Source organism: Nicotiana sylvestris, chromosome 3 (genome assembly GCF_000393655.2).
Source record: "Nicotiana sylvestris chromosome 3, ASM39365v2, whole genome shotgun sequence".
Taxonomy (NCBI): Eukaryota; Viridiplantae; Streptophyta; class Magnoliopsida; order Solanales; family Solanaceae; genus Nicotiana; species Nicotiana sylvestris.
The window spans coordinates 142,606,571-142,750,749 of NC_091059.1; the positions used below are offsets into that span (position 1 = coordinate 142,606,571).

The following is a 144,179-nucleotide window of genomic DNA, read 5'->3' on the forward strand; positions in this document are numbered from 1 at the left end:
CTTAATTTACTTTAGTTACTTACTGAGTTGGCATACTCACGTTACTCCCTACACCTTGTGTGCAGATCCAGGCACCCGAGTATCAGAGTGAGAGCTTCCAGCACTCTCAGAGTCTTATCCGGAGATCGCAAGGTAGCTGCACGGCGTTCGCGGCCCTTCCTTCCTCCTTCCTATCCTAGTACTTTACATTTCAGGCTTGTTTTGTATTGAGCAGACAATGTTGAGTATATTTGGTGGCTCATGACTAGTGACACCAGATTCGGTCTGTGTTGATGTATTTTCGTACTTATTCCGCGTATTTCTCTAATATTTTAAAAATGAAAGATTTGAGACTTAATCTGCTTAGAAAAGTGAATTTATAAATGATCTCCGTATTATTCGTGTTGTTTCTGGCTGGCCTAGTACTGTGATAGGTGCCATCACGACCAGAGTATTTGGGGTCGTGACAATTTCTTACATTGCAGTGGCCTGTTTGAAATTGTTGGTGTGATATCCTTTGGTGCATTGGATTTGAAAAAGAATAATAGAATACTTCGAGTCAATGATCACCGGGTGAAGTACTATTTGGGAAAAGTTAGAGAGAGCCACGTGATGGCGGTCATTTACTTCACTTGAGGATGCTATTACATTGTGTTGTGCCACGACGTTAAATAAGACGCTTCTTGGGAGGAAACCCAAGTTCTTTTTCTTCTTTTTGTAGTTAGATGTTATTTGTTGTTTTTAACTTGATTTGAAATGTATTACAGAAATGAGTATTAGATTAAAAAAAATGGTAGACAAGGTTGTGTCATCGAAGCAGGAAATGCGGACCACACTTTTTTGTTGTGCGGCCGCAGAAAAAGGTTGCTATCGCAGAAGACTTTATGCGGCCATAGATTTCATCTGCGGACTTGCATAAGCAAACTCAGGTGTCAAATAAAAGGTTCTCTGGACTTTTTACTTGTTAGTGCAGGCAAAAGTGCGACCTTTAGAGAATTGTGTGGAACGCACAAGAGTGACAGACCACTGAAGGCCAGATAGCAGAGTGCAGCCCACACTTGAAATTGTGCGGCCTCACTCAGTCTCTTTACCCTTCCATTTTCTCCAAGTATAAATAGAACTTAAGTCCTCATTTTACATACCATAAGAAACTAGGGAAAACATAATTTTTCTTTTCCTTATTTAGTAGAAGCGTATTTAGGAAATTGATGATCCGTGGTTCCGTATAAAAATGAATTAATGATGGTTATTAGTCAACATAACTTATTACTCTTACCATGTTTACATTGGATTCTAAATTTGTTATCGTGGGTTGTAAATTTAATTCTAAGTTTTGAAGTTTTAGTTTCTAATGTTTTCTATATTGAGGTCATTGTTTGTACAAGTCCATATATCTTTGAGTTTGAAAACCTGTTTTCTAAAATATTTAATCTTTAATATCTTTTTAGTTTATACTTAACATATAATTTCTTTCACAAATTTCAGATTTTTAAGTATTATTCAAGTTTGAGGTCTTGGTTATTCAAGATTTAATGTTAAAGGCAGTCATTTATTAAATCAGACATGTGTGTTAATAAAGTTAAAGCATATTAGTACTTCTTTTATTCGTTTACTTGTATCATACATTGTAAAAGAAAAGCTATATTAATCATGTTCTCAATTTATCCGTATTCTAATTAAAGTTATAAAATCCATTGCGGAAATGGCACCTATTAACTCGGATTTTCGCAGCACAAATTGATGACATGATCACATGTCTAATTGCTACTTGGTGCTTGCGCTTTCATAGCTGTAACGACCCGGCCGATCATTTTTGAGAGTTATAGTCCTGATTCCCTATTAACTATTTCCCGCGTATCTATTTCTGCTTGTGTGACTGTCACGATCTTAAAAGCGGCCCGGTTATGATGACGCCTATCATGAAACTAGGTCAGCCGACACAACTCCCGAATAAACCATTTAATCATTAACAATCATTTTTAAGTCTTTAATTAATCAAATATTTCATAATGAAAGTCTAAATGAACAGTGCAGAATAAATATAAAAGCTCGACATCGGGGTGTCACAAGTCACGGGCATCTACTAATGTCTGAATACAACAAAGAGTCTAAAAATGTACTAAATACAGTATAAGGAAGACAAGAGGGAGAAAGGCAGTGTTGCGAATGTCGCGCAGCTACCTTGCTAACTCCGATGACTCTGCCACTAAGCAATCAACACCCGCTACCGAGTTCAGAAATACCTGAATCTGCACACAAGGTGCAGCGAGTAATGTGAGTACGCCAGCTCAGTAAGTAATAAAGGTAAATGAAAGCTGAGCAGTAAGAAAACACGTAAACTACGTCAAAATGCTACAATAAAAGCAGGACATTTCCAACACAATACAGAAATCATTTACTTCAAAAAGCATGCTCAATTTCGGTAAAAACCTTTTAAAACAACTTTCAATAGTTTCAAACGAGTGATAAGACAGTGAGTAAAACTGATAGAAAACGTAAACAACCCCTCGGGCAAAACATGTATCACATACCGCCCCTCAAGCATTTCATCAACAGAACCAGCCCATCGGGCTACCTCACAATCACTCGTAATTAGCCCTTCGGGTATGAAATAAGAACCACCCCTCGGGCAATAATATGAATCAAACAACAGCCCCTCAGGCTACACCACATCACTCACACTTGGTATTCACGCTCACTGGGGGTGTATAGACTCCGGGGGGGCCCTTTACAGCCCAAGCGCAATAACAAGCCATCTCGTGGCATAATCAAAAAGGCTCTCGGCCTCATATCAAGCCACCTCGTGGCGTAACAAATCAAGCCCTCGGCCTCATAATCATAAATTAGTACCACACTGCTGCGGCGCGCAGCCCGATCCCATAATATCCTCACAATACAGGCCCTCGGCCTCACTCAGTCAGAAATCTCTCAAGCCACTCGGGCAAAACATGATGCTCAGCCCAAAATATCAATTAAAATATCAAAAACGAAGTAAAAATGGCTGAGTTATGAAAATAGTAGATTACACCATGACTGAGTACAAATATAAAGTAAAAACAGTGAGGAATAGTAGTAAAATCCCCTAAGGGTCCAAAACAATTGGAATGAGGCCTAGATATGGCATTCAGCCCAAACATGTTAATACTTTCCAAAACACACTGATAGCAAACAATTTTCAATCAAATACACGGTTAAACAGTTATATAGGACGGACTAAATCACAATCCTCAACGGTGCATGACCCCACGCTCGTCATCTAGCATGTGTGTCACCTCAAAGTAGCACAACGATATGAAGTCCGGGGTTTCATACCCTCAGGACAGACATTTACAATCATTACTTACCTCAATCCGGTCCAAACTCTAGCTTGTGATGCCTTTGCCTCTTGAATCGGCCTCCGGATGCTCCAAATCTAACCAAAATCAGTATATATCATCAATATACGCTAAAGGAACAAATCCCAAGCGAAAATAATCAAATTAACTCAAAAATCCCGAAATTGGCTCAAACCCGACCCCCAGGCCACGTCTCGAAATCTGATAAAAATCACAAAACTAGAAAACCCATTCGCTCACGAGTCTACCCATATCAAATTCACCAAAATTTGATATCAAATGACCATCCAAATCCCCAAAATCAACTCTCCAAACCTTCTTCCATATTTTCCAATTTTCACCCTAAATTCCCAGATTAAATGATAAGAGTCAAGACATAATCATGAGATTTAACCAAATTTGAGTGAAGAATACTTACCCCAATCAATCCTCTGAAAATCCCTTCAAAAATCGCCTCAATCCGAACTCCATAGCTCCAAAAATGCAAAAGTAGTCGAAATCCTCAAAATAGAGTACTTTATAATCTGCCCTGACATTTACCCTATGCTATCACGGAAAAACTAATGTGATAGCAAAGCACAAAATTTTCCAGCCCTTCTTTTACCCTATGCGATTGCAGCCATTCCCCCGCGATCGCGTAAAACAAATTTTTCCAACAGCCTTCTCCAACTCTTCCGAATAGCCTCTAGTATAATGGTCATAACTTTTTGTACAAAACTTCACATTACAATTGGTTTAACTTTATGAAAACTTGACATCAAGGGCTACAACTTTCATTTTTGGATCATCTTCAAATTTCTTATAGATTGTGAGATATAAGCTTCCAAAGTCGGGTTAGTGCAACAAAGATTTTACTCTATGCGATCGCGGGAAGTACAACTCCATTTTCCCAAATTTTCTCTATGCTAACGCGGTCAGATCTATGCTAATGCGATGTACACCCCTGAAGCCAAAAACCAGCAACTAGAAATGGCTTAGAAATGGTCCGAAACCACCCCTAAACTCACCCGAGGCCCTCAAGACCTCAACCAAACATGCAAACACATCCCATAACATCATTCAAGCTTGTTCCAACCTTCGGAATGCTCAAAGCAACATCAAAACATCGAATCACCTTCGGATTCAAGCATAGGAATTCCAAAACTTCCGAATTCCGAATTCGATCAAAAAGTCTATCAAACCTCGTCCGAATGACCTGGAATTTTGCACACACATCACAAATGACACAACGGACCTACTCCAACTTCCGGAATTCCATTCCGACCCCTATATCAAAATCTCACCTATCAACCGGAAAATGTCAAAATCCCAATTTCGCCAATTCAAGCCTAAACTTTCCACGGACCTCCAAAATGCATTCCAATCACGCTCCTTAGTCCTAAATCACCTAACGAAGCTAACCAAATCAAAAAAATTCCAATCCGAGATCATATACTAACAAGTAAAAACTTGGTCAAACATTTCAAATTTAAAGCTTCAAACTGAGAATTGTTCTTCCAAATCTATTCCGATTATCCTGAAAACCAAACCGACGATTTACATAAGTCATAATACATCACACGGGGCTAGTCATGCCCGAGAACTGGCGAGCGAAGTGCAAAAGCTCAAAATGACCGGTCGGGTCATTATATCCTCCCCCACTTAAACATACGTTCGTCCTCGAACGTGCCCAGAGTTGGTACAAAACCCATCAAATCGCTGTGAAACCTTACCATGAACATACCCGGGGGTGATCCTACATCACCCTATCTCATATAGGTCTGATAACACAATGTAACTGAAATTTCGTTCTCCAACCTAGCCCATAAACCTTAGAACCACATTTTCACTTTTGAAATCATCTATAAGATCAAAATCTCACATCTATACTCTGAATAAGCCCGAACCAGCTGTAAACAGCCATACCTGCAGCCTCAGATGCAATTACATGATATGCCACATAGCTCAAACTCTCGTAGCGATAACTTCTGATCAGAGCAGTTGCTCAGAACAACCGAATATCGATAATAAACCTCTTATCAAATAAAGTCTCATTCCAACACTTCCATATACTGCCAATGATAAATGAAACACGTAGCCATTCCTCATATCAACCATTCGTGAAGCCACTTCTCATTTGGCAAGGACCATAGCAAATTTTTGAGCCGAACATCGATATTATCATTCCAACACGCTGAAACCGAATCCATTTGTCTTCATTCTAGATCCCACGATCTCATCTAATCCAACACGACTACTCTGGTGACATGACACATCAATATAATCTAAAACCACAACTCGTGCAATCTGCGCACCAATAAGCAACAATCTGAACATACTCGAATCATGAAAATGACTCAACTGAAAGAGCTGTACCGCAAGCTCACTAGTACCACCACACACAATGCTGAGAACCCGTCACATATCATAGAAACAAAACACACGAATCTAACCCGAAGGGTCATACCTCCACATAACTTCGGTGCAATGCGCGACCCTATCCAAATACTGGTCCACATGAAATACCTCAAGTCACTATGCTCAAAATCGACAACCACACGCAATTTGATATCTAGAGCCAAAGCAAATCATCATATAACCACGGCGAAGCAATTGACATAACATTACATAAACCCGAAAGGACACAATCGATACGCTATCTGCCGAGCAATACCCAATACTCTTCCCACTCGAACTCCACTAAGAGACCCCAATAAAACCGCACCACATGTACCCACAACCAACAAATCCCAATGCCTCGCAACACGGAAAGGTAACTCATAGATCTCTCCAGATTACTAATAAGATCAATAACAATCGAATCAACACATCCCTCAACAATACAACTCAAAGTCAACCAAGTTGACTCGATGTAGAACACACCTCCATATTGGCATACCAATGAATCCCTTATCAAGGAGTTCCTGAAGATACTCCTTCAACTCCTTTAACTTCGTCGGTGCCATACGATACGGTGCCCGACACCAAATCGATACTGAAATCAACAACCCTGTCCGACGACATGCCTGGCAGCAGGAAACACATCCGGAAGAATCCCTCATTATCGGAACTAAATCAATGGTAGGAGTCTCTGCACTGACATCCATCACGAAGGCCAAATAAGAAAGACAACCATTCCCAACCATATGCTAGGTCTTCAAAATGAAATTACCCTACTGGAAACATAATCCGTCGAACCTTGCTACTCAATCCGTGGCATCCTGGGCATAGCCAATGTCGTCGTCTTAGCGCAACAACCCAGAATAACATGACACGGAGACAACCAGTCCATACTCAATATCACAACAGAATCTAGCATACTATGCAACGAGGATCCACTTGGGTCTCCAAATCTCCAATAGTTACCACACAAGACCGATATACGTGGTCCACAACCACGACCTAACATGTTCATGAGAACTCCTAGTCTCCAAATCCATTCAGCACACGAATCACCATATCCAATCCTAACTCCATCGTCCGAATATACAACACACCTCTAATACCTAATCGTCTCACGGGAGGTACTCCTATAATTCTTCTGTGCCACCAAGCAAACTCGAGTATCAGCAGTCGATCCACCAAGAGAGTGTTGCAATACTAGTGAAGTACCCTCAACTCAAACACATCGCCCTTTCTAAAATGTATACTCTCATCAAGTCACACCAATCAGTAATCTTATTTATCTAGTCATCTGAAACTGTCCATGCTACCTAAGAATTTGTGACCTTCCTTTCAAAACTGAACCGTGACCTTACACATGCAAATCTCAATCTTACACAACATACCGCATATTCCATACCATCCTAGAATAAACATGAGAACTTCATATCCATTCCAAGCCATAAGCAACTACGTACTCAACTAGCCAAGAACTTTCCAGTGACCTCTTCTAGAAGAAAATCACTATACATCCCATGCTCCTCACGCTTGTAGAAAATATACATCTCTAACTGTGGTAGAAACCATCAAGAACTCTCTGAATTCCATTTGCACAAAACTAAACCGCCAAGACTAAATCCTTCTAACTCAACCAAGATACGCATGCCACTAAAATCCAAGAGCATTGTCATAAAACACATGTAGAAACTCATTACCTCGTAAGCACCCAAAGAACTAATCATATCCTTACCATGCTCATCCGGTCTATTACCAAGCTATCCCATATATCCAAGTTCCTCCTGATTTACATTCAACTTGATACTTATTCCCACTATAACACCATAATCCTCCATCCAGACTCGCCACATGAGACCCAAGCATAAAGCCACACCGTCCTACGGTTAATAAGCCGCTGAATACTCTCTTAAATATTTCCAAAAGCACCATATTCAGAATACCTACCCTGAAGAGACTTCCCGCGAACCCAAAGCCATTACCTTCACCTCCTAATACTAATATATAGAATCCCCTAATGATATTGAAATACCACAAGTCTTGACACCCTCCAATGCAAACCTCGGTTTCTAGCCAATTATACAACTTGAAAATCTCCAATTATTACATGTAAAATCTTGAACCCATTAGAACCATTTTTGAGAGCCCTCCACTCTACTCAAACCACAATTAGATCGGACGACCTGTACTCCATTAATACTCTGTCACCGTAGAATGTAACCTCACCTTAATGCAACCAAGCAGCTTCATGTTCTATGCACCGTACATCATTTACCAATTAACAACTCGAGTCATTCCGTGATTCTCATACACCCATAAAGCATAACGTAACCTTTATTGAAATTTCCTTTACTCGAGCCATCATCGATCTCAACCTCCGTAAGCCATAACTGATTCACCAGTACGCCTCAAACCGGAACCAACATAGCACATAACCTTGCAATCAACTAATCAATAGCAGACTCCCCTACTTGGCTCAAATCCATATATCAAAACACACAATAACTCATAATGCATATACTCTATCACTGCCATAATACCATAGTGAGATTAAACTCAATCCTTCATAAGCTCGTGAAACACAGACCATCTAGTACTTTAAATCTTCTGCAAATCTCGCATTCTCCCTTGTAACAGTCAAGCCCACTCTCTTAGGCGACCCAAATTCAAATTGCAAACCATCTATTTCACTAGTAATAGAGATATTCCAACAAACAGCATAAGGATCACACAAACTTCAGAACAATCCGTAGGAGATAACCCACCTGCTTCGCCTCAAACTAACATCTTTTTATACCCTTCCACTATCACAAACACTACGCAGTCACTTAATCTTCCTGAGTCTGGACTCATATCACAACTTAAAATCTACTTCACTTCCCAACTAGGCAACATGAAAATCTCCTTCAACACGCCTGTGAGCACGTGATTTTTGCTTCACGGAAATTACTCCAAAAGAAATCAAAAAATAAAAACAAAATCCATCTGTGTACGATTTTTAGAATTTACGTGACATTTTGGTAATTGTTTGGTCCGTAAATGCCTGTCGTTGTTGTGATTGATATATATATATATATATATATATATATATATATATATATAAATACATGTTGCATGCACGTTCAAGATTTAATTGTGCCTTGTAGAGTCGATTAAACCATATTTTATTTTAAAAGAAAGAAAATCTCAAAAATATGCATTTTTGTTGTGTTTTGTCATTTATGTGCGTCGTGGCGTAATTTTATTTTATTTAAATGTTTGACCTTGTGTGTTAATTGTTGTTAAGGTGTAACATTGTTGTAGGCTAATTTTGGTTTTACAAAATTATTTTAGAATTTTGTTGATTGTTAATTAAAGTAGAAAAAAAGAAAAGAGTTGAAATAGTAAAGAATACCCGGATTTGAGCCAAAATTGAGCTGAAAATCAGGCCCAAATAGCACCAAAAATTGGCCCAAGTCAGTCAGCCCAGAACACCCGTCTCCCACGCCATCAAACGACGTAGTCTGATACCAGAACTACGTCGCTTCGATGACAGTTGACCCTAGCCGTCCATCTAGCCCTCATCCAACGGATGCAATCAATACCCATATCCAAAAGCCTGACCCGACCAATTCCCATATTCGGTCTCACCTACCACTACGCCCAAACGACGTCGTCCCCCTTCAGTGAATAGTTCTTGGCCATCGATCTCACCTGATCCAACGGCCAGGATCTAAACTTCTAAGTCGTATATAAGCCCAACCCTATTACCCCGCCCCCTATCCAAACACCCCCCCTGGTTTCATCGTCTCTCAGAGACGATCCCAAACACCCCCAAACCCTAGCAGCCGCCATAGCTCCCCTTCAACGTAAACCCCGCGGCAACAACATCACCGGTCACCATAGCTACACCACTGAACCTACAAACCATCCTGAACACGAATCCCTGGTCACATAACTTCGAATCATCTCCAGGGTTCTCGAATCTTCGATCAAAGATTCGAGCCAAAACCCCAATCACCTAATGAGTCCCAAATTCACACCAGCCACTCCTCTGACATCCCTTATACCCTAATCAACGTTGGTTTCGTTCGGATCTAGGTAGAACTCTTCGAACCCCAAATCTGAGCTCAAGAACCCTAAAAATCGAATCCATAAGGGTCCATCCAAATCAACAACAGATTGGGGTCTAATAGACCTTAATCGAGGTGTTCTCAGTTGGGAACACTTCGATTAAAGTCCATTCGACCTCAAAAAAAGTCGAGTCCGGTTCAGGCCTGGTTCGTTTTTGATGTAAGATTCCGAGGTAATTGTCTTTTCTTTCCTTCTGTTTATGTGTTATTCGTATGTCAGTAGATTTGTTTTTGATTTTTGATTATTTTTCCGTCAATCCTCTCCATCTTCAAAGACTCTTTTATGTGGTCGATTTCTCTTCTATTCAGTGTTAAGTGTATGTTATGAGATATCTATTTGCTTCGACTAATGTCGTCGAATAGTTAAATTTCGTAAACTCCCTGCTAAATGTCCCGAATATTGAAATAATTTGGTGGCCTGTTTAGTCTGTGTTGTTTGTCAATTGTTTGTTACACGTAATAGTTTGTATAGTCGATTTGAGTAACGTCGTCGAATAATTAAGTTTCATAAGTTCCATGTTTCGTCCAAAAACACATGAATCACCTGTGTGCTCTGTTTTAGCCTGCTTTTGTTGTCGACTGATTAGTATACGTTGTAACTCGCAAAGTCGATTCGATACATATTGTCGTTTGTGTTTTACAGTCTTGGAAGGCAACAACTTGATTCATACTGTCTGATTCTGATTAAATCCAGTGGTAAACTAATTATAGGTTGTAGTTTGTTAGTTGGTGAGGTCGAATTAGGATTAAAATGGTTATAGTTGACAGACTCAGCAATGTGAAGGGGGTGGGGTAAGGCAGTAATAATCAGTGGCCTGAGGGATAATTTGGGGTGTCAAAAACTGACAAATGCTTAGGATTAATGGGCTGTCAATTGGTTAATTAAAAATACTATTAATCTAGTATTAGTGGGGTGCACAACACAGGAACATGGGTCAAAATAAATAATCTAATAAAAGCCCATGACTCTTGAATGAATCAATATGACAAGCATGCTATAGTGGGGAACCAAATGACTTGCATCAAGAAGATACTTAGGCGTGGGAAGTTGAAGGGTATGGGGAGGAAGTCTGGATACGAGGTAGTCCTGTGAAGGTCCTTTGGGCCTATAAATGAGCTCATTTTTTTACTAATAGGGGGTTGGCAATTGAGAGAAAAAATCTGATAATCTTAAAAGGCAAAAAGGGGGGGCTGGTCAGGCTTTGGTTTGATACAGTTGGTTTTTGTTCAAGATGTTTTGCTAAGTCCGATTGTTTGATTGTCAAGCTATTTTCTATCAAGTCTGTTGTTTAGTTGGGTTGTTACTATTTCAGTGGGGTATTCTGGTTTCCCTGCTGGGTTGCTACTGGATTCTGGATTTCTGTGGCTGCTGGACTGCTTCTGGTTTTTATTACTATTAAAGTTATTATTGGTTGTTCGTTGAGCTACTGTTGTTGTGGAACTGTTGTTTGTTGTTTTTTTACTGCTGTGAATACTGTTGTCCGTTTGCTTGTTGTTGTTGTTACTACGACCTTACTGCTGCCCAGCTGCTGTTGCTGATCTTCTTCCTCTTCTTGTTCTTATTTCCAATCTCATGTACACAACTGATACACTGTCAATGTAGGCTGAAAAATTGAAACCTGAGTATAGAAATGAAGAGTTGAAGTGCCTCTTTCGAATTTGCTTTAATTGTATATTGAATGTTAAGCTGTGTATAATAGTTCATGTATTCCATTAGAATCGTGTATGGGTTTGTTTGGGTTTTGTTTCAATGGGTAATTGTCTGGCCATAGCTTTCAATATAATTAGAGTTTGTTTGACTCAGCATTTAGTCTAAAAGGCAAAAATCTGAAATAATGTAGATCTCATGTTGATTTCAATTTCAAGTTGAAAGTATGTTTCCATAGCTTTAGTGTTGCAATAGTTAGTTGACAAAGTCATTAACAGTTTGTTTCGAGTGTCATATAATCAGATAGGAACATAGTATGAATTCACGCCCTTAAATTTGTAGAATCCGTAGGCTTGACATACTTGTGGCGCGATTCAAGAAATGTAGAAAGGATGAGAACCTTAACCCAATAGGTTATTCAAGTTAATAAGCAAGTTAAGTAACTTTCGTAATCATTAGTAATCAAGGTTGACTTAGCTTCAAGTAGTTGAAAACAATTAGTCCCAACGGTTCATTTCGTCTAACAATGTGGGTTCAAAAATTAGTTATAGGATACGTCGGCCCTTTTGAATGCGTATTGCCTGTCAATTCCGTATTTGGTTATAATTTCAGCTTCAGTAGTATCGGCTTATAGAATGAGGCATGAAACAACTTCCTTTCGCGCAAAGTTTGATTGCAATTTTCTAGCTGCGTTTGTTTGAATCCGAGAAATAAATGATGGTCTTGTCAAGCATGTAAATAAAGTAGGACTTTTTCTTCTTCCATTTAGAGACGGACGAAAAATATACATATAGATGCTTTAGATTATCCTTAAAAAATAATAATAATAATAATAATAATAATAATAATAATAATAATAATGACATGAGCCTCGCCCAAATAAAAATATAAATTACGGGGCCCTCAATAATGGGTCATAATAAATACTTAGAATTTAGGATGGACTGTTTAGTGAATTTCACTGCCTTCCCCAAAGTTAATAACGCGTTAGCCTCTTTAGACGCGATTTAATTAAATTACTTTTCCTAAACTCGGGTGCACATTTATGTGACCCAAATCCAAATCTCAACGGAGTTGAAATGTGTCTCCAATCACGGGTACATTGATTGTGACGTGGTTCGAGATACGAGTCCATGACGTTGCAAATTCCTTTAAAAATAAGAATGAGATGAGCCTCGCCGAATAAAAATACAAAATTGCGGGACCCTCAGTAAATATTGGCTTAAAAATTGCTTAGACTTCGGGATGGACCGTTTAGCAAAATTCCACGGCCCTACCCAAAGTAAATGATACGCTAGTCACTTTAGGCGCGCATTTAATAATGTTATCTTCCTAAACTCGGGTGCACATTTATGTGACCCAAATTCCAATCTCAACAGAGTTGAAATGTAGCTCTAACCGCGGGTACATTGATTGTGACGTGGTTCGAGATGTGTTTTCCACGATGTTGCAATTCTTGATAAAAATGACAGTAAATGATAAAAGTGGTTAAAAGTTAAATTTTGCACATAGGTTCAACATGTATTAAATCAGATAATCCAGCCAAATATGACAGTTGAGCGACCGTGCTAGAACCACGGAACTCGAGAATGCCTAACACCTTATCCCGGGTTAACAGAAGTCCTTATCCGAATTTCTGGTACGCAGACTATAATATAGAGTCATTCTTTTCCTCGATTCGGGATTAAAATTGGTGACTTGGGACACCCTAAATCTCCCAAGTGGCGACTCTAAAATAAATAAACAAATCCCGTTTCGATTGTCCTTTAACTAGAAAAAACTCCTACGCCCCTCGCGGGGCGGAAAAATGAGGTGTGACAGCTCTGGCGACTCTGCTGGGGACTTTAAAACCCAGAACCACTGGTTCAGGGTTAAGAATTCGAGCTTAGAATAATTGTTATTATTTGGCTTTACTTATTATCTGATTTTATTATATGTTTTAGCCTAAATGTGCAAACTGTTGCTCTTACCGCTTTGATATTACTTGGATTGTATATATAAACTGTGCTGAAACCCCTCTCTTCTCTCTCTTGAGGAGTGCACGCTGGTCGTGACTTCTTTCTGTTAGTGTCATATACCAAAATAGAATGAGGATTTGGAGGAGTTGCAAAACCGGATGGCCCTTTGGTTACCGGTACACAGCTCCCATCCTAGGCTCGAGTTGTCCGCTCGGGTAAGCCAGGTCTAGAACAAACACCTAGGTTTTTAAACTTAGTATAACAAAGCCTCATGTCGGATCCCTAGTAGAAACGCTTATTTGCATCATGTGCATTTGACTTAGGGGACTCAACACAGGGGTTGAGTCCGTCTAGGACTAGCAACCTGAAATGAAAAAACCATCCTGCTACATCCTGTTTGCTTTATGCATTCATTTGCTTCAGACTTGCATGCTGACCGGTTTCGAAAATCTGGAATATTGGAAAATTGTGAAAAAAAGAGTGAAGTAACAGTGTAGAGAGTTAATTGCCTATTTTAGAAAAACCAATGCCCAAATACTGTCGAAGTTCTGCCGAAATTTTGGGAAAATGAAAAAAAAGAAAAATGTTTATTTTTTTTTACAGTTTATTTCACTCAAAAAGCAAAAAATATATAGAAAAGAGTCTTGTATTTTTGGTTTGGAAAATAGGTTGGTCATTGTTTGTTAAAAAAAAAAGAAAAAAAAAAGAGGAAGAGTCTGTGTTTTGTCTTATTTTCGAAATAGAAGAGGAAAAATAGTTTGTCGTGTCACGGAAAATGAAAAAAAATATATTGTTTCCAAAATTTGGTTTATGTTCTCTGCCTGAACTACGCCAGTTTGATTCTCGCAGGGTGTGAGATACGTAGGCAACCCCCGTCGGGTCCAACTTTCTTTTTGCAAAAATAATCCAAAAGAACAAAAGTTTTTGAAATAGTTAGGGTGATGCCATTCTTTTCAGAAATAGCCGAATGTCGATTTTTAAGGAAAGAAAGGTGTGTCAATTTTGTATTAGAGTCAAATGAGTCTGGATATTTGCTTAATCGCCCTAATAAACATGCAGAATGAGCACAAGTCCAAGTTTGCCGGTAACAGTTAGGAGCAAAATCCCTTTGTAGTTGCGTTTGTGGTGGGAGGATTTGGAAAAGTCAGAGCAAGACAAGATCAAATTGCATCTGGGAGGTCTGACTAGTTTGTTGAATGTCAGGCCCAGATGCGACATCATAAAGGCTTTGGTTACATTTTGGGACCCGGCCCACAACGTATTCCGCTTCTCAGATTTTGAACTCACCCCAACCTTAGAAGAGGTAGCAGGTTACATGGACGTTACTGAAGGGTTAAGGCACAAATATCTGATCGCTCCAAGAGCTGTAAATTCGCACAAATTCATGGATCTACTGAAGATAAGCAAGGGAGTCCCATACACTGAATTGGATAGGGGTTTTTCTACCTTGCAATTCACATACCAGAGGTACGGGCATATAGGAGGGTTCAATGATCCGGAAAGTGGTGTCTGCAGCAGAGGGAATCAGGCAAAGTGGAATGAACATAGGCGGTTCGCTTTCATGGTAGCATTCTTGGGCATTGTGGTGTTTCCCCGGAAAGATAGAAATATCGATTTGAAGGTGGCTGGAATCGTCAAGGTCCTGATTACCAACGATAAAAGCATGCTTGCTCCCATGATAGTGTCCGAGATATACCGAGCCCTCACAGCTTGTAAAGCTGGGGAAGACTTCTTCGAAGGGTGCAATTTGTTATTGCAGATGTGGATGATCGAGCACTTATGTCGTCATCCTCAGTGTATGCGCTATATGTCTACGAACGAAGGCTGCATCGAAGGTTATAACCTAAGGGTTTCAGGTCTCAGATTACCGGAAGGGTTTGAAGAATGGGTATCCTATCTTCGTGCCATCACTGCAAAACAAATAAATTGGACATTGGGTTGGCTTCCTGTGGAAGAGATTGTGTATATGCCCGCCACTGGTCCTCACTTCCTCTTAATGGGACTCAAAGGTATTCAGCCTTATGCCCCTTACAGGGTGATGAGACAATTGGGAAGGTGTCAGGTGGTACACCCAGACGAAGATCTCAGTATTTATGCAGTCGAGGTCAGCAACGACGGCCAATTTCCTGAAAAGACAGTTCGTTACATATGGAGTGAATGCCAGTATTTGACGGTGAATACTCGAGTAGGTGACATATCTAGAGGTGAAGTCCACCGGCCTATCTCGCTTGGCATAGAAAGAAGAGCACTGCGAGAGACGAACCAGAGCGGCCAACCAAAAGGCCTCACCTCCAAGATTTTGTTGAGTCATCGCAAGAACAATGGGGTTGACTTGCAAAAGAAGAAAACTACATGGCAGAAATAGGCAAGCTAAAGCAACAGATTAGGGACTTGGAATTTGAAAACAATGTGCAAATTGATGCCGACAAAGGGGAAAATAATAAGTTGGCCCAAGAAAACAAGGCCCTGAGAGCCCGAATCCGCCAAGACAGAAAGAACGCTGGTGGCCAACAGAAAAGTCGATCCAATGAGAGGTTGATAGCAGAGCTAAGGAGTCAGATCAGCAAAAGCCGAGAGGACTTGGAGAGATCTGAAGCTTGCATAGCAAGAATAAAGGTTAGATGGACAAAGGGTATAATGGCCCGGAGAAAACATCTACAACAAGTCATAAGGGATTCTGAAATAAGCATCGGGATATTAAGGAAAACGAATTCCACCCTTCAGGAGCGGATCTTCAAACAAGCACGAGATGCCCAAGCTGACAGAAGGCGCTGTTACGATGCGATGACCAGAATGGAAAGACAAATGGAAAGGTTCCAGGATCAACTCGCCGACAATGCTCAAGCACTGGGGCTAAAAAACCGGCGCATAGAGCAACTGTTCATTGAGAGGGACAACATTCGAGGAAGGATTGAGGAAATTGGGCACTACATCTACATGAGATGCCTAGCATGCGAGCAAGAACCTCGTGATACCCTCCTTGCCTCCATCATGGGTTATGTCCACCAGATCATGAATGAGTTGAAAAGCTTGCAAAGAGGCCTTACACCAAAGTCCGCGGAAAGGCCGAACGATGCCTCGCGGGCCCCTAAGTTGGAATTTTAATCCCTTGTTCGAGTCTTGTTTAATTGGCTTTGTTGCCTTCCTATATGTTGTTTTCTTTTTCTTTTCATCGATGTCGGGTTAGGAACTTTGGAATCTGTACTATTGCTGTTCTTTGTTTGAAGTAATTTGTAATAGCAAATTTTGGTGATGAATTAATTGATTCCGTAAGAATTTTTGTGTGTCTTTACTTTGTGGCAGAACTACGCCCAGTCTGATTCACGCGGGGACGTGATACGTAGGCAATCCACATAAGATTTAACCGCCATTAATAAAAAGAGAGAAAAGAAAGAAGAAGAAAATATAAAAATAAAATAATAATACAGGGGTTCCCAAAGTACTTTAAAGGGGCAAATAAGCAAGCCGGGATGACGCATGGGTTTGAAGCAAAGCATGTTAGAAATGGTTTACTGCCTAGGAGCATTGCATCCACAATGTGCTGTTATCAAATTTGTTAAACACTAACGCTAACAAGTTTGTTGTTTTCCACAAAATCTCAGACAGTTAGTTTGTTAAAGCGTACTGGCACCATACCATTATCAAACACGATCAAAAGGGCCCATACCAGAAAGCATGACTGGTTCAGACAACAGTGTTGAGTCGGAAAAGATAGCAAATCAGATGCTGAAGGAAGCCATGGAAAAAATGGAAAAGATGAGGCTGGAAATGAATGAAATGCAGATAACCTTAGCTAGAGCCCAAAAGGGACAGGAACTACCTGTCACTCATACTCTCCGACCAGGACACACGTCAGAATATCCCTTTCCCGGTCCTTTAACGAGTTTCCCGAACCATCACTACTATCAGGGAAGAGAGGCCTATGATTCTCAAGCTCCACCACCCAGTCAAAACCCTCCTCCACCAAATGTTCCCGCCTTTGGGGCGACTCCCCCAACCCCATTGCATAGATCATCCAGTGAGCCGCTGTTTCAGGCCCACGACACACAATATTACCCCCCTGAACCCACATTCAATGTACCAGAACCCCATACCTGCAATCCGCGCTTGGAGGTACTGGCAGAGATTGAAAAGCCGGTTAAGGTCCCGGAACAAGATGAGGTAATGAGGAAGTTCAAAAGCCTGGAGCAATCCTTCAAGAACCTGCACGGATTGGGCAACCAGGTCAGCGTGGCCTACAAGGATCTATGCCCTTTCCCGGACATCCAACTCCCGTCTGGGTTCAAGATGCCTAAGTTTGATTTATATGAAGGGCACGGTGATCCTATGGCACATTTGCGGGGCTTTTGTAGCAAACTGAGAGGGGCAGGCGGCAAAGATGAGCTACTGATAGCTCATTTCGGTCAAAGCTTAACTGGATCGGCACTGGAATGGTATACCAGACAAGATTCCAGCAGATGGTACACTTGGGATGATCTGGCGCAAGCTTTCGCGGGTCACTTTCAATATAATCTCGAGATAGTCCCTGACCGTCTCACATTATTGAGGACCAGAAAGAAGCCTGGGGAAAGCTTTCGTGAGTTCGGTTTCCGCTGGAGAGAACAAGCATCCAGAGTTGATCCTCCCATGAGAGAGAAATGGTGGACTATTTCTTGCAAACACTGGATCCAACTTACTTTGGTCACTTGGTGACGACAGTTGGAAAATCATTCAATGAAGTAGTAAAGATAGGGGTCATGATAGAGGAGGGTCTGAGTTCTGACAAAATCCTGAATTACTCAGCGCTCAAGGCGACGACCCAGGCTATTCAGAGCGGCACGGGAGGTGCGCTGGGAAGGAGGAAGAAAGAAGAAATTGCCATGATTGAGGCAAGCAGTTGGTCCAGGTCCGGAAAACAACACTACAACCAACCCAGACCCCACAGGCCAAACTACCCATACAGCCCGCCACAACCCTACTACCCACCACAAGAACAACATTTTTCCGTCCATCACGCCCAAACTTACACCCAGCCTCCGGCTCATCCTCAATGGTATGCACCGGCTCCCCAACATACATATCCACCTCCACAAAACACACATTCACCTTCACAAAACACGTATCCGCCACCGAGGACCTACAAGAATCCTTCAGGACCGAGCTTCCGCGGAAATCAGGCTTTTAGGAATGAAAGGATGCAGAAGCCAAGAACATTCACTCCGTTGGGAGAAACCTATACTACTCTGTTTCACAAGTTGAAGTAGATAGGCCTACTAAGTCCTGTTGAAGCCAAATTGCCAAGTCCCCTCCCCAGAAATCTGAACCATTCAGTGAGTTGCGAATATTGTTCGGGTGCTCCCGGGCATGATACTGAGAAATGTTGGAGGTTGAAGACTGCCATACAAGATCTTATTGACACAAATAGGATCGAGGTTCAGGCACCGGGGGCACCCAACATCAATGAAAATCCATTACCGATGCACCATGAAGCTCACATGATAGAATTAGTGCACGAGGGAGGGAAACCAAAAACACCCTCACAAACGGTAGTGATGATTCGCGCCAGTACTAATGAAGAGTCGACCGGTGGAAAGGCAGTGGTACGGTCGGGAAAGGTATATGACAAGCCCTTTGTGATAGCAGGGAAATGGTCATCTATTACTGCGAAGAGGCCAGAGTCAGTCAGCGCAGTGTTGCAGGGAGTAGCAAACAAACCAAGGTTGGTAGTAAAAGGGGTCCATGTGGGACCAGTTGCTATCAAGCCAGTCATACAGTTGCCGATGACAAGTGAGAAGGCTGTACCGTGGAACTACAGTCAAGTGACGGTGACACATAAGTTGAAGGAGGTTGTGGAAGACGTATGCGAAGCACAAGGGTTAACTCGACCGGGAAGGTGTTTTGCTTCCGCAGAGTTGAGAAGGGTCAATCCTAAAACAATAAAGAAACCTGTAACAGACTCCGGGTACCCACGCAGAGTCGAGCTACATGACATCACTCACACTGGGTACCCACGCTCACTGGGGGTGTACAGACTCCGGGAGGGGCCCCTTACGGCCCAAACGCAATAACAAGCCATCTCGTGGCATAATCAAACAGGCTCTCGACCTCATATCAAGATACCTCGTAGAGTAACAAATCAAGCCCTCGGCCTCATAATCATAAATTAGTACCACACTGTTGCGACGCGCAGCCCGATCCTATAATATCCTCACAACACAGGCCCTCGACCTCACTCAGTGAGAAATCTCTCAAGCCACTCGGCAACAGTAAAACATGATGCTCAACCCAAAATATCAATTAAAATATCAAAAATGGAGTAAAAATGGCTGAGTTATGAAAATAGTAGATTACAGCATGACTGAGTACAAATATGAAGTAAAAACATTGAGGAATAGTAGTAAAATCCCTAAGGGTCCAAAACAATTGGCACGAGACCCAAATATGGCATTCAACCCAAACATATTAATACTTTCCAAAACACACTGATAGCAAATAGTTTTCAATCAAATACACGGTTAAACAGTTATATGGGATGGACTAAATCACAATCCTCAACGTGCATGACCCCACGCTCGTCATCTAGCATGTACGTCACCTCAAAGTAGCACAACGATATGAAGTTCGGGGTTTCATACCCTCAGGAAAGACATTTACAATCATTACTTACCTTTATCCGGTCCAAACTATAGCCCGTGATGCCTTTGCCTCTTGAATCGGCCTCCGGATGCTCCAAATCTAACCAAAATCAGTATATATCATCAATATATGCTAAAAAACAAAGCCCAAGCGAAAATAATCAAATTAACTCAAAAATCCCGAAATTGGCTCAAACCCGGCCCCCGAGCCCACGTCTCGAAATCTGATAAAAATCACAAAACTGGAAAACTCGTTCGCTCACGAGTCTACCCATATCAAATTCACCAAAATTCGATATCAAATGGCCATCTAAATCCCCAAAATCAACTCTCCAAACCTTCTTCCATATTTTCCAATTTTCACCCCAGATTCCCAAATTAAATGATAAGAATCAAGATATAATCATGAGATTTAACCAAATTTGAGTGAATAACACTTACCTCAATCAATCCTTTGAAAATCCCTTCAAAAACCGCCTCAATCCGAGCTCCAGAGCTCCAAAAATGTAAAAATGGCCGAAATCCTCGAAATAGAGTACTTTATAATCTGCCCAGGCATTTACCCTATGCTATCGCAGACAAACTAATGCGATAGCAAAGCACAAAATTTTCCAGCCCTTCTTTTACCCTATGTGATCGCGGTCATCCCCCGTGATTGCGTATAATAAATTTTTCCAACAGCCTTCTCCAACTCTTCTGGACAACCTCTAGTATAATGGTCATAACTTTTTGTACAAAACTCTAAATTACAATTAGTTAAACTTTATGAAAACTAGACATAAACTTTTATTTTTGGATCATCTTCAAATTCCTTATAGATTGTGAGATATAAGCTTCCAAAGTCGGGTCAGTGCAACAGAGATTTTACTCTATGCGATCGCGGGAAGACTTACGCGATCGCATAGCAGAACTCCATTTTTCCAAATTTTCTATATGCTAACGCGTTGTACACCCCTGAAGCCAAAAACCAACAACTAGAAATGGCTTAGAAATGGTCTGAAACCACCCTGAAACTCGCCCGGGGCCCTCAGGACCTCAACCAAACATGCCAACACATTCCATAACATCATTCAAGCTTGTTCCAACCTCGGAATGCTCAAAAAAATATCAAAACATAGAATCACCCTCGGATTCGAGCATAAGAATTTCAAAACTTCCGAATTCTGAATTCGATAAAAAAGTCTATCAAACCTCGTCCGAATAACCTAAAATTTTGCAGACACATTACAAATGACACAATGGACCTATTTCAACTTCCGAAATTCCATTTCGACCCCTATATCAAAATCTCACCTATCAACCGGAAAGCGCCAAAATCCTAATTTCGCCAATTCAAGCCTAAACCTTCCACGAACCTCCAAAATGCATTCTTGTCACGCTCCTAAGTCCCAAATCACCTAACGGAGCTAAACAAATCATAAAAATTCCAATCCGAGATCATATACTAACAAGTCAAAACTTGGTCAAACCTTTCAAGTTTAAAGCATCAAACTGAGAATTGTTCTTCCAAATCTATTCCGATTATCCTGAAAACCAAAACCGACAATTTACATAAGTTATAATACATCACAGGGGGCTAGTTATGCCCGAGAACTGGCGAGCAAAGTGCAAAAGCTCAAGACGACCGGTCGGGTCGTTATAGTGACTTGCGGGGAGGTTTCGTTTTGGTTATTAGAGTGTTTTGGGACACTTAGTCCCTAAACGGAGGCTTAAGTCTTACGATTTGGATTGTAATCAGTACTGTGTGAAGACAACTTCAGAATAGAGTTTCGCCAATTCCGTTAGCTCCGTTGGGTGGTTTTGGGCTTAGGGGCGTGTCCAGATTGTGTTTTGGAGGTCTGTAGCTTATTTAGGCTTGAAATGATGAAAGTCGAATTTTCGGAGATTTGGACCGGTAGTGGAATTTTTGATATAGGGGTTGGATTCCGATTTCGGAAGTTGGAGTGAGTCTGTAATGTTGAATATGACTTGTGTGCAAAATTTGGGGTCAATCGGATGTGGTTTGATAGGTTTCGGCATCGGTTGTGGAAATTTGAAGTTTCAAGTTCTTTAAGTTTGAATCGGAGGGTAATTCATGATTTAACGTTGTTTAATGTGATTTGAGGGTTCGACTAAGTTTGTATAGTGTTTTAGGATTGGTTGGTATGTTTGGTTGAGGTCCCGGGGCCCTCGGGTGAGTTTCAGATGCTTAACGGATCATTTTTTGGACTAAGGAAAGTAGCAGATTTTCTGGTATTTTTGTTGCAGACATTTCTTCATCGCATTTGCGAGAGAGGTCTCGCATTCGCGTAGGGCATCTGGGAGGCCAACTGGTTTTGTTCTTTGCGTTCACGATATTGTTCCCGCATTCGGGAAGATATGGAGCAACGTGTTCGCGATATGGACCTCGCGTTCGCGTAGAGTCAACGATCAGATGGGTTCTAGGCAAAATAGCCTACGCGTTCGCGATGTGTGTCCCATGTTCATATAGGGCCAGGCAATGTGAGCTTCGCGTTCACGACCAGTGCTTCGTGTTTGCGATGAGTGTTTTTAGGACTGAAGCAACTTGTGCTTCGCGAATACGAGGCTTTGACCGCGTTCACGAAGAAGGAATTAACTGGGCAGATATAAAGTTTCAAAAACGAGGGTTTGGCCATTTTTATCAAAATTTGAGTTTGGGAGCTCGTATTTGAACGAGAGTTTGAGGAATTTTCAGAGATAACAATTGAGTAATGATTCTACACTTGATTTTGGTTATATCCCGCTAATCTATCATTAATTTTATCATTTAATTTCGGATCTAGGGTGAAAAATTAAAAAAAAAATGAAAAGAAGTTCTTCAACTAAGATTTTGGATTTGATTGGGATTTTAACATCGGATTTGGATAATTTTGGTATGAGTGAACTCTGAGTGAATGAGTGTTCATATTTGGTGACTTTTACCCGATTCCGAGACGTGGGCCGGGGAGGCTTTTTAGGGCGATTTTTGAATTTCTTGTTTAAGCCTTGATTTCATTAATTAGATTAGTCTATTATAGTTGTATTTATGATATGTAATTGCTTTTGGCTAGATTTGGGCCATTCGGAGCTGGCTATTTGTGGGAAAGGCATTGTGACTGATTGATGGAGCTTGGTTCGAGGTAAGTGGCTTGCCTAACCTTGTGTGGAGGAACTCTTATTAGGATTTGGTATTTTTTTGATATGTGAGCGCCGTGTACGTGAGATGACGAGCATGTGCACTGGCTAATTGTTGTAAAACTCGGTTTCTGCTAAGTAATAACCTGCTTTTCTTCTTATTTGAGTTATATCAGCATGTGTTGTACCCTGTTAGCTTAGAATAACATGCCTACTTGATTTATCTGAACTCTGTGCAACATTTTTGGTGAATTTCCTGTTTTTCCTTGATTGAACATTAGTCTAAACTGTAGGCTTTCTTCCTGTAATTGTTATTTCTGTTGCTTGAGCTGCATATTTACTTTGGGACTACGGAACGGTACTCCGGGAGATCCCCCTGCATATTTACTTTGGCACCACGGAACGGTATTGCGGGAGATCCCACTGCATATTTACCTTAGGACTACGAAACGATATTTCGGGAAATCCCCCTATCTTGCATATTTACTTTGGGACTACAGAACAGTATTCCGGGAGATCCCCCCTGCACATTTACGTTTGGGACTATGAGACGGTATCTCAGGATATCCCCTGTTGTCATCTCTGTGTACTGAGCTGTTATCTTCTATGATTTCATTATTTTTAAATTTCAGTCTTTATTTTACCCCGGTATTTCATTCTATTTTGCTTATTTATATATATACCAGTAGGGCCCTGACCTGACCTCGTCACTACTCGACCGAGGTTAGGTTTGTACTTACTGGGTACCATTGTGGTGCACTCACGCCTCTCCTGCATATGTCTATTGTGTGCAGATCCAAGTACCTCCTACCAGCCTCGAGTTTAGTTGCGCGGTTGCTGCTTTTAGGAGACTTCAAGGTACATCTGCCCACGTCAGCAGACCTCAGAGTCCCCCTCTATCCCCTTATGTTAATTCTTCCCTTATTTCTATAGATATTGATGCGTATAATAGTTAGAAATTCGTAGAAGCTTGTAACTTACAATGTTCCGGGTCTTGGGGGGTGTTATGTACGTTTCGAGAATGATTATTGTATATGCCGAGCGACATCTCAAATATCTTATTTACTTTATATGTTTCTGTTAGTTGTAAATCTTTATGTTCTGCATTTCATTTTCCGCAAATGAAATGATAGGCTTACCTAGTCGTAGAGACTAGGTGCCGTCACGACAATTCACGAAGGGAGAATTTGGGTCGTGACAATAGCACACTCCCGATGTGCACCTAGGAATAGCTATGGGCGAAATCGAGTTAGTTTTCTTTAGCTAAATTATTGATCTAATATTATTCTCGTTGAAAATAATTTTGTTTTTATATTTATCAAGTTCAAATTAAATCTAAAAGTAATTCCAAATCATTATCAGAAGTTAATGGATAAATTTTAACTTTTTCTTTGAAGTATTTGGACGCGTGGAGTCCACTCATTTGACGCAAGAGTTCGATATTAATAACAAATAAAATCAATTTGCTAACAACAACAATATGAATTGACCAAATGTATACTGAAGAATAAAATTGACCTACTTGAATGTTACAGAGGCAAATTTGAAGCTTTCATCTAATAAAAAGATCATGACCCCAAACCAAAAAAAATAGAAAGAGACATCTAAATTCGTATGAGAGGATATATCTAATACTCCTACTACCTAAAGAGTAAAATGGTTAAAAAGTCAAAACGCAACTAATTGTCTGCTATTTGGCACCTCTAAAATTAAAATCTCAGCCGCGAAACCAAAGCCCTACAACTTCCAATCCTTAGCGGCGTGTACTCATGCATTTACACCACTATTTTTTGGGCTTTTTTCCCGTCCAAGCAATTGTTTAATTTATTTTTTATTTCACGCCTTTTTTCTCGTCCAAATAAATAAGCAATTTAGTGAATGTGTTTTCTCTTTCTTCCTTTAGCATTTGGTCGAAAAAAGAGGAAAGAAATGGTGTTTTTTTTTTTTGGGGGGGGGGGGGGGGGGGGGGGAGGGGGTTGAATTTAGAAAAAGTTTAGTAGCTGCGATGAGGCTCTAAATTATACTTTAAAATGAAAATTCGATATGTTATTGAGTTAGTGAATTAATATATTCATCAAAATCAAAATTTAGAAGTAAAAGAGGAATAATTCAAGGCAATTCAAACTAGATGAAAATCTTCATCTCGCGCAATTACAAAATTGAACATTTTAAAAGAAAATGGAAAGGTATCTAGTAGGACGAGTAAAATGAAATTTGATGGTAAAAGTTTATCTATTGCACAATTTGGTAAATTCGCAAGTATCGTATTTTTTGCATTATATCATTATATTTACATGCCATAAAAAACAAGGAAACACAAATTTTTAAATTCCATTTTCCTTTCCCTTCGTCTGTCGCATTCCCACCGAACTTAATTTGTAGCCTATTTAATCACCTGATGATCCATGATTCTGTGTAAATGGCATAATGAATGATGATTATTCAACGTAAATTACGTTGCACTTACCCTAATTATATTGGATTTTTATTTGTTATTATGGGCTGTAAATCTTTCATTAAAAGGATTACTATCTAATTTTATGTTCCCACCAATAGACGAGTTTATAGTGAACATTATTAGTGAAAAACTACGCTAATTTCACATTAATTGGAAAAAAGAAAATGCTTATTTCAGCTTTACATCTTTCCTTAATTGCGTGCCTATTTGAAACCATGACAGTCATACAAGAAATTGAACTATTTTAAAAGCGACAATATAAAAATTTAGTTGACCTTTGGACATAAAAAATAACTTTTCAACTCAATAGTTTTTGAAGTTAAGTTGAAAAAAAGTATTTAGAATCTAAAATTGTATTTGAATATGTGTTTCACTTGAAAAAAATATACAATTTTGTGAGAGAAAACTAAATTTTACATGAAGAAAAGGGTAAAATCCACTTTTTCAAATTTGAAAACTCATCTTTAGAATTTTTCGAAACTCATCTTCAAAAATTCAATTTAGGGTATAACCAAAGGGATTTTTTTTTTATTTAAATCCAAACGGCCCCTTAGATTTCCAAGTCCTACTTCTAGAAGGGTATTATTTTCCTATTGGTCCTTTCCATGTTTCAATCAAATTTCCTTTATTTTTTTTTTCCATTAGTTCGTCTTGAAATATTGCAAAAAATAAGCAGAAATATTTAATTTCCTTTTATAGGTCCTACTTTTTAGACGTGCCAAACGCAGCCCTAATTCGAGAGACTTCTTTGGCCATTACTCTCTATTTCTGGCCCGCGGGGTGGCGACGTATGTTCTTCTCTTGTTTTCCCCTTCTCCAAGGAACTAGGGAACTGCTTCCCCCAAATAAAATTCAATATTTTTGCTATGATTTCACTCCCACAACTGCTGAATTAAAGCTAAGATCAAGAGGTAATTGCTTGTCCTCTTTTATTTTTCTCATTATTTTCCTGTCTTGTTATGCTTCCCCTTCATTACTAAATATTTTTTTACTTTTTTCCAGTTAAAGCTCTGATTTTTATTCTTTATTTGTTTGATTTTTTCCCTTAATAGCTGTTGTCTGTCAATATTATGAAAACCTAGTTCATGGATTTTATTGGTTTTGATCATTTCCTTTTATATTTGGGTGGAGGAGAAATGAATTTGATGTCTTGAGATTTTTCTTATCTTTTGTATTTGAAAACAAATTATTGACTATTGGAATCAAATTTGTTGATATTGAGGATTCATCTAGTCGGCCCCAGCTAATTTGGTATTAAAGGTGTTGTCTTTTGATTGTTTATTAAGGTGTTGTTGTTGTCAACTTTTTATTCAACAATTTCTATGGCAAGAACATATTCTATGCTTACCTTGTATGCGTTTGGATGTAACCTCCGTTTGATCTTATATTGACATTCTTTCCATGGGGTGGGGGTGGGGGTGGGTCCTATTTTTTTTTTTTTTTTTAGCTTTGTTATTCCTAATTTCCATTTATTTGCTACTGTTTTTGCTTCCTTTTTCATAACTGTATTATAAGTTAAAAGAGAAAGGGGTGAGGTTTATGGTCAAAATTTCCCTTCTCATAAATCATAATTGTATTTTATAGGATTTCAGTGCTTAAAGTGTTGAACGCGTTTGTTTCTTGCAACAATTCGTTTCAGGTTGATCTATCTTTGATTCTGGTTAGATAAAGATTGAGAGAAAAATGGTGGACGAACTGAAGCGCGGAGAAAATTCATGGACGGACGCGACTGATCAGTTGAATAGAGTATTTGATATTGATAGTACTGTTTCCTTGATGTCCGAATCAGTAATTATCACAGATGGGGCTGAACCCCTACATCCTCAGCAGCCTCCATCCCAGGATCCCAGCCCCTCCTCGGATGGCCAATTGGGAGTATCCGAACGAGCCTTTTCAGCAGCTGGTGCAGCGTTTCTCTCTGCCGTCCTTGTTAATCCACTTGATGTTGTCAAGGTCTCTATGCTTAATACCAGCAATTTTCCAACTAATTTGTTCACCATCTACTTATCTTTTGATTTTCACTCAGTTGTATCCACAAGTTTTTGTTACTTTAATTGAACAATATTGCATGCATACATAAAGTGATGAGCTGAATAATTTCTGTTTCTGCACTATTTACAGACTAGATTGCAAGCACAAGCAGCTGGAGTTGCTTATTCACATCCAATGAGTAACATGACAAGCCGCATGGCAGTTTTTGGACCAAATATGGTACAACATGCTTTTAAGTCTTCTTTTTATGTGGAAACTTTTTTGTGCCATACTTTAATTTGTCTTTCTCGAAGATGGATTTGTTCACTTCTTCCACTTGAAGCTCTTTTCCTATATCATACATCGAGAACTATGGTACTAACCACAACCCAAAACCTTTTGTCGAAAGAACAGGCAAAACCAATGTGTTTCTTGATAACCAGCATTTGAAAATGAGGTAGTTAGAAAGAGAGGATATTGACTTGTGTGTTGGAGTTATCTTTGTTGAAGTATTTATAGCAAAAGAGTTAACTCTGCTGTAAGGTTTTGATTTTCCAAGTAAAAGATAGATGAAAAAGCTGTGTCAGTTTTCTTAATCGTGTCATAAAATTCTTTTCACATTGCCGGATGATAATGCTGGGGCAATATTTAATCTGTTTACTTTTAGTGGATCTAATTGATATTTGAAAGATGGAATTGTAGATCAAATTCCAGCGAATGGTCCACTCTTTTCTCCTTAGTGATTTTTACCTGGTATTATTTCAGTTACATAAACACTTTGACATAACTACTGCACGTGTTGCCTGCTTGATTAGTTCTGAATAGGTCTGAGGACACCAAACTTGGGAGTGGTAGCAGGAATGAGAGCATGTGTGACATGATCACTGGAATAGGATCAACTTGATGCTATTAGTAGATAAAGCGTAAATTTAGAAAAATAGACGTAGCTGCGGTAGACACAACGCAACACGAAAACCAGGAAAAATGGGAAGAAACATAAATTTGATATATTAAAGATACGAGTGGTTTCATCCTTAGAATTTATAGCCTTAAGTTATGCAATATAACATGAGTATAGTCTTCCTTCTAGTTAATGCTTCGGTTGGGGGAGGGAGGGGGGCAGGGCACATGCAGCAAATTTGAGAGTGATACAATTGGCTAAGTGAAACTTCCTTTCTTGGTGGGGGATGAAAGATGAAACATGATTTAGTTATGGTGAATAGTTGGAGTAACAATCTTAGTAGTCAAGCTTCAGTGCATGTGCTAGTGAGAGGTGGCATATGCCCGATAGATTAGTCATGGTGCACATAGAATTGTTCGGACACCACCATTATTAAATAAAACAAAAGATAAAAAGAGGGTCTTAATTTCTTAAATACATTTTTTTTAAAGTTATTGCCCCCCTTATCTCAAATGTTTATCTGCATTGGTCTCCGGGGAATGGAAAGTTATATATCTTTGCTTATTTTGTAATGAGTATTTAATGTTGACTTATTTGCTTGTTCACTCAGATGTTTGCAGATCTGAGGTGTTCACCTTCATGCACCCGTGCTGGTGTTCATGGTACAGTATCAATCTGCCCGGCTGATTGTTTTCAGTACAAAGGAACACTAGATGTCTTCTACAAAATTATTCGGCAGGTTGGCATATTTATTCTCACTTATCTTTCAGACACTTGAGTCTGTAGATTGTCTTGATTGCTCAAGGCTTCATGACTCTTTCATGCTTGTTTCAGAAGTTCCAGTTTGTTTTGTTTAAAATTTTCGTGGCACTAACTGGAGTCCTTCTACAGGAGGGTATTTCTAGGCTATGGAGAGGCACAAATGCTGCTCTAGCATTGGCTGTACCAACAGTATGTGTCTATAGATCTTATTAGTTGTTTTGAACTCGCCAAGAACTCCCTTTTTGGCATATTTAAGTTGAGTTTACGCTATATGTTATAATTGTTGTGCTGATGCTTTTCAAACAGGTTGGGATTTACTTGCCTTGCTATGACATTTTTCGCAACCGGTTAGAGGCCTTCACTGCTCAAAGTGCCCCAAGCTTGACACCATATGCTCCTTTGTTAGCTGGTTCGTTGGCACGGTCTTTAGCTTGCACAAGTTGCTATCCTATTGAACTTGCCAAAACACGAATGCAGGTATTTCGGATCTCCTTTGTCAAGGTTTAATGTATCCACCATACATAAAGGAGAGGAAAGGGGTAAAAGAAACACGGAGGGGTGGTAGAGAAATTTCTTTTACATTGTGAGCCTTTGATGCTTATTTTGTTAGTTGTGTCATTCTATGTGTTCCAGTAGCCCTTTAGTTGCTAAGGAAATGAATGATCCATTCCTTTCAACTGTTCTGATTCTTTCTTTTACTAAGTTTCTTCTGTTATACAGGCATTTAAGGATATGGACAAATGTGACAAGCCTGCTGGAGTCCGGAAGACCCTGTTTGAGCTTATCGCCAATGTCAGGAGCACAACTAGCACCAACAGTGGTTGTAAGTCAATTTTTCCACTTCCTGCTTTCTAGCTATAGAAAAGAGATAGCTGAACTTGTTTGTTAGTGAAATTGAATAGAGATTCCATTGTAACATTGAAAGTGTTATCCGCATAAATTCCTAAAAATGTCCCTTCCAATTATAGGCTCATTGGGTATGATCTTTAAATATCTGTGGGGGATGCCAGTTAATTTGTTCCTCCTCCAATAGCACATTACAACAAGAGTAAATGAATCATAGCTTGGCAAAGGTTTGAGATGTTGTGAGTATTTTGCAAAGTATAAAAGTTTGTCACATAAAATAATATTCTCTAAAGCAAGGTCCTTCAGAAAGTAGAATCTTTACATAGCATATAGAGTTTCTTAAAGTCCGTTACATCTCATTCTAGCTCCTTCTCTACCCTAAAATTCTGGCTCTTACTTTCACTCTTGAAATATGAATGCTCTTGCAATCTTTTGTTTGAAGTTGATATAGTATTTTCTATTGCAGTACAAAGCTATCGTGTACTTTGGACTGGACTTGGGGCACAACTTGCTCGTGATGTCCCTTTTTCTGCAATTTGTTGGTCAACTCTTGAACCAGTATGATTCAATTCTTCTTTTGTTAGATTCTGATCTGTTCATGAATTTAATTTGATTCAATGGTTATTCTCATAAGTCTATTTACAGGTAAGAAGGCGACTTCTTAGTCTGATGGGAGATGAACCTAATGCAGCAGGTGTCCTCGGGGCAAATATTTCTGCTGGTTTTGTTGCAGGAAGTATTGCTGCTGCTGCAACATGTCCCCTTGATGTTGCGAAGACTAGAAGGCAGATTGAGGTGTTTGTTTTTCGTCTAAATCCTCATTTCCATAGTACTGATATTTAGATTTGTCCACTTGTGTCAAGCATCATTTCTGGTTACTTTGAGGGCATATTTGGTATGAAAATCTCATAGTTGACTTGAGCTTAGTGAATTTGCTAACTCTAATTTACATCCTAAACTTTTGGAGAACCGTCCATGTAGTTGTCAATTACTTGTTTTTGACCTTTCTACTTGTATTCTAGAGTATAAACATTTTCAACAATTTTATGACCGTGCACACTTAGTAATTTTTTTGGGCCCAAGGTGGGTAATTGCAATTTCATGTTTATACGAAATAAAGGGATTATTTGAAATTAGCTTAGGTTAGAGAGTGCTGCCTTTATCTTGGATCCATGGTGATAATTGACTTGTTTTTCCTCCATACATTTGATGGTTTGCTTATCCACCTCTTTTCTTTATCACAGAGGAACCCTGCCAGGGCATTGACAATGACGACAAGGCAAACTCTACTGGAGATTTGGAGGTACAGCTTTCTGAGAATATGTCAAATGAACTATTCCCATGTAGAATAACATAAAAACTGCATATATTAAAGCCATAAAGCTATTGTTATCCCTCCAATTTTAGTTATGCCTTTAAATGGAAAGGGATAGGGTATAGGTAGTGGAAATTCACAATCGGTTGTGTCATGGGTTCTCAGAGGATCGCCAATTTTTTCAAATAGAATGACATACATGTCTGTACACTTGTTTTTCTGGCTATGAAGTGGATTCTGAATGAAATCATGCTGACTAATGCAGGGATGGAGGGCTCAAGGGACTGTTTACTGGAGTAGGACCTCGTGTTGCTCGTGCTGGTCCCTCTGTCGGAATTGTGATTTCATTTTACGAAGTTGTCAAATATATGTTACACCACCAATATGATTCTTCATAAGGAGCTTAGTCAGGTTAATTAGGTTTCTTCTTACCGATGTCTTTTAATCGAGCAATGGTCACCGGTTTAGCTTAGTTGGGCCATGAAGGTACGCTGGATAGAACACGGGTGTGCTCTAATGTGGATATGGTTGCACGCGCACAAGGAGCAGTTTTGACAATGGTAGATTACCCTTACAGGTTAGCTGGTAGAAAATAATCACTCTTCTTTGCTTCCTAACCAAGTTTGGTTGGTTTTTGGGCAATTCTGTCGTTGGACGAAGAAGAGATTTTGATAAAACTTTAAATGAGCAGTTTTTCCTGAGGTGTTCTCAGTTATCATTAGATTATTTAAGTTCTTTATTGCTTCTCAAGAAAAGTTCTTTAACGTTTTATTTTCCGATTGGTATCGGGGATCTCTGATGATGTCCATCTCATTGAAGAAGTATTAGGCATGTGCCTAATAAGAGTTTTCTTTGGTTTGGTAGCCAACCTTGTTGACTTGGTTTGGTTGGTAACCAACCTTGTTGAATTTCTTTGGTTTGGTAGCCAACTTTGTTGAATTGTGAAAAATGTGTGTAAATTGTCAAATATTGTAGGCTTTAGAGGGTGAAGCTTTGGCTATAAAAGGAGAGCTTCAACTCTCATTTCTACACACCAACAAAGAGAGAAAGAAAGAGTGAGGTTTCACAGACAAGGTATAAGAAAATAGTCTGTGAGGAAAATAGAGAGTGAGCGATATTGTAGTGAGGTGGGAATATCAAAAGAGGGTTATTTCTTTTGAGTGTTGTAGTGGTCTTTGGAGTATTTACCTCCGACCTACAAAGTTGTAAAATTCCTTACTATAGTGATATCAGTTGCTCCTCTCGGGGTCGTGGTTTTTTCCCTTATTCAGAAGGGTTTTCCACGTAAAAATTTTGGTGTCATTGTTACTCTTTTATTCTTGTTAATTACCGTATCTCGGTGCTACATTATTATTCCGCTTTATTACCGTGAATATTATTTTGGTAAGGGGTTTATTCCCAACAACTGGTATCAGAGCACGGGTTCTGCTCGTTCACTGAAATACTATTCACTGTCGGTAGTACTATACTTGGTGAAAAAATAAAAATGTCCGGAGTAAAGTACGAGGTAGCAAAATTCAACGGAGATAACGGTTTCTCAACATGGCAAAGAAGGATGAGAGATCTGCTCATCCAACAAGGATTACACAAGGTTCTAGATGTTGATTCCAAAAAGCCTGATACCATGAAAGCTGAGGATTGGGCTGACTTGGATGAAAGAGCTGCTAGTGCAATTAGGTTGCACTTATCAGATGATGTGGTAAATAACATCATTGATGAAGACACTGCACGAGGAATTTGGACAAGGTTGGAAAGCCTATACATGTCCAAAACGCTGACAAATAAATTGTACCTGAAGAAGCAGTTATACGCCCTACACATGAGTGAAGGTACGAATTTTTTGTCACATTTAAATGTGTTTAACGGACTAATCACACAGCTTGCCAACCTCGGAGTGAAAATCGAGGAAGAAGATAAAGCCATCTTGCTATTGAACTCGTTGCCATCTTCGTACGATAACTTGGCAACAACCATCCTGCACGGTAAGACTACTATTGAGTTGAAAGATGTCACATCGGCTCTTCTACTCAATGAGAAGATGAGAAAGAAGCCTGAAAATCAAGGACAGGCTCTCATCACAGAAGGTAGAGGCAGGAGTTATCAAAGGAGTTCGAACAACTATGGTAGATCCGGAGCTCGTGGGAAGTCAAAGAACCGATCCAAATCAAGAGTCAGAAATTGCTACAACTGTAATCAACCAGGTCACTTCAAAAGAGATTGCCCAAATCCAAGGAAGGGCAAAGGTGAAACCAGTGGCCAGAAGAATGACGACAACACAGCCGCCATGGTGCAAAATAATGATAATGTTGTCCTCTTTATAAATGAGGAAGAGGAATGCATGCACCTGTCAGGTTCAGAGTCGGAATGGGTGGTTGACACAGCGGCATCTCACCATGCCACACCGGTAAGAGATCTTTTTTGCAGATATGTAGCAGGTGATTTCGGCACAGTGAAAATGGGTAACACAAGTTACTCAAAGATTGCGGGGATTGGTGACATTTGTATCAAGACAAATGTCGGATGCACATTGGTTCTAAAGGATGTGCGGCATGTACCTGATTTGCGGATGAACTTGATCTCGGGAATTGCTTTAGACCGAGATGGATACGAGAGTTATTTTGCAAATCAAAAGTGGAGACTCACTAAGGGATCATTGGTGATTGCAAAGGGAGTTGCTCGTGGCACGTTGTACAGGACAAATGCAGAAATATGCCAAGGTGAATTGAACGCGGCACAAGATGAGATTTCTGTAGATTTATGGCACAAAAGAATGGGTCATATGAGCGAGAAGGGATTGCAGATTCTTGCCAAGAAATCACTCATTTCTTATGCCAAAGGTACAACTGTAAAACCTTGTGACTACTGTTTATTTGGTAAGCAGCATAGAGTCTCATTTCAGACATCGTCTGAAAGAAAATTGAATATACTTGATTTAGTATATTCTGATGTTTGCGGCCCAATGGAAATTGAATCAATGGGCGGTAACAAATATTTTGTTACTTTTATTGATGATGCTTCACGAAAATTATGGGTTTATATTTTGAAAACCAAAGATCAGGTGTTTCAAGTTTTCCAGAAGTTTCATGCTCTAGTAGAAAGGGAGACGGGTCGAAAGCTAAAGCGTCTCCGAAGTGACAATGGAGGTGAGTACACTTCAAGGGAATTTGAAGAGTATTGTTCAAGTCATGGGATCAGACATGAAAAGACAGTTCCTGGAACCCCACAGCACAATGGCGTAGCCGAGAGGATGAACCGCACCATTGTGGAGAAGGTGAGAAGCATGCTCAGAATGGCTAAACTGCCTAAGTCATTCTGGGGTGAAGCAGTTCAGACAGCCTGTTACCTGATCAATAGGAGTCCATCAGTTCCGTTGGCGTTTGAAATCCCAGAGAGAGTCTGGACCAACAAGGAGGTGTCCTACTCGCATCTGAAGGTGTTCGGTTGCAGAGCTTTTGCACATGTACCAAAAGAGCAGAGAACAAAGCTGGATGATAAATCTATTCCCTGCATATTTATCGGATATGGAGATGAAGAGTTCGGGTACAGACTGTGGGATCCTGTAAAGAAGAAGGTCATCAGAAGTAGAGATGTAGTCTTCCGAGAAAGTGAAGTTGGAACTGCTGCTGATATGTCAGAAAAGGCGAAGAATGGTATAATTCCTAACTTTGTTACTATTCCTTCTACTTCTAACAATCCCACAAGTGCAGAAAGTACGACCGACGAGGTTGCCGAGCAGGGGGAGCAACCTGGTGAGGTTATTGAGCAGGGGGAGCAACTTGATGAAGGTGTCGAGGAAGTGGAGCACCCCACTCAGGGAGAAGAACAACCTCAACCTCTGAGGAGATCAGAGAGGCCAAGGGTAGAGTCACGCAGGTACCCTTCCACAGAGTATGTCCTCATCAGTGATGAGGGGGAGCCAGAAAGTCTTAAGGAGGTGTTGTCCCATCCAGAAAAGAACCAGTGGATGAAAGCTATGCAAGAAGAGATGGAATCTCTCCAGAAAAATGGCACATACAAGCTGGTTGAACTTCCAAAGGGTAAAAGACCACTCAAATGCAAATGGGTCTTTAAACTCAAGAAAGATGGAGATGGCAAGCTGGTCAGATACAAAGCTCGATTGGTGGTTAAAGGCTTCGAACAGAAGAAAGGTATTGATTTTGACGAAATTTTCTCCCCCGTTGTTAAAATGACTTCTATTCGAACAATTTTGAGCTTAGCAGCTAGCCTAGATCTTGAAGTGGAGCAGTTGGATGTGAAAACTGCATTTCTTCATGGAGATTTGGAAGAGGAGATTTATATGGAGCAACCAGAAGGATTTGAAGTAGCTGGAAAGAAACACATGGTGTGCAAATTGAATAAGAGTCTTTATGGATTGAAGCAGGCACCAAGGCAGTGGTACATGAAGTTTGATTCATTCATGAAAAGTCAAACATACCTAAAGACCTATTCTGATCCATGTGTATACTTCAAAAGATTTTCTGAGAATAACTTTATTATATTGTTGTTGTATGTGGATGACATGTTAATTGTAGGAAAAGACAAGGGGTTGATAGCAAAGTTGAAAGGAGATCTGTCCAAGTCATTTGATATGAAGGACTTGGGCCCAGCACAACAAATTCTAGGGATGAAGATAGTTCGAGAGAGAACAAGTAGAAAGTTGTGGCTATCTCAGGAGAAGTACATTGAACGTGTACTAGAACGCTTCAACATGAAGAATGCTAAGCCAGTCAGCACACCTCTTGCTGGTCATCTAAAGTTGAGTAAGAAGATGTGTCCTACAACAGTGGAGGAGAAAGGGAACATGGCTAAAGTTCCTTATGCTTCAACAGTCGGAAGCTTGATGTATGCAATGGTATGTACTAGACCTGATATTGCTCACGCAGTTGGTGTTGTCAGCAGGTTTCTTGAAAATCCTGGAAAGGAACATTGGGAAGCAGTCAAGTGGATACTCAGGTACCTGAGAGGTACCACGGGAGATTGTTTGTGCTTTGGAGGATCTGATCCAATCTTGAAGGGCTATACAGATGCTGATATGGCAGGTGACATTGACAACAGAAAATCTACTACTGGATATTTATTTACATTTTCAGGGGGAGCTATATCATGGCAGTCTAAGTTGCAGAAGTGCGTTGCACTTTCAACAACTGAAGCAGAGTACATTGCCGCTACAGAAACTGGCAAGGAGATGATATGGCTCAAGCGATTCCTTCAAGAGCTTGGATTGCATCAGAAGGAGTATGTCGTCTATTGTGACAGTCAAAGTGCAATAGACCTTAGCAAGAACTCTATGTACCATGCAAGGACCAAACACATTGATGTGAGATATCATTGGATTCGAGAAATGGTAGATGATGAATCTCTAAAAGTCTTGAAGATTTCTACAAATGAGAATCCCGCAGATATGCTGACCAAGGTGGTACCAAGGAACAAGTTCGAGCTATGCAAAGAACTTGTCGGCATGCATTCAAACTAGAAGACAGTGCTACCTCCTCTGGATGAATGAGACTGGAGGGGGAGATTGATGATGTCCATCTCATTGAAGAAGTATTAGGCATGTGCCTAATAAGAGTTTTCTTTGGTTTGGTAGCCAACCTTGTTGACTTGGTTTGGTTGGTAACCAACCTTGTTGAATTTCTTTGGTTTGGTAGCCAACTTTGTTGAATTGTGAAAAATGTGTGTAAATTGTCAAATATTGTAGGCTTTAGAGGGTGAAGCTTTGGCTATAAAAGGAGAGCTTCAACTCTCATTTCTACACACCAACAAAGAGAGAAAGAAAGAGTGAGGTTTCACAGACAAGGTATAAGAAAATAGTCTGTGAGGAAAATAGAGAGTGAGCGATATTGTAGTGAGGTGGGAATATCAAAAGAGGGTTATTTCTTTTGAGTGTTGTAGTGGTCTTTGGAGTATTTACCTCCGACCTACAAAGTTGTAAAATTCCTTACTATAGTGATATCAGTTGCTCCTCTCGGGGTCGTGGTTTTTTCCCTTATTCAGAAGGGTTTTCCACGTAAAAATTTTGGTGTCATTGTTACTCTTTTATTCTTGTTAATTACCGTATCTCGGTGCTACATTATTATTCCGCTTTATTACCGTGAATATTATTTTGGTAAGGGGTTTATTCCCAACAATCTCAGCTAAAAAATGTGAACTTTTTCATCGTTGCTCTTTTGCGTTACCATCAGAATCGTTTTATTATTTTACTGAAGTGCCAGGTATTCCGAGTATCGGAGGAATTGATCTCCTGCAATTAGCTTTAAATCACTATTCATATAGGACATGTCGCTAATGCTGTAAAATTGTGCAAAGTTCCGTAATGAGTGTAGGCGTTGGAAATGCAAGAAGAGAGAAGCCACAGCCCAACTTTGCTATTTAATCGATTATACATAACATCTAAAAGCCACAGTATTTTACATGTAAGTAAGTAAAGAGAGATGAACTCATTGCTAGTAATAGCATTTCATTCTCCAGTTTCTTCAAATCGGAGTAATTGAATGTGGATGTCTGGATGATGTTGGCTTCAGCTTTTCCCTCTCCCCCTCCCTCCCGAAGAAATAATAAATTTTTAACTTTGGATTTTGATATCATATAATCATCCAACGACATTATATCTCTAATAAATTGTTGCACCTTTTCCTTCGTACAAAACCTATGATGTATAGATCTAGGATATGTTTTGCTTTGACATTATCGCCTTCACGACATCTGATATAGATTTGCCGAAAATTCCTCTAATCTACTATAGTTCGAAAAAATCAATTGATGCTCTGATTTCGGTCTTCAAATAGAGGAACATATTGGAGGAACATATTGATGCTCTGGGATCATTTATTTGTTCTCGAAATGAAGGCTAATCATATTTTTCCAAAATAAAAAAATAAATACACTCGGGAACAAGCGAGCGCGGAACATAAATTAAGTAGCAAAAGTTCGAAAAAGAAAAATTCAAAATGTATGTACATCTCTACTCTAAAAGGGCTTTTTACAAGAAAGGAAGGACCAGAAGAAATTTAAAAAAAAAAAAAAGAGAAGAGGAAATTATAATATTTCACATCTTCCAAATAGAAAGGAAATTGGAATAATAACATGGCTAAAACTAGGGTGTACCGAACCGGAAAATCACACTAAACCGAAAAGTTAACTGATTAAAAAACCCGACTAGGTTAGGTTTGGTATTGAGTAAAAAAATCCGAATCAAACCGACATATAAATATATAATTTTTTATATAAACTTTTAAGGCTTTATATAGAATTTTATTTAAAAGTTGTCTAGAAATATTTGAGATCCTCTAAGGGATATAATATTTAATAGAACTATAAAGTGCATTCATTTTTATTTACTTAAAATAGTAAATTGTATCATGCACTTTCTTATTATGTGTTATTAAAATGAGTCAATTATCTCTTTATTCTTTAATATTCATATGTCAAGATTTTTTATATCTTTTGGAATTTGAAATTGTATTTCGATAAACTAAAATTACATAGAACATATAGTTAGGTATCTATCATATTGATTTTTATGTTTAATTTTTAAATTCGGTTAACCTTGAAAGCGTACGTCAACCAAAATTATTGGTAGACGACTAAGAAAATAAACTATTATGTGTTACTAAAAAAATTCTCCCATAAGAATACTTTAATAAATAGATCATATGTTTGTTAATTTTTTTTAAATTTTTATATTTACTTATCAAAACTTTATCTATAACTTTAATAAAGCAAGTTTGAAATAATATTCATATAACCCAAAAAAAAAAAATCCGACAAAATCGAACCAACCCGGTCCATATACACCGCTAGCTAAAACAAGGGGACACGGGGAATTATTGCCTCTTTTGTTTCCTCTATTGCTGAGCTTTAGTTGCGCTATCGTCAGAGGAAGTATAGGAACTGATGAAGGGATAAAGGAAAGATTAGTGAATCAAATATGTTAGTACCAAAGCCACCATCTTTAGAACATATGCAATCCCCTGGTCTATTTTTGTCCCTGCCAAAAACATAATGCCCAAACTATGAGATAATTAGATTATTAGATATTAATTTTAGATTTTTGTTTTCAAAGATGCATTATTTTCGTTCCTGTGATCCAGATATGGGATTAATACTCAGAATGAATCACAGTCCATTCTTTCTCGATAACATACTGGAATTTTGAGTTCATGAGAGCTTAAAAAGCAGAGAAACAAAAATAATGTTTGAAAAATAGTGGCGTCTGCTTCAAATTTTGAAGAAGAAGAATGTTAGCAGAAAAAAATTTCAGGTTTTCTTTTGTGCATATTTTTTTTTTTTTTGCCTCCAACCAGACACTAAGAGAGAGAAAAGTCTTTGAGTTTTAAAAAAAATAACTCTAGAATACGAAGTGACGGATTTTCTTTGACTACAGAACCAATCAAGTATGTTGGAGAGTTGGAAAAAAAAAAAGTTAGAGCAAATTGGATGATCGGGCCGAAGGTTGCTTCTCTTCTCCTCACTCAGTCACTCTCCTTTGCCTTTTGAATCATCAAAATCTTTCTTACTCGGCCTAGCTCGATCGCCCTATGCGACTCTCGCTTCAAAAGTTCAATTTTCTTGAGTATGCTCGCCTCGTTGATTCTTTCCCTTGTTCTTTTTACCTTAGACAATATACATGTGCATGTTAAGCATAGACTAGACAAGGGGTACACTAAACACCAATCCAATCGCGAGGAAAATATTCTTGCAACTACGAAAACTATAACAACCTGCGTGAACATTAAGTTTCATGTTCTCGCAAACCTGAGACACTTTTCTTTCTTAATGTTTGATTTTTAACTTTGAAAGTTCTTAGTGTTTGGTAGGAAACTAGTTATTGCAAAAACACTGATTTCTTATGTTTGTTTTTTATTTTTGGCAAAAACTAATAAAAATTCTGAAGCAAATGCCACCATAGTTAAAAGAGGAAACATAAGTACCGTTACTGGTGGGAGCAGAAGCTGAGCTAGGAGAAACGTTATCGGCCGCGGAGAGACGGGAAGCCGCTGCCAGAAGGAGAGAGAGGACGGCCACCATTCTGATTGAAGCTCTTGTGATCACCTCCATTCTTTGTTTTCTGTATTTAAATTTACAATGAATTTGAATAGCCCCTGATATTCTTGTTCCTTTGTTAATGTCTTTGAAGGAACTCTCTTAGAGATGTTGAAGGAGGCTAAGGCAGAAATGCTTCAAAGGATTTTACGAGATATGTCATGACTCATGTGTGTATGGAATGGAGGCGCAAATACTGGGTAGAACACAAAATTTCACAAAGGCTACAGGAGTTCGGACCCTATCTGCATTTTTGGCCATCATTATTGCTTTCTCCCCTGCTCTATAATGAATCATCTCTCTCACTCTATATTAGAATTTCTTTGTAATGTACACAGATATTTACACGTTACATCATGCAGAAAGAGCCAAAGAATGTTTTCCGGAAAATATTTTTCAATTTTCCCATGTTTGATTGGCTTAAATGTTTTGGAAAACATTTTCCCCATGGACTCATTTTCCTCCAATTGGAGTAAAATGTTTTCCCTATCAACAGAAGCGAAAACAATTTCCAAAACTCTTCTTCAACCTTCCACGCCCTATTCCACATCCCCACCAATCCACCCCACCTCACATTTTCTTTTTAGTTATGTAGCACAAATTTCAACGTCGTTTTTGTGTGAAGAAGTAAAACAGCACATTAGTCTCTTTTGGGTTGCATGAATTTTTAGGGAGAAATTAAAAAATAGCCAGATTTACAAGAGGTCATTCAAAAATAGCTCAGTTTTAAAAGTAATCAAAATTTAGCCATTTTTTATGTAAAGATAAATCTGAACGAAAACACTATTCAAAATCCGAAAAAATACTCCAGCATAATATACTGGAGTTCCAGTATATTATACTGGAACTCCAGTCTAATATACTAGAGTTCCAGTATAATATACCAGTCCAACATAATATACTGGAGTTTGGAGCACCGATGCTCCACTCTCCAGTATATTATACTGGAGCCAGCAAAGTATACCGGTCCAGCATAATATGCTGGAAGTTCATACACAGGTGCACCGAACTCCAGTATATTATGCTGAACCGGTCTCTGTTGCAGCAAAATAATGACTATTTTTTATTGACTTGGTAAACTCTGGCTATTTTTGAATGATCAGTTCGAAAACTGGCTAGACCGTGCTATTTTTACGAATTTTTAAAAGAATAATTAAATTCTTGAAGAAAACAGAGTTCTGAAAACGTTAGGTATTTGGGGGGGGGGGTAATGAAAGTAGCATAAAAAATTATTTTTCTAAAAAATAGTCTCTACTCTCTAAACAAACGCTAAAAAATATTTTCCGGAAAAAGTTTTTCACTCGCAAACATGGAAAAAATAAGTGATAAAAACACTCATTTTTCAGGATGACATTTTCCATGAAAAATATTTTCCTTCGTACCAAACACACCCTTAATGCAGCTTATTTGGAAAAGATCCCTCGACTTTCTAACAGGTGCACATCATTGGCTTACACGTGCAATTTCTTCTCAATGCCTTCAGAAAACCCCTGCCCCTGGGAAAGAAAGAAACAAAGTAAAAGCAGGCAGGAATACAAGGCTTGGATTAGGCCAAACACTGACGTTGTATTAGTTTAATCGAGATGAGCTTAAATAGGCGGCATGGTCAGTCGATTCATATAGTCGACCCTAACTTGCTCATGATTGACGCATAGTAGTAGTTGTCAAATTCTTGATAGCAAAAGCACCTAGCTTGTATATACAGAAGGTACCGTACATGATAAGATGTCATATCAACGTTCCTGATCAAAAAGATGTCATATCTACATTAAGGATAGGAAGACTGATATTAGACCATTATTTTGGGCAAGGAACAAAACTACATACTATGTCAGGAAGCTGAGAAAAATGGATCCTCTTTGTTTTTGTAGATAGCAAATAGCTGCTTGGAGTATCTTGTCGCCAAAGTTCTGCACAGTTCAATACCCTTGGGATCATATGCTTGTAATTCCTCCACAGACTTGTTCATGTCACCTTGCGGATCTCCATCCGTAAGAAATTCAGCCAAGGTGCTTCCCCTGTAATATGGCAGTATAAATTTATGAAACTAGCCCCCAAACATACAAAAGCAAACATCAGATTCAGCATTGTTTCAATGCAATTGATAGAAGCATTAAATCAGATCAACACCCAAGTGCCTTTCTGGTCAAAAGATTAGCTTTTAGATAAGTCTCATATTTACACACTTAAAGCCTTGAAATCATCCTTTTCGCAAAGAAATATTAATCCCACGTTTTCCCTGGCCTAACGTAGACAATTTGTCCCAGCAATAATTTCATTCTCTAATCCACTTTGACCTCTTTTCAGAAGCATTCGTGCAAACCTTTAGAAATTACATGTTTCTTTCTCCCTCTATCAGCAAAACCAAGTGGTAACTACATAATAAACATTAGCCATTAAAGAATAGTCAACAAGACATTTGATTCATTAAATCAGAGACAGCCATGCCATCTTGGACAAGGCTATACCAGTCGTGCAATCCCAATCAAAGATGATTGATTGTTTTGATCTATGTGAGACTCATCATTGGACTACGATACATCGGCATAGTCATGATCATACAGAGTCCTCAGAGTAGTCAAACTTGTCTGCAGTTTGACTCCACACAAGCCTATCCTACAGCAAAGTTACAGAGTCTAAATATGTCGTTAAGCTATTTATTATTAGCTTAATATGCTTAGTTGAATATAAGCTGTGCCAACTTTCTGAACAAGCTAACCTCAAGATCCAACTCAACATCCTTTTGAAAATGCAAAGTTCAAGGCTTTTCTCTTGGACTGTCTTCTTCAGATTAGCTACTTAAAAAAGTGGTTGGAAAGCTAAGGATCGTGGTCTTAAGCCTTTAATTGGGCAGCAGTGCTCTTCATGGGGCTTAGTTGTTCCCCATAGATCAAGGACCTACACTATGGATTTGTGAATTGTTTACAGATTTCAGATTAAGCAAAATCGACTAGCCCATTATAAATTGAGCTTAATGCTTACTCACTACGTCAGAAGAGTTAATGAGTTATGAACTCATGTAATTTGGAGTTTGACAGACAAGGCCTACTGCCGTACCAGCGAGATGTGTCCATGACACTGATTCATGGGTCATCCAGCAACTAGGGTGTCAAGGAATTACGACCAAAACGTATCGTGCTTAACAACTCGATATATAAGAGAAAATATTATTGAACCTCCAATTCAGACATTCAAATTTTAAGAGATGAGGATTGCTAATATTGACAAACTTTTTAACGCCGATGCATTTTTAACCATGTATTTTATCTTAAGTAGATTATGAGCTTGGATAAGTTACAGACAACAAATAAAGTGGAAATATTAGAGCCAAATGAGCGTTCTGTTCCTCTAGACCAGCATCTTTAAGCATCGTATTTCGCATGCATTTGCATTCAAGTACATACCTGTAGGCATCACACTGGCTGAAACCTCTTTGATTGTGAAATATTGTTTCTTTACTACATTTCTCCTCAGCTGTTTGCTGCCTATACAAAACACAAACAGCCCTCATACATAACTCAGGATCCTTACCAAAGGCAGCAAGCATGTCTCCCTCAAACTCCCACGCTAATTTATCACTTTTGTTCCTTCGAATTCTCGAAATTATTTCACCATAATCTGTATCACTCTCTGATATATGCTCTGAATCACTTACTGGATCTTCAGCTACAGAAGAATTACTTCCCAAGGCACACTCAGAATTAGAGATGTCGCCATCATCTGAACAGTCAGAGTTGCTAACTATAAATCCACCCAAGCTTTCTCCTTCACTGTCTGACACATCTTCTTCGATATCACTGCCACCACCATCTTTCACTTCACAATGACTTAGCTTCACTAGGCGCCGCCTACTAGAAGGTTTCCTGACTTCCTCCCTAGAATCACCAGTTTGAGTTGAGTGGCCTTCGGGATGATCATTGGAGCTTTTCCCATGAAAATGCCTAGTCTTGAGCATGCATATTGGAACGTTATCATCATCAGTGTCGCTATCACTAGGAATTAAGTTTGAAGCTCTTCTTCTTTTTGGAGTTGGAACACATAAAATGTCATTGTCTTCGCATTGCTCAATGTCAGCCATCTTTAAATTGTTCTCTGAAGGAAATTCATTATGAGACAAGGTGCTCCCTGATCCAGGGTAAGGTGAATCACGAGCCATTCTAGATCCTGGTATGCGAGGTGTACAGAGAGGTAGAGAATTTTTATAATCATTTCCATTTATTGATGTACAAAGAGGACGGGTAGTTCTTTCATCATCACTTTCATTTAAGTCAATAACAACAACATTTGCAGGCCTTACACCAGCTGGGGTAGAAGGAGCCATCCTCTTGTTTGACCCTCTTTCTTCTTCAAATATCAATCGCTTCCTCACTTGGTTACTACGGCTGTTACCACTTTCAGATAGTAAAGATTTGTTTGCTCCAACACACTCGGCTTGCACGCATGGAGTCTTTGTTAAAGATTTTCCTGCCCATCAAAAGCAATAAGCAGAATTTTTTACCATATGCATCTCAATCTTCTAAAGCAAAATATTTACCTAAAACATTCACCTCTTAGAATGGTATCTACAACTACTAAAATAAAACTGTTTACACAAAAGGATAGTACCTGAATCTTGAGATTGCAGAGTTTGGATTTCTCCACCAGAGAAGAAAGATTTTGCATTTAAATCTTTAGAATCTCCTGCTTTTGAAACCAGCCTTTTGTTCAATTCCAATACCGCCAACTCCAACTCCTTGCACTTCAATTTCCAAGACTCAACATTACTTTCAGCGACCCGTTTCTCGCATTCCAAGACATTGTTCTCGATCATCAACTGTAAAACCTTGTCTTCCTCCTCGTTCTCCTCATTACAGTCATTATTCTCAAATTGACGCATCCGCTCTTCCAGCTCTTGATTCCTTCTCTTCAACACCTCAAGCTCATCCTCAACAGCAACCTTCTGGACTCGCAATGTTTCATACTTAGCTTCAAGCAACTTAAAACCATTTCTCTCCTGGTCAATCTCCTTCTGCAAAGTGGAACAAGTATTTTCAATTTCCTTTATCTTTGCTTCCAGATTTAAACACTGACTGCAACAACCCGATTCTCTTTTCAATCCATTCACACTATCTGTAGTATCTCCAGCTCCTACTGTTACCCCCATATCAACCCTCAAAGATTCATTACTACAATCCATGTTTCAATCTCACAACATTAGCAACCAACTCAATATACAATTGTTTCAACAGAAGTACCAAAACTCCACAGTCAGTCCAAACCCTGATATTAAAGAAAACATCAAACTCTCAAAATCTCTAGATAATTCAGTCTACAAATTGTTAACCAATTATATTTCCAAGAAAAGGGGAACTGGGGAGGGAGAATAGCAAAATATTTCCTACTAGAAAAAAAAAAAGAGAAAACAAGAATGATTTCCACAATGTATAACAATATTCTTTTAGGCTTCAAACAGTGACCATACTAACCACAATTCGTAGGAAATTACAAGACAGAACATGACACTGAAAAATCAACAAGACAAGACAAAAGGGAAAAAGCATAAAAAAAATGATAAAAATAAAGTACTTACAAAATTTGAAGCGTCGTCAAGCAACTGAAAAGTTGAGAAGTATATAGCCAGAGTCTCCCGGGAAACCTCGTCGTATTCTTAACCACCGCCTCCGTTACCAACAGACTTTCTGATTTTCACGAGGGTTTTGTTTGTGTTTTACTTTGTTTTATTTATTCCTTCTCTCATTCAATTTAACATTGTGTTCATAATAATAATAATAATAATAATAATAATAATAATAATAATAATCTATATCTATATATCTATATTATTATAAAATTCATGAGTAAAATATTGGATTACAAAATAACCTTTTAATATTAAGCATAATAACTCATAATAAAAGGACATAATCGGAATTCTAAACATTAGCCTTGCAATCCTATTATTTTTAAGTTATACTTTTTAAAAAATTCCTATTACTAATTTAATTTATATTTATATTTATATTATTATAAAAACACGAATAATTTATGCTAAATGTCGAACGATAAAATTGCTCCTAAAATATTGATCGACTTTTATGCCCTTCAATAACTAAAATATTTATTCAAACGCTAAATAACTATTGGATATAATTGTAAAATTGAGATCATATTTCTAATAGAAATTTGCATTGATCTTTTTCTGCCAATACTGTCACGACCCCAAATACCGGTCGTGATGGTGCCTATCACATTACTAGGCAAGTCGGACCAATTATAAACCACAACCCATTTTCATTTTTAAATAAATCATTTGCTAACACGGTTTAATTACCAATTATCATAATAAGTGTTTAAAACAGCAAGATAGATATGAGGAAGTCAACAATACATAGAAACTACACAGCCCACAAGTCTGGACAACTTACTACATAGATAGTCTAGAAATACGGAAAAGTAATAAGATAGAAGGGAGAAATCAGGGCTGCGGACGCCATGCAGCTACCTCGAAATCTCCGGCAATTGCTGAACGACTGAAAAGCTCTCACTCGGCCTCTGGGGCACCTGGATCTGCACGCAAGGTGCAGGGAGTAATGTGAGTACTCCGACCCAGTGAGTAATAAAGATAAATAATGACTGAAAGTAAGAAAACACGTATACACAGGGTATTCTATAATGAAGCAATTAAATAGGTAATTTGTAAGTAGTAAACCAATGAAAAACAAAATAAAGTACTTCTACAACAAATAAACAGGTAATTGACAGACAGTTATGATAAAGTAAACAAATAGAAGTTCGCCCCTCTAGCACAACATCAACAATTTCCGCCCCTCGGGCTCAATCTCACATCACAATGGGTACCCGCGCTCACTGGGAATGTGCAGACTCCGGGAGGGGCCCCTTACGGCCCAAGCGCAATATCAAACCATCTTGTGGCATCAAATCTAGGCCCTCGACCTCATATCAATCAAGCCACCTTGTGGAATATATATGCATCTCAGGCCCTCGGCCTCATATCAGTATCAGTGTATCCTCACAACTAGGCCCTCGGCCTTACTCAGTCCAAAAATTATCACAAGCCCCTCGAGCAATAGTAAAACAATATTTCTCAGCCCAAAACATCATTTAAAATATCATTTAAGTCTCAAAACTGAGTAAAAATGGCTGAGTAGTAAAACAATGGAAAATAACGGGACTGGGTTCAAGTAATAAGTCAAAACAGTGAGGAAATAGTAATAAACATCCCCGAAGGATTCAAATAGTTGGCATGAAGCCCAAATATGGCAATCAGCCCAAATCATGATGATAACAAATAAGTTTCAGTCAAATACGCGGTAAAATCATCAATCGGGACGGACCAAGTCACAATCCCCAATAGTATACGACCCCACGCTCATCATCAAGCGCGTGTCTCACCTCAATATAGTACTACGATGTACAAATTCTGGGTTTCAAACCCTCAGGGCATCATTTACAATCATTACTCACCTCTAACCGGCTAAATCTCTAACTCGCGACGCCTTTGCCCCTCGAATCGGCCTCCACACGCATCGAATCTATCCAAAATCAGAACGAATACGTCATAATATGCTAAGGGAATAAAGCCCAAGCAAAAACAATCGAATTACCACAAAATTCCAGAAATTGGTCAAACCCGACCCCCGGGCCCACATCTCGGAATTTGACAAAATTTACAAAACTAGAATCCTTATACTCTCATGAGTCTAAACATACAAAAATTATCCAATTCCGATACCATTTGGTCCTTCAAATCATCATTTTACATTTTTGAAAGATTTCACAATTTTCTTCCCAAATTCCATCCCAAATCACAAATTAAATGATAAATTCAATGATAGATTCATGTATTCTAGCCAAATCTGAGTTAGAATCACTTACCCCGATGAATTTCTTGAAAAACCTTCGAAAAATTACCAAAATCCGAGCTCTCTAGGTCAAAATATCAAATAAAACCCAAAACCTCGTACAGGCTTTGTGCAGACCGCGGCCAATGCGGTCCACACAAAAACGACCGTGGTCGTACATGCTTTTCTCTGCAGTGACAGACTTTAGTATTTTGGCCACAACTTTCGCTACAGACGTCCAAATTGCGACATCTTTAACTTTCTGGAAACTAGACCCGAAGGGATACAATTTTTGTTTTTGAATCATCTCAAAATTCCTTATAGATCAAACGATATGAGCTTCCGAAGTAGGACCAGTGAAATGCTCCCCACCGCGGCCGCACTGCATTTTGTGCAGTCCACACAGCACCTACTGCGGCCGCATTTCATTTTATGCGGACCGCGCTGGTGGGTTCTAAGGCCTGCAACTCTTCTGGACCTGCTACAACTATGATTTTCGACCTAAAATATCTCGGAACCTACCCGGGACCCCTCAGAACTTCAAACCAATTGTACCAACACATCCCATGACATCGTTCAAATTTGTTTAACACTTCGGAACGCTCACAACAACATCAAATCACCAATTTAACATAGGATTCAAGCCTAAGAACTCCAAGAACTCTTAAATTATGCTTTTGATCAAAAGGTCTATCAAATCTCGTCCGAATGACCTGAAATTTTGCACACACATCCCAAATGACACTACAAAGCTACTGCAACTCTCGGAATTCCAATCCGACCCCTATATCAAAATCTCTCCTATCAACCGAAAATCGCTAACATATCAACTTTGCCAATTTAAGCCTAAATCTTCTCTACAACTCCAAAACCCATTCCGATCGCGCTCCTAAGTCACAAATCACCTCCCAAAGCTAACCGAACCATCGGGACTCACTTCCGAGCCTTCTAACACATAAGTCAACATCCGGTTAACTTTTTCAATTTAAGCCTTCTTAAAAGAGACTAAGTGTCTCAAACTTCACCAAACTCATTCCGAACTCAATCCGCCTAACCCGATACCACAAAAACACGGATAACGAAGCATAAAGAAGCTGAAATGGGTGAAACAGAGCGGTAACTCATGAGACGACTGGCCGGGTCGTCACATCCTCCCTAACTTAAAAAAAAAGTTCGTCCTCGAACGAGTCAAGAAACATACCTAAAGCCTCGAATAGGTGAGGATATCTGCTCCGCATCTCCTGCTCGGTCTCCCAGGTAGCCTCCTTCATGGGTCGACTTCTCCACCGCACTTCCACTGAAGCTATATCCTTTAACCTTAACTTCCGAACTTGACGACCCAAAATAGCTATTGGCTCTACATCAAAGGTCAAATCATCATCCAACTGAACCGTGCTGAAGTCCAAAACATGAGACGGATCCCCAATATACTTCCGGAGAATAGAAATATGAAATACCGGATGCATACTCGACAAGCTGGGTGGCAAAGCAAGCTCATAAGCCACCTCCCCAATCCTCCGAAGCACCTCAAAAGGCTCAATGAACCGAGGACTCAATTTCCCTTTCTTCCCAAATCTCATAACACCCTTTATGGGTAAAACCTTCAACAGAACCTTCTTGCCAACCATGTAGGACACATCTCGAATCTTCCTATTAACATAACTCTTTTGCCTCGACTGCGTTGTACGAAGCCTCTCTTGAATCACCTTCTCCAAAGCATCCTGTACCAAATCAGTCCCCAATAGCCTAGCCTCACCGGGTTCGAACCAACCAACTGGAGATCTGCACCGCCTCCCATACAAAGCCTTATATGGAGCCATCTGAATACTCGACTGCTAGCTGTTGTTATAAGCAAACTCTGCAAGCGGTAGAAACTCATCACATGATCCTCCGAAATCAATGATACAAGCACGCAACATGTCCTCCAATATCTGAATAGTACGCTCGGATTGCCCGTCTGTCTGAGGGTGAAAATTTGTGCTCAACTCTACCTGAGTACCCAACTCACTTTGCACGACCCTCCAAAACTACGAAGTAAACTGAGTACCTCTATCTAAAATGATGGAGACTGGGACACCATGTAAACGAACAATATCTCGGATATAGATCCCTGCCAACCGCTCTGAAGAATAGGTAGTACACACAGGAATGAAGTGCGCGGACCTGGTCAGCCGATCCACAATCACCCAAATAGCATCGAACTTCTTCAAAGTCCGTGAAAGTCCAACAACAAAGTCTTTAGTGATTCTCTCCCACTTCCACTCAGGAATATCCATCTGTTGTAGCAAGTCACCCGGTCTCTGATGCTCATATTTTACCTGCTGACAATTGAGACACCGAGCTACAAATCCCACAATATCTTTCTTCATTCTTCTCCACCAATAGTGCTGCTTCAAATCCTGATACATCTTCGCGATACCCAGATGAATGGAATACCGCGAGCTATGGGCCTCCTCCAAAATCAACTCCCGAAGCCCATCCACATTGGGCATGCAAATCCGGCTCTGCTTCCTCAACACCCCATCATCGTCGATGGTCACATCTCTAGCATCATCATGCTGAACTTTGTCCTTAAGGACAAGCAAATGTGGATCATCATACTAGCGCTCTCTGATGCGATCATATAATGAAGACCGAGAAACCACACACGCTAATACCCGACTGGGCTCCGAAATGTCTAATCTCACAAACTGATTGGCCAAGGCCTGAACATCAACTGCAAGAGGTCTCTCCCCAACTGGAATATATGCCAAACTCCCCATACTCACTGCCTTTCAGCTCAAAGCATCGGCCACCACATTGGCCTTTCCCATATGGTACAATATAGTGATATCATAATTCTTAAGCAACTCCAACCAATCCGATGCCTCAAATTAAGATCTTTTTGCTTGAACAAATGCTGAAGACTGCGATGATCAGTGAACACCTCACAAGATATGCCATACAAGTAATGCCTCCAAATCTTCAATGCATGAACTATGGCAGCTAACTCCAAATCATAAATGGGGTAGTTCTTCTCATGGGGCTTCAACTGACGAGAAGCATAAACTATAACTCTACCCTCCTACATCAACACACAACCAATCCCAACTCTCGAAGCATCACAATACACGGTATATGAACCTGAAGTTGATGGCAAAACCAATGTTGGAGCTGTGGTCAAAGCTGTTTTGAGCTTCTGAAAGCTCTCCTCACACTCATCCGACCATACAAATGTAGCACCCTTCTAAGTCAACTTGGTCAAGGGTGATGCGATATATGAGAATCCCTGAACAAATCGGCGATAATAGCCTGCCAAACCAAGAAAATTGCGAATCTCTGTGGCTGAGGACGGTCTGGGCCAACTCTGAACCGCCTCTATCTTCTTTGAATCAACCTGAATACCCTCGCTGGACACCACATACCCCAAGAAAGCCACTGAACTGAGCCAAAACTCACACTTGGAGAATTTTGCATAAAGCTTCTCCTCCCTCAATCTCTGCAATACAACTCTCAAATGCTCCGCATGCTCCTCCTGACTACGCGAGTACACCAGAATATCATCAATGAATACTATGACAAACAAATCGAGATAAGGCCGGACACGTTGTTCATCAAATGCATGAACGCCACTAGGGCATTGCTCAGCCTAAAATACATCACCAAGAACTCATAATGACCATATCGGGTCTTGAAAGCCATCTTAAGAATATTCAACTCCCTGATCTCCAACTGGTGATAACCCGAACGGAGATCAATCTTGGAGAACACTCTCGCTCCCTGAAACTGGTCAAATAAATCATCAATGCAAGGCAAAAGATACTTGTTCTTAATTATTACCTTGTTCAATTACCTATAATCAATGCACATTCTCATTGTGCCATCCTTCTTCTTCACAAACAGAACCGGTGCACCCCAATGTGACATACTAGGCCGAATGAACCCCTTATCTAGGAGTTCCTGAAGCTGATCCTTCAATTCCTTCAACTCCGCTGGTGCCACATGATACGACAGAATAAAAATGGGCTGCGTGCCCGACACCAGGTCAATACCAAAATCAACATCCCTGTCCGGCAGCATGCCCGACAGGTCTGCAGGAAACACATCGGGAAAATCCCTCACAACTGGGACATAATCAATACTGGGAGTCTCAGCTCCGACATCCCTCACAAATGCTAGATATGAAAGGCAACCCTTCCCAACCATACGCTGGGCCTTCAAGAAAGAGATCACTCTACTAGGAACATAATCAGTCACACCTTGCCACTCGATCCGTGGCACACCCGGCATAGCCAATGTGACTGTATTAGCATGACAGTCCAGAATAGCACGACACAGAGATAACCAATCCATGCCCAAAATGACATCAAAATCCACCATGCTCAATTGTAATAGATCTACTCGGGTCTCTAGACCCCAAATAGTCACCACACATGACCGGTACACACAGTCTACAACAACAGTATCGCCCACCGGGGTAGATACATGAACATGCAAATCAAGAAATTCACGGGGCGTACCCAAATAACGAGCAAAATATGATGACATCTAAGAAAAGTTGAAACCGGGATCAAATAATACAGAGGCATCTCTGTGGAAGACTGAAATAATACCTGTGATAACAGCATCTGAAGCAATAGCATCGGGTCTGCCTGGGAGCACATAGAAACAGGCCTGACTGCCCCCTGATCGACCTCCCCCTCTGGGGCGACCCCTGGCTGACTGACCTCTACCCCTAGCTGGCTGAGCGGGTGGTGGTGAAGAAACTGGCGCTAAAGCCGAAGACTGACCTCTCTGCTAGGACGAACTAGCAACAAGACGAGGACACTGCCTCCACATGTGGCCTACCTTGCCACACTCATAACAACTCTCAGGTGCTGGAGAAGAGGACTTAAGGGAACCCCTCGCACCGGAGTGACTAGCAGATGTGATTGACATAGATGAACCCTAAGCCGATGGGGCACGAGATGAACTCTGAGCTGGGAGGGCGTTGAGTGATGATTGGCCCTGCTGAGATCCATGATGACCATGACCTAAAGATGCCCCACGATAACCTGGGTAGTGGGACTGAATAGACATGAATGAACGACCTCTACCATGCTGAAACTGGCTCCTCTCGCTCCTGATGGTGAACAATCTCAATCTCCCGGGCGATATCAACAACCTTCTCGAAAGTAGCACCCATCACTCTCTCTGGTCATATGAATATGGAGCTAATAAGTAAGACCATCAACAAACTTCCTGATCCTCTCCCGATCTGTCGAAACCATCTAGATGGCATGACGAGCCAACTCAAAAAACCTTGATTCATATTGTGACACAGTCATATCCCCCTGTTGCAACCACTCAAACTGTCTACGCAGCTCCTCTCTACGGGACTGCGGTACATACTTCTCCAGGAAGAGAATGGAGAACTGTTGCCAAGTAAGGGGCGCTGCACCAACAGGCCTATGCCTCTCATACGCCTCCCACAAAGTGAAGGCAACCCCCGAGAACTGAAAGGTGGTAAATGACATACCGCTAGACTCAAGAATCCCTATTGTACGAAGCATCTGCTGGCACTTATCCAAGAAACCTTGGGCATCCTCGCTCTCTGCTCCGCTAAAAGTCGGAGGCTGGAGTCTACCAAACCTCTCAAGTCAACACTGCTCATCATCTGGCATAACGGGTACTACAAGCTCCTGAGCTGGTGTAACCGGCTGGGCTGGAGGTGCCCTTGGCGTATGAAGTCCCTGCACTACCTGCTCAAGTGTGCAAGCAGCGGGGGTCTGATTGCCTCCCCCGGCCTGTGAAATAGCTGCTGCTGTAGTGGCTGAAATTGCTTGAGCCAGGCCAGTGCAAACTGATAAGATCTGTGCCAAGGCTTCCTGAAGACCCGAAATCACGATGGGCACAGCTGGTGCCTGAACCGGTGCTGTTAGAGCATCCATAACTGGAGCCTGATCCTCCTGAGCTAGGGCAGCTGGTGGGTCTACATGTGCTACCCTCGCTACTCTGCCTCTGCCACGACCACGTCCACGGCCTCTAGTGGCCTCCGCTGGTGGCACTAGTGGTCGTCCACCCCGTCCGGAAGCTTGTGTCCTCACCATCTGTGAGAAAATAGAATAACGGAAGTTCAGTACTCAGATCAACAAGTTCCCACGATAGGAATTTCAAGAATATGAAGTTTTTCCTAAAGGTTCTACAGCCTCCCGAGGATAAATACAGACGTCTCCGTACGGATCCGCGAGACTCTACTAAACCGGTTCATGACTCGCGAGACCTATGTATCCTAGGCTCTGATACCAACTTGTCACGACCCCAAATACCGGCCGTGATGGTGCCTATCACATTACAAGGCAAGCCGGACCAATTATAAACCACAACCCATTTTCATTTTTAAATAAATCATTTACTAACACGGTTTAATTACAAATTATCATAATAAGTGTTTAAAACAGCAAGATAGATATGAGGAAGTCAATAATACATAGAAACTACACAGCCCACAAGTCTGGACAACTTACTACATAGATAGTCTAGAAATACGGAAAAGTAATAAGATAGAAGGGAGAATTAGGGCTGCGGACGCTATGCAGCTACCTCGAAATCCCCGACAATTGCTAAACGACTGAAAAGCTCTCACTCGGCCTCTAGTGCACCTGGATATGTATGCAAGGTGCAGGGAGTAATGTGAGTACTCCGACCCAGTGAGTAATAAAGATAAATAATGACTGAAAGTAAGAAAACACGTATACACAGAGTATTTTATAATGAAGCAATTAAATAGTTAATTTGTAAGTAGTAAACCAATGAAAAGCAAAATAAAGTACTTCTACAACAAATAAACAGGTATGCTAAGGGAATCTATCCACGCACGTCCACAACAAACAACGAATCGGCCTCTACGCGTGTCGAATCTATCCAAAATCAGAACTAATACGTCACAATATGCTAAGGGAACAAATCCCAAGCGAAAACAATCGAATTACCACAAAATTCTAGAAATTGGTCAAACCCGACCCCCGGGCCCACATCTCGGAATTTGACAAAATTCACAAAACTAGAATCCATATACTCTCACGAGTCTAACCATACGTACCATTTGGTCTTTCAAATCATCATTTTATATTTTTGAAAAATTTCACAATTTTCTTCCCAAATTCTATCCCAAATTACGAATTAAATGATGAATTCAAGGATAGATTCATGTATTCTGGCCAAATCTGAGTTAGAATCACTTACCCCGATGAATTTCTTGAAAAACCTTTGAAAAATTGCCAAAATTCGAGCTCCCTAGGTCAAAATATTAAATAAAACCCAAAATCTCGTATTTATAGAGAACCCCACAAATTTCCACCTCCGCGAACCGTACAAAATCGACCGCGGTCCGCACAAAACCAATGCGGTCCGCACAAAAATGATCAGTGGCCGCACATGCTTTTCTCTGCAGTGACAGGCTTTAGTATTTTGGCCATAACTTTCTCTACTGATGTCCAAATTGCAACATCTTTACCTTTATAGAAACTAAACACAAAGTGCTACAACTTTCATTTTTAAATCATCTTAAAATTCCTTATAGATCAAACAGTATGAGCTTCCGAAGTAGGACCAGTGAAATGCTCCCCACCGCGGCCGCACTGCATTTTGTGCGGTCCACACAACACCTACCGCGGTTGCACTTCATTTTGTTCGGATCGCGCTCCTACAACCCTTCTAGACCTGCTACAGCTATGATTTTCGACCTAAAACATCCCGGAACCTACCCGGGACCCCCCGGAACTTCAAACCAATTGTACCAACACATCCTATGACATCATTCAAACGTGTTCAACACTTCGGAACGCTCACAACAACATCAAATCACCAATTTAACATAAGATTCAAGCCTAAGAACTCCAAGAACTCTTAAATTATGCTTTTGATCAAAACGTCTATCAAATCTCGTCCGAATGACCTGAAATTTTGCACACACATCCCAAATAACACTACAAAGCTACTGCAACTCTCAAAATTCCATTCTGACCCCTATATCAAAATCTCGCCTATCAACCGGAAATTGCCGACATATCAACTTCGCCAATTTAAGCCTAAATCTTCTCTATAACTCCAAAACCCATTGGATTGCGCTCCTAAGTCACAAATCACCCCCCAAAGCTAACCGAACCTTCGAGACTCACTTCTGAGCCTTCTAACACATAAGTCAACATCCGGTTGATTTTTTCAACTTAAGGCTTCTTAAAAGAGTCTAAGTGTCTCAAACTTCACCAAACTCATTCCGGACTCGATCCGCCCAACCCGATACCATAAAAACATGGATAACGAAGCATAAAGAAGCTGAAATGGGAGAAATGGAGCGGTAACTCATGAGACGACTGACCGGGTCATCACAAATACGTTGATGTTCCAAAAGTTATACCAATCCTACATATAGATTAAAATAATTCTATCCAAGTCCCACAACTAGCTAGATAAAGGGTTACAGTGTATATATGTTCCATAGAAGACTAAGAAAAGACAACTACTTGCTTCTCCTTTCCCAGGTAATGTTAATTTCCTCTTTTGAATTTTTTTATCCACTGCTTTCTCTTACTATTTTTTTCTACTGTTCATGTCAGTTTTAGTTTGTTTTGATTGTCATGCCCTTCACAAAATCAGTTGCTTCACTTGGTTAAGTTTTCCGAGGACAATTGTGAAGCTAGGTCTTCACTATGTTGCAAGCTGTCTCTCGAACTTGCTTCTCTTTTTAGGTGTTAATTAATTTAATTATTTATTTGTTAATCTAAAATATGGTTCATGATGTTAGAGCCTAATGCAAGGGGTATCTTCTTTTCTACTACTACTTTTTATGTTATTGGATGGAATACTCTGTATTTTACGTAAACTTCTAACATATCCAAAATTTAAAGTAAGTTTGTGGTGGGTACAATAATAAAGGTGCATATCAATACAGACATATTATCTGAAGCAATGATCGTATGTTACAAACACAGTTATGTAGTTATGTACTAATACATCCGAATATCTGATCCATCCATGATTTCAGATATCTTTTTACGATTTAAATTCGATTTAAATTAGTGTTGTTATCTCTTAGTATATCTTTTTAATTTTTCTTTTTATGCTGGGCTTTATTCTAATTTTATTTTTCGGTTCCCATATAATTTGCATATGTTGCGTTGGTTTTTTTTCTTCTCTCTTTACTGAACTACTATTCTAATTTCAAGCTAATAACTTTTTATAAAAATTCTATAGGGAAAGATGAAGGAGAAAAGATGAGAGGTTCTAGGCTTAAAAAGGTAAATGTCAATAGATCAACATATAGCTAAATATCGATTGACCAAAATATGTTGCTCAATTTTGATATCCTTTATTGATTAGATTTCTCTAGAATATTAATCTACAAAAATGTAAAAGTATTCATGAGTTGTAGAGTCCAAGTCAAAATGTAGAATCCAAGTTAACAAGGAATTACTAATTATGATATCTTGTAGAAATAAATTCGACTAACTCTATCAAGTATTGCGCTTATAGGGATTTTTCACAACTATGCTAGAGAATAATGAGGGAAAAGGATCGACAAAGTAGTTGTAGCCTTGTTAGTTTATTACTCAGGAGTAATCGATGAGGCACAATAAGACTGTCGTGTGCTTTTTAACTAAAGATTGTATGAACCATTTCAAGCAAGAGCAAATATAATTGTGTAACTTTTTATTTATAATCACCTGTTCTTTACGTGCAAATACTCAAGAAATGTGTGGAAGAAAGTATTGTATTGGGATGGAATAGGAAGGAAAGCCAAGATATGGTCTGAAGAAATAAGTTGGGCCAGTAAATATGCAACAAGAAGAAGATTAGACGAAGTTATATATAGAATGATTCTAGCTGGAGCTGTATACTACTTATGGCAGGAAATGAATTGGAGGATTTTCAGAAAGAAGAAAAGAAAGGCCGAAGAGTTGGTGAGAATGATAGTACAAGATATACATTGCAGGGGTTCAATGTGGTTAAATTTGGAGAAGAAGCTACAAACATTGAATTTTTATTCTTAGATAGATTCTGATAGTGTGTAGTTAATTTGATTAGTAAAAGTAGTATATATAGGGTGGGGCTGCATGTCCAACTATATAGTGAAGGTTTTTTTGTACTGATTAGTGCATGTATTTGTTTTCCCAGGAAATAAAGTTTAAAATTTTATCAAAAAAAAAACCTTTTGTATATAAAAAAGTGATTCCATAATATTTAGTTCTATTTATATACTATGAGATTGAAAGTATACTTTTTTTTTTACAAATTTTATAATATTTGACACAAGATATTCGTGCAAAGCACGAACATAGAGACTAGTCTATATCTATATCTATATTATTATAAAAGCATGAATACAATATCGGTTTACAAAAATAACCTTATAATATTAAGCATAATAACTTATAATAAAAGAACATAACTGGAATTCTAGATATTAGCCTGATAATCCTATTAGTTTTAGGTTACTACTCACGCTAGCTTCAAATTAAATGCAAAAAGACTTATCTTAATTTTCGTGAGTGAAGTCTAACAATGAATTTGACCCATTTACTTATCCACGTGATAATTTTTACAATTTGGTTCCAAACAATGATAGAGGAACAATTTGGTATCCAAATTTATTTATAACTCTATATTTATTAACTGGAAGAACTCATAGGAAAAGGACATAACTGCAATAACCTATTTTTTGAACTACAATATCTTCTATGTTAATTTTTAATATATAAAATTAATAAAATCTTGTCTATTAAATTCTTATTAAAAATATGTAGGAAGGTTTAATAAAATCAATTTCATAAGAATCCTCCGAATTGGCAATACATTACCACTACATAATATCCCATACGAAGAAAAAATAAAAGTAATATTAAATAGAATGCATAAAAAGTTGAAGTTGAGAAGAAAAAAATACCCCCACGATAATATATTTTTATATTTTATTTGGACTATTTTTCTACTCAAATAATATCTTTTAATTAATTTTTCATGTAATATTGAAAAATACTTATGAGTAATTAAACAACAACTAAGAAAATATTTAAGAATATAAATGTGTGAGAAAGAGAAAAAATGGTTGGTGAGAGTCAATAAAACTAATGATTCTACAAAGATAAAGATCTAAAAGTGAAATGTCATATCAATTTTTTACTCTTTGAAAATAAAATTTATAGTGGATAAAATTATAATTAAGATTAAATATTCAAAATAAGAGATGAAGTACTATTAAGATCTGAATAAACATAGAATAAATTATTTTTTATGTTAAAAACAAACAATTAAATCTTTTAATTAATTATTTAGCAAGAGAATTCAATTCAATTATTTTTTTAAATTCATCATATGAGTAAAATTCTTATTCAAGTTAAAAAAGATCTTAGGGTACATAACTTTATTCCATAAAAAAGAGCGTTAATCACAAAGTAAAAAGGTTAATATATTATTAAGAATCAAAATACTATATACAAGTGTCTAAGGAAGTACAATCAAAGTTAAATCCTAAACAAGAATACATTTTCAAGACTGTATTATATAGAGTCAACCCTAGTATAACGGGATTATTCTTTGTAGATGCCTTTGGCGGAATCGAAATAATATTTCTATGTCATGCATTACTTGCAAATATCATATCAAGAGGCATGCCACTATTAGCAATAATAGCAAGTGGTGTACCCACAACGATTTTATTGTGAGACCAATTACTTTAGATTTGATATACCTCTTCAAACAACTTATATAACCATCATAAATAGACCAAAGCAGAGCAATGGTGATAAATTTATAAGGAAAGCAAAATTAATAATATGGGATGAAACACTTATGGCTATGTGACGATCCGGCCAGTTGTCTCATGAGTTACCTCTCTGTTTTCCTATTTCTGCTTCTTTATGCATCGTTATCCGTGTTTTGTGGTATCAGGTTGGTCGGATCGAGCCCGGAATGATTTTGGTAAGGTTTGAGATACTTAGTCTCTTTTAAGGAAGTTTAAGTTGGAAAAGTCAACCGGATGTTGACTTATGTGTTAGAGGGCTCGGATGTGAGTTCTGATGGTTCAGTTAGCTTCGGGAGGTGATTTGTGACTTAGGAGTGTGATCAGAATGGGTTTTGGAGGTTTGGAGTAGATTTAGGCTTAAATTGGCGAAGTTGATATTTTGGCGATTTCCGGTTGGTAGGCGAGATTTTGATATAGGGGTCAGAATGGAATTCCAAGAGTTGCAATAGTTCTGTTGTGTCATTTGGGATGTGTGTGCAAAATTTCAGGTCATTCGAACATGGTTTGGTTGGGTTTTTCATCAAAAGCATAATTCGGAAGATTTTAGAAAGTTTGGCTTGAATCCGATGTGTTTTGGGTGATTTGATGTTGTTTGAGGTGTTTTGGTGATTGAAACAAGTTTGAATAAGGTTTTAGGACATGTTGGTGCCTTTGATTGAGGTCCCGAGGGCCTCAGGTGAGTTTCGGGTGGTCATTCGGATCATTTTGGAGTTGAGAAGATAACAGAAATTGCAGGTTCAGATGTTGCAGAACTGCCCTTCATGATCACGAGGGGAGTCATGTGATCGCGTAGAAGGCTTTGAGGAGGCTGTCGAGTTGTTCTTCATGTTCTCGAAGAGAGGCTTGCGATCGCATAGCATGGGAAGGTCATTCATCGCGAACGCGGGAAGGTAGTCGCGTTCGCATAGAGTTAAATGGACCTGGGGGCTTGGCTGGTCTTTGTTCATCGCGAAAGCGGAGGGGTGTCCGCGATCGTGTAGTGTTAAGTCGTCTGATCATCGCGTTCGTGTAGGATTTGTCGCGTTCTCATAGAGTAAATTTTGGGAGCTGAAGATTTGTTCTTCGCAATCACGAGGGATGTTCCGCGATCACAATGAAGAAAAATGCCTGGGCAGAAATGTTTTTAAACTCGTCTTGTCCACGAGGATTGAGTTTATTTCCTCCATAGTTGGCCATTTTGGGAGATTTTTGAAGGAGATTGAAAAGGGATTCAAGGGGAATCGTTGGGAGGTAAGATTCTTGGACTGAAAACTCGATTATTATGCGAATTCCACCTAGAAAATCATGAAAGCTAAGCCTAAAAATTAAAGAACTAGGGCTTGAGAAATTGAACTTTTGATTTGGGAATTGAAGGACCATTTGGGGTCGGATTTGAGAACTTTTGATATATATGAACTCGTGGGGAGATAAGGAATCTATTGGTGTGAAAATTTCTGATTTTTAAGATGTAGGCCCTGGGGACGGGTTTTGGTAATTTCGGGATTTGTGTCCTTTATTGATTGTTTTCGCTTGGGCTTTGTCCCCTTAGCATATTTTGACATCCTTGTTCTAATTTTGGGTAGATTCGACGCGTGTGGAGGCCGATTCGAGGGGCAAAGGCGTCGCGAGTTAGAGATTTAGCCGGTTCGAGGTGAGTAATGATTGTAAATGATGTTCTGAGGGTTTGAAACCCCGGATTGCACATCGTAGTGCTATATTGAGGTGAGGCACACGCTCGATGACGAGCGTGGGGTCGTGCATTATTGAGGATCGTGACTTGGTTCATCCCGATTGATGATTTTACCGCGTATTTGATTGAAAACTCTTTGCTAGCATTATTATTTGGGCTGAATGCCATATTTGGGCCTTGTGCCAACTATTTGAACCCTTTGGGGATTTTTATTGATATTTCCTCACTGTTTTGACTTTATACTTGAACTCAGTCATGTTATTTTCCACTGTTTTACTACTCAGCCATGTTTACACAGTTTTAATCCTTAAATGACATTTTAAATAATGTTTGGGCTGAGAAACACTGTTTTACTATTGCCCGAGGGGCTTGTGAGGATTTTGATTGAGTAAGGCCGAGGGCCTATGTTGTAAGGATTTGACACTGATTATAAGGTCGAGGGCCTGAGATATGTACGCCACGAGGTGACTTGATTGATATGGGGCCGAGATCCTAGTTTGATGCCACGAAATGACTTGATATTGCGCTTGGGCCGTAAGGGGCCCCTCCAGGAGTCTGCACACCCCCAGTGAGCACGGGTACCCATTGTGATGTGAGATTGAGCCTGAGGGGCTGGTATTGTTCTGAGATATTGCTCAAGGTGCGGATTTGTTGATATTGTGCCCGAGGGGCAAACTTCTATTTGTTTACCTTACATTAATTACCTGTCAATTATTTGCTTACTTGTTGAAAGGAGGATTTTATGTGATTTTTCACTGGTTTACTGTTTTTAAATGATTTTTACTGCTTTAATATAGAATGCCTTGTGCCCTACGTGTTTTCTTACTTTCAATCGTTATTTACATTTGTTACTCACTGAGTTGGAGTACTCAATTTACGCCGTACACCCCGTGTGCAGATTTAGGCGTAGCTGGTCCCGCTCCCGAGTGCTGACTCATTCCAGTGTCAGGGGGATCTTCGAGAAGTCTTTAGGTAGCTGTTGGCGTTCGCTTCCTAGAGCTCCTCCCTATCTATTTACTTTATGTTCTTAGTTCAGTATTTAAAACTCCATAGTTACATTTGAGGATTCAGTATTGGTAGATGCTCGTGACTTGTGACACCCCAGTTAGGGCTATATCGGGTTGTATTTTCGCTACTTATTATCATTAAATTATGTTTCAGACTGCTTTTATGTTGCTTAACTGCTTTAACAAGTGAATTGGGTTTAGTTGGCTGGCCTTGTCTTCACGAGAGGCGCCCTCACGGCCGGGTTCGGGGTTAGGGTCATGACAAGTTGGTATCAGAGCCTAGGTTACATAGGTCTCACGAGTCATGAGCAGGTTTAGTAGAGTCTCGCGGATCGGTACGGAGACGTCTGTATTTATCCTCGAGAGGCTGTAGAACCTTTAGAAAAAACTTCATGTTCTTGAAATTCTTGTCGTGCAAATTTGTTGACTCGAGTACTAAACTTCTGTTGTTCTATTCTCTCACTGATGGTGAGGACGCACACTATCGGTTAGGGTGGACGACCACCAGTACCACTAGCTGTGGCCACCAGAGGCCGAGGATACGGCCGTGGTCGCGGTAGAGGGCAGAGCCGCAAGGGCAACACCTGTAGATCCACTAGCTTCCCCTGTTCAGGACCAGGTCCCAGCTATAGACGCTCCAGCAGCACCAGCTCAGGCACCAGCTGTGCCTATTATGATTCCGGGTCTTCAGGAGGCCTTAGCTCAGATCTTATCAGTTTACACTGGCTTGGCTCAGGCGGTCTCAGCCACTACAGGCGCAACTACTTTTCAGGCCGGGGGAGGCAATCAAACTCCCGCCGCTCGCACACCTGAGCATGTCGTGCAGGGACTTCAGATGCTGGGGGCGCATCCAGCCCAGCCGGTGGCAACTGCTCAGGACTATGTAGTTCCTGTCATGCCGAAAGATGAGCAGCGTAGGTTGGAGAGGTTTGGTAGATTGCAGCCTCTGACCTTCAGTGGCACAGAGGGCGAGAATGCCTAGGGCTTTTTGGATAAGTATTAGAGGATGCTTCGTACTGCAGGTATTCTGGAGACCAGCGGTGCCGCTTTTACCAAATATCAGTTTTCAGGAGCTGCTTTCACTTGGTGGGAGGATTTTTGAGAGGCGTAGGCCTGTTGGTGCAACACCCCTTTCCTGGCAGCAGTTCTCCGTTCTCTTTCTGGAGAAGTATGTGTCACAGTCTCGTAGAGAGGAGCTACGTAGGCAGTTTGAGTGGTTGCATTAGGGGGAGATGACCGTGTTGCAGTATGAGTTGAGGTCTCTAGGTTGGCTCGTCATGCCTGTCACACCTCCTTTTTCACTATACCCCGTAAGGGAATAAAGGAGTTTTTTCAATTAAAAGACAATCAGAACGGGATTTAGTTATTAATTATTCAGAGTCGCCACTTGGGAGATTAATGGTGTCCCAAGTCATCGGTTGTATCCCGAACCGAGGAAAAATATGACTCTATTAACAGTCCGCGAATCAGAAATCCGGATAAGGAATCCTGTTAACCCGGGAGAAGGTGTTAGGCATTCTCGGGTTCCGTGGTTCTAGCACGGTCGCTCAACTGTTGTATTTGATTTTATCTGATTTCAAAACATGTTCTAGCTTATGTGCTTTTAATTTTAAACCACTTTTATTATTATTATTTTAACGATAATTGCAACGTCATGAAAATACGTATCGAACCACGTCACATCAATGCACCCGTGGTTGTTGACATATTTTGACTTCGTTGAGATTCGGATTTGGGTCACATAAATGCGCACCCGAGTTTAGGAAGGTGAATTATTAAAAGTGCATCCAAAGTGTCTAACGCGCTATCATCCTTAGAGAAGGCCGTGAAATTCGCTAAACGACTCATCCTGAATTCTAAGTATTTCACTATAATTAATTATTGAGGGCCCCGCGATTTATGTGTTTTGTTCAGCGAGGCTCGTCTCATTTTATTTTAAAAAGGCAGACCCTAGAGCTATTAGAATTTTCTATTTTTTATTTGTCTCTATTAATCAAGAAAAGGTCCTAATCAATTATTAGTGTTAATAAACCAGCATTTGAAAGTGTTACACCGACCGGAATTTCCCACAGCCACGGACATTGGGCCTGAAGTTAGCCCAAATCAATCAAGCCAAATCGAACCGTCTAGGGATTAGCAGGTCGAATCCCTGGAGTGGCAATCCATCGAATTGTTTAAATGTCTGTTCACTAACTTTACCCCAAACTCTCGTGTATGGGCTCCACTCTTCTGACAAAAGGAAATGAATATGCACTTACCTAAATCAATTAGATACTGACCCTCAAATCGTTCAAGAGAGTAGTTATGTCGTCCTGATTTTAAAAATGAACAAACGTACTAATAAATTTACTCATGCTTGCAATTACAAGACAAATATTATACCTCCTAATTTATTATGCTTTTAAACAAATTTATGAACCAGCTGATGAGAAAACAACTAAGACTAAAGTGAACTATTAACTCCGACTACTGACTTATAATTGTTAAAGCTATTGCATTACGAAATTATTTAGGATGTATGTTCAGCATTAGAATAGAACTCAACGTGACAACACACCAGTTCCAGTTTCACCGAAACTTGAACTGTTTATGATTTTGAATTTTTAAACAGAAAATTGCTAAGCTAAACAAGTTAAATCTAAGTAACTACAAATCAACAGTCCAGCAATCTAAATAACACAGTTCTGTCAATTCAGTTATACATTCAAATTGATTGTATCGTACAACAACAAAATTATATAAAACTGTTAAAATATAATGAGATTCACGAACGACATATCTATAGCCGAAGCTCCAGTTTTCATTTCATTTTCCAGCAAGTGATCTACATAGTACTGAGTTTCATGTTGAGTACTTGGAGATGTGAAATACAATAAGAAGAGGAAGACGATCAGCAGCAATAACAGCCACGAGTAGAAATCAATCAGCCAGTAACTTAATTCAATAGCCACGAAGAGTTGGAAACCAAATAACACCCAGGCAATCAACCACAAGTTACTACACCCAAATGCAATTGCAATTTGACCAAAAACTACAACACTTCTTCAACAATCGAGAAATAACCAGCAATCACTCGAAATAGTCTCAAACACCTTCAGATGCCCTAAACACTCAGGTACAGAACAGAAATGAAGAACACCAAAGCAGAATCTGAAAATTAACTGAAATAGGCTATGAAACAGTGATATTTCTTTTTGTTTTCTATTTTTGATGTTTTTGTATTTTTGTATATTTGAATTCAAATGATAATCTGAAATTTAGAGAAAGGGAGAGAACTTTTGGTGGGAATTTTTGCGGTTCCCAACTTGTCCAACAAAGCAATAAAGATTGCCTTTTATAGGCAAAACTAAGGGGAAGCTTCAGATTTTCAATTGCCTATTATTCCCTTGTTTTCTAACTTATTACCCAAGTTAACACCCTCATTTCCTAACTTGTTACTCAAGTTACTGCTTCTAAAAACTTAAACTTACACCAAGGCCCCCTTCTAGAAGGCCCTAGGGTATTCTTCTACCTCTAGAATACCTATACTACCCTTATTTTGGTTTTGAAATTACTATTCTTAACAAAACAGCTCTTTTCCATGCCTAAACTACCCCTGGAAACCCTCTGAAATTACTGACCCTAATTAAACTTCTAACAACTATAACCAATCACCTAAACTGAGACTAATTAAAAGGGATTGAACCTCAAACTAATGAACACTAAATTGAAGAACACTTGAAACTTGATTAAACTAACAAGACATTAATCTAAACAATTTTAACACAGGTTTGGAACAGAATTAAACTAAAAATCTAAAGGGACAAAAATCAGATTACAAAAGGAAATTGGACTAAACCAATTAGTTTGAACTAACTATTACTTAACAATTAAACCAATTAGCTGAATATTTAAACTAGGTAAAATGAAATCGACTTAGTGTTAGCAAAGATGGAAACTAACCTAAGGATTAACCTACACATCTATCACTAATAATAACAAATTGAAGCCAAGCTAAACTGGTAATCGGAACTACACGACAATTGAACTTCATTTTAATTAAACAACTAAAAACATGCACCAAACTAATAAGAAACGAAACTAAAAAAATGAAAAAGAAGAAGAAAACTTACTGATTTGTCTTCAACCTTAAATAGACTTTCCCCCGGTGTCTTTTGAACGTAAGTGACAACTAATTCTTTATGAGGGAAACCCGGGGGCCATGTGGTACTGATTTGGAAGAATCTGAAGGAATTAGGGTTTCGCCGGGAAAACTAAAACTGCTATTCGAACAATTCTGGCGGGATTCGAGGGACGGGGTTAAGGGGGTTGTGTAGAGGAGATTAAGGTGGCTCTAGGGTGTAAATTTGGTGGAGTTTGGGACTGATGGCGTCATGGCCCGAAAACCTTAAATCGAAGATTCGAAGGGTTCAAGTAAGATTCGAAGGAACGGGCCGGTGGATTTGGATAGAGGAAGAGAAAGGGAAGTTGGGGTGTGAATTTGGTGGTGATCGGCGTCGGTGACGTTCGCCGGCGGCGACGGCTCCAGCGGAGTTACAGAGGAGGGTTAGTACGAGGAAGGTGAGTTATGTTTTAGGGTTTGGGAATATTTCGGACATATTTATTAAATCAACAAGAAAGCACCACAGCCGTTGGATTATGGAGAATGAAGGGCCAGGATTGATTTGCTGTGAAACGACGTCATTTGGGCATCTCTGGAGATGGGTCGTTTGGACCGGATAGGGGCAGGCCGGGTTCTGGGGACAGGGCTGGTCGGGGTCATTTTCTTTGGGCTAGGTGAAATAAATGGCCCAATTCATGTTACCTTATCAAGGCCAAATTTCAATTATTTCTTCATTTCTTTTATCTATTTTTGTTTTTCAATTTGTATTTTTCTTGTATTATTTTTCTGATTTTATAAAAATGCAACAATTAAAATAAAATCCTAATATACTTCAAAGTTAAACTAATTAACTCCTAAAATTCTTTAAAAGCTATTTCGTGATGAATTCACAATTAAACAATTAAAAATGCAAAAATGAACTATTTTTGTTATTTTTTTCATATTTTGTTCTAAAACAAATTAACCCCTAATTAATACTAAAAATATGAAATTAGATCCTAAATGCAGATGTATATTTTTGTATTTTTCATATGAATAAAAATGCATAGATAAAATGCAACAATTACCAAAAAATAGCACCAAAATTCACAAAAGTTGTGAAATAATAAAGAAATCATTTTGTTTGGAATTTTGGGAATAATTCATATATAGGGCAAAAATCACGTGCTCACAGCTGCCCCTCTTTGCTCGGAAACATGAAAAGTTTTCGGGCAAAGATAAGTGAGCAAATATGAGCGATTTTTGCCCGTTTGAATATTCTGTGTGAAGCATTTTTGAAAGAGTTGACCTCACCCTGCTTCGGAGGTTGCCTACATATCCTGGGCTAAACAAGAATCAGGCCAGTGTAGTTCAGGAGTGTTTGGTAGCTGGGACTACCAGGAGTTGTGATTTCACTGCGATTGCTGCTGCCACTTAAGCTAAACTTAAGCTATGATCTATGAATTACAAGAAATCCTATCTAAGCTTTTCAAACTTGTCCTTGTACTTCCTTGTTGCCTTGTTGTCTTGTGTTTTCTTGGTAAAATCCCTTATTGCCATTGCAAACTACAAACTGAGGTGTTGTTCCTTTCTTCAAATTGCTGAACTTGAATGTATTCCCTTGTTGTACGGGTGGGCTCCCGATTTCAAAGCTCAAAATGAATTCTCCTATTCTCCAGGCGCGCTCCTGACTTTCAAACTTGAATGTATTCCCATGCTATCCAGGTGGGCTCCTATCTTCTACACTTGAAATGTATTCTCTACTCTTCAGGCAGGCTCCTGACTTGAAATGTATTCCCTGCTCTCCAGGCGGGCTCCTGACTTCTAACTTGAGATGTATTCCCTGCTCTCCAGGCGGGCTCCTGACTCCAAGATAGACAAAACAAAGAATTTGAAAGCTAAAATTTAAATTATACTCCCTTGTTCTCCAGGAGGGCTCCTGACTGCTGTGCTTGAAAGTATTCCCTGCTCTCCAGGCGGGCTCCTGACTTCAACTTGAAAGTGCTCCCTGCTCTCCAGGAGGGCTCCTGACTTCAAATAGACAAAACAAAGAAAATTTTCTGCCCCAGTTTGGTGGCTTTTGGTGACTGCCTTTCTCCACAGAGAGTTCCTCTGAAACAAACGAACTTTTCTGCCCCTATTTTAATCAAAGAAAATTTGTCAGTTCAAAATGGTGGTTAGTTGGTGGCATTCTTGTTGGAGATCTTTCTGCTGTATTGTTTTGTTCCAACTGGCTTCCCGAACTGGCCCTGAACCGCTTTGACTTTCTGACTGATCTTCGAACCCCTGACTCTGACAAACCGAGTGTTCTGTACCCATGTTGTTGTTTCACACCTCTGACCCCTTTTTCTGAACCTTTGCACTTCCCACGACATTTCCCAATCATTCCACCGATGATATTTCCGGTGATTCCCTGTATTCCACCTTTCATCACATTGTTTTTGACATGCTCTGACCACATCTCACTTTACACTTTCCGGAATCTGGTAGTGAGTTTTGAAATCCCTTTCCACTTGCTTTGAGCAAAACTGACATTGAAACATTTTAGACAGATAAAACCCCCAAAGAAAATGAAATGCAATGAGTTTACGAGTTAGGGATAAGAAGAATCCAAAACTGGATGACTGCTAAAAAGAAAAGGGGAATGAAACTTATCTGACCGGAACAACCGGTACCAATCATCATGACATGCATTTCGGACTAATCGACCCAATCTGTCCAACTAACCAACTCTTGGTCGCCACCCTTTGTTGCCCCAGAATTTCCATCAGTTTATTACTTTATCCAAACCTTAGCCTTGTTCGTCCTGTGGTGCCTCAAAACAATTTTCCACCAACAGACCTTTCTCCATCAATCATTTCTCAACTCACTTTTGCCTCAAAGTGCCCGCAAGGGTTTTCACCAATAAGACTCTCTCATTTTTATCTTTTTGCTTTTCTTGCTTGAACCAGAGTGTTGCCCCAGACCTGAATTACATTTACCTGCTTGACTTGGCATTTCTCAAAGACTGATCAGAAGGTCTTTCTTTGGACCGTAATGTGGGCTTTGGATGGGGCTAGAAAGAAAGGGTATGAAAGTCTCAAAATAATTTCAAAATGGGTTAAAATTACAACTTTCGAAATCAGATTTCTTACAACAACCACGACTTCTGCCCCAGTTTCTTGTTTGGGGACTTTAGATTTTATTTTGGTATGACTAAACCTCAGAGAGGCTGCCTACGTACCCTTTCGGGATCAAGTCAAACGTAGTTCACATCATAGAGACTACGTTGTTGTATTTTTTCTTTTCTGCTCTTCTTTTCCTTTCTTTTCTTTTCCCTTTCTTTTCTTTCTTCTTTTCACTTTCTTTTCTTCTTTTTTCTTTACCTTATGTCCGACACCTGCGTTTCTTGATTGTGCCGTTGATTCCAAATGAGGGGTATGAACGAAAATAATTAATGCTCAAAGGGGATAACTAGGGCTAAAGTGTTTGGATAGCAGAAAAAAACGCCTTCGTCATTTCAATCTTTAAAAGGTGCCAAATACAAACAAGTACAATCAAAATAAAGAAATCATACATAGTATCTCTTGACCGCATCGGAATTGATAGCCATTTCTACACATTTTCCTTCTATATCTGTCAAATATAGTGCACCATTAGACAACACTCTGGTTACAACAAATGGCCCCTGCCAGTTTGGGGCGAACTTTCCTTTTGCTTCAGCCCAATGAGGCAAAATACGTCTCAGCACTAACTGTCCGACTTCAAACTTCCTCGGACGCACTTTCTTGTTGTACGCTCTTGCCATTCTTTGCTGGTACAGTTGACCATGACACACTGATGCCAATCTCTTCTCGTCAATCAAACTCAACTGCTCAAGACGACTTTTCACCTATTCATCATCATCGATCTCAGCCTCTACTATGATTTGGAGAGACGGGATTTCCACTTCTGCGGGTATCACTACTTCCGTGCCATACACCAAAAAGTAAGGAGTTGCCCCCACCGAGGTACGAACAGTGGTGCGGTATCCCAATAATGCAAAAGGCAGCTTTTTATGCCATTGTCTAGATCATTCCACCATATTCTGGAGTATTTTCTTTATATTCTTATTAGCTGCCTCAACCGCACCATTTGCCTTAGGGCGGTATGGAGTGGAATGACGATGAGTAATCTTGAATTGCTCACATGTCTCCGTCATCAGATGACTATTGAGATTAGCGCCATTGTCCGTGATGAGTACCTTCGGAATCCCAAACCGACAGATGATATTTGAGTGCACAAAATCAACAACTGCTTTCTTGGTCACGAATTTGAAAGTTTTCGCTTCAACCCACTTGGTGAAATAATCAATGGCCACCAGAATAAACCTGTGTCCGTTTGATGCTGCTGGCTCAATTAGCCCAATGACATCCATGCCCCAAGCAACAAAGGGCCATGGTGCAGACATTGTATGTAATTCGGATGGTGGAGAATGAATCAAATCTCCATGCACTTGGCACTAATGACATTTACGCACAAAACTGATGCAATCCCGCTCCATAGTGAGCCAATAATAACCTGCTCTGAGAATCTTCTTTGCTAGAACATACCCACTCATATGCGGTCCACAAACTCCGGAATGTACCTCAGTCATGATAGATGTGGCATGTCTCGCATCAATGCATCTCAACAACCCGAGGTTTGGAGTTCTTTTGTACAACACTCCTCCGCTAAGGAAAAACCCGCTTGCCAACCGTCGAATTGCTCGTTTTTGATCACCTGTGGCCTGTATAGGATACACACCCATCCTTATATATTCCTTGATGTCATGAAACCACGGCTCACCGTCAAGTTCCTCTTCCACCACATTACAATAAGTGTGTTGATCGCGGACCTGAATCTGCAAAGGTTCCACGTAAGCCTTATTCGGATGGTGTAACATCGAAACCAGTGTAGCCAACGCATCAGCCACTTCATTATGAATCCTTAGAATGTGCTTGAACTCTATCGACTGAAACCGCTGACAAAGCTCATGCAAATATTGTCGGTACGATATAAGCTTTAAGTCCCGTGTTTCCCATTTTCCTTGAGTTTGGTGTACCAGTAGGTCCGAGTCACCCATGACCAAGACTTCCTGGACACCCATATCGATAGATAATCTCAACCCCAAGATACATGCCTCATATTCTGCCATGTTGTTCGTACAATAAAAACGAAGCTGAGCTGTAACAGTGTAATGTTGCCTTGTTTCAGAAATAAGCACCGCTCCTATTCCCATGCCTTTCATGTTTGCGGCCCCATCAAAGATAAGTTTTCATCCTGGATTCTCAACTTGTTACAACTCTTCAACATGCATCACCTCTTCATCAGGGAAATAAGTCTTCAAAGGTTCATAATTTTCATCAACCAGATTCTCGTCCAGATGGTCCGCCAAGGCCTGTGCTTTCATCGCAGTCCGAGTCACGTAGACAATGTCAAACTCTGTGAGCAGGATCTGCCACTTTTCAAGCCTCCTTGTGGGCATAGGCTTCTGAAAGATATACTTTAACGGGTCCAAACGAGATATGAGGTAAGTAGTATAAGATGACAAATAATGTTTTAGCTTCTGTGCCACCCAAGTTAGGGCGCAACATGTCCTTTCAAGATAAGTATACTTAACCTCGTAGGGTGTAAACTTCTTGCTGAGGTAATAGATGGCCTGCTCCTTCCTTCCAGTGATATCATGTTGACCCAATACACAGCTGAACGAATTGTCCAATACCGTTAAATATAGAATCAAAGGTCGCCCTGGTTCTGGCGGAACCAACACGAGTGAATTTGACAAATACCCCTTTATCTTATCAAACGCCTCCTGACATTCATTTGTCCACTTGACCACAACGTCTTTCTTTAACAGCTTAAAGATAGGCTCACAAGTTGTCGTGAGTTGGGCGATGAACCTGCTGATATAATTCAATCTCCCCAGCAAACTCATCACCTCGATCTTGTTCCTCAGAGGTGGTAATTTATGGATGGCCTTGATTTTTGATGGATCCAGTTCAATACCCTGGCGGCTGACTACGAACCCCAACAACTTTCCAGATGACACCCCGAACGCGCATTTTGCAGGATTAAGCTTGAGATTGTACCTGCGAAGCCTTTGGAAGAACTTTCTCAGATCCCTGACATGGTTAGATTGCTGTCTAGACTTTGCAATCACATCGTCCACATACACCTCGATTTCCTTGTGTATCATATCATGGAATATTGTTGACATTGCCCTCATATAAGTTGCCCCAGCATTTTTCAAACCAAACGGCATGACCCAATAACAGTATGTTCCTATGGCGTGATGAATGCCATCTTTTCTGCATCTTCCTCGTCCATTAAAATCTGATGATAACTCGCGTAACAATCCACAAAAGAACCAATTTCATGTTTGGCACAATTATCAATCAATATGTGGATGTTCGGCATCGGAAAATTATCTTTTGGACTTGCCTTGTTAAGATCCCGATAATCGACACACACCCTGGTCTTGCCATATTTCTTCGGCACAGGCACAACATTAGCTAACCAGGTGGGATACCGTGTAACCCGAATGACCTTTGCATCGAACTGCTTGGTGATCTCTTCTTTGATTTTTATACTTATGTCCGTTTTGAACTTTCTCAGCTTCTGGTTGACAGGAGGGAATGCCGGGTCAGTGGGCAATTTGTGAACCACCAAATCAGTACTTAGCCCTGGCATATCATCGTACGATCATGCAAAAATATCCTTGTACTCAAACAATGCTTTGACTATCCCCTCCTTGAGATGTGGCTCCAGATGAACACTTATTTTAGTTTCACGAACATTGTCTTGGTCCTCTAGATTAACTGCTTCGATGTCATTTAGGTTAGGTTTGGGTTTTTCTTCAAAGTGACTTAATTTTTTACTAACTTCCTCATAGGCCTCGTCATCATCATATTCCACCTCATCGTCACACTCGATTTCTTGCACTATTATTTCTGAATTAGATTGGCTTTTAAAACTGGGCCGAAGATTCCTCATGCATGTCATGTCATCGATATTAGCATAAAAAGAACCGTACAGAAAGAAAAAGAAAATGAAATGGAAACAAAATTAGGAATTAAGAAAGAAAAGAAATTGCATTTCATTGAATGTAAAGATAACAGGGTTTTAACTCATCCAAACGGATGGAACATAGCAACTGAATTACAAACCCTGGAATAATCCAGGTGAACAAAAGGAAAATAAAACCCACTACCGTGACTCCCTCCGAGATGGAAGAGGAGTGGCTTCCCAGTTCTTAACATTAGCATGTGGCCCGATGTACTGTATATCTGCTTTGCTCGACCCTTCCCCGGCCTCAACCATGTTCACCTCAGCAAATACCTTCTCAAGCCCTTTCTCCAAGTTCCCATCCGCACCAATCAGTGGACCAAACACCTTTGCCAATAATTGCTTCCCGATACTTGGCCTGACGAAGGACCTGGACAGACGTGGAATTGGTTTGGGAAGAACCCAGCCTCTTTTCTTCATTTTGCGGGCTCGTCTTACATCCGCCACCGTAGGCTTGAAACCCAGCCCAAAGGTATTCAGATTCTTGGGCAAATAAACTGGCTGAACAATACCTTGCAAATCAGCACCCAACCCTTTGCCTGGTACAAACCCGTTTTTCAACATTTCAGAGGCTACCATGACAGTTGCAGCTGTTATTCTGGGGACCGGGATGCTTTTCCCCACATGAACCTTTTCTACTGAGACTGTATCGAAAACCTGCTAAACCCACGGCCCCTTATCATCATCAGTTTCTATAAAGGGTACGATGGCATCACTTACAATGCTCATGTTGTCTTCCCCATGTGCTACGATTTCTTGTCTATCCCACTCGAATTTGACCATCTGATGTAGTGTAGAAGGCACCGATTTGGCAGCGTGGATCCATGGTCGCCCTAACAGAAGATTATAAGACACCGCCACGTCTAACACCTGAAACTCCATGGTAAACTCGACCGGACCAATTGTCAATTCAAGTATGATGTCACCCACTGTGTCTGTACCACCACCATCAAACCCCTAAACGCAGATGCTATTCTTATGAATTCTTTCATCATCAACCTTCAACTTGTTCAATGTAGACAAAGGACAGATATTGACACTGGACCCATTATCAATCAGTACTCGAGTGACTATCAAATCTTCATATTTCACATTTAAATAAAGAGCTCTATTATGTTCTGTACCCTCCACGGATAATTCATCATCAGAAAATGTCACTATGTTTACCTCAAAGATTTTTTTCGCGATTTTCTCCAAATGATTCACTGAAATTTTATCGGGGACATGAGCTTCGTTCAATATCTTCATCAGAGCCCGGCGATGTTCATCCGAGTGGATAAGCAACGAAAGCAACGAGATTTGGGCTGGCGTTTTCCTTAGCTGCTCAACAACAGAATAATCTTGCACTTTCATCTTTTTCAAGAACTCTTCTGCCTCTTCCTCTGTAATAACTTTCTTAACTGGCGCTGGATTTTCCTTGGGAGCCCTAGCTTTTCTCAACTCTTCGGGGGAAAAACAACGTCACGAGCGAGTTAAACCTTGTGTTTCACAGACTTCCTCTTTGATTTCCTTCCCCTTGTAGGTCACAACTACTTGTTCATACTTCCACGAGATGGCTTTACTATTAATTACTGGTAACTGGGTTACTGGCTTTATAACAACTGGTTCTATGTGATCCACCTTCACGACTGCCGCAGGTGTGCTTGATACTCCCCGAACCACTACCTTGATCGGCTCTGGTTTCTTCGCAACAATGGAAGATCCTTTCCCCATCACCACAACTGGCTTGTTGTCTATTCTTTTCAACTGAACCGATGGTTTTACACTAGCTGACTTTTCATTCACTTTGGCTTCACTAGAACGGATCAACATGACAGTCTGTGAGGGCTTTTTAAACTCTGCTCCCTTATGTATCAGTTCAATCATGTTGGCCTCATGATGCGCTGGCAACGGGTTCTGGTTGATATTGGGCGCCTCCGGGGCCTGAACCTCGATTCTGTTTGTGTCAATAAGCTCTTGCACTGCAGTTTTCAATCTCCAACATTTCTCAGTATCATGTCTGGAGCCTCTGAACAATACTCACAACTCACTAAATTGTCCAGATTTCTAGGAAGGGGATTTGGCATTTTGGCCTCAACCGGGTTCAACAGGCCTACCTGTCTTAGTTTGTGGAAAAGAGTGGTATAGGATTCTCCCAGTAGAGTGAATGTTTTCTGTTTCTACATTCTCTCATTTCTGAAAGCCTAGTTTGGGCGGAAGCCGGATCCTGGCCTATAAGCCCTCGGGTGTGGATATGTGTTTTGTGGAGCTGGGTATGTGTTTGGGTAGCCGGCGCACGTCGTTGCGCGTGAGCCGAAGGCTAGGTATAAGTTTGGGCATGATGGGCGGAAAAGTGTGGCTCTGGTGGTGGATAATAGTGTTGAGGAGAGCCATATGGGGTATACGGGTAATTTAGGTGATGGGGTCTGGGTTGGTTGTAATAGTGTGAAGGGCTTCTAGACCTGGACCATACTCTGGATTCGACAGTTGCAACCTCTTCTTTCTTCTTCTTCCCAAGCACACCCCCAGTGCCATTTTGAATGGCTTGGGTGGTTGCTTTGATTGCTGAATAACTCATGATCTTATTGGATTTGAGTCCCTCCTCAACCATGCCTCCCATTTTCATGACTTAATTAAAGGACTTGCCCACTGCTGACACCAAATGACCAAAATAGGTGGTCTCCAAAGCCTACAAGAAATAATCAACCATTTCACTCTCTTTCATCGGGAGGTCAACCCTCGCCGCTTGCTCTCTCCAACGGAACCCATATTCTCGAAAGCTCTCACCTGGCTTCTCCTTGATCTTTGCCAATGACAGTCGATCTGGGATGATTTCAAGATTGTATTGAAACTGACAGGTGAAGGCTTGGGCCAAGTCGTCCCAGGTGTACCACCTGTTGTGGTCTTGTCTAGTGTACTAGTCCAACGCCAATCCGCTCAAACTTTGGCTGAAATACGCCATCAGCAATTCATCTCTCCCTCCTGCTCCTCTCATCTTCCTACAGAATCCCCTTAAATGTGCTACTGGGTCGCCATGCCCGTCGTACAAATCAAACTTAGGCATCTTAAACCCGACCGGTAACTGAACATCTGGGAATAGACATAAATCTTTATAGGCCACACTTACTTGGCCCCCTAACCCCCTCATGTCTCAGAATGATTGCTCCAGGCTTTTGACCTTTCTGATCATCTCCTCCTGCTCAGGGTTTTTGGGTGGCTTCTCGGTGCCTGCCGTGAGATCAAGATGAGGGGTATAAAAGTAGGGTTCTGGAACTTTGAAGGTAGGCTCAGGGGGATAATACTGATTGTCGTGCGTCTGGAACAGAGGTTCATTGGGGGATCAGTGTAAGGTAGCAGGTGGAGGTGCCACAAAAACGGGAGTGATTGGTGGAGGAGGGGATGAGACTTGTTTGGATGGAGGAGCCTGTGATGTATAAGAAGTGGTGCCTTGGCATTGTTGGTAGAGGGGAAATGCTGGAGATGAATTCACAGTGGGTGGCTCCTGAGGCTGAGCCAATGGTGGGATATAAGCAGGGTTAGCGGGATAAACTGGCGGTGGATGCCCCTTTGCCCAGGCTTGGTACATTTCAGCCATCTGTTGTTTCAACTTATACATTTCCTCCCTCATTGCATGAACGTCCATTTCTTCTACTTCTTTCGATGGGTCAATAATACTCGTATCAGATTTCGGGCCAGTCATGTTCACTTTATCTTTAGACCGGGTGTTGTATGGATGAGTTTCCAGAATGCCAAACACCTAACCACTTACCTGGACTCACACATTTAGACAACAATTCCGTTAGCGATTAGTTTTTAACAGATTGGATAACCGCACATTGGGCATGAATGCACCTATACAGTTAACCATTTCTATTATGCATTTGTTCAACCGCATGCGTCATCCCGGCATTTCCATAGTTCCAACTGTAAGCTTTCTCTTTTCTTTTTGTTTTCTTTTCTCTTTTCTCTCTTCTCTTATTTTCATTCAATTTTTCCTCGTCTCTCCGCTTTCCCCTTTGTTCTTTCCCTTTCTTTGTTTTCTTTTCTTTACTTGGTTACGGTCGAATTCTATGGAGATTGCCTACGTATCGTGACCCCGCATGAATCAGACCAGGTGTAGTTCGTGAAAATAAGTGCCAAAATAAAGGAACAAATTTTGGGAATTTTCAGATTTTCATTACCACAACATTCTATTATAAACTAAACATTTTGAAATGGAAAATAACGGACTTCAACTAAACTCAAATACAAACTCCGAACATACTAGCATACTTGGACGCAAAAAGAAAACAGACTGACAAACAACAAACTCTAGAATGGAAAATACAGACTCGATCTATGAATACATTAGTGCTTCAAAAGTGGGTGCCCGCGGGGCATCGTTCGGCCTCGCCATGGTCTTAGGTGCTAAATCCCTTTCAAGTTGCTCCAGCTCATACATGGTTCGCTTGACTTAAATCATTACTGCCGAAAAGAAGGTAGTGCGGGTCATGTCTTCACATGCCCGACATCTCCTGAGGATGGCGTGGGAAATGGTCTCAATCCTGTCTCTTGTTCGACCCTTTTCTATAAGCAATCGCCTTACTTGATTGTTGCAAGCCTCCAACACATGAGAATCCTGAAGATGCTGATCCTGCAGCTGTTGTATTTCTACTTCCATTGGGGCCAGTAAGTCATAGCAGTGTCCACTTTCAGTCTCAAAAGCTTTAGCTTGCTTAGCTGCCTTATCCTCAAGGGTAACCACTTTTCTTTTCAGACTAGCAATAGTCTTTTCATAATCCTTCTCTAATTGTTTCATGTAATAGGTGCGTTCTTCTGTTCTTTTTACCCACTGTGCCCGGAGTTCCGCTATGGTGCCTTCGGATTTTTTCAGCTCATCCCGGCACTCACTAATTTCCTTTTTCAGCCCCTTTATCAACCACTCGTCCGACCGACTCCTCTGTTGGTTATTGGCAACTATCCTTATTTGCTGGATTTGGGCCCTAAGTGCCTCGTTTTCTTGGTCCAACCTGTTCTTTTCTCCCTGATCAGCAGCAACTTGCACACTATTATCAAATTTCAAAGCTCCAATCTGTTGTTTCAGCTTGCCGATTTCAGCCTGATAGCCTTCTTCTTTTGCTAGCCAACCCCATGTTCTTGTGATGATTCAGTGAAACCCTGGATGTGGGGTCTTTTAGCTGGCCTCTGATGCTCAAGCTCTCTTCTGTACCATGCGAGGTATTCTAGCGACATTTCTCTTTTGGCCCGATCATGCACACAAGTATCTGCTTGTAGACATTGACATTCATTCCAAATCTCGCGGACTTTTGCTTCGGGAAACTGTCCGTCAGGGCTAATCTCAATTACTTGAGCACTAAGATCTTCCTCCCGTGGCACTGTTTGGCATCTCCCAAGTTGTCTCCGAACCCGACATGGAGCATAAGGCTGGATGCTCTTAAGTCCCATCAAAAGAAAATGCCACCTAGCTGCTGGCATGTATATGATTTCTTCAACAGGAAACCATCCCAACGTCCACTGTATCTGACTGTCCGTGAGAGTACGAAAGTATGATATCCATGCTGTTACTCCTTTAGGCAGACTAACCCCGTCAATCCTTATGTAAAACTCTCCTACACATGTTTTGTCAGACGAACCATAACTCAAGAGCTGGGAACGGTGGCATAGATGCTCGGTCATCCACATTTGTAGCAACAAGTTACACCCCTCAAAAAAGTTGCCTCCGGCTTTGCAGGCAGTGAGAGCTCGGAAAATGTCAGACACGATCATAGGCGCAAGAGTGCTTTCATCTTGAGTAAGCAAGGTACTGATGACCCCGACTACTTTTATATCAATATTCTTGTCTTTCCTTGGGAACACCAGGAGGCCCAAAAAGGTTATCATGAAAGCCACCCGTCTGTGCTCATCCCATTTTTGACGGTTATTTTTACTGCATAGCTTGATGTCCGTCTTGTTAAACCCTCCCACGTGGCCGTACCTGTCGTATATGAAGCGCAGAGTGCAGAAGCCTTTTGCCAAATCTGAATTATGGACTGTCCTGGGTATCTTTAATGAATCTAAAAACCGATGCACCGTGATGGCTCTTGGAGTAACCAGATATTTTCCTCTTAACGGAACCTCAGCATTTCCGATGTACCCGGCGATTTCCTCTAGAGTTGGGGTGAGCTCAAAATCTGAGAAGTGGAAGACATTGTGCGCCGAGTCCCAGCAGGTGACCAATGCTCTTATAATATCACCCCGAGGCTTGATTTCCAATAAACCCGTAAGACCTTTAAGATATTTCTTGACTTCGTCTTGTCCTTCTTTGCCTAAATCGTTCCACCATAGCCGCAACTCGAAAGAGATTTTAGTCATTATTGAGAAAGGTTCGTTTTGCATCGTGCTCATCCTGCACATTTATTAAAGTGATTTAAGCAAAAACAAAACTTTTATTTGACTCGAAACAAAATTAACTATTTCTTTTTTTTTCAAATGTAAAATGAAAGATTCGGTTTTCGAACACGGCCTTTCAGCACCCTCAAGAACGAAGATTTTCAGGATGTAAGAGTCAACCGGTCAAAAATCAAAATGACCAAAAATGGCCGTGTTTGCAAAGTTAGCCTTCCGGCGTCCTTTTCGGGAACATTCGACTATTTTTTGACAAAACGGCATCACCTAACTTATTTACGACGAAAATTAAAAATTTGATATATATTTTTTTTGGCTATTTTTTGCAAAGGGGAGGTTGGACCCGATGAGGGTTGCGCACGGATCTCACGCCCTGCGAGAATCAAATCTGCGTAGTTCGGGCCGAGAAACTAACTATATTTTGAAAACAAGACCCTTTTTTCATTTTCCATGGCAAGACAAACTATTTTTCCCTTTCTATTTTTTTTTGAAAACAAGACAAAATAACGACTTTTTTTCTTTTTCATTTTCGACAAACAATAAACAACCTATTTTTCGCAAACTAAAATAAAAACTCTTCTTTTTCTTTTCCTTTTCAATAAAAGACTCTTTTTCTATTTTTCTTTTGCTTTTAGTAAAACAGACTATTAAAAATAAAGCATTTTTCTTTTTCATTTTCTCAAAATTTCAGCAGAGTTTCGACAATACTTGGTCATTGGTTTTTCTAAAATAATCAATTAACCCCCTAACTGTTATTTCTCTCTTTTCTCTTTTCCTCTTTTTCTCAATTTTCTAACATTCCCGAGATTCAAAAGTCGGTCAACATGCTGGTTCGAAACAAATATATGTACAGAACAAATAGGATGCATTAGGATGGTCTTTTCATTTTAGGTTGCTAGCCTTAAACGGACTCAACCCCTGTATTGAGTCCCCTAAGTCAAATGCAGCATGATGCAATTAAGCGCTCCTACTAGGGATCCAACATGAAGTCAAGTTATTCTAGGTTCAAAACCTGGGTATGTGTTCTAAACAGTGCACTCGAGCGGACAACTCGAGTCGAGGAGGGGGCAGCGTACCGGGGACCCGCGAGATCGTCCGGCTTTGCAACTTATCCGAGCCTCTTTTTTATTTCAGGGTATGACACTAACAGAATAGGGAGTCTCAACCAGTAAGCACATCCCCAGAGGTGAAGAGAGAAGTGTGTCAACACAGTTTATATACAGTTCAAATGATATCAAAGCGGTAGCATTTAGCATATTCAACACAAAACATGTAGGAAAATCAGATATAACCAAATACAACAATTTATCTAAGCTCGAATTCTGAACCCTGAACCAGAGATTCTGGGTTCGATCCCCAGCAGAGTCGCCAGAGCTGTCACACCTCCTTTTTTACTACACCCTGTAAGGGCATAAAGGAGTTTTTCCAATTAAAAGACAATCGTAACGGGATTTAGTTATTAATTATTCAGAGTCGCCACTTGGGAGATTAATGGTGTCCCAAGTCACTGGTTGTATCCCGAACCGAGGAAAAATATGACTCTGTTAACAGTCCGCGAACCAGAAATTCGGATAAGGAATCCTGTTAACCCGGGAGAAGGTGTTAGGCATTCTCGGGTTCCGTGGTTCTAGCACGGTCGCTCAACTGTTGTATTTGATTTTATCTGATTTCAAAACATGTTCTAGCTTATGTGCTTTTAATTTTAAACCACTTTTATTATTATTATTATTATTATTATTATTATTATTATTTTAACGATAATTGCAACGTCATGAAAATACGTCTCGAACCACGTCACATCAATGCACCCGTGGTTGTTGACATATTTCGACTTCGTTGAGATTCGGATTTGGGTCACATAAATGCGCACCCGAGTTTAGGAAGGTGAATTATTAAAAACGCATCCAAAGTGTCTAACGCGCTATCATCTTTAGAGAAGGCCGTGAAATTCGCTAAACGGCCCATCCCGAATTCTAAGTATTTCACTATAATTAATTATTGAGGGCCCCGCGATTTATGTGTTTTGTTCAGCGAGGCTCGTCTCATTTTATTTTAAAAAGGCAGACCCTAGAGCTATTAGAATTTTCTATTTTTTATTTGTCTCTATTAATCAAGAAAAGGTCCTAATCAATTATTAGTGTTAATAAACCAGCATTTGAAAGTGTTACACCGGCCGGAATTTCCCACAGCCACGGACATTAGGCCTGAAGTTAGCCCAAATCAATCAAGCCAAATCGAACCGTCTAGGGATCAGCAGGTCGAATCCCTGGAGTGTCAATCCAACGAATTGTTTAAATGTCTGTTCACTAACTTTACCCCAAACTCTCGTGTATAGGCTCCACTCTTCTGACAAAAGGAAATGAATATGCACTTACCTAAATCAATTAGATACTGACCCTCAAATCATTCAAAAGAGTAGTTATGTCGTCCTGATTTTAAAAATGAACAAACGTACTAATAAATTTACTCACGCTTGCAATTATAAGACAAATATTATACCTCCTAATTTATTATGCTTTTAAACAAATTTATGAACCAGCTGATGAGAAAACAACTAAGACTAAGGTGAACTATTAACTCTGACTACTGACTTATAATTGTCAAAGCTACTACATTACGAAATTATTTAGGACGTATGTTCAGCATTAGAATAGAACTCAACGTGACAACACACCAGTTCCAGTTTCACTGCAAACTTGAACTGTTTATGATTTTGAATTTTTAAACAGAAAATTGCTAAGCTAAACAAGTTAAATCTAAGTAACTACAAATCAACAGTCCAGCAATCTAAATAACACAGTTCTGTCAGTTCAGTTATACATTCAAATTGATTGTATCGTACAAAAACCAATCACATAAAACTGTTAAAATATAATGAGATTCACGAACGACATATCTATAGCCGAAGCTCCAGTTTTCATTTCATTTTCCAGCAAGTGATCTACATAGTACTGAGTTTCATGTTGAGTACCTGGAGATGTGAAATACAATAAGAAGAGGAAGACGATCAGCAGTAATAACAGCCACAAGTAGAAATCAATCAGCTAGTAACTTAATTCAATAGCCACGAAGAGTTAGAAACCAAATAACACCCAGGCAATCAACCACAAGTTACTACACCCAAATGCAATTGCAATTTGACCAGAAACTACAATACTTCTTCAACAATCGAGAAATAATCAGCAATCACTCGAAATAGTGTCAAACACCTTCAGATGCCCTAAACACTCAGGTACAGAACAGAAATGAAGAACACCAAAGCAGAATCTGAAAATTAACTGAAATAGGTTATGAAACAGTGAATTTTTTTTTGTTTTCTATTTTTGATATTTTTATATATTTGAATTCAAATGATAATCTGAAACTTAGAGAAGGGAGAGAACTTTTGGTGGGAATTTTTGGGGTTCCCAACTTGTCCAACAAAGCAATAAAGACTCTCTTTTATAGGCAAAACTAAGGGGAAACTTCAGATTTTCAATTGTTTATTAGTCCCTTGTTTTCTAACTTATTACCCAAGTTAACACCCTCATTTCCTAACTTGTTACTCAAGTTACCGCTTCTAAAAACTTAAACTTACACCAAGGCCCCCTTCTAGAAGGCCCTAGGGTGTTCTTCTACCTCTAGAATACCTATACTACCCTTATTTTGGTTTTTGAAATTACTATTCTTAACAAAACATCCCTTTTCCATGCCTAAACTACCCTTGAAAACCCTCTGAAATTACTGACCCTAATTAAACTTCTAACAACTATAACCAATCACCTGAACTTAGACTAATTAAAAGGGATTGAACCTCAAACTAATGAACACTGAATTGAAGAACACTTGAAACTTGATTAAACTAACAAGACATTAATCTAAACAATTTTAACACGGGTTTGGAACAGAATTAAACTAAAAATCTAATGGGACAAAAATCAGATTACAAAAGGAAATTGGACTAAACCAATTAGTTTGAACTAACTATTACTTAACAATTAAACCAATTAGCTGAACATTTAAACTAGGTAAAATAAAATCGACCCAGTATTAGCAAAGATGGAAACTAACCTAAGGATTAACCTACACATCTATCAATAATAATAACAAAATAGAAACAAATTGAAGCCAAGCTAAACAGTTAATCGGAACTACACGGCAATTGAACTTCATTTTAATTAAACAACTAAAAACATGCACCAAACTAATAAGAAACGAAACTAAAAAAATGAAAAAGAAGAAGAAAACTTACTGATTTGTCTTCAACCTTAAATAGACTTTCCCCCAGTGTCTTTTGAACATAAGTGACAACTAATTCTTTATGAGGGAAACCCGGGGGCCATGTGGTACTAATTTGGAAGAATCTGAAGGAATTAGGGTTTCGTCGGAAAAACTAAAACCGCTATTCGAACAATTCCGGTGGGATTCGAGGGACGGGGTTTAGGGGGTTGTGTAGAGGAGATTAAGGTGGCTCTAGGGGTGCAAATTTGGTGGAGTTTGGGACTGGTGGCGTCATGGACGGAAAACCTTCAATCGAAGATTCGAAGAGTTCAAGTAAGTTTCGAAGGAAAGGGCTGGTGGATTTGGATAGAGGAAGAGAAAGGGAAGTTGGGGTGTGAATTTGGTGGTGATCGGCATCGGTGACGTTCGTCGGCGGCGGCGGCTCCAGCGGAGTTACAGATGAGGGTTAGTATGAGGAAGGTGAGTTATATTTTAGGGTTTGGGAATATTTCGGACATATTTATTAAATCAACAAGAAAGCACCACAGCCGTTGGATTATGGAGAATGAAGGGCCGGGATTGATTTGCTGTGAAACGACGTCGTTTGGGCGTCTCTGGAGATGGGTCGTTTGGACCGGGTGGGGGCAGGCCGGGTTTTGGGGACTAGGCTGGTCGGGATCATTTTCTTTGGGCTAGGTGAAATAAATGGCCCAATTCATGTTACCTTATCAAGGCCAAATTTCAATTATTTCTTCATTTCTTTTATCTATTTTTGTATTTCAATTTGTATTTTTCTTGTATTATTTTTCTGATTTTATAAAAATGCAACAATTAAAATAAAATCCTAATATACTTCAAAGTTAAACTAATTAACTCCTAAAATTGTTTGAAAGCTATCGTGGAGAATTCACAATTAAATAATTAAAAATGCAAAAATGAACTATTTTTGTTATTTTCTTCATATTTTGTTCTAAAACAAACCCTAATTAATACTAAAAATATGAAATTAGATCCTAAATGTAGATGTATATTTTTGTATTTTTCATATGAATAAAAATGCACAGATAAAATGCAACAATTACCAAAAAATAGAACCAAAATTCACAAAAGTTGTGAAATAATAAAGAAATCATTTTGTTTGGAATTTTGGGAATAATTCATATATAGGGCAAAATCATGTGCTCACAATGCCATCTGGGTGGTCCCGACAGATAGAGCGAGGATTAGGAGGTTTGTTGATGGTCTTACTTATCAGCTCCGTATTCTCATGACTATGGAGAGGGTGACTGGTGCTACTTTCGAGGAGGTTGTGGATATCGCCCGTGAGATTGAGTCTGTTCGTCGCTAGGAGCGAGAGGGGAGGGAGGCCAAGAGGCTTCGAGGATCTGGCAATTACAGTGGTACTCCTTCGAGAGGTCAGTTTCAGCACGGCAGATGTCGTCCATTCAGGTCTGCTTAGCCAGCTCGCCCAGGTTATCCTGGGGCATCTTCGGGTCATGGTTATCACAGTTCTCAGTTGGGCCAGTCATCATTTAGTGCCCTTCTAGCTTAGAGTTTGACCCGTGCTCCATCAATTCAGGGCTCTTCTATGCCAAGTGCATCTACTAGTCACTCCGGTGCGAGAGGTTCCCTCCAGTCCCCTTCTCCACCACATGGGAGTTGTTATGAACATGGTGAGATGGGTCATACGTGGAGGCAGTGCCCTCGTCGTCTTGCGAGTTCATCTCAGCAGAGGGGTCAGTCATCGGCTTTAGTGCCAGTTACTTCACCACCACCCGCCCAACCAGCTAAGGGTGGAGGCCAGTAAGCTAGGGGTCACCCCAGAAGGGGAGGTCGATTAGGTGGCGGTCAGGCCCGTTTCTAGGCACTCCCAGGCAGACCCGATGTTATTGCTTCAGATGCTATTATTACAGGTATTGTTTCAGTCTGCCACAAAGATGCCTCTGTATTATTTGATCCTAGTTCCACCTTTTTTATGTGTCATCATACTTTGCTCGTTATTTGGGTATGCCCCGTGAGTTCCTTGGTTCATCTGTTCACGTATCTACCCCGGTGGGCAATACTGTTATTGTAGATTGTGTGTATCGGTCGTGTGGTAAATATTGGGGGTCTGGAGACCCGTGTGGATCTTTTATTATTGTGTATGGTGGATTTCGATATCATTTTAGGTATGGATTGGTTATCTCCGTGTCATGCTATTTTGAACTGTCATGCTAAGACAATCACATTGGCTATACCAGGTGTGCCACGGATTGAGTGGTGAGGTGTGACTGATTATGTTCCCAGTAAAGTGATCTCATTCTTGAAAGCCCAGCGTATGATTGGGAAGGGTTGTCTTTCGTATCTAGCTTTTGTGAGGGACGTCGGAGCTGAGACTCCCAGTATTGATTCTGTCCCAGTTGTGAGGATTTTCCTAATGTGTTTCCTGCAGACCCATCGGGCATGACGCCGGATAGGGATATTGATTTTGGTATTGACCTGGTGCCGGACACTCAGCCCATTTCTATTCCGCAGTATCGTATGGCACCAGCGGAGTTGAAGGAATTAAAAGAACATCTTCAGGAACTCCTTGATAAAGGGTTCATTTCGGCCTAGTGTGTCACCTTGGGGGCGTCGGTTCTGTTTGTGAAGAAGAAGGATGGCACTATAAGGATGTGTATTGATTATAGGCAATTGAACAAGGTAACAATTAAGAACAAGTATCTGTTGCCTCGCATTGATGATTTATTCGACTAGCTTCAGGGAGCGAGAGTGTTCTCCAAGATTGATCTCCGTTCAGCACCAGTTGAAGATCAAGGACTCAGATATTCTTAAGACGGCTTTCAGGACCCGATATGGTCATTATGAGTTCTTGGTGATGTCTTTTGGGCGGACTAATACCCCAGCAACGTTCATTCATTTGATGAACGGCGTGTTCCAACCTTATCTCGATTCGTTTGTCATAGTCTTCATTGATGATATTCTGGTATACTCGCGTAGTCAAGAGGAGCACGCAGCGCATTTGAGAGTTTTGTTGCAGAGATTGAGGGAGGAGAAACTTTAGGAAAAATTCTCCAAGTGTGAGTTTTGGCTCAGTTTAGTGGCTTTTTTGGGGCACGTGGTGTACAACGAGGGTATTCAGGTTGACTCGAAGAAGATAAAGGCAGATTAGAGTTGACCCAGACCGTCCTCAATTACCGAGATTCGCAGTTTTCTTGGTTTGGCGGGTTATTATCACCGTTTTGTTCAGGGATTTTCATCTATCGCATCGCCCTTAACCAGGTTGACTCAGAAGGGTGCTCTATTTGTATGGTCGGACGAGTGTGAGGAGAGCTTTCAGAAGCTCTAGATAGCTTTGACCACATCTCCAATGTTGGTTTTACCATCAGTTTCATGTTCATATACCATGTATTGTGATGCTTCGAGAGTTGGAATTGGTTGTGTATTGATGCAGGAGGGTAGAGTTATTGCTTATGCTTCTCGTCAGTTGAAGCCCCATGATAAGAACTACCATGTTCATGATTTGGAGTTGGCTGCCATAGTTCACGCATTGAAGATTTGGAGGCATTACTTGTATGGTGCATCTTGTGAGGTGTTCACTGATCATCATAGTCTTCAACATTTGTTCAAGCAGAAAGATCTCAATTTGAGGCAACAGAGATGGTTGGAGTTGCTTAAGGATTATGATATTACTATATTGTACCATCCGGGAAAGGCCAATGTGGTGACCGATGCCTTGAGCCGAAAGGCGGTGAGTATGGGTAGTTTGGCTATATTTCAATTAGGGAGAGACCTCTCGTAGTTGATGTTCAGGCTTTGGCCAATCGGTTTATGAGATTAGATATTTTGAAGCCCAGTCGGGTATTGGCTTATATGTTGTCTCCGTCTTCCTTATATGATCGCATCAAAGAGCACCAGTATGATGATTCACACTTGCTTGTCCTTAAGGACAGAGTTCAGCATGACGATGCTAGAGATGTGACCATTGGAGATGATGGGGTGTTGAGGATGCATGGCTAGATTTGTGTGCCTAATATGGATGGGCTTCGGGAGTTGATTTTGGAGGAGGCCCATAGCTCGCGGTATTCCATTCATCTAGGTGCCACTAAGATGTATCAGGATTTGAGGCAGCGCTACTGGTGGAGAAGAATGAAGAAAGATATTGTGGGATTTGTAGCTCGGTGTCTCAATTGTCAGCAGGTGAAATATGAGCATTAGAGACTGGGTAGCTTTCTTCAGCAGATGGATATTCCTGAGTGGACGTGGGAGAGGATCACTATGGACTTTGTTGTTGGACTTCCACGGACTTTGAAGAAGTTTGATGCTATTTGGGTGATTGTGGATTGACTGACCAAGTCCGCGCACTTCATTCCTATGTGTACTACTTATTCTTCAGAGCGGTTGGCAGATATCTATATCCGGGAGATTGTTTGTTTGCATGGTATCCCAGTTTCCATCATTTCAGATAGGGGCACTCAGTTTACATCGCAGTTTTGGAGGTCTGTGCAGCGAGAGTTGGGTACTCATGTTGAGTTGAGGACAGCTTTCCTCCCTCAGACGGACGGGCAGTTCGAGCGCACTATTCAGATATTGGAGGACATGTTGCGTGCTTATGTCATTGATTTCGGAGGCTCATGGGATCAGTTTCTACTGCTTGTAGAGTTTGCTTATAACAACAGCTACCAGTCGAGTATTCAGATGGCTCCATATGAGGCTTTGTATGGGAGGCGGTGTAGATCCCAAGGTGTTTGGTTCGAGCTAGGTGAGGCTGGGCTATTGGGGATAGACTTGGTGCAGGATGCCTTAGAAAAGGTGAAGGTGATTCAGGAGAGGCTTCGTACAGTGAGTCGAGGCAAAGGAGTTATATTGACAAGAAGGTTCGAGATGTGTCCTACATGGTTGGTGAAAAGGTTTTGTTGAAGGTTTTGCTCATGAAGGGTGTTATGAGATTTGGAAAGAAAAGGAAATTGAGTCCATTGTTCATTGGGCCTTTTGAGGTGCTTTGGAGGATAGGGGAGGTGCTTATGAGCTTCCTTTGCCACCCAGCTTGTCGAGTGTGCATCCGGTATTTCATGTTTCTATGCTCCGAAAGTATATTGGGGACCCGTCTCATGTTCTGGATTTCAGCACGATTCAGTTGTATGATGATTTGACCTATGATATGGAGCTAGTAGCTATTTTGGGTCGTCAGGTTCGAAAGTTGAGGTCAAAGGATATAGCTTCAGTGAAAATGCAGTGGAGAGGTTAGCCCGTGGAGGAGGCTACCTGGGAGACCAAGCGGGAGATGCAGAGTAGATATCCTCACATGTTTGAGGCTTCAGGTATGTTTCTTGATTCGTTCGCCGACGAACGTTTGTTTAAGTTGGGGAGGATGTGACGACTCGTCCAGTCGTCTCATGAGTTACCGCTCCATTTTCCCTATTTCTGCTTCTTTATGCTTCGTTATCCGTGTTTTGTGGTATCAGGTTGGTCGAATCGAGCCCAAAATAATTTTGGCAAGGTTTGAGACACTTAGTCTCTTTTAAGGAAGTTTAAGTTGGAAAAGTCAACTGGATGTTGACTTATGTGTTAGAGGGCTCGGATGTGAGTTCCGATTGTTCGTTTAGCTTCGGAAGGTGATTTGTGACTTAGAAGTGTGATCGGAATGGGTTTTGGAGGTTTGGAGTAGATTTAGGCTTGAATTGGCGAAGTTGATATTTTGGCGATTTTTGGTTGGTAAGTGAGATTTTGATATAGGGGTCGGAATGAAATTCTGAGAGTTGCAGTAGTTCCTTTGTGTCATTTGGGATATGTGCGCAAAATTTTAGGTCATTCGGACGTGGTTTGTTTGAGTTTTTTTTTTATCAGAAGCGTAATTTATTTTAGAAAGTTTGGCTTGAATCCGATGTGTTTTGAGTGATTTGATGTTGTTTGAGGTGTTTTGGTGATTGGAACAAGTTTGAATAAGGTTTTAGGACATGTTGATGCCTTTGGTTGAGGTTCCGGGGGCCTTGGGTTTCGGGTGGTCATTCGGATCATTTTGGAGTTGAGAATATAGCAGAAATTGCAGGTTCAGATGTTGCAGAACTTTGCCCTTCACGATCGCGAAGGGAGTCCTGCGATCGCGTAGAAGGTTTTCACGAGGTTGTCCAGTTGTTCTTCGTGTTCGCGAAGAGAGGCTCGTGATCACATAGCATGGGAAGGACTTTCATCGCGAAAGCGGGAAGGTAGTCGCGTTCGCATAGAGTTAAATGGACCTGGGGGCTTGGCTGGTCTTTGTTCATCGCGAAAGCGGAGGGGTGTCCGCGATCGCATAGTGTTAATTCGTCTGGGCATCGCGTTCGCGTAGGCTTTGTCGCGTTCGCATAGAGTAAATTTTGGGAGCTGAAGATTCGTTCTTCATGATCGCGAGGGATGTTCCGCGATCGCAATGAAGAAAAATACCCGGGCAGAAATGTTTTTAAACTCGTCTTGTCCGCGAGGATTGGGTTTATTTCCTCCATAGTTGGCCATTTTGGGAGATTTTTGAAGGAGATTGAAAAGGGATTCAACGGGAATCGTTGGGAGGTAAGATTCTTGGACTAAAAACTCGATTATTATGCGAATTACACCTAGAAAATCATGAAAGCTAAGCCTAAAAATTGAAGAACTAGGGCTTGAGAAATTGGACTTTTGATTTGGGATTTGAAGGACTATTTGGGGTTGGATTTGAGAACTTTTAATATGTATGAACTCGCGGGGAGATAAGGAATCTATTAGTGTGAAAATTTCTGATTTTTGAGATGTGGGGCCGGGGTTTGGTTTTGGTAATTTCGGGATTTGTGCCCTTTATTGATTGTTTTCGCTTGGGCTTTGTTCCCTTAGCATATTTTGACGTCCTCGTTCTGATTTTGGATAGATTCGACGCGCATGTAGGCCGATTCGAGGGGCAAAGGCGTCGCGAGTTAGAGACTTTAGCCGGTTCGAGGTGAGTAATGATTGTAAATGATGTTCTGAGGGTTTGAAACCCCGAATTGCGCATCATAGTGCTATATTGAGGTGAGGCACACGCTCGATGATGAGCATGGGGTCGTGCACTATTGGGTATCGTGACTTGGTCCGTCCCGATTGATGATTTTACTGTGTATTTAATTGAAAACTATTTGCTATCATTATTATTTGGGTTGAATGCCATATTTGGGCCTTTTACCAACTATTTGAACCCTTCGGGGATTTTTATTGATATTTCCTCACTGTTTTGACTTTATACTTGAACTCAATCATGTTATTTTCCACTATTTTACTACTCAGCCATGTTTACTCAGTTTTAATCCTTAAATGACATTTTAAATGATGTTTGGGCTGAGAAACATTGTTTTACTATTGCCCGAAGGGCTTGTGAGGATTTTGACTGATTAAGGCCGAGGGCCTATGTTGTGAGGATTTGACATTGATTATGAGGTCGAAGGCCTAAGATATGTACGCCACGAGGTGGCTTGATTGATATGAGGCTGAGGGCCTAGTTTCATGCCACGAGATGGCTTGATATTGCGCTTGGGCCGTAAGGGGCCCCTCCAGGAGTCTGCACACCCCCAGTGAGCGCGGGTACCCATTGTGATGCGAGATTGAGCCCGATGGGCTGGTATTGTTCTGAGATGTTGCTCGAGGGGAGGATTTGTTGATACTGTGCCCGAGGGGCGAACTTCTATTTGTTTACTTTACATTAATTACCTGTCAATTACTTGTTTACTTGTTGAAAGGAGGATTTTACGTGATTTTTCACTGGTTTACTATTTTTAAATGATTTTTACTACTTCAATATAGAATGCCTTGTGCCCTACATGTTTTCTTACTTTCAGTCGTTATTTACATTTGTTACTCACTGAGTTGGAGTACTCACTTTACTCCCTGCACCCCGTGTGCAGATTCAGGCATAGCTGGTCCCGCTCTCGAGTGCTGACTCATTCCAGCGTCAAGCGGATCTTCGAGGAGTCTTTAGGTAGTTGTTAGCGTTCGCAGCCTGGAGCTCCTCCCTATCTATTTCCTTTATGTTCTTAGTTCAGTATTTAAAACTCCGTAGTTGCATTTGAGGATTCAGTATTGTTAGATGCTCGTGACTTGTGACACCCCAGTTAGGGCTGTGTCGGGTTGTATTTCCGCTACTTATTATTATTAAATCATGTTTCAAACTACTTTTATGTTGCTTAGCTGCTTTAACAAGTGAATTGGGTTTAGTTGACTGGCCTTGTCTAAGTGTCAGACTAAGTGTCAAATGACCAGAATGATTGACCGGAGTTCTAAAGATATGTTGGATATTAATGAATCATTTGGTGAAAAATTAATGGTTTGGGAGGCGCTTTCTGTCAAGTACTACCAGTAGTTCCAAAATTGACAAAAGCAGAGACTGTAAAAGCTAACTTGCCAAAGTTATACTTCTGGCCTCAAACGAAAAAAATTCAACTTACAAGAAATATAAAGTAAGAATAGATCCAATATTCAATGTCTTCTTTCTTCGTGTCGGAAACGAAGAAGATCATCCAATAAAAGAAGATTTGGTTCTTCTTAAACACTTGGTTATCAATCCCAATAGTAATAATAGTGCATTTAATATGAGAAATATTTTTATCAGTAGATTAAAATGTAATTTGTGCAAAATGCATAATAGAATTAAAAAGATATCTTAGCTAGAAATGAATATGTTGATCAACTAAATAAAAGGTTGATTGCAAAATTTTATAGTAAAAACATGTAACGACCCGACTGGTTGTTTTGCCTTTTAGAACCCCGTCCCACTAAATAAAACTTCCCGCACTTGCTTTAACTCATTTACGACCCGCGGGGATGGTTGGTTCGGGAATTGAAAGGATTTGGGTTGAAATATTCTCATTTGACTTTGGTCAACATTATTAGCAAACGGACCCGGATTCATATTTTGATGGTCCCAGAGGGTCCATAGGAAAATATGGGACCTGGGCGTATGACCGGAATCGAATTCCGAGGTTCCTAGGCCGAGTAGTGAATTTTTATTAGAAATTGTTAAACTGAAATTCTAAGGATTTAAAGAAACTAAGTAATGATATATCGCATCGGTATCGGGCTCGTATGTTGGTTCCGGAGTCCGGTACAGGTTCAATATAATATTTAAGACTTGCCCGCATAATTTTGTGTCAATCCGAGTAGTTTAAGTGTGTTTCGGTTCGTTAGAGAAGAATTAAGAACTTGAAGTTCATAAGTTTGATTCATTTGGTTTTATGGGATGATTCTTAGATTTAGCGTTGTTTCGGTCATTCCGAAGGTTCGAGCAGGTCCGTTTCATGATTTCATACTTGTCGGTATGTTCGGGTGGGGCCCGGGAGCCCCGAGCGTCAACCAGACGAGGCTCTAGTGAAGTTGGAAATGTTGAGAAGTGCTGAAGCTTCTGCTTCTGTCATAACCGCACCTGTGGTTGGTCGACCGCAGGTGCAAGACCGCAGAAGCGGTCCGGCGATCGCAGATGCGACCAAAGAGGAAAGGCCCAAAACTGCAGAAGCGGCATCTAGACCGCATAAGCGGTCCCAGCCCATTTGGCCAAGTCCACAGATGCACCCAATTTCTCGCAGAAGCGGGACCGCATATGCGGAAATCGCTGAAGCAGTGAGCTTCATTTAGTACGGGCTCTAAGTCACTTTTTGCCACTTTTCACTCCTCCATTGGTGATTTTGGGAGCTTTTGAGAGAAGACTTCCACCTAGCATCTTGAGGTAAGTTTATCCCACCTATTCCTAGTCTAATACTTGCATTTTAGGTAGACTAAATACTAGGATTAAGGCAAAATCATGGGGTTAGAGCAAAACCTAGGGTTTTGACAAAAGTTAGATTTAACCACGACATTTGTTATGAAACGAATTAGAAATCATATACTATTAATCCTTAGGTGATAGAGAACAACTTCTTTCGAAAAATTTCAGAATTTGGGCATGTGGGCTCGAGGTCGAATTTTAGGAAACTTGTGTTTAAGGGTGTAAAATTGCTTAAATAGTTAGAATGCTATCTTGTGAGCTTGTATTGACTAGTTCCTACCTCGTTTATCTAGCTTGGGATCGTTCGGCTCCAAATTAAGAGTTCAGGCTCGTTCTTGGTATTGAAAGTGCACTTTGTAGCGAGGTGAGTCTCCTCTCTAACTTTGTAAGAGGGAATTGTCCCCATAGGTGATGTAATCTAATAATTTGCCATTAAATGGGGGGACTACATACACACTAGGTGACGAGAGTCCGTGCGTAGCTACTATTATGCTAGGTCCGGGTAGTTTAGGACCCAGAAGCATATTTTATGTGGTATTCTTGCAAATCTATGTTTAATTTGGATTGCTTAAATCATGGTGATTATGATAAATAAGACTAGTTAAGAGAAACATGATCTTTCTTAGCCTTTTTAAAGAGAAGTTGATAATCCAGTGAGTAATTGTTACCTAGTTATATGTTCTTGTCTGCTTGTTACTGTGTTCAATTACGTTTGATCGCATCGCATGGATGATTTGTGAGCGGGGTAATAGATGCATCTATGGTTCGTGCTGTTCGACCCTCGGCAGTGCACAATTTACTATTTTGTTGGATCTGGCCGTACGACCTCGGCATTACTTGCGCATTTTTTACTCGATATTTTTCTTCTATGACTTGAGTTTATTATTTGTCCTGGAATGGGAGTTGCCAGCTGTGACATTATCTAGGAGAGGACCTATTAGTTCTTACTATACCCTGCTAATTAACTATTTTATCCATACTCAGTATAATTTATCTCTCATATTATTTGACCCTAGTAAGTGTCAAGTCGACTTCTCGTCTCTACTTCTTCGAGATTAGACATGATACTTACTGGGTACATATTATTTATATATTTATACTACACTTCTGTACATAATTGTACAGGACCTGAGGCAGGTACATCTAGCTATCAAACTGGTGTGCATCCTTGAGCACAGTTCGAGACTTCCACGGTGAGAAGCCCCTACCTGTGCCGTTCAACAGCTTGATGGAGTCTCTCTTTATTTATTTTTGCTGTCTATTCTATTTCGGACAGTAGGATGGATTTATTCTTTTGTATATTCTACTAGTTGCCCACAACTTGTGACACCAGGTCTTGGCAAACACATTTGTAGACGTTTCTTTTGGATTGTATAATTATTATTGAGTGTTGCATATTATCACCTGTTTTTAATTGCAAATTAAGAAAATGTTGTAACTGTCTTGGGTAAGTAAAATGAGAATTTACTAATACTTCCGCGTTGGCTTGCCTGACAACGGTGTTGGGCGCCATCGTGATCTATTATGGAAATAGGTCGTGACAACATGGTATTAGAGCACTAGGTTCACGTAGGTCTCACAAGTCACGGGCAAACCTAATAGAGTCTTGCGGATCGGTACAGAGACGTCTGTATTTATCTTCGAGAGGCTATATGGTATTAGGAATACTACTCTTTATTCATTTCCTATCGTGCAGTGGTTGGTATACTAAATTTCCTCTTTTATTCTCTCACAGATGGTGAGAACACGCACGACTGATGTTCCAGACCTGGGAGGAGCTGCTCCCCCCATTGCTAGAGGCCGAGGCAGAGGCCGGGGGAGGGAACCGGCCCGAGGTAGGGGACGAGGGTGTCCCAGAGTTATCCCAGTAGTACCACCAGTAGATCCTGCGAAAGATCCTATCATCGAGGAGCAAGGCGAGGTGCTCGCAGCTGAGCCTACCCCGGTAGACTTTGTGATAGCACCGGGCTTCTAGGAGGTCATGGGCCATATGCTGCGGTTCATGGATTCCATGACTCATGCTGGTTTATTTCCATCGGATCCAGCTACCTCACGGGCAGGAGGGGGAGCACAGACCCCTACTGCTCAGGCTCCTGGACATGCAGCTGTAGTATATCAGACTTCGAGTGCACTACCCGCAGATGGGGCCCAACTAGTTGCTGTAGTGGCGCCCCAGCCCAGACCAGCTACAGACGGTGACCCGCAGAAGTTATTGGATAGATGGACTAGACTTCACCCTCCTATCTTCGGAGGTGAGTGTCATGAGGATGCCTAGGATTTTATTGATAGGTGCAGAGACAGATTGCACAACATGAGAATATTGGAGTCACATGGAGTCGACTTCACTACTTTTCAGTTGGAGGGCGGGGCCCGCAGATGGTGGCAGTCTTATGTTGTTAGCAGGCCAGCAGGTTCTCCTCCCCTCACTTGGGGTCAGTTTACACAGTTATTCTTGGATAAGTATATTCCACCCTTTGAGAGGAAAGAGCTGTGGTATCAGTTTGAGCATCTTGAGCAAGGTCAGATGTCTGTGACCAATTATGAGGCAAGGTTTTTTGCGTTGTCTCGCCATGCACTCATGATACTTCCCACAGATACAGAGAAAGTGCGAAGATTTGTTGCAGGGTTGCACCCTGGTATTCGAGCTAGCATGGCCCGAGAGGTGGAGATGGGTATTGTGTATCAGCTAGTAGTAGAGATTGGTCGCAGGATTGAGGGATACTGCCAGAGGGGTAAAGAGCAGATTCAGCAGGACAAGAGGGACCGGTTTTCGGGAGAGTTCATAGGTGCCCCAGCTAGGGGTAGAGGTCACTTCGGGAGGGGTCAGCCCAACAGACCCTCGTATTTAGTACCACCACCGCTTCCCCAAGGTGCTCCAGTGAGACCTTATGTCAGTGCATTGTCGGAGAGTTCTTACCGCCCACCAGCTATTCAGGGTTCCTCTGGCAGGTATTCTAGTTATCAGGGTTCTTCCAGTGCTAACTTCAGTGCCATGCCAGAGAGTTCATATTGCCCACCAGCCATTTAGGGTTCTTCTAGTGGGTATTCGGGTCAGCAGTCTCAGACTTCAGGTCAACAGGCTATGGTGCTGAGAGGGTGCTATGAGTGTGTATATCCGGGTCATATGAAGAGGACCTGCCCTAGACTTTGGGGCAAGGCAGTACAACAGGGTCAGCAGTCCATGATTCCAGCACCGGTTGCCCAGCCTCCCAAAGGCGAGGGACAGATGGGTAGAGGCCGTCCTAGGGGTGGAGGCCAGGCAGGGGGTCAGTCAGCTACTGCTCAGTCAGGTAGAGGCCAGCCAGCCGACGCTCCAGTCAAATTCTATGCCCTTCCGGCTAGGCCATACGCATTGGCCTCAGATGCCGTCATCACAGGTATTATTTCTGTCGGCGGTAGAGATGCTTCGGTATTATTTGATCTAGGGTCTACTTATTCATATGTATCATGTCCGTTTTCTTGTTTCCTGGTTATTTCTCCTGAGCCTTTGGGCTCTCCTGTTCATGTGTCCACTCATGTGGGCGATTCTGTGGTTGTGAATCGGGTCTACCTGTCCTGTGTGCTCACATTCTGTGGTTTCGAGACTAAAGCGGATCTCCTGTTGCTTGATATGATCGATTTTGAAGTCATCTTGGGCATGGATTGGTTGTCTCCATATCATATTGTCCTATATTGTCATGCCAAGACTGTTTCATTAGAATGCCAGGGTTGCCGAGGTTGGAGTGGAAGGGTTCCATAGTTGATACATCTAGTCGGGTTATCTCTTTCCTGAAGGCTCGGCATATGATCGAGAAGGGGTGTTTGGCTTATCTAGCTTATGTTCGGGACACCACCGCGAAGTCTCCAACAATTGATTCAGTTCCAGTAGTTCGAGAGTTCGCTGATATGTTTCCTTTTGATCTTCCTGACATGCCACCGGATCGTGATATTGATTTCTTTATTGATTTGGCTCGAGGCACCCAGCCTGTATCTATTCCACCGCCAGTGTATCGCGGAGCAGCTTGAAGAGTTAAAGGAGTTGAAAAGTTAAAGGAGCAGCTTGAAGAGTTGTTAGCAAAGGGGTTTGTTAGACCTAGTGTATTGCCTTGGGGTGTACCAGTGTTGTTTGTGCAGAAGAAGAAGGATGGGACTATGCGGATGTGCATTGATTACCATTAGTGTAACAAAGTCACAATCAAGAACAAGTATCCGTTGCCTCGTATCGATGATTTGTTTGACTAGTTGCAGGGTGCTAGGGTGTTCTCCAAGATCGACTTGAGGTCAGGGTATCATCAGCTGAAGATTCGGGACTCGGACGTTTTGAAAAGTGCATTCCGGACTAGATATGGCCATTATGAGTTCCTGGTGATGTCCTTTGGCTTGACTAATGCCCCAGCAACGTACATGGACTTGCTGAACAGGGTATTAAAGCCTTATATTGATTCATTTGTCGTCGTCTTCATTGACGACATCTTGATATATTCCCATAGCCTAGGGGAGCACGAGCAGCATTTGAGGGTAGTGCTTCAGACCTTGCGAGAGCAGAAGTGTTACATCTCGCATTTTCGTACGTTAAAATTTCATTTTCAGTTAACCGGCGTAGACTTGGGGATGAGGTCATCTCGATGTTAACGTACTTACGCTATTTATAACAAGTGATAAATAAATGTTATGAAGGATAAAGGGGTACACGGATTAAAGAAAACGAGTTTCGTTAAAAGTGGCCAATTTGGAATAAAATACTGGTCGAGCGATAATACCCGATAAATATGAACTAGTACCATGCAAGGTACCATATGACCACGGTAGTATAATATATATAAAGTATATATGAAGTATTTTAAAAATAAATAGAATTTTAAGTAATTTGTGGTAATTTTTAAATTATACGAGTAATTGATTAATTATCGGATAACGAAACATTACCCAGTTAGCCAATAAGTGGATAAAAACTTATAAAATATACCAATTTTACGGGTGGCACAAGGCCACCAAACAAGAAGATGATTCATAATCCACTTATGAATAGGTGTCTAGTCTACACCTAAAGTTTAAAATAAAGCCTAAAGATTAACCAAGATCCGTATAAATGATTTGAACAATTGGGCATCTGAATAATTAGGTACCACTAGAGTTGAGCAAATTAAAAAAAAGAATAAAAAGGAAAGAGTTTGGCATCATATCTTAGAAATTGCAGAGGCATTGGATTCATTTTTAAGTACCCTTCAACACCAAAATAACTTCAAAGAGCCCTTGCCAAGAATCAGAACAAAAAAAAACGTTAGGAAATTCTGCCTTATGTCTTTAGCTCACGTTAAAGCAGTATCAAATTTCATTTCAAGAAAGGCTTAGTTCAAAACAATTTCGTCCAGAATTTCAACAAATTCAAAGCCAAGTTTCGTTTAAGAAGCAAGAACAATTTCATTCAAAGGATTCAGAAAGCAGAAACTTAATCCGATTTTTTTGAGTTCTAACTTCAATCAACGAGATTCTCCAACGGAATATTATATGGAGTTTTCCCTACTCCAGGTATATTAAGGCCCTCCCTTGTTTCTTTTGGCATGGTCCAAATTATACGGAAGAAACGAATAAATACACAGTTTCTATAAATTACTATATTTATAGAAATAATAGGGGCGTCTATATTCTTGATTCCCCATGAGAATTATTATTATCTTCTGTCCATGGGTCTCAGAATAATACGCAGTTGGAAAAGTTTATCCGGAAGGAATATCGAGATTATTATGTATTTTTCATGCATTTCACTCATTTATACATGTGCATTGACCCATGACCAGATGACGTTATATACGTGTATATATGTAAATATAGGTATATGGAATATGAGAAAAGATTACGATGTTATATACGCACCACTACCTGATCAGCTGGTATATGATGATGATGTTGCCCACAGTGGCTGAAATATGATTCAAACGGCGTTATATACACGTATATATATAAATATATGTATATGGGATATGGAAAAAAGTTATGGTGTTATATACGCACCACCACCTGATCAGCTGGTATATGTTGATGATATTGCCCACATTGGTCGAGATGATATGATGGGATGCCCTCAGTGGCTTGATGATATTATGTACACCCATACCTATGCATGGCATTTTACATGTACGTGCATGACGTTATAAACGTTTCAGAATTTATAAAGTTATTCAGATTTAAAGATGTGTTTCAGTATTCCATGTTTCATCTATGCCTTTTACGTACTAATTTTCATGCCTTACATACTCAATATATTTTTCGTACTGATGCCCTATTTCACGGGACCTGCGTTTCATGCCGCAGGTGCATGTAGGCAAGCTGACGGTCCCCCTTCTTAGGATCCCATATCAGCGAGCGTTGGTGTGCTCCATTTGATCCGGAGCTGCTTTTGATATTGGTACGATAAGTTTGTTCATATATATATGTATATGGGTATGACGTGACTTAGTCCCGCCTTTGTACAGTTATGTTTCTGTTAGAGGTCTGTAGAAAGTATGTCTAGTTGGATGGTATGTGGCCTTGACGGCTTCCTATTTGAAATGTATAGTTGTCTATAGCAGCCTTGCCGGCTCGCCCGACGTATGTTGTATGTATAGGTATGTATGCCCTTTTTGGGCAGATTTACTGCATGTACATGATTCTCATAACTCAACAGATATTACACAGGTTCATATCCTGGATGCATGCTTAGGGGTGTTTGACAGGTAGGACTCAGGCACTCGTCGCGGCCCATCGGTTTGGGTCATGACAAAAGTGGTATTAGAGCAGCTTTGTCCTAGGGTTGTCTACAGACCGTGTTTAGTGAAGTATTGTTATGGGTGTGTCGTGCACCACACTTATAAACAAGAGGCTATAGCACATATAGGATGTTATCCTCTCTTCTTATCTTAGATCGTGCAATATGAGCATTCATTTTCTTAACGACGTGTTACGTTTTTAGTGATGCCTCCGAAGTCTACACTCGCTAGCATGGGTCATAAGGCTACGAAGGTGTTAGAAAGAGAGATAAGTTATACTATGGATTTGGACCCATCGGAGATCATGGGTTCTATTGAGGAGGATCCATCAGAGGATCCATATGAGTCATCCGTTCGAGTTGTTTGACTCCGGCAGTAGATGGGGTGAGAGGAGTTCCGACCTCATCAAGGCCCTTAGTTTCACAGCCCGTTGATCAGGGTATGAGGGGAGTAGTGCATGGATTGGCACAACTGGGATTCCCTCAGGCTCAAAACTATGTCAAAATATTTGCGGACAACAGCTCTTCTGAGATACCGGATAGTCCACAGTCTTGGGAGTCCGTCAATCTAGGTTCGTCGGTGTATGTTATGGGATACGCAGAGGAAGAAGATAGTATTTGGGCCAAGAGGAGGAAGGTAACTGATAAGGACATGAAGATTCCACTTCGAAGTGTGTCCGATCGAGGTTCTTATATAGGACGAGGCAAGGACCCTATACTATAGACTTCCTCCAAGTGTCAGTTTTTGGTTGGTGAGTTCCACCTCTTTTTGGAATATTACCAAATCAGGGTTCTAAATATGTTTGGTTATTTTATGAGAATGTAGGGAGCCCCGTACCAACTTGTATATATTATGGTTATACCTACTTAGAGGTTTTGCAGATAGTATCCTGTATATAGTTTTGGGTATGATATGTCTATGGCCTAGTCAACCACTATGTATATAAACCTTTTTCTAAATTAGTTATACGAGTTAAGTTTTAATATTGTTACCTATATATATGGGTCTGGTCCGAAATGGCCCGTGATGGATTTGATAATAAACAAGGATAAGGTACGTGGTGTTCGGGTGGGTAGAACTTTATATTATAATGGGTATAGATTGGTTGGCCTTTTGTTATGCTAACATCAAGTGTAGATCAAAGATAGTCCGATTTCAATTTCCAGGGGAGCCTGTTTTGGAATGGGAAGGTAATACGGCATCACCAAAAGGTAAATTTATCTCCTAATCTCAAGTCAAGAAAGACGATCAGGAAGGACCATAATTATCACTGAGTTCAGGTTTGAGATGTGGAAGTAGAGTTACCAACCATTCAGTCCTTCCCAGTGGTTAGTGATTTTCCCGATGCTTCTTCCAATGAACTTTCGGGTCTTTCGCCAGAGCAAAAAATTGAGTTTGCCATCGACCTACTACTAGATACTCATCCAATATCTATTCCCCATATAGAATGGCCCCTGCAGGGCTGTAAGAATTAAAGCAACTAACGGACTTGCTTAAAAAAGGTTTTATCAGACCTAGTACGTCACTGTGGGGAGCACCTATTTTGTTTGTAAGAAAGAAAGATGGTTCTTTACGTATGTGTATTGATTATAGGCAGCTGCATAAGGTGACGATCAAGAATAAGTAACCGCTTCCGAGAATTGATAATTTATTTGATCAGTTGCAAGGTGCCAAATATTTCTCAAAGATAGACTTGAGGTCCGGATACCATTAGGTAACGGTTAAGGATGAAGATATTCCGAAGACAACATTCAGGACTAGATATAGGCACTTTGAGTTTTGGGTTATGTCGTTCGATCTGACCAATGCCCCAGCAGTATTCATGGATTTAATGAACCGTGTGTTCAGGCTTTTTTAAGATCTGTTCGTAATTGTATTTATTGACGATATATTGGTATATTCTCGTTTAGAGGCTGAGCATGCAGATCATCTACGTACTTTGCTCAGAGTTCTACAAAAAGGGAAGTTGTATGCAAAGTTTTCTAAATATAAATTCTGGTTGAACTCTATAGCTTTCATTGGGCATATTATTTCGGGTAAAGACATCCGAGTGGATACACAAGAGACTGAGGTAGTGAAGACTTTTCCTACACCCACAACACCAATGAAGGTTCGTACGTTCTCCGTTTGGCGGGTTATTACAAGAAACTTGTAACGAAATTTTCTTCTCTTCTAAGCACCTTTGACCAAAGTGGTATGTGGTGTCTTGCTTGATATTCTAGAATAACATAAGGAAATATATGGTGTAAGTAAGTTGAAGAAAGGTTGCGAATAAGTATAAATAGATATGTATAGGTCGCAAGCTAAAGTATGGTAGAGCGACAAGGTTCTAGAAAGACAGGAGGAAGGATAATAAAAGATGAGTAAAAAGGTAACAAGAATGGATGAGTCCTTGGGAATAAGTTCATAAGAGAGCTGATGGTTTCCCTAAGTTATAGAAGGCTCAGTATAGCCCGAATGAACTCAAAGGAGTCTAAGACTAGTAACGTTTAGAATAGATGATGTTGCCCTAATAGTGGGATAAGGGCGCAATTGTGAGGGATAAAAGATGAAGGTTTGGCCTCCGAAGAGAGGAATTTCCTGAATTGTATAAGATTAGGATAACCATGTAAGTTAACTCAGAAGGGAACTAGGTTTTAATGGACCGACGCTTGTGAACGGAGTTTTCTAGGCCTTAGAGGACATATTAACTTCAGCACTGATTCTAACACTACCAGAAGGGACCTATGATTACGTTATCTATTGTGACGCTTCAGGCATTGGATTGGGTTGTGTGCCGATGCAGCATGGTAAGGTTGTGGCTTATGCTTCTAGACAACTAAGAAAGCACGAGAAGAACTACCCGACCCACGATTTAGAGTTAGACGCGGTGATTCATGCACTAAAGATGTGGAGGAACTACTTATATAGCATTCATGTTGATATCTATACAGATCATAAGAGCCTCCAGTATATCTTCAAGCAAAAGGAATTGAATCTTCGTCAAAAGAGATGGTTGGAGCTACTTAAAGACTATGATGTTGATATTTTATACCATCCGGGGAAGGCGAACGTAGTAGCCGACACCCTCAGCCGTAAATCTATGGGTAGCCTATCGTATTTAGAGCCAGAAAAGACGGGAATAGCCTATGAGGTTTATCAGCTAGCTAGTCTTAGAGTTTGGATACTAGACTCAGGTTATATTGGAATTATTCTTAAGGATACGTCAACATCCTCTTTAGTAGCTAAGGTAAAGGAACACCAGTACGAGGATCCTGTGTTAGTTCATTATAGGGATACCACCCTCCAGAAGGAGAAGACACCATTTGGAATTACACAAGATGGGGTCCTCAGATATGGAAAGACGATTGTGTGTGCCTAATGTTGCAGGGCTGCATCGGCAGGTTATGGGAGAAACTCACTATTCTCGTTATTCTATCCATCCAGGAGCAACAAAAATGTATCATGATATCAAGGAAGTGTATTGGTGGGACGGAATGAAAAAGGATATAGCAGAATTTGTTGCCCAGTGTCCTAACTGTCAGCATGTTAAGATTGAGCATCAAAAACCCGGTGGATTATTGCAGGCTATGAAGATCCCGACTTGGAAATGGGAAGTAATCAATATGGACTTCATCGTAGGCTTACCTTGTACCTACCGTAAGTTCGATTAGATATGAGTGATTGTTGATAAGCTTACAAAGTCAGCCCATTTTCTACCCGTTAGAACTACATATTCCTTAGAGGATTATGCGAGGCTTTATATTAAGGAGATAGTACTACTGCATGGTGTCCTTGTATCTATTATCTCGGATAGAGGAGATCAATTTAGAGCTAACTTCTGGAGGTCCTTCCAAATTGGATTGGGGACGTAAGAAAGTCTTAGTACAGCATTTCATCCCCAGACATACGGACAGGCTGAGCATACTATGCAAACACTGGAGGATATGTTACGAGCTTGTGTAATAGACTTCAAAGGTAGATGGGATGATCATCTACTGCTTATTGGGTTCGCATATAATAATAGCTACCATTCTAGCATTCAGATGGCTCCATACAAAGCTCTTTACGGACGGAATTGTAGGTCGCCTATAGGGTGGTTCGATGTTGGAGAATCTGGATTACATGGGCCAGACCTGGTTCAGCAAGCCATAGAAAAAGTAAAGTTGATTCGGGGTCGACTATTGACAGCTCAGAGTCGTCAGAAGTCATATTCTAATGTGCGGCGACGAGATTTAGAGTTCGTGGTTGATGACTAGGTATTCTTAAAGGTATCGCCTATGAAGAGTGTGATGAGGTTTGGCAAGAAAGGCAAACTTAGCCCACGGTATATTGGGCCTTATAGGATCATTCGAAGAGTGGGCCAACTAGCTTATGAGTTAGAATTTCCCTCGGGATTGGAGTCCGTCCATTCAGTTTTCACGTATCTATGTTACGAAAGTGCATTGGCATTTCATACTCACAAGTGATGTACAGATTACAGAGGACTTATCATACGAGAAAATTCTGGTTGCAATTCTAGACCAACAAATCTGTAAGCTGCGGAATAAGGAGGTAGCCTCCGTGAAAATACTTTGAAAAAACAACAATATGGAAGGAATGACTTGGGAGGCCGAGAAAGGCACGAAGTCATTCCTCCTCCGGAGAAGGGTCCGACTGGGACATTACAACAATAAGGTACGTGTATAAATTCTTGTGTTGGTTATTGTCGTTGGTCGTGTGAGTCCATTATCGTTATTGATGGTTATGGTCCTATGTGGCGTTGAATTATTGAGTTTCTACAAGAAGAGTTGGTAGTAGCATTGTTACAAAGGCGACCCTGCCAAAGTTATATAAATTCCGGAGAGTTAAATATTCAAGGATGAATGTTTCTAAGGGGGGAAGGATGTTACATCTCGCGTTTTCGTACGTTAAAGTTTCGTTTCAATTAATCGACGTAGACTCGGGGATGAGGTCATCTCGATGTTAACGTACTTACGCTATTTATAACAAGCGATAAATAAGTGTTATGAAGGATAAAGGGGTACACGGATTAAAGAAAATGAGTTTCGTAAAAGTGACCAATTTGGAATAAAATACGGGTCTCGCGATAATTCCCGATAAATATGAACTAGTACCATGCAAGGTACCATATGACCACGGTAGTATAATATATATAAAGTATATATGAAGTATTTTAAAAATAAATAGAATTTTAAATAATTTGTGGTAATTTTTAAATTATGCGGATAATTAATTAATTATCGGGTAACAGAACATTACCCAATTAACTAATAAGTGAATAAAAACTTATAAAATATACCCATTTTACAGGTGGCACAAGGCCACCAAACAAGAAGATGATTCATAAGCCACTTATGAATAGGTGTCTAGTCTACACCTAAAATTTAAAATAAAGCCCAAAGATTAACCAAGATAAGACTTAAAAGTCTTATCCGTATAAATGATTTGAACAATTGGGCATCTGAATAATTAGGTACCACTAGAGTTGAGCAAATTAAAAAAACGAAAAAAAGGAAAGAGTTTGTCATCATATCTTAGAAATTGCAGAGGCATTGGATTCATTTTTAAGTACCCTTCTACACCAAAATAACTTCAAAGAGCCCTCGCCAAGAATCAGAACAAAAAAAAATGTTAGGAAATTCTCCTTATGTCTTTAGCTCACGTTAAAACAATATCAAATTTCATTTCAAGAAAGGCTTCGTTCAAAACAATTTCGTCCAGAATTTCAACAAATTCAAAGCCAAGTTTCGTTTAAGAAGCAAGAACAATTTCGCTCAAGGATTCAGAAAGCAGGAACTTAATCCGATTTTTTTGAGTTCTAAGTTCAATCAACGAAGATTCTCCAACGGAATATTATACGGAGTTTTCTCTACTCCAGGTATGTTAAGACCCTCTCTTGTTTCTTTTGACATCGTCCAAATTATACGGAAGAAATGAACAAATACACAGTTTCTGTAAATTACTCTATTCATAGAAATAGTAGGGGTGTCTATATTCTTGATTCCCCATGAGAATTATTATTATCTTTTGTTCATGGATCTCAAATAATACGCAGTTGGAAAAGTTTATCCGGAAGGAATATCGAGATTATTATGTATTTTTCATGCATTTCACTCATTTATACATATGCATTGACCCATGACCAGATGATGTTATATTTAAATATATGTATATGGGATATGGAAAAAGGTTACGGCGTTATACATGCACCACCACCTGATCAGCTGGTATATGATGATAATGTTGCCCACAATGGCTGAAATATGATTCAAACGGTGTTATATACACGTATATATGTAAATATATGTATATGGGATATGGGAAAAAGTTACGGCGTTATATACGCACCACCACCTGATCAGCTGATATATGTTGATAATATTGCCTATAGTGACCTAGATGATATGATGGGATGCCTTCAGTGGGTTGATGATATTATGTACACTCATACCTATGCATGGCATGACATTTACACACACGTGCATGACGTTATAAATGTTTCAGAATTTACAAAGTTATTCAGATTTAAAGATGTGTTTCAGTATTCCATGTTTCATTAATGTCTTTTACGTACTAATTTCCATGCCTTAAATACTCAGTACATTTTTCGTACTGATGCCCTATTTCACGGGACCTGCGTTTCATACCCGCAGATGCAGGTAGGCAAGCTCACGGTCCCCCTTCTTAGGATCCCTGATCAGCGAGAGTTGGCGTGCTCCATTTGATTCGGAGCTACTTTTGATATTGGTACGATAAGTTTGTACATATATATGTATATGGGTATGACGTGGCTTAGCCCCGTCTTTGTACAGTTATGTTTTTGTTGGAGGTCTGTAGACAGTATGTCTAGTTGGATAGTATGTGGCTTTGTCGGCTTCCAGTTTAAAATGTATAGTTGTCTATAGCAGCCTTGTCGGCTCGCCCTACGTATGTTGTATGTATATGTATGTATGCCCTTTTTGGGCAGATTTACTTCATGTACATTATTCTCGTAACTCAACAGATGTTACGCAGGTTCATATCCTGGACGCATGCTTAGGGGTGTTTGACAGGTAGGACTCAGGCAGTCGTCGAGACCTATCGGTTTGGGTCGTGACAAGGAGCTATATGCTAAGTTCTCCAAGTGTGAGTTCTGGCTAGAGTCAGTGGCATTCTTGGGGCATATTGTGTCCGGAGAGGGTAGTAAGGTGGACCCCAAGAAGATTGAGGCAGTTTAGAGTTGGCCATGTCTTACTTCGGTGACCGAGATCCGGAGTTTCCTGGGGTTAGCAGGTTATTACAGATAACTCGTGCAAGCTTTTCATCTATTGCATCACCTCTGACTAGATTGACCCAGAAGGGTGCTCCTTTCCATTGGTCCGATGATTGTGAGGCGAGCTTTCAGAAGCTAAAGACAGCCTTGACTACAACACCAGTTCTTGTGTTGACTTCCGGTTTAGGGATGCATACCGTATATTGCCATACTTCGCGCATTGGATTGGGATGTGTATTAATGTATGAGGGGCGAGTTATTGCATATGCTTTGTGTCAGCTGGAGATCCATGAGAAGAATTATCCTGTGCATGATTTGGAGTTGGCCGCGATTGTTCATGCTCTTAAGATATGAAGGCATTATCTGTACGGGGTATCATGTGAGGTTTATACCGATCATTGCAGCTTACAACACTTGTTCAAGCAGAGGGATCTTAATTTGAGGCAGCGCAGATGGCTTGAGTTACTGAAGGATTATGATGTCACCATTCTTTATCATCTAGGCAAGGCAAATATAGTCACGAATGTCTTAAGTAGGAAGGCATAGAGTATGGGTAGCTTGGCATTCATTCCAGCAGAGGAGAGGCCACTAGCTTTGGACATTTAGTCCTTTGCTAACAGACTTGTGAGGTTGGATATTTCAGAGCCCAGCCGAGTTCTCGCGTGTGTGGTTGCTCAGTCTTCATTATTGGGGCGGACCAAGGCTCGTCAGTTCGATGATCCATATTTGGCAGTTCTCAGAGAGACGGTGCTACATGGTAGTGCCAAGGAGGTTTCTATCGGTGAAGATGGTGTTTTACGACTCCAGGGTCGCCTATGTGTTCCTAATGTTGATGGTATGAGGGAGAGGATACTAGAGGAGGCACACAGTTTGCAGTATTCCATTCATCCGGGTGCTACGAAGATGTATCGTGACTTGAGGCAACATTATTGGTGGCGGAGGATGAAGAAAGACATAGTAAGTATGTGGCTAGGTGTTTGAATTGCCAGCAGGTCAAGTACGAGCACCAGAGGCCGGGTGGCCTACTTCAGCAGATGTCTATACCAGAGTGGAAGTGGGAGTGCATTACTATGGATTTTGTAGTTGGCTTGCCCCGGACCTTGCGGAAGTTTGATGTAGTGTGGGTCATCGTGGATAGGTTGACGAAGTTGGCACACTTTATACCGGTTGTGACTACTTACACTTCGGAGATAATGGCTCAGATTTACATTCAGGAGATAGTCCGATTGCACAGGGTGCCTGTTACCATCATATCAGATAGAGGCCCTCAGTTCACTTCTCATTTCTGGAGAGCTGTTCAGGGTGAGTTGGGGACCCGCGTGGAGCTTAGCTCAACATTCATCCACAGACCGACGGGCAGTCGGAGCGGACAGTTCAGATCTTGGAGGACATTCTTAGAGCATGTGTGATTAACTTTGGAGGATAGTGGGATCAATTCTTGCCTTTGGCAGAGTTTGCTTACAACAACAACTATCAGTCCAACATTGAGATGACTCCATTCGAGGCTTTATATGATCGGCGGTGTCGTTCTCCTATCGGGTGGTTTGAGCCTGGTGAGGCTAAGTTATACGGTACAGATTTGGTGCAAGATGCCTTGGACAAGGTAAAGTTTATTCAAGAGAGGCTTCACGCATCTCAGTCCAAACAGAATAGTTACGCCGATAAGAGGGCGCGCGATGTATCGTTCATGGTTGGTGAGAAAGTCCTCTTGAAAGTCTCGCCAATGAAGGGTGTTATTAAGTTCGGGAAGAAGAAAAAGTTGAGCCCAAGGTTTATTGGCCCATTTGAGGTGTTGAGACGAGTTGGAGAGGTTGCTTACGAGCTTGCTTTACCCCCCAGTTTATAGGGAGTCCATCCAGTTTTTCACGTGTCCATGCTTCGGAGGTATTATGCTGACTTGTCCCATGTGTTGGACTTCAGTACTATTCAGTTGGATGAGAGCCTGAGTTACAAGGAGGAGCCAATTGCCATAATTGATAGATAGGATCGCCAGTTAAGATCCAAGAGGATTTCAGCGGTAAAAGTCCAGTGTAGGGGCCAACCAGTCGAGGAGGCGACCTGGGAGTCCGAGGAGGACATGCGGAGCAGATACCCACATTTATTCAGAACTTTAGGTACTTTTCTATGTCCGTTCGAGGATGAACGTTTATTTAAGAGGTTGAGAATGTAACGAACCGACTGGTCATTTTGCCTTTTAGAATCCGTCCCCCTAAATAAAACTTCCCGCACTTGCTTTAACTTATTTACGACCCGCGGGGATGGTTGGTTCGGGAATTAGAAGGATTTGGGTTGAAATATGCTCATTTGATTCCTTAAGATTTTCTTAAAAGGTTAAGTTTGACTTTGGTCAATATTTTTAGCAAACGGACCCGAATTCGTATTTTGACGGTCCTGGAGGGTCCGTAGGAAAATATGGGACCTGGGCGTATGCCCGAAATTGAATTTCGAGGTCCCTAGGCCGAGTAGTGAATTGTTATTAGAAGTTGTTAAACTGAAATTCTAAGGATTTAAAGAAACAAAGTAATGATTGATTGCATGGGTATCAGGCTCGTATATTAGTTCCGGAGCCCGATACAGATCCACTATAACATTTAAGACTTGCCCGCAAAATTTGGTGTCAATCCGAGTAGTTTAAGTGTGTTTCGGTTCGTTAGAGGAGAATTAAGAATTTGAAATTCATAAGTTTGATTCATTTGGTTTTAGGGGATGATTCTTAGATTTAGCATTGTTTCGGGTGTTCTGAAGGTTCGAGCAGGTTCGTTTCATGATTTCAGACATGTCGGTATGTTTGGGTGGGGTCCGGGAGCCCCGAGCGTCAACCGGATGAGGCTCGAGTGAAGTTGGAAATGTTGAGAAGTGCTAAAGCATCTGCTTCTGTCATAACTGCACCTGCGGTTGGTCGACCGCATGTGCGAGACCGTAGAAGCGGTCCGGTGATCACAGTTGCGGCCAAGGAGGAAAGGCCCAGAACCGCAGAAGCGGCTCCCAAATCGCAGAAGTGGCGTCTAGACCACAGAAGCGGTCCCAGCCCATTTGGCCAAGTCCGCAGATGCGCCCAATTTCTTGCAGAAGCGGGACCGCAGATGCGGAAATCCCTGAATCAGTGAGCTTTATTTAATACGGGCTCTAAGTCACTTTTTGCCATTTTTCACTCCTCCATTGGCGATTTTGGGAGCTTTTGAGAGAAGACTTCCACCTAGCATCTTGAGGTAAGTTTATCCCACCTATTCCTAGTCTAATACTTGCGTCTTAGGACTTAGGTAGATTAAACACTAGGATTAAGGCAAAATCATGGGGTTAGAGCAAATCGTAGGGTTTTGACAAAAGTTAGATTTAACCACGAAATTTGTTATGAAACGAATTAGAAATCAAATATTATTGATCCTTAGGTTATAGAGAACAACTTCCTTCGAAAAATTTCAGAATCCGGGCATGTGGATCCGGGGTCGAATTTTAGGAAACTTGTGTTTAAGGGTGGAAAATTGCTTAAATAGTTAGAATGTTATCTTGTGAGCTTGTATTGACTAGTTCCTACCTCGTTTATCTAGCTTGGGATCGTTTGGCTCCAAATTGAGAGTTCGAGCTCGTTCTTGGTATTGGAAGTGCACTTTGGAGCGAGGTGAGTCTCCTATCTAACCTTGTAAGAGAAAATTTTCCCTATAGGTGATGTAATCTAATAATTTTCCATTAAATGCGGGGGCTACGTACGCACTAGGTGACGAGAGTCCATGCGTAGCTACTATTATGCTGAGTCCGGGTAGCTTAGGACCCAAAAGCATGTTTTATGTAGTATTCTTGCAACTCTATGTTTAATTTGTATTGCTTAAATCATGGTGATTATGATAAATAAGACTAATTAACAGAAACATGATCTTTCTTGGCCTTTTTAAAGAGAAGTTGATAATCCAGTGAGTAATTTCTCCCCATTTATGTGTTCTTGTCTGCTTATTGTTGTGTTCAATTACGTTTGACCACGTCACATGGATGATTCGTGAGCGGGGTAATAGATGCATTTATGGTTCGTGCCGTTCGACCCTCAGCAGTGCACAATTTACTATTTTGTTGGATCAGGCCGTACGACCTCGACATTACTGTGCATGCTTTACTCGGTATTTTTCTTCTATGACTTGAGTTTATTATTTGTCCTGGAATGGGAGTTGCCAGCTGTGACATTATCTAGGAGAGGACCTGTTAGTTCTTACTATACCCTGCTAATTAACTGTTTTATCCATACTCAGTATAATTTATCACTCATATTATTTGACCCTAGTAAGTATCAAGTCGACTTCTCGTCTCTACTTCTTCGAGATTAGATAGGATACTTACTGAGTACATATTGTTTATGTACTCATACTACACTTCTGTACATAATTGTACAGGACCTGAGGCAAGTACATCTGGCTATCAGACTGGTGCGCATCCTTGAGTACAGTTCGAAACTTCGACGGTGAGTTGCCCCTACCTGTGTCGTTCAGTAGCTTGATGGAGTCTCTCTTTATTTATTTTTGCTGTCTATTCTATTTCGGACAGTAGGATGAATTTATTCTTTTGTATATTCTACCAGTTGCCCACAACTTGTGACACCAGGTCTTGGCACACACATTTGTAGACGTTTCTTTTGGGTTGTATAATTATTATTGAATGTTGCATATTATTACCTATTTTTAATTGCAAATTAAGAAAATGTTGTAACTGTCTTGGGTAAGTAAAATGAGAATTTACTAATACTTCCGCATTGGCTTGCCTGACAACGGTGTTGGGCGCCATCACGATCTATTATGAAAATGGGTTGTGACAAAACAAAATGTTTATCAGTTTTTGATTCAGTAGAAAATGATACCAATAATTTCTACCAAGAAGAATACTTAAATACTTTAAAACCAAATGACCTTCAACCATACATGTTTGTTGTCAAGTTTCTTATTTCTTACGTATATTACTGTCACCGTATATATAATAGACTAAGTTAAAATTGATCTTCCATTATATATAAGTTAATTTTGAAGAAAAATATACCTGTCATGCTACTGAAAAACTTAGATACGTCGAGTAGCTTATGTAATAGCACACAGATGATATATAGAAATTTTGACAATAACGTCATACATGCAAAAATTTTGATATTGGTTAATGTGTTTCTAAGTATATTCTTATTCCTGAATTCAACTTTCGTCTTCCGAAACTAAGGAATATCCTTTTAAATTTGTGTGAAAATAATTTTTAGTATATTTATGTTTTGTAAATATAATAAATAAAGCGCAAGGACTAACATCCTAAATATTGGACTATATTTACCACAATATATTTTCTTGCACGAACAACTGTATGTTGCACTTTCAAGAGGGATATCACGATCGACAACAAGAGTTCTGGTTAAGGCAGAGCAACCAGCGCATTAGGAGAAAACATACACAAAAAAATATTGTCCACAAAGAAGTGTTCGTTAAGATACCATCAGATTAATAACTTTTAAACTATAATATATAATTTTTCTAACTAACATGACAAAATTGGTCATTTGTGTAAGATTTGTTAATGTCCTTTTATTTTAAATTCATGTATTATGCTAATTATGTAATAATATTTTTCGGCATTTAGATGATTGTTAATTAAATTTTATTGTTCCTTCATATAAATAAATGTTTAAATCATCACGTGCATGTTCATAAATACTAGTTATTATAAAAGCATGAATACAATGTCGGTTTACAAAAATAACCTTATAATATTAAGCATAATAACTCATAATGAAAGGACATAACCAGAATTCTAGATATTAATCTTATAATCCTATTAATTTCAGGATATAATACTACACGTTAGGAATCCTAGGTGATTACCTTTAGAATCCTATTAGGGTAAAATTGTGAAAGAAATTCATCTGTTGATAATGGGAGTCCATAATCTTCGACAATTGTACCTGCGGTTTCTGTAGGTATTTTTAGGACTATTTTAGAAACTTCTTTCTCGTTCTATTGCTTTCCATACTTAACTAAGGCCTCATTTGTTTGCACTTATTGGAGGTCTGGATCTTAATCATTCAGATCTCAGACATTAAGTGCGTTCATTTTTAAAGTCTGAATCTTAATTTATTCAAATTTTAATCATTAAGTTTGTTTGTTTTTTTACTTCACAAATTGTTTTTTTACTTCACAACCACTTAATGGATCTGAATAGGTATGTATGATTAAGATCTATAACAGAGACTTAATTTCATTAAGATGCTATCACATATTCATTATTAACTGCCACCACCGCCTACCATTATCAACTACCACCATGCCGCCACCACCACCTCCACCACCACGCCACCATCATTCTTAATCATAGCCGACACCATTATCGACCATCACCACCTACTATCCCCACCACTCCGACCACCATCATTCTCACCTACAATCAACACTCATCCACCTCAACTACCACAACTCACCACCCCATCACTATCAACAACCACAACCGGCACTGCCCATCATTGTAACCTACCACCACCCACCCACCACCTTCCCCGTTCACAACTATTACCACCACCCGCCATTATTAACTATCACCACCCACCACCATCATCCTCAATCATAATCGCCACCACTATCAATCACTACTAGCTACTTGCATGAACCACCATCATCAACCAAAACTACCACCAACCACTGCGGCATTCACCCATTAGTCATCACCACCAACAACTACCATATTTTAAAAAAACTATATATTTTACTGATAGAATATTAGATTAGTTAGTATTTCATTTGAATTTTATGTTAATTAATTTTTAAATAAAAATAAATTCTATACATTCAGATGTTAAAATCAAACAGTCTTAATTATTTAGTATTCAGATTTTAATATACATCTTAATATATTCAGATGTGCATTCAGATTCAGATGTCTTAATCTTAATACACATCTTGATACTCAAATGTGTATTCAGATTCACACGTCTTAATCTTAAAAAAACAAATGAGGCCTAAGAAAGCCTTTAAAATCTCACTCACAACAACCATCTGTCTACGCAAAGAGGTCAAATTAAAATTGGAAAACCGAGGCTAATAAGAAACGCAAGGGAAGACATTTGCAATAAAAAGTTTGATACTATGCAACAGTTAACTCTACAATTATATATCATCATTTTGAGAGCCAGAGTGCATCTCAAATTCGCATAGAAGTTCCAAATAGCTGCTGTCACACTAAGCATAATGGGATATAATATTAAGCATATTCTCAAACAAGATAATTTGATAAAAGAACTTCAAAACAATTAAAACTTTTACTACAATCTACACTTACATTAAAGATTACAACAGTCAAAGATAGTGAAATAGTGAATATCTTTTTCCAAAATTTCAAAGTTTCCAGGCATTTCATGATATTGCTATTAGTATAATTACTTTCAAACGGTTTAATTCATATAAAATTGAACAAGTAAATATCCTTAGTTGTGTAATCCTATTACTTTTAGGATATACTTCTTAAAAATTCCTATTACTAATTTAATTTGAAAACATATTATAATGTCCTATTACAAATTTAATTTAAGAATGTATTATATTGTTCAAATCCATTTAAAAAAAAAAGAGCATATATTATTATAAAAGCATAAATACAACATTAATATACCAAAATAGCCCTAAAATATTAAGCGGAAGAACTTATAGGGAAAAGACATAACTGCAATAACCTATTTTTTGGACCGTAATACCTTCTTTGCTAATAATTAATATTTAAGATTTTAAAATTAATAAAATTTTATCTATTAAATTCTTATTAAAAATATGTAGGAAGGTTTAATAAAACGAATTTTATAAGAATCCTCCGTATTGATAATACATTACCACTCTATAATGGCCAATACCAAACAAAAAACAAAAATATATTAAATGGACTGCATTTTTTAATCAATTTTTTGTACTCAAATAATATTTTTTATTGATTTTTTGTGTAATATTGAAAAATACCCAATTATTAAACAAAAACTAAGAAAATATTTAAGAATATAAATGTGTGAGAAAGAAAGAAAAAGTGGTTTTAATGATTCTACAAACATAAAGATCTAAAAGTGAAATATCATATCAATCTTTTACTCTTTGAAAATGCGATTTATAGTGGATAAAATCATAATTAAGATTAAATATTCAAATCAAGATATGAACTAAAATTAAGATTTGAATTAACATAGAATAAATTATTTTTATGTTAAAACCAAATAATTAAATATTTCAATTAATTATTTTTGCAAGAAAATCCAATTCAATTATTTTTAAATTCATCATATGAGTAAAATTCTTATTCAAGTTACAAGAAAAAAAATCTTAGAATACATAAATTTATTCTATAAAAAGAGCGTTAGAACACAAATTAAAAAGGTTAGTATATTATTAAGAATCAAAATGCTATACAAGTGACTGAAGAAGCACAATCAAAGCTAAATCCTAATAAAAACAAGCTTTTAAGACTATTTCATAAAGAGTCGACTCTGGTATAATGAGATTATTCTTTGTAAATGCCTCCGGCGGAATCGGAATAATATTTCTATGTCATGCATTACTTGTAAATATCATTTCAAGAGGCATGACATGGTTAGCAATAATAGCAAGTGGTGTACCAACAACGATTTTATTGTGAGGCCACCCACTTTAGATTTAATATACCTCTTCATACAACTTAAACAACCATCACAAATATATCAAAGCAGAGCAATGGTGTTAAATTTATAAGGAAAGCAAAATTGATAATATAGGATGAACCACTTATGGCAAAGTATCAAACGATCGAAATAATTGTTCGGATTTCTTATTAATGATCCGTTTGGTAAAAATTAATGGTTTGGGAGGTGATTTCTGTCAAGTGCTACCAATGGTTCCAAAATTGACAAAAGCAGAGACTGTAAAAGCTAGCTTGCCAAAGTTATACTTCTGGCCTCAAATGAAAAAGATTTAACTGACAAGAAATATAAAGTAAGAACATATCCAGTATTCAGTGTCTTCTTGCTTCATGTCAGAAATGAAGAAGAGCATCCAATAAAAGATGATTTGATTTTTCCTGAACACTTGGTTATCAATCCCAATGGTAATAGTAGTGCATTTAATAAGAGAAATATTTCTATAATTAGATTAAAACGCAATTTGGTAAAATCGCATAATAGAACTGTAATGACCCGATCGGTTGTTTTGAGCTCTAGCGCGTTGTTCAGCAATTTGAGTCCATGAGCAGCTTTACTCCAGGTATTATGACTTGTGCGCATAGTCGGAATTGAATTCCGGGGAGTTCGGAGTTGATTTGGAAAGAGAATTCTCATTTCGGAAGCTTTAAGTTGAAAGAATTAACTAAGATTGGATTTTTGAGTAAACGGCCTCGGAATTGGGATTCGAAAGTTCCAGCAGATTCGTATGATGATTTCGGACTTGGGCATATGTCCGGACCGGGTTTTGGAAGACCCAGGAACATTTCGGCACCTATTGTGGAAGTTAGCATTTTGGAAGAATTTCATAAGTTTGAGTTGAAGTGCATTTTAATGTTATCAATGTCCATTTGGGATTCCGAGTCTAGGAATAGCTTTGTATGGTGATTTTGGTGTTGGGAGCACGATCGGAAGTGAATTCGGAGGTCCGTGGGTCATTTTGGAGTCATTTGGCTAAAGATAGAAATTTGAAGGTTTTTGAGAAGTTTGACCGGAAGTGGACTTTTTGATATCAGGGTCAAAATCTGATTTTGGAAGTTGGAGTAGGTCTGTAACGTCAAATATGACTTGTGTGCAAAATATGAGGTCAATCGGACATGATTTGATAGGTTTCAGCATCGAGTATAGAAATTTGAAGTTCTAAGTTCATTAGCTTGAATCGGGTTGTGATTCGTGATTTCGATGTTATTTGAGGTGATTTCAAGGCTCGACTAAGTTTGAATGAGGTATTAGGACTGGTTGGTAGGTTTGGTTGAGGTCCCAGGGGCCTCGAACGTGTTTCGGATGCTCAACGGGTCGATTCTTGCCTTGTGAGAATTGCTGGTTTTTTGGTGTGAGTGCTGCAGGTTTTTACTCTATGCGATCACGTGAGAGGGTCTGCGATCGCATAGAGCAAGTGCTGGAGGTAGCTGGTATTGGCTTATGCGATCGCAGGGGTGTATGTGTGATCGCGTAGAGGAAAAAATTGGAGGTTGTTGGTGTTGGCTTATGTGATCGCATGGGTATGTATGCGATCGCATTGTGCAAGAATTTGGAGGCCCTGGGTTTGGCTTATGCGATCGCGGAGCATTGGTTGCGATCGCATAGAAGGGTCGCCTGGGCAGTGAAGTGTTTTAAAATGGGTTTTGGCTCATTTTTATCTCAAATCTTTCATGGGAGCCGATTTTGGAGCAACTTTGGAGTGCCATTTTCATCACCAAGCAGGAGGTAAGTGATTTCTACTAGTTTAAGTAAATACAAGGTTTATATATGGATTTAGACAAGAAAATTTGTAGAAATTTGGGGATTTTGAGGAAGACCTAGAAAATTCATATTCTTGGATTTTGACAACGATTTTGGGTATAAAATTAAGAGAAAATCATATATTGTCTAGTTCGTGTGTTCATGGGTAAACTTTATCTTCGAAAAATTTCGGAAGCCGGGCACGTGGGCCGAGGGTAATTTTGTCAACTTTTCGACCAGGGTTAGGAATTATTATAAATTGGATTTTAATGAGTAATTGAACATATATTAATGGATTTGCATAATTATTGGCTAGTTTTGGAGCATTTAGCATCGAGTCGAGTCTTCGGAAGAGCGTGGAATGTCGGTTATGGATCTTCGGAGCGAGGTGAGTCTCCTTTCTAACCTTGTAAGAGGGAATTGTCACCATAGGTGAAATAATTGGTTATGTGCTCCTATTTGTGGGGGCTACGTACACATGAGGTGACGAGAGTCCGTGCGTAGCTACTATTATGTGTAAGTTCGGGTAGTCTAAGACCCAAAAGCATGATATACTTGGAATATCTGTAATCTTGTTGGCAGTTAAATTGCTTAAATCTTATCGAATTTGTAACTGAATTTCTAAAAGAATTAAACTTCATTTTCTTAAATCGTTAAAAGAGAATTTTGCTTTTATTTGGATAAGCATTCCCCGATAAATTCTTAATTCGCTGTTTGACTATGTGTATCTATGTGTGCCCACGTCGCATGTATGATTCGCGAGCAGGGTATTTGTTTATTTATGTTGACCCTGTCGCATGTGTGATTCGCGATCGGGGTAATAGATACATCTATGGTTCGCGACGTTCGACCCTCGACAATGCATATTTTATATTTATGATGGATCGGGCCGTACGACCTTGGTATGATATGCGCATGCTTATAGTGTTTGCCTAAGAATTTTAAATGTTGATAATTGTCTTTCCTGGCCAGAGATAAATTGATAAAGATAATGATAAGTAAATCTTTGGAAATCCTTTATTATTTGAGAAGTTGTTTACCTGCTTCTCGGCTTTATGAGTTAAATTTTCCTTTATGAAATCCATGAATTCCTCACACTTCTACTACATTATCATTGGACCACTAGTAAGTATCGAAGTCGACCTCTCGTCTCTACTTCTTTGAGATTAGACGGGATACTCATTGGGTACACGTTGTTTTCGTACTCATACTACACTTGCTGTGCATTTTTGTTGCATAAGTTCATATGTGGCTAGTGGCTTAGTGGCATGGTTGATACAGAAACTTAGGCGAGCTGCATTTATCGAGACGACCCGCAGCCAGCAGAGTCCCCTTCAGAGTATTTTACGGTGTTTTTATTTCTGTCTACCTTGTATTTCGGACAATTACTGTATTTTATTTCATTCACTAGTAGATACTCATGCACTTGTGACACCGGGTTCTGGGATGATCACAGGATTTTTCAGTAGTTGAATTTTGTAAAGACATCCTCATTTATTCAGTGGAGTTTATTATTTATTATTTATTTGTTTAAAGGAAATGATTTCAAAATAAATAAAATGAGAAATTGCTAGTAAATTATTGTTGGCTTGCCTGATAGTGGTGTATGGCGCCATCACGATCCTGAGTGGATTTTGGGTCGTGACAAGAATTAAAAAGATATCTTAGCTAGCATAAATGAATATATTGATAAGCTAAATAAATGGTTGATTGCAAAATTTTATAATAAAAATAAATTATTTTTCAGTTTTTGACTCAGCAGAAAATGGTACCAATAATTACTACCAAGAAGAATACTAAAATACTTTAATATCAAATGGCTTTCTACCATATATGTTTGTTGTCATGTTTATTATTTCTTGCGTATGTTAGTGTCACCGTATATATAATAGACTGAATTAAAATTGATCTTCCATTGTATATAGGTTAATTTTGAAAAAAAAATATATGTCCGTCATACTCTGATCAAAAGCTTAAATTCGCCGAATAGCTTATGTAATAGCATACAAATGGTATATAAAAGTTTTCACAATAATGTCATATATGCAAAAATTATGATACTGGTCAATGTGCTTCTAAGTATATTCTTATCCCTGAATTCAACTTTCATCTTCCGAAACTAAGTAATATCCTTTTAAATTCATGAGAAAATAATATTTAGTATGTTTATATTTTGCAAATATAAAAAATAAAGCACGACGACAAACATCCTAGATATTGAACTATATTTACCGCAATATATTTTATTGCACGAACAACTCTATGTTGCACTTTCAATAGGGATATCAAGATCGACAACATGTATTTTGGTTAAGGCAGAGCAACCAAAGCGTTAGGAGGAAATATACACACAAAAAAATATTGTCTAAAAAGAAGTGTTCGTTAAGATACCATCACATTAAGCACTTTTAAACTATATTACACAATTATCTAACTAACATGACAAAATTGATCATTTGTATAAGTTTTGATGATGTCCTTTTATTTCAAATTCATGTATTATGCTAATGTAATAATATTTGTCGGCATTTAGATGATTGTTGTATTATTATACATAAAATTTCTCTCATTAATTAATTTTTTTTCCTTCATATAAATAAATATTTAAATCATCATATGTTATTATTAACGTGCAACACACGTTCATAGATCAGATCTCGTCTTCCGTATTTCTTTTATTATTATTGTTATTCCACTATTGATCGCCTGTTAATTTGGAATTGTTAAAAGGTTAAGGAAAAAGGGTAATAAAATCTATAACACTCGGCTTGCCTAGTTTTCACGAGTAAGCGCCATCACGACTCCCGAGGGTGGAAAAATCGGATTGTGACATTGGGTATGTTCAAAGTCTATCGAAGAAGATGGGTCGGTTCAAAATTTATGGGTCTGTTCGACGACTGATATAGGGTTTGTTCGAAGTCTGTTGAAGAAGACGAAATTCCTGAAATTTAGTTTGAAGAATCATAGTCTACGAAATCATCCCTACCCAATTCTAGTTGCTTTTAATTATTTGGGAATGATTTGAGAAAATGAAGCTTGTAAAAGGGACACAGATGGGAAAAGCAAGAAGATGGTGAATGTGTGTGTGTGGGGGGGGGGGTGTGTGGCGTTGATTTGGAAAAAGTTTTGTTTTCTTGTTTAAATATATATTTTTGTTAATTATATTTAAATGGGTCAAATAATAATAATAATAATAATAATAATAATAATAATAATAATAATAATAATAATAATAATAATAATAATAATAATAATAAAGCTCAGAGCCCGTTTGGACATAAGAAATTTTTTCCTTTTTTTTTTTTGCAAAAAATTTTCACTTTTTTCGAAATCAATGTTTGTTCATAAAATTTTCAATTTTAGTTTGATGATGCATTTTGGAAATTTTCGAAAATTTGAAAAACTCCAAAAACTTGTTTTTCAGAATTTTCACTCAAATTACTCACAAAACTTCACAAACAACCCAAAATTATATTCATGTCCAAACACAACTCTAAATTTCAAATACCATTTTCACTTGAAAAAATATTTCCCCCTATTTTGGAATTTTACAATTCTTATGTCCAGACGCCCACTTAATATATGATTCACCTGTTAATATATGACAAGAAGAAATTTCAGGGTCGTTTAGTTTGACACAAGTTATGTGTCACGACCCAATTTCACCTCAGGTCATGATGGCGCCCAACACCGTTGTCAGGCAAGCCAATGCGAAAATATTAGTGAATTCTCATTTTACTTACCAAAGCAGTTACAATATTTTTTTTAATTTGCAATTAAAACAGGTGATAATAAGCAATATTCAATAATAGTTATATAACACAAAAGAACTATCTACTAATGTGTGTGCCAAGACCTGGTGTCACAAGCTTTGGGCAACTAGTAGAATATACAAAATAATAGATCTATCCTACTGTCTGAAATAGAATAAACAGTCAAAAGTAAGAAAGACTCCATCAAGCTGCTGATCGACACAGGGAGGGAAACAGCTCACCGTGGAAGTCTCGGACTATGATCAGGGACGCGCACCGGTCTGATAGCCAAATGTACCTGCCTCAGATCCTATACAATTAAGTACAGAAGCGTAGCATGAGTACATAAACAATATGTACCCAGTAAGCATCCCGTCTAATCTCGAAGAAGTAGAGATGAGAGGTCAACTTGATACCTACTAGAGTCAAATAATATAATATGAGGTTATGCCAGGCATGATGGTCACAATTATATAATAGTTGAAATAAGGATTTCTAAGTCATGTCATTTTAATATCACAGTTAATCCTTTATATTTCAAACCATGTATCAGGCAAGTCATCAATGATAATTCACTTAAATATCATGCGCACATTATGCCGAGGTCGACGACCCGATCTAACATAAGAAACTGTGCACTGCCAGAGGGTCGAATGGCGCGAACCATAGATGCATCTATTTCTACCGAGGCAATCGACCCGATCCACAAATATCAATTATCAACAGAAAAATACAAGAAGATGCATTTATATTCAAATAAACTCATACAAGTGTTCAACACATCATATGCTCACTTATGTTCATTTCCAATTCTCTAGCATATCCTAAATGATCACATTAGCAAGAAGACATATAACATTTGCAAATATAGCATGATACGGGTCCTGAACTACCCGGACAATTAACATAATAGTAGCTACGCACGGACTCTCGTCACTTAATGCATACGTATCCCCCGCATTTAGTGGCAAATTATACAATTATTGCTCCTATGGGGAGAATTCCCTCTTAAAAGGTTAGAAAGGAGACTCACTTCGCTCCAAAGTGCACTTCCAATACCAAGAACGAGCCCGAACTCTCAATTTGGTGCCGAACGATCCAAAATTAGTTAAATGGAGGTAAGAACTAGTCAATACAAGCTCATAAGATCACATCCTAACTATTAAAGTAATTTCCAAACCTTAAACACAAGTTTCCTAAAATTCGACCTCGGGCCCGGATTCTGAAATATTTCGAAGAAAGTTGTTCTTTGTAACCTAAGGATCAATAATATATGATTTCTACTCCGCTTCGTAACCAATTTCGTGGAAAAATCTAGGTGTTATCAAAACCCTAGGTTTTGCTCTAACCCCATGATTTTACCTTAATCTTAGTGTTTAATTTACCTAAGACACAAATATTAAACTAGGAATATGTGGGATAAACTTACCTCAAGATTCTAGGTGGAAGTCTTCTCTCAAAAGCTCTAAAATCACCCAATGGAGGAGTGAAAAATGGCAAAACAACTTAAAACCCGTATTGAATGAAGCTCACTGCTTCAGCGATTTCCGCATCTACGGTCCTGGGCCGCACCTGCGGCCACCGCATCTACGGAAGGGAGCCCGCTTATGCGAAATTTCACCTGGGCCTCTAGGTCGCATCTGCGAGTTGCCAGCTGCTTTTGCGGCTTTGCTTCTACGGAGGAATAGCCACTTCTGTGGTTTTGGGCCTGGCTTGGCTTGGATGCATCTGCATGAGATGGACCAATTCTGCGGTCTCGCACCTGCGGTTGGCCAACCGCAGGTGCGGTTATGACAACAACTGAAGCTTCAACACTTCTCCAATTTTTCCAACTTCACTCGAGCCTCGTCCGATTGACGCTCGGGGCTCCCGGGCCCCACTCGAACATACCGACAAGTCTGAAATCATGAAACGGACCTGCTCGAACCTTCGGAATGCTCAAAACAACGCTAAATCTAAGAATCATCCCCTAAAACCAATTGAATCAAACTTATGAACTTCAAGTTCTTAATTCTCCTCTAACGAGCCGAAACGCACTTAAACTACTCGAATTGACACCAAATTTTGTAGGCAAGTCTTAAAATACGAGTCTAATACCCATGTGATCAATCATTATTTAGTTTCTTTAAATCCTTAGAATTTCAGTTTAACAATTTTCAATAAAAATTCATTACTCAGGCTAGGAACCTCAGAATTTGATTTTGGGCATACGCTCAGGTCCCATATTTTCCTACGGACCCTCCGAGTCTGTCAAAACACAAATCCGGGCCCGTTTGCTAAAATATTGACCAAAGTCAAACTTAGCTTTTTAAGAAAATCTTAGGGAATCAAGTGAGCCTATTTCAACCAAAACTCTTCCAAAACCCGAATCAACCATCCCCATAGGCCGTAAATCAGATAAAGCAAGTCGTGATGTTTTATTTGGGGGAATGGGGTTCTAAATAGCAAAACGATCGGTCGGGTCGTTACAATCTCCACCTCTTAAATAAAGGTTCGTCCTCGAACGGACATAGAAAAGTACCTGAGGTGTCAAATAAGTGTGGATATCTACTCCGCATGTCCTCCTCGGACTCCCAAGTCACCTCCTCAACTGGTTGGCCCCTCCACTGGACCTTTACCGCTGAAATCCTCTTGGATCTTAACTGGTGATAATGTCTATCAACAATGGCAACTGGCTCCTCCTTAACCCAAACTCTCATCCAGCTGAATAGTACTGAAGTCCAACACATGGGACAAGTCGGCATGATACCTCCAGAGCATGGACACGTGGAAAACCGAATGAACTCCCGATAAGCTGGGGGGTAGATCAAGCTCATAGGAAACCTCCCCAACTCGCCTCAACACCTCAAATGGGCCAATGAATCTTGGGCTCAACTTGCCCTTCTTCCCGAACCTCATAATACGCTTCATTGGCGAGACTTTCAAAAGGACCTTCTCGCCAACCATGAATAATACATCACGCGCCTTCTGATCCGCATAACTCTTCTGTCTGGACTGAGCTGTGCGAAGCCTTTCCTGAATCAACTTCACCTTATCTAAGGCATCTTTCACCAAATTTGTGTCGTATAACTTAGCCTCACCAGGCTCAAACCACCCGATAGGGAAATGACATCACCGCCCATATAAAGCCTCAAATGGAGCCATCTCGGTGCTGGACTGGTAATTGTTGTTGTAAGCAAACTCTGCCAAAGGCAAGAACTGATCCCACTATCCTCCAAAGTCAATCACACATGGTCTAAGCATGTCCTCCAAGATCTGAACTGTCCGCTCCGACTGCCTGTCAGTCTGTGGATGAAATATTGTGCTAAGCTCTACGCGGGTCCCCAACTCGCCCTGAACAGCTCTCCAGAAATGAGAAGTGAACTGAGGGCCTCTATCTGATATGATGGTAACAGGCACCCTGTGCAATCGGACTATCTCCTGAATGTAAATCTGAGCCATTATCTCCGAAGTGTAAGTAATCACAACCGGTATAAAGTGTGCTGACTTGGTCAACCCATCCACGATGACCCACACTACATCAAACTTCTGCAAGGTCCGGGGCAACCCAACTACGAAATCCATGGTAATGTGCTCCCACTTCCACTCTGATATAGGCATCTGCTGGAGTAGGCCACCTAGCCTCTGGTGCTTGTACTTGACCTGCTGGCAATTCAAACACCTAGCCACATACTCCACTATGTCTTTCTTCATCCTCCGCCACCAATAATGTTGCCTCAAGTCACGATACATCTTTGTAGCACCCGGATGAATGGAATACCACGAACTATGAGCCTCCTCCAGGATTCTCTCCCTCAGACCATCAACATTAGGAACACATAGGCGACCCTGGAGTCGTAGAACACCATCCTCACCAATAGAGATCTCCTTGGCACTACCCTGCAGCACTGTCTCTCTAAGATCCGCCAAGTGGGGATCATTGAACTGTCGGGCCTTGATCTGCCCCAATAACGAAGACTGAGCAACAACACATGCAAGGACTCGGTTGGGCTCAGAAATATCCAGCCTCGCAAGTCTGTTGGCCAAGGACTGAATGTCCAAAGCTAGTGGTCTCTCCCCTGCTGGAATGAATGCCAAGCTACCCATACTCTCTGCCTTCCTGCTTAAGGCATCCGCGACCACATTTACCTTGCCCGGATGATAAAGAATGGTGATGTCATAATCTTTCAGTAACTCAAGCCACCTACGCTACCTCAAATTGAGATCCATCTTCTTGAACAAATGCTGCAAGCTGCAATGATCAGTATAGACCTCACATGACACCCCATACAGATAATGCCTCCATATCTTATGTCACGACCCGGATTTTTCACCCTTGAGAGCCGTGATGGCACCTACTGGTGAAAGCTAGGCAAGCCAAATTAATCTAATTACTTAACATTTTCCAATTTTAAACCATTATCAGTGATGAGTAGATATCATGCAAATAGCGAAAATAATTAAGCGGAAGACAAAATCTGATAATTTATCTTAATACATACTACGGAAGTCTAAATACAACTCTACCCAGAATTTAGTGTCACAGTTTCACAGACGGTCTAAGAATACTACATACAAAGCCTGAAAGATAAAAGATACACTATTTTTGAAATAAGTAAAAGAAAGATAGAAGGTGACGCCAAGTCCCGCAGATGTCTACAGGACTACCTCGGGTCGTCTGTGTGGACTGAAGACAGCACTCTCACTGCGGTCCAAAGTCTACAACACTGGGATCTGCACAAAAGAATGCAGAGTGTAGTATCAACACAACCGACCCCATGTGCTGGTAAGTGCCTAGACTAACCTCGGTGAAATAGTGACGAGGCTAGGACCAGATTACCAAATAAACCTGTGCAGTTATATCATATACAACAAAAATAGAAGCAGATAATTACAATTAAAATTGGGCAGGGGAAACATGCTTCGGGGAATAACAGATAACAACAGAATATCAAGAGAATATAAAGAAACCAAAATCCAATTACTAACAAGGATAAGGAAAATAAATGCAGAATTCACTTTCATTTCGCATCTTGTTGCAGGAGTGCAACCCGATCCGATTTCGTGTGTCTCGTTGCAAGCATACAACCCGATCCCATTTCTCATGTCTTGTTACAGGCGTGCAACCCGATCCCATTTCATATATCTTGTTGTAGGCGTGCAACCCGCTCCTATTTCACATATCTTGTTGCAAGCGTGCAACCCGCTCTCATTTCTTTTATCAACACCAATCATAAAAGGGTCCCGACAAGGGAACAATAATATCAAACAAACATCCCGGTAAGGGAGAATAATATGACAATAATATCCCGGCAAGGGAACAACAATGATAATACTATACTGGCAAGGGAACAGTAATGATAATAACATTCCGACAAGGGAACAATAATGATAATAACATGTGAAGCACAATAAACCACAATGGAGTCATAACAATTACAATACAAGACTCACGGGCGTGCTTGACACCGACATATAGATACTCGTCACCATGCCTATACGTCGTACTCCACAATTAACACGTAGCAAATAAGACACGACTCCTAATACCTCAAGCTAAGGTTAGACCAAACACTTACCTCGATGCCACGAACAAAATTCAAGTCTCTACTATCGCTTTACCTCTTGATTCTACCACCAATTCGCTCGTATAATCGATTTAGAGAAGAAGTTGCCTTTGAAAAATCATCCTAGGGTGCTTTGGTTTTGAAAGAGTGTGAAAAATGGTTGAAATGCATCTAAGTTATGAACTTACAGGTCTCTGATGTCGCAATTGCGACCAGGGTTCGCAATTGCGAACCCCTCAAGAAATTGGACTTTCGCATTTGCGATCCACTCAGATTTCCAGTCATCATCGCATTTGCGAGAGACCGTTTGCAATTGCGAAATTACATTTGCGAGAAAACAATCGCATTTGCGACTCAGGCTGCCAGGTCCATTCTTCGCAATTGCGAAGCCTGTAAACCTGATCACACTAGCTGAAAACCTGCAATCTTCCAAGTCCAAAATCCACCCCGTGGCCTATCCAAAACTCACCCAAGCCCTAGGGGCTCAAAACCAAATATGCACACCAGCCTAAAAATATCATACAGACTCGTTCGTGCATTCAATTCATTAAAATAACATCAACAACTATGAATTTAGCATCAAAATCATGAAATTTCTTAAGAACTTCACATTTTCCCAAATTTCCTCAAATAAGATCTGATTCATATCATTTCAAGTCCATTTCTTACCAAATTCCACATACTTATTTAAATCACATAGAAGACTTATATCGGGCACCGAAACCAAAATACGGGCCTGATACCATCAAGGTTTAAACACATTTCACTTCCAAAAACTCAATAATATTCCAGAAAACAATTTTCTTTAAAAATTTATTTCTCGGGCTTGGGACCTCGGAATTTGATTCTGGACATACGCCCAAGTCCCATATTTTCCTATGGACCCTTCGGGATCGTCAAATTATGGGTCCGGGTCCGTTTACCCAAAATGTTGACCGAAGTCAAATTAATTCACTTTAAAGTCAAAATTCATCATTTTTTTTACTGATTTTCACATAATGGCTTTCCGGGCTACGCGCTCGGATTGCGCACGCAAATCGAGGTGAGACAGAAAGAGGTTTTTAAGGCCTCAGAACGCAGAATTCATTTCTAGAACAAGTGATGACCTTTTGGGTCATCACATTCTCCACCTCTAAAACAATTGTTCATCATCGAAAAGATATAAGAAGGAAGTACCTGAGTCGGGGAAAAGATGGGGATAACGGCTCCGCATATGGGACTCGGACCCACAGGTCGATGCCTCAGCAGGCTAACCTCTCCACTGAACATGAACAAAAAGAAAACTCTTTGATCTCAACTAACGAACCTGTCGGTCTAGAATAGCTACCGGCTCCTCCTCATACGACAAGTCCTGGTTCAACTGGACAATGCTGAAATCTAACACATGGGATGGATCTCCGTGATATTTTCGAAGCATGGACACATGAAACACTGGATGCACGGCTGATAAAATCGGCGGCAATGCAAGTCTGTAAGAGACCTCTTCCACTCGATCAAGAATCTCAAACGGGCCAATGAACCTAGGACTAAGCTTGCCCTTCTTCCCAAATCTCATCACGCCCTTCATAGGCGACACTCGAAACAACACCCGCTCACCGACCATGAAAGCCAAATCACGAACCTTGCGGTCGGCATAACTCTTTTGCCTGGACTGAGCTGTACAAAGCCTATTCTGAATAATCCTGACCTTGTCCAAGGTATCCTGAACTAGATCTGTACCAACAACCGAGCCTCCCCCGGCTCAAACCATCCAACTGGCGACTAACACCGCCTACCATACAAAGCCTCATAAGGAGCCATCTGGATACCCGACTTGTAGCTATTGTTGTAGGCAAACTCTGATAAAGGCAAAATCTGATCCCATGAGCCTCCAAAGTCAATGACACAAGCTCGGAGGATATCCTCCAAAATCTGAATGGTCCGCTCGGACTGCCCGTCTGTCTGAGGATTAAACGCTATGCTCAACTCAACCCTTGTGCCTAACTCTCATTGAACTGCTCTCTAGTAATGGGAGGTAAATTGTGTACCTCTGTCCGAAATGATACACACGGGCACACCATGAAGACGAACTATCTCCCAGATATAGATCTCAGCTAACCTCTCGGAAGAATAGGAAACTACCGCAGGAATGAAATGCGCTGTCTTTGTCAGCCTATCAACAATGACCCACACTACGTCGAACTTCCTCCGTGTCTATGGGGGTCCAACAATGAAATCCATAGTGATACATTCCCACTTTCACTCGGGAAGCTCAATCCTCTGAAGCAAACCACCAGGTCTCTGATGCTCATATTTAACCTGCTGACAATTCAAACACCAAGCCACATACGCAACGATAGCCTTATTCATCCTCCTCCACCAATAATATTGCCGCAAATCCTAGTACATCTTTGCGGCACCCGGATGAATAGAGTAATGGGAACTATGGGCCTCCTCTAAAATCAACTCTCGGAGTCCATCTACATTAGGCACACAAACTCGACCATGCAATCTTAAAACTCCATCATCTCCTAAGGTAACCTGCTTGGCACCTCCGTGCTGCACCATGTCTCTAAGGACACACAAATGAGGATCATCAGACTAGCGATCTCGGATACGCTCTAATAAAGAAGAACGAGTGACTGTGCAAGCTAACACATGGCTGGGCTTAGAAACATCCAACCTCACAAACTGATTGGCCAAAGTCTGAACATCCAAAGCAAGTGGTCTCTCACCGACCGGAATATAAGTAAGACTACCCATACTGGCTGACTTCCTACTCAAAGCATCCGCCACCACATTGGCCTTTTCCGGATGATATAAGATGGTGATATCACAGTCCTTCAATAGCTCCAACCACCTTCTCTACCTCAAATTTAGCTCTTTCTGCTTGAACAAATACTGCAGACTCTTGTGATATGTGAACACCTCACATGCCACGCCATACAGATAGTGCCTCCAAATATTCAACGCATGAACAATGGATGCCAACTCCAAATCATGAATCGGATAATTCTTCTCATGAATCTTCAACTTCCGTGAAGCATATGCAATGACCTTGCCATCCTGCATCAACACTGCACCAAGTCCAATACGAGATGCATCATAATAAACTGTATAAGTCCTTGAACCTATGGGCAAAACCAACACCGATGCCGTTGTCAAAGCTGTATTGAGCTTCTGAAAGCTCGCCTCACACTCTCCTGACCACCTAAACTGGGCACCCTTCTGGGTTAACCTGGTCATCGGGGCTGCGATAGATAAAAACCCCTCCACAAACCGACGATAATAGCCTGCCAATCCCAAGAAACTCCGAATCTCTATAGCTGATGTTGGTCTAGGCCAGTTCTTGACTGCCTCAATCTTCTTCGGATCAACCTGAATGACCTCTGCTGATACAACATGACCCAGGAATTCAACCAAACTCAACCAGAACTCGCACTTCGAAAACTTAGCATACAACTGACTATCCCTCAAAGTCTGAAAAACCACTCTAAGATGTTGCTCGTGCTCCTCCCAGCTACGGGAATAGATCAAAATATCATCAATGAAGACTATCACGAACAAATCTAAGTAAGGCTTGTTCATCAAATTCATAAAAGTTGCTGGGCCATTTGTCAACCCGAATGACATCACCAAGAACTCATAATGCTCGTACCGAGTGTGGAAAGCTATCTTAGGGACATTGGATGCCCTAATCCTCAACTGATGGTCGCTAGATCTCAAGTCAATCTTCAAAAATAACTTGGCACCTTGAAGCTGATCAAACAAACCATCAATCATCGGTAATGGATACTTATTCTTGATTGTAACCTTGTTCAACTACCGGTAATCAATACATATTCTCATCGATCCGTCCTTCTTCTTAACAAACAACACTGGCGCACCCCAAGGCAAAACGCTAGGTCTAATGAAACCTTTTTCAAGCAAGTCTTGCAACTGCTCCTTCAACTCTTTCAACTCAGGAGGGGCCATACGATATGGCGGGATAGAAATGGGCTGAGTGCCCGAAGCCAAATCAATGCAAAAGTTGATATCCCTGTCTGGTGGCATACCTAGTAGGTCTGAAGGGAATACCTCAGGAAACTCACGAACAATGGGACACAGAATCAATAGAAAGAACCTCAGTACTAGAATCACGAACATAGGCCAAATAGGCTAAACACCCCTTCTTGACCATACGCCGAGCCTTCATATAAGAGACAACACTACGGGTAGAATGATCAAGAGTCCCTCTCCATTCTAAACGAGGTAAACCCGGCAAGGCTAAGGTCATAGTCTTGGCATGACAATCCAAGATAGCGTGATAAGGTGATAACCAGTCCATCCCCAATATGACATCGAAATCAACTATGACTAGAAGAAGAAAATCTACACGAGTCTCAAGACCTCCAATCACAACTACACATGAACGATGGACTCGATCTACCACAATAGAATTACCCACTGGTGTAGACACATAAATAAGAGCACTCAAAGAATTACTAGGCATGACCAAATACGGTGCAAAATAAGATGACACATAGGAGTATGTAGATCCCGAATCAAATAAAACTGAAGCATCTCTACTACAAACCAGAACAATACCTGTGATAACCGCATCGGAAGCCTCAGCCTCGGGCCTGGCTGGAAGAGCATAGCATTGGGGATGGGCCCCACTGCCCTGAACTATATCTTTGGGATGGCCTGTTGTTGGCTGGCCTCCACCTCTAGCGGCCTGAGCTCCACCTCTAGCACCTCTACCTCCACCTCTAGCTGGCTGGGCGAGATGTGGAACACTCGGTGCCTGAACCATGGCACGGGAACCCTGATGCTGAGAGCTACTCGGTGCTCGAGGGAAAAACCTAGAAATGTGACCCATATCACCACAAGTGTAACAAGCCCTCGGCTGCTACGACTGCTGACCCTGATGACCTGAATGACCACCCCAAAAACTCTGAAGCGGCAGTGCACTGATAGGAGCTGGTGGTGCACTGTAGGACTGTTGATCAGAATACTGCATATTGGAACCACGACCACCTGAAGTGCTGACTGAAAAGGCCTAGGAGGATGGCCTCTACCATACGAATCTCTGCCCCCAGATGAGGCAATCGGCCTGAATGACGTGGCCTCTTGTCAGACCATTGACCACCTCCCTGCGATAGAACCATCTCAACTCTCCTGGCCACATTGGCTGCCTCTTGGAAAGAAATCTCACTCCTTATCTCCTTGGCCATCTGAAGTCGAATCGATTGAATAAGTCCCTTGATGAACCTCCTCACCCTCTCTCTCTCGGTGGGAAATATGATAAGAGCATGACAGGCTAAGTCGATGAATCTAGTCTCATATTGAGTAACAGTCATAGAACCCTACTGGAGACACTCAAACTGCCTCTAATAGATCTCTCTCTAAGTAATAGGGAGAAACTTCTCCAAAAAGAGCTGAGTAAACTGCTCCCAAGTCAAAGTTGGTGATCCGGCTAGTCTAGACAAGTAATAATCTCTCCACCAAGTCTTGGCAGACCCATATAAACGAAAAGTAGCAAAGTTGACCCCATTGGTCTCCACTATCCCCATGTTCCTGAGAACCTCATGACAACTGTCTAATTAAATCCTGGGGATCCTTAGAAGATACACCGCTGAAAGTGGTAGTGAAGAGCTTGGTGAAACCTATCCAACCTTCGCAAAGCCTCCGAAGATGTAGCTGATCTATCACCGGTCTGTGCAGCTGTTCGGCTGAAGAAGCGGTATATGACCTCGCCATTCACGAAAGGACAAGAGTAGAGGTTTCAATTAGCATTGAGAAACTAAATCGCACGACAAGAAGGAATAAATGTGAAGTTTTTCCTAACTCTATAGCCTCTGGGGGATAAATACAGATGTCTCTGTACCGATCCCTTAGACTCCACTAAGCTTGTCTGTGAACTATGAGGCTCATGTAATATAGATCTCTGATACCAACTTGTCACGACCCGGATTTCCCACCCTCGAGAGCCGTGATGGCGCCTACTAGTGAAAGTTAGGCAAGCCAAATTAATCTAATTACTTAATCTTTTCCAGTTTTAAACTATTATTAGTGATGAGTAGATATCATGCAAATAGAGAAAATAATTAAGCGGAAGACAAAGTCTGATAATTTATCTTAATACAAACTGCGGAAGTCTAAATACAACTCTACCCAAAATTTGGTGTCACAGTTTCATAGACGGTCTAAGAATACTATATACAAAATCTGAAAGATAAAAGATACATTGTTTCTGAAATAAGCAAAGGAAACAGGATAAAGGAAAGATAGGAGGTGACGCCAAGGCTCGCGGACGTCTGCAAGACTACCTCGGGTCACCTGTGTGGACTGAAGACAACACCCTCACTGTGGTCCAAAGTCTATAATACTGGGATCTGCACAAAAGAGTGCAGAGTGTAGTATCAGCACAACCGACCCCATGTGTTGGTAAGTGTCTAGCCTAACCTCGGCGACGTAGTGATGAGGCTAGGACTTGACTATCAAATAAACCTGTGCAGTTATATCATATACAACGAAAAAAGAAGCAGATAATTACAACTAAAATTGGCAGGAGAAACATGCTTCGGGGAATAACAGATAACAACAGAATATCAAGAGAATATGAAGAAACCAAAATCCAATTACTAACAAGGATAAGGAAATAATGCAGAATTCACTTTCATTTCACATCTTGTTGTAGGCGTGCAACCCGATCCGATTTTGTGTGTCTCGTTGCAGGCGTGCAACCCGATCCCATTTATCATGTCTCGTTGCAAGTGTGCAACCCGTTCCCATTTCATATATCACGTTGCAGGCGTGCAACCCACTCCCATTTCATATATCTTGTTGCAGGCATGCAACCCGCTCCCATTTCATATATCTTGTTACAGGCATGCAACCCGCTCCCATTTCACATATCTTGTTGTAGGCGTGCAACCCGCTCCTATCTTACATATCTTGTTACAGGCGTGCAACCCGCTCCCATTTCACATATCTTGTTATTGGCGTGCAACCTGCTCCTATTTCTTTTATCAACACCAATCATAAAAGGGTCCCGGCAAGGGAACAATAATATGACAATAATATTCCGGCAAGGGAATAACAATGATAATAATATCCTGGTAAGGGAACAGTAATGATAATAACATCCCAGCAAGGGAACAATAATGATAATAACATGTGAAGCGCAATAAACCACAATGCAGTTATAACAATTACAATACAAGACTCATGGGTATGCTTGACACTGACGTATAAATCCTCGTCACCATACCTATACGTCGTACTCCACAATTAACACGTAGCAAACAAGACATGACTCCTAATGCCTCAAGCTAAGGTTAGACCAAACACTTACCTCGATGCCATGAACTAACCCTGAACTATAGTTTCAGGGTTAAGAATACCCTTATTCCACCTATTGGCCCATCGGTATCCCTAACATTATTTTTCTGGCCCTTACATGCCACTCCAACTAACGACTCATATTTAAAAAAAGGTTAATTACTAATTACATGGTAATTTCTCATTGGCCTATTTTAAAACAAAAAAAAACCCTTTTACATACCCAGATCAGTGAACCTTACCCGCCCCAAAAAACACACCCACTCCGACCCGTAAACAAATAAAACACGGATTTCACCGACTCTAACCCTTATTCTACTCATCCATCTTCCTCTCTCATGTTTAGGCAATTTCATAATTCCGAAAATATCTGCACTTTATAGAGATTGAGTAGTAAAAATATTCATTAAAGTTGAAGCACTAAAGTTAAAATACAAGATTTTCTCTCATTCACGTAAGATTCTACTGCTTTTGTGAATAAAATATGTTTAGGATTTTCTTGAATCTGTCAACTTTTGTTGCTTTTGAAGTTTTAAGAATATTCACATGTTTCTTCCATGCTTTGATGCCTTTGTTTAGTCAATTTCACATTGCATGTGGTCCCAATTTGTTTTGTGTTGCCCGAAATTTAGGGTTTAAGGGAATGGTCTCTGATTTTTTTATTCTTATGTGGTTTCAATTTGAATCTTTTATGTTATTTATCAGTTTGTTGGTTGCATGTGGTCCATACATGTTTTATGTTTCTGGTAAGGTTTGGGGAATTAATTTCTTTTATATTTATACGTATGGGGTTTCATTTGTGGTTAATTCCAGATATCTATTTGAGGGTCAATAAAGAATGTTAGTTTGTCTTTTATTTTTCTGTTTTTATATGTCAGATGGGTCCCTTTATCTTATTATTTTATGACTTATATATGACTTTTTTTGTAGAATGCTTGAGAAGGTAGACTTGGTCTTTAATTAGGGGGCAGATGGGTCTTGAAGCCTCATGTGATTTACATTAAAAATCTGAATCATGTGTTGCAAGGATATGATGTGGATATGGTGTCTTATATTGATATTTGTGCTGAATACACTGAAGTCCTTAAGTTAAAGGAAGTGAAATAGATTTTAGTCACAGGATCTTCAGGTAGATACTATGTGGTTGAGGGTGATGAGGGCATTAGAAAAGTAATATTTGTACTATCTGCCAAGTTCAATGTGGTTAAGTTATTTGCTGTACATGAAGGTGAAGAACAAGTAATAGCTCCTAACATTATTCAGTATAATAAATAAAATATTGGCACATTAGAGGTTGGTACTGATTGTGACTCTCTGATAAAGAGGGTGCTAGTGAAACTGGTTCTAATGATTATGATAGTGAGCAGTTGGAACTCTTCAAGAAGGAAATGACTAAAGAAGTCATTGAAAAACTAGAAAAATACAAATAACTAGAAAAGGGAATGAGTTTTAAAAGCTTGGCTGAAGCTACAAGAGATGTGGGATTTTATGCAGTTGCTACTTGCAAGGGCCTTAAAGTAAAGAAGAATGACACTACTAGGGTGAGATATAAATGTGACATAGGATGTCCTTTTGTGTGTCATATATCCAAGGATCAAAAATATCAGGGATTTAAACTCAAGACCTTAAACTTGGAACATAATTGTGACCCAACTTATAAAAATAGAAGAGTTATTGCCAATACTTTAGCACACTATTTCAAGAAGAAGGTTCAAAGTAATCCAAAGTACAAAGTGAAAGACATGAGAGTGGATTTGGAGGATCAATTCAGACTTAATGTTAGCTATTCCACAATGAAAAGGATTAAAAGACCTGTGTTAGAGAAATTAGAGTGTAGCTACATTGATGATTATAACAGATTAGAGGCTTATGCTCAAGAGTTAAGGGATATCAATCCTGGATCTGATGTGGTGATAAACATACCTAAAGATTCCTTGCAACAAGGAAAAAGGAAATTTCTCAGAATATATATTTGCTTCCATGCTTTGAAAATGGTTGGAAAGGATGATTGAGACTTTTAATAGGTCTGGATGACACTTTTCTAAAAGGAAAGTGTAAGGGAATATTACTTGTTGCTATCACATAAGATTCAGTGAAACACTTTTATCCCCCTAGCTTGGGCGGTGGTTGATAAAGAAAGTAGTAGGACTTGGAAGTGGTTTCTAGGGTTGCTAAGAAGTTCCTTGGATTTGGAAGAGGTTGAAGGAGTTACATTTATGTCCGATATGCAAAAGGTAATATCTAACCATTTTTTATCCACATGTTTATTTGTACTAGTTTGGCTATATGTTTAACTGCTTGTTTTCATTTTTGTAGGGTCTGCTTGATGTTGTTTCTACTGTGCTTCCCAATGCAAACCACAAATGGTGTGTTAATCACATAGAAGCTAATTGGAGCAAGAAGTGGATGGGTTTAGAGTTAAAGAAGTTGTTGTGGTGGTGTGCTTGGAGCATATGTGAAGAAGAATTTAAAGATCATTTGAAGTTCATGTGTGATGTGACTGAAGAAGCTGCTAAGACCTTAGTAGGATATCCACCCGAAAACTGGTGTAGATCATACTTTGATACCATTTGCAAGAGCAACATGGCGGACAATAACTTTACAGAATCTTTCAACAAATGCATTTTAGAAGCGAGACAAAATCCTATAATCAAGATGATAGAAGAGATTAGAGTTAAGGAAAAAATTTGATGTTTAACTGTTTCTTTCATCTATTAACTATTTTTCAACTTTTTAACTGTTTCTTTCATTTGCTTAACTATTACTTTCATTTGTTAAATGTTTGTTTCACCAGTTAACTATTTTTTTACTTCTTAACTGTTTTTTTCATTTGAACTTCTTAATTGGAAGGTGATGAACTTGTTAAAAAATCGTGAAGAAGAGTGTAGAAACTAGAAATGAGACATCAGCCCATATACTATAGAACTATATGGTGATTATAGAGCTATTGCGATAGAATGTGAAGTTGAATTTAATGGAGACTTTGGATATGAAGTGATTGAAGGTCCAGACAAGCATGTAGTGAACATGCTATGGCGCCACCAGATGTGCATAAAATGGTTGGTAGACCAAAGGTCAAGAGAAAAGGAGAAAAGGATGAGGCTAGGAAGAGAGAGTGGTTATGGTCTGCTTCAAGAAAAGGACTTCTTATTTCATGTGGGTATTGTAGTGAACCTGGTCACAATATCAAAACTTGTCCATTGGTAATCTTTTATTCCTTACTGAAATTTATTTGTAGTTCCACAATTTTAGTTCCATAGTAAACACATGTTTTATGTCTTATAGGTTCATGGTAAGAACAAGCATTTGTTCTAGGAAGAATGTTCTCAAACAGTGGAAGATGTGCCCTTGATAGCACCTCAAGATAGTCAAAATTCATATTTTGCCTTCATGCCTACTCCTGGGTACAATGCTTCTTTGAGTGAACCACCATCTTGTGAACCACCAGCTCAACTGCCCAGTCAAGAAAAGAAATATGCTCAACAAGCCAGTCAAACAAAGAAATCTACTCAACAGACCAGTCAAGCAAACAAAGCTACTCAACACAAACCTAATGCAACTAAGAAGACAAGTAAATAAGTTGCTACACCTTCGAACATGCTAGTAGATGAAGATGATATTAATGATGTTACTGGAAATGAAGACGATGATGATGAAGATCCGGATTTGAGGCCAGTGGTGATATTTGAAGCCTGGACTATGATTCAACAAAGAAACCAAAAACTTAGAGATACCAGGAAGATTAGTTTCAAGTGAGACGGAACTGGTGTAAATTTGCCTACTAATCTGCCATGTTCACCCAAAAAGGTGACTTGGAAAGGCAAAGCATTTGTGACTTCTAACCAATTGATAGCCGAAAAGGAAGAAGGAGATGACAAGATAAAGGCTAAGAAGGCCAAAACTGCCTCTAAGTAGCAGCCACTTTATTGAGATCCTTGAATGTTTTGTAATGATTGATTCAAACTTCACCTTTTTTTGTTATTTTGTGGTGAATCAGTTATGAATGGTGTTGTGTTGATTCACCCAAAATGGGCTTAATTTGTGGTGAAACAGTGTAACAGCATTCTTAAGTCTTTATGGTTGTTAATTATCATGTCTTATTCCCTCTAATTATCTATCTTTGATGAATGTCTTATGTGGTTGTTGCATAGTGTTTTTATTGCACTTCACTTATGTTTCAAGTGCAATTCCAATGACCTTATAATGTTTCCTATCTATTCATATGTCTTAGTGTATCACGAACCAAAAACAGATGGTCCAAAAAAAGAGAAAAAGACAGAGAGATTATAATGGACAATAGTCAAATTTACTTGATTGAACAAAATAAGAATTACTACAAAAACTGAATATTTCTTCATTGACAAACAAAAAACTAACTGAGTTGGGTACATTGCAGTACGCCTGCAAATATTTCTACTACATCCACAACAACAAAGTTGCTAAACCTGGATACCAACTAACATTTAACACCCACACAACTACATTTGACCAAGCCATCAACATAATACAACAAAAGAAAAATGCAAATTCAACTTCAACACATGGTCTTCACGGCTACAAAACAAACAAAAAGCCCCCATGACAACAACAACAATTTTTTCCATCATTTCAAATTTGATTCCAAGTTCGACACTTTCTTCTCCAAGCAACTATTTTCTTTAAATTTGCAGCATTACTACCTAAGAATTCATCCAGGGTATTCTTCAAAATGTTCCTTTCTTTACGAAGGGCATTCAATGAAATCTTTTGAGTGTGGATAAACATTGACACATGGGGCGGAAGTTCTTCATCGCACCATTCCCAATAACGACAAGCAATGTCTTCAGGACGAGGACATTTGAAGAATCTAAGACCACCATTCATAGGTGTCATAGTAGTAAACTGGTTAGCAGTCAATTCGCAAAAACATGTGTTGGACTGACCTGATTCACGAGAAAAAGTAGAAGATTCCGACATTATAGAGGATTCCGCCTTGATTTTGTTGAATTTGAGAATTCAATTTGAGAGGTGGGATATGGGAAATTTTGTTCTGCAAAGATGTCACGACCCCAAAATCGACCCGGTCGTGAGGGTGCCTATCGTAAAACTAGGCCAACCGACACATTTTCAAGATAACTCAACATTTCATTTAAAGATTAAATAATACCATTTTCAATTGAAATGTCTATAAAAGATGTAAAGTCAGAAACCAAAATAAAAGCAGAAAAATAAAAGCCCGACCTCGGGTATCCCTAAGTCATGAGCAATACTACATTTGTTCCGAAACACAACTAGACCAAAATAGTCTGAAATATCCAAAATATACTAGAAAGAAGATAAAGAAGGAGGAAGGCGGGACTGCGAACGTCAGGCAGCTACCTCGCAAACTCCGGTGAAATTTGCGTCTGGAATAGTCAAAAGCCGCTACCGTGGCCTGAGATACCTAGATCTATACACAGGGTGCAAGGGGTAACGTGAGTACACCAACTCAGTAAGTAACAAGTCCAAACAATGGACTGATAGGTAATGATGAACTAAACCTTAGCAAATATAACACATTTGAATTGTACAGGAAAGTAGAAATACTGGCAATTTAATATTTTTAACTAGACAATAAAGAAAGTACTAATCCAGAAAATGTGAAGTATAAAGCTCTGTAAAACTCTACATGTCAATGCCAGGAACGTATGAAAAATGCACCGTGTGCTCCTACTCTCAAGTGCTCAACCACTCGGTACCGCATATGGCTATCCGACCCAGGGAAATCCATCCCGGAATATATATAACACACTAACCTCAAGTCAACCGCTACCGAGGAACAAGGGTAATCCAAACCTTAAGGAGAAATCAATCTCCAGGTATCAGAATTTCTGACAAATCTATGTCCATGGAAATCCATCCCTCAATAGTATAATCCGCGCTCACTGGGGGTGTATAGACTCCGGATGGTCTCCTTTCAGCCCAAGCGCTATAACAAGCCAATGAAGGCATAATCAATATGCCGCTACGGCGTGCATCCCGATCCCATACTATCACTCATAATCAGGGTCTCGCCCTCACTTAGTCATCACTCTCTAGTCTCAGACACACGAGCTCACAATGCCATGATACTAGCCCGAAATAATGATGTGATGTGCCAAATGATAACAACCAAGACTGAGATATAATAGGATATGCATGAATAAGACTGAGTACAGAGTATCAATGAAACTAATGATATGACAGCAAGAAATGACCACTCGAGTCTCAACAGTATCGGTGTGAAACCCTAACATGATAATTAGCATGATTTATAGTTCTTTTACTTAATCACATAATCACAACACAAATATCAGCAAGAAAGAGTCACTAAGTGTTGTCATGGAATGAACTAGGCCACAATTCTTACGGTGCACGCCCACTCGCCCGTTACTTGGCATTTGTGTCACCTCAATATTAATCATAGAACACGTTGTTCATAGTTTCAAACCATCAGAACCAAGTTTGGAAGCATTACTTACCTCAAGCCCAGCCAAAACTCTAACCCGCAAAGCCCTTGCCTCTCGATTCGACCTCTAAATGTTTTGAATCTAACCAAAATCAGTATACTAACATCAAAATACGCTAAAGGAATGAAACCCATATGACAATTATCAAATTAGACAAAAAAATCCCGAATATGGCTTGATAGGTTACAAGTACCTTGGGCATAAGTACTTTACTTTATGTTTTGATAATCTAACAAACTTACCATCCAGAACCAGATAAGGAACATGTTACACATTTATAAGACCTTGAGATTACAAAGTTCCAGGTTGAGATCCAACCCTTGGGAAAGCAAGGTGAATGCTATTACTGAATCAAAGGACTTGCAGGAGCTGACCATAGAAGAGCTGGTTAGAAATCTGAAGACCTACGAGATGAAGAAGAAGATAGACAGTGAAAGAAGAGAACCAACGAAAGAAAAGAACCTGGTACTCAAAGATGATAGCAATGACTCAAGTGAGGAAGAGTGAAAGGAACAGCTAAGGGAATAGGTCCCTACCAGTTCCAGAGGAGATTGTACGAAGTCAACTCTCCAGTAGGAAAGTTGTTGCCTGCACACACTATTGTACAAGAACAGTGCAACAACCAACTTTTGTTGGAAGGCTTTTTACCTACCTTGCTTACATTATTGTAAGTGATGTCAAACACATATAAATACAATCAAGGAAGGTAAAATAACTTACTTCATGAGAGAATCAGATAAAGGACCTGAAGCATGCCTGGTACAATCATTCAAGTTAATTCACTCAAGATAATCTGGGCAGTGTGCCTTTAGACTCACAAGAACCAGATTAGGGACATGATCCCTTGGTGTTCCCCTGGCAGAAGTATAAGTTAACTATACAGTTGGAAAGCAACTACAGAAAGTGACTGCCAGCAACTGTACACGCGATAGTGAGGTAGACAGTACAGCAGTCACTTCCCATTAGGAAGAGGCATGTACTAACCAAGAATTGACATCACCATTGTGAATTGATATCACCATGGTGATGTCTTTTGTAGTATAAACCTAGTGCAAGGCACAATTCACTCTCTCCAACATTTGCAAAATTAAAAGAAGATATTCTCTCAAGTGCTTGCTACAAGCTCTCTCTCAAGAATAAAGCTGCTGCAACCTCAAGAATCGAATCCAATATTGAAGATATCTTAAGTCCTTAGGTTTGTTGAGTCTTTGTTATTTGTTCTTCATTTATAACTCTTACTTAGCTTAGTTAGAAGCATTGTGTAGGAAACCTTTTATAAATCATAAACCCTTGTGTTTGTGTCTTGGCTAGAGTTAGTCGAGTTGTGAAGTTTTTGTAATAGAGTTATTACAAAGTGTCTTGTAATAGTGTTGTTACAAGTTAGTTAAAGTCTTTGTAATGAGAGAGTGACAAAGTGGCTTGTGATAAGTACAGCTGACAAAGTTGTGAAGCAAGTTCTTGCTACATAGAGAGACTCTTCTAGTGAATTAGAAGAGGAACCAGATGCAAGACGCAACTCCATGATGGCAATGGAAAATAAAGCAAAGGAATATGATTCACTGTTTGCATTGATGGCTCAGTCTGATGAGGATGAAGAGGATGACAATGATGAGGTAAATTTCAGGGATGTTAAGAGAAATCTGAAGTCCTACTCTTCTAAGAAATTAATGGCATTAGCAAATGTTATAACTGATATGTATTATAGTTTTGTTAATGATAAAGATGCCCTAATCATAGAGCTAGGAGATGTTGAACAATCTAGAGATGATTTGATGGTAGTGGTTGTTGACATGAAGGAAACCATAGAGAACCTTAGCAAAGAAAAGAATACTCTAGTAGAGAAAATTGCAGCTACTGAGCAAAAAAGGGATGATATGGTAGTTTCCATTGAAGATTTAAGAGAACAAGTGGAAGAAGTTACTGGAGAACATAACTTGTTGAAAAAACAAACAAAAAATTGATGGACAACACTGAAGGAGAGGAAGTGGCTAGTGAGGCTCAACTTGAGCTTGATAGTGAGCTTAATAAAGTTAAAACAAATCTTGTTGCTGAGCTTGAAAAGACTAGACAACTTCAGGAGGATTTAAAAAGGGTTAAAAATGATCTTGATAAGTCACTTAAATGGACCCGGTCCTCTGATGTAATAACGTCTATGTACAGGAGTAATGGTGAAAACAGGCAAGGAATCGGGTTCCAAAAGACTAAAACCTCCTATAATCCCCATAAGAAGTATGTAACTATGGCTGATAATAGGTTGTCTCATTGTGGTCAAACTGGACATTATAAGGACTCTTGTAAAGTTAAAATTCAGTCTTTGCATAAAAACAAAGTTTTTGTTGAAAAAAGGCGTACTGATGAGGAACCTGGTTCCCTGAAAAGAAAATATATGCTACCTGCATGGGAAAAAAGAAGTTTGATCCACTCGTTCTATCATTATAAGGGACCCAAGCTGGCTTGGGTTGCTAAGTCTAATCATTGATTTAGTGTGCAGGAAACAGTGAAAGGGAGCAGCCAACAGTGGTATATGGATAGCGACTGCTCGAAGCTCATAAGTGGAAGTACAAATGATTTCCTTTCACTGAAGGCCCTGCAACGAGGGAGTGTATCCTTTGAAAATG

The 144,179-nt window shown here is 40.0% G+C and overlaps 4 protein-coding genes across 5 annotated transcripts; 2 read left to right on the plus strand and 2 right to left on the minus strand.

The window, feature by feature from the left end:
* Window positions 1–26,206: 26,206 nt before the first annotated feature.
* LOC104235955 (mitochondrial carrier protein MTM1) lies at window positions 26,207–32,165 on the plus strand. Its single transcript, XM_009789791.2, has 11 exons — window positions 26,207–26,505; window positions 27,234–27,547; window positions 27,716–27,805; window positions 29,077–29,205; window positions 29,358–29,417; window positions 29,535–29,705; window positions 29,949–30,051; window positions 30,541–30,632; window positions 30,720–30,869; window positions 31,319–31,377; window positions 31,655–32,165. Exons 2-11 carry the CDS (start codon window positions 27,278–27,280, stop codon window positions 31,785–31,787), a joined length of 1,257 nt encoding a protein of 418 aa, XP_009788093.1. The 5' UTR covers window positions 26,207–26,505; window positions 27,234–27,277; the 3' UTR covers window positions 31,788–32,165.
* Window positions 32,166–41,688: 9,523 nt separating this feature from the next.
* LOC104235956 (uncharacterized) lies at window positions 41,689–46,130 on the minus strand. Of its 2 annotated transcripts, XM_009789795.2 has the most exons (5): window positions 46,001–46,130; window positions 45,037–45,690; window positions 43,836–44,895; window positions 42,259–42,449; window positions 41,689–42,173 (listed from the first exon to the last, which is right to left on the minus strand). In XM_009789795.2, exons 2-4 carry the CDS (start codon window positions 45,605–45,607, stop codon window positions 42,263–42,265), a joined length of 1,818 nt encoding a protein of 605 aa, XP_009788097.1. In that variant the 5' UTR covers window positions 45,608–45,690; window positions 46,001–46,130; the 3' UTR covers window positions 41,689–42,173; window positions 42,259–42,262. The 2 variants fall into 2 exon arrangements, with proteins under 2 accessions (XP_009788097.1, XP_009788096.1); XM_009789794.2 differs by having other exon boundaries at window positions 41,689–42,449.
* Window positions 46,131–69,252: 23,122 nt separating this feature from the next.
* LOC138888107 (uncharacterized) lies at window positions 69,253–72,038 on the minus strand. Its single transcript, XM_070169920.1, has 2 exons — window positions 71,397–72,038; window positions 69,253–69,318 (listed from the first exon to the last, which is right to left on the minus strand). Exons 1-2 carry the CDS (start codon window positions 72,036–72,038, stop codon window positions 69,253–69,255), a joined length of 708 nt encoding a protein of 235 aa, XP_070026021.1.
* A 25,177-nt stretch (window positions 72,039–97,215) lies between these two features.
* LOC138888108 (uncharacterized) lies at window positions 97,216–97,872 on the plus strand. Its single transcript, XM_070169921.1, has one exon. The coding sequence runs from the start codon at window positions 97,216–97,218 to the stop codon at window positions 97,870–97,872; it is 657 nt and encodes a 218-aa protein (XP_070026022.1).
* The last annotated feature ends 46,307 nt before the right edge of the window (window positions 97,873–144,179 follow it).

Bases quoted from the DNA above. Each gene is read 5' to 3' on its own strand.
- LOC104235955 (XM_009789791.2), top strand. From the start codon at position 27,278: ATGGTGGACGAACTGAAGCGCGGAGAAAATTCATGGACGGACGCGACT. The intron at 30,052-30,540 runs GTAAGTCAATTT...TTTCTATTGCAG, and splicing joins AACTAGCACCAACAGTGGTT to TACAAAGCTATCGTGTACTT. The intron at 31,378-31,654 runs GTACAGCTTTCT...TGACTAATGCAG, and splicing joins ACTCTACTGGAGATTTGGAG to GGATGGAGGGCTCAAGGGAC.
- LOC104235956 (XM_009789795.2), bottom strand. From the start codon at position 45,607: ATGGATTGTAGTAATGAATCTTTGAGGGTTGATATGGGGGTAACAGTA. The intron at 44,896-45,036 runs GTACTATCCTTT...TTTGATGGGCAG, and splicing joins TCTGCAATCTCAAGATTCAG to GAAAATCTTTAACAAAGACT. The intron at 42,450-43,835 runs GTATGTACTTGA...GCCATATTACAG, and splicing joins AGCCAGTGTGATGCCTACAG to GGGAAGCACCTTGGCTGAAT.
- LOC138888107 (XM_070169920.1), bottom strand. From the start codon at position 72,038: ATGAAAGGCATGGGAATAGGAGCGGTGCTTATTTCTGAAACAAGGCAA. The intron at 69,319-71,396 runs GTACATTCCGGA...TTTCAATGTCAG, and splicing joins CCACATCTATCATGACTGAG to TTTTGCTCAAAGCAAGTGGA.
- LOC138888108 (XM_070169921.1), top strand. From the start codon at position 97,216: ATGGTGCTGAGAGGGTGCTATGAGTGTGTATATCCGGGTCATATGAAG.